Source organism: Humulus lupulus, chromosome 1 (genome assembly GCF_963169125.1).
Source record: "Humulus lupulus chromosome 1, drHumLupu1.1, whole genome shotgun sequence".
NCBI classification, from domain to species: Eukaryota; Viridiplantae; Streptophyta; class Magnoliopsida; order Rosales; family Cannabaceae; genus Humulus; species Humulus lupulus.
In genome coordinates this window covers 192,658,841-192,803,019 of record NC_084793.1, presented here as the reverse complement: position 1 = coordinate 192,803,019, position 144,179 = coordinate 192,658,841, and the positions used below count along the sequence as shown (strand labels likewise).

The following is a 144,179-nucleotide window of genomic DNA, read 5'->3' as shown; positions in this document are numbered from 1 at the left end:
ATCTCCCAATGCAAGCTTGCAATTTCATTCAACATCCTCTCAATATTACAAAGAGTCATTTATACTCATTAACTAATTAGACAAATACTAATTTAAATTGGTTACATATCCTCACTCCCTCAACATCCCAAGATCATCACGTAGTCTCTCAACCAACTTGCGATTGTAGGTATCATCTTCATGCCTAGGTGCATCTTCAGTTGGCTGACCCTAGTCTCTTTCCCAGGCCTTCACTTGCTCCTGGATTGCCGTAGGATCCAGCTCAATTGAGCCTCACTAATAGTTATAACCTTTATCATTTTTACTTTAAGAAACATTTTCATGTTTCTTAACATAAGATATGTCAAACCTACTCGTCTTTAAACATACCAAAACTTTTCATTAACTTTATACAAAAAGAGTATACTCACCTATACTCACAACCTCAAGTTCCAATTTCTAGATTTTAAGGTCATTTTATAAAAATTGTAACTTGTAAATCTTAACATAGAATCAGTTGGTTATTGAATTATTATTTTCTATTTCAAAGATAGTTTAAGAGTGTTTACCCTAAAAATGGCTACTGATGACATGGCAAGGATTTCTCACACGTGGTTGACACGTGGCAGAAGTGCTGCTCGACTATCGACCAGAGGTACATCGTTCCGCCAGGGGTTAAATTTTAGATACAACCAGGCTGGTCGTATAACCTGACTTATTTCCTTCTTAAACTGTAATCTTATAATAATTGCATTGAATATTTCTTCATTTTTATCTTGATACGCAATTATTAAGGAAAGATAGGGCACGTTGGCATATGTAACCCTCCTTGAGCCTATAAATATACATGAAATAGCTCAAGGAAGGGACTTTTGATTCCTGAATCTTTTTGCTAAGACAGAGAAAAAGAGAGAGCTATAGTGAAATTATCCATCATTTTATTGTATTTCTTCCAAGGTTGGTGAAACTCATGAACCCTAGTTCTTTGATCACTGCTTTGAGATTCAATCTTAATAATAGCACTAAGTGGACGTAGGTCATTACCATCTTTTGGGGCCGAACCACTATAAATCCTTGGTGTTTTCATCTCTTCCATTAGATCATATTTCTTACTTGCCATTTTATCCTTTGTCGTATATTTGACTCTGTGTCGTTGGCCAAATCATGGGTCAACATTATCGTGCTTTCATTGAGAGTTTGACAAAAAATTGTGAAAAAAAATCTAATGGTGAAAACATCCAAGAAGACTGGACAGGCTGCTAGCGCTGCACCGTCCCAACCTCCTCCCCCAAATGTGGCTGAGAATGAACCACATTTGGAGTTTGATGAGGAGGAATTAGATTCCGAATCACTGAGGGCAACGCTAGGAGTGTTGCAAGATGAGTTGGCTAATATGAGGGCCAATCAGGAGAATGTTGTGGAGATGATGGCGCTGCAGCAAAGGGAAATAGAACGCCTGTGCCAAGAGCTAAGTGAGCGGCAGGCGGAAATGGATCGTCGGCAGAGAGATGGCATGGCCGCCCTTGAAGCAGCCATTCAACTGGCTAGGATTCAGGTTGTGCCAGCCTCCCAGCCAGATCAGCCACCAAATGCACCACCTCGATGAGGTCCCAATCCAAGCCCTCCGCTCCAGCCAACAAGCCCTCAATGGCCGGAGCAGCCGCCTATGGCTCAGGATGATATCCCACCTAGGGACCCTGAGCAGTAGCCTCCATCCCAGGCTGGTCGAGGCAATCCCCAGTGCCCAAGGCTGAATAGGGCAGGGCAGCCGCCCCGCAGCCCTAGACGCCCAGGGGATGAAGAGCTGAATCTACCAAGCAGGGGGCAGCATCCTTCTGAAAACAGGAGGAACATCGAGTCAGGCTCTGTGGTCAGGGGCCTCCCACGGCATAACAATGCACAGGGACCCAACGAACAACGCAGGCCTCCCCCTGACGCCCGGGAAATGCCAAACCGAGGAGGAAAAATCGTGAACAGCCGGTCACGCCATAGTCAGCAACAATTCAGAGATGGCCATGACTATAACGAAGCTGATTCCGACAGAGGAAATGCTGGCCGGAGAAATGAAGAAAGAAGTGGAGGCAGAAGCCCCCCACTAAGAGAAAATAGGCCCGCCAGCCACAACTCTAGGGGGCAACCCAGGCAGCCGAACATCTTTAGTCAGCTAGGAGTTAGAAAACAGAGATGTAGAGATGATGATCTTAGGGACATACTTAACGACCGCCGTGAGAAGCACGATGAGTACGCTCACCCAGTACTGGTGGCCCCAGCAGTCCCAGAAGCTGTTCAGGTTCAGATTGAAGCCCTGAACTAGGCGGTGCAACAACTGGTCGGGGGACGAACGTCCCATATTGAGTATGATAGGGGGAGTGGCACCCCCTTTTTACAGAGGATTGTTGCGGCCAAAACCCCCAGTAAGTTAAAGATGCCTACGTTGCCGAACTTCGACGGGTACGGAGACCCAATATCTCACATCAATAAGTTTGAGATACAAATGGAATACAAAAAGTGTCGGAAGACGCCCACTGTCGGGTCTTCCCTACGAAACTGTTTGACACCGCTCATGAGTGGTTCTTCAAGTTCCCTCCTGCTAATATAGTATCTTGGGAAATGTTCATGAAGGAATTTTACGGACAGTTCTACGCGGGTCGTGTACACCACATAGAGGCCAACCAGCTGGTCGAGATACGTCAGAAAGAGGGAGAGCCCTTGAAAGAATATGTCCAATGCTTTATGCGAGCAGCAGCGGGAGCCAAGACAGTGGGCGATGAAGGTAAGATGATGACCCTAACTGCTGGGGTGAGGCGCCATTCGCCCCTCTGGAGTAGCCTCAGAAAGCATGGGGTAGAAGTACTCAAGAGTTCTTGGATCGGGTTGATCGATATATCAACCTCGAAGATGCGATTGCCAACGAAGGGAAATTTCCAACAAAAGACAGGTGACCCAAGGAAGAACCCGCCAAAGCCGCCAACGGGTCGAAAAAGCCCAATGGTAATGGCAAAGGCAATGGGAATGGCAGTGGTAGGAATGGAAGGAAATGGGCAAACAATGAACCCTCAACTTCTGAGAATAAATGCCCCAAAGGCAATCGATACGAGCCAAGATTTACCAACTACACGACCCTTGTTGAAAGCCGAGCTGAAGTCTACCAGGCGACCAGCTCAAGCGTGCCTTAAAAACGACCCGCAGCAATAAGGAAAGATATCTCCAAGAGAGATACTACAAAGTTCTGTCATTTTCACAACGACTACGGGCACGATACAAATGAATGTAACCAGTTGAAAGATGACATTGAGTTCCTGAGGAGGCAGGGACATTTAAGAAGATATGTGCAAGCTGCAGGAGGGTCTCAGCGAGAGGCTCAAGGTCGCAACAAGCAGGCACATGCATGCCAACGCTCGCCACCTCTATAGCTAGCTCCTGTGGTAGGCACTTTACTAACCATCTGTGGAGGCCCACATCTTACAAGAGACAGTGGGAAGGCAAGGGAACGATACGCTCGAACCCTATGCCACGACCAGGACATCAAGATGATGAGCGTTGAAGATCGAGCACTGAAAAAGGCTCGAACAGAGGAGGAATTGATAACCTTCTCTGATGATGATGCCCAGCACGTGCGACTCCCACACTCTGGTCCGCTGGTCGTAGACGTACAAATTGCCAACATGATGGTGAAAAGGGTGTTGGTCGACACAGGGAGTTCGGTCAACATCCTATACAAGTCTTCACTGGAAAGAATGAAGCTATCTATCAAAGACCTGGAGCCATGCAACCAAACCATTTATGGTTTTTTCGGTGAAGGGCTCACCCCAACAGGGTCGACTAGGCTTCCAGCGAAGACATTACTCACTACTTTAATAGTAGTTGATTGTCCTTACTCACTACTTTAACAGCAGGTACTGCACCTGCTAATAGGACATTACTCACTACTTTAATTGTAGTTGATTGTCCTTCAGCATAGAATGCTGTGATTGGGAGACCGATTCTGGTCGACCTACGGGCTGTCACTTCGATATGGCACCTCACCATGAAATTCCCGACAGACGCAGGGGTAGGATGCGTATTGGGAAATGAACGGGAAGCAAGGGAGTGCTACAATGCCTCAATCACCAAGGCAAAGAGCTGCAAGTGGAAACTGATGCTCAGGCCCATTCGGGTGATAATGTCACCAAATAGGGCGTTGCCCAAAGTGGGGATAAGGATTTTGATCCTCCCTTTGGGGATTTTGAGGAAGAAATTGGGCCTATCGAGGACCTTGAAGAGGTCCAACTCGATGAAGAAAATCCGACTAGGGTTGTGAAAATTGGTAAAAACTTAGAGACAACAACAAAACAAGAACTGGTGGAGTTTTTAAGGAGAAACCAGGAAGTCTTTGCCTAGTCGTACAAAGACATGGTCGGGATAGACCCTGCAGTCATCAGCCATGTCTTGAACATCGACAAGAGTTTTCCACCAGTGCAACAAAAACGAAGGCTGCTCGACAAAGATAGATCTAAATCCTTAAAAGAAGAAGTCAAAAAGCTAAAGGAGAATGGGTTCATCAGGGTGGCGTTTTATCCATCGTTGGTCTCAAATCCCGTGCTAGTTCCTAAGCCGAATGGAAAATGGCGCACAGGCATGGATTTCACAGACCTTAATAAGGCCTGACCCAAAGACTGTTTCCCACTCCCAAGAATCGACCAGCTGATCGATGCCACTGTAGGACATGAGATTCTCTCATTCATGGATGCATACTCTGGGTATAATCAGATTTGTATGCATCCCCCTGATGAGGATCACACTAGCTTTAGGACTGATACAGGGCTTTACTGTTACAAAGTAATGCCTTTCGGTTTGAAAAACGCTAATGCGACTTACCAGCGACTAGTCTTAAAGAGCTGATAGGCACAAACATGGAGGTCTATGTTGATGACATGCTAGTCAATTCGAAGAAAGTAGAAGGGCATATAAAGGATTTGCAGGAGTGCTTCAACATATCGAACAAATATCATATGAAGTTGAATCCTCTTAAATGCTCCTTCGAAGTAGGATCAGGGAAATTCTTGGGATTTATAGTCAACTCGAGAGGAATTGAAGCTAATCCTGAGAAAATTAAAGCTCTGACGATATGAAATTGCCAGCAAAGATTAAGGATGTTCAAAGTTTAACCAGAAGAATTGCTGCTCTTAGTAGATTCATTTCAAAATCAACAGATAAGTGTGTTCCATTTTTTAATCTACTTAGAGGCACCAAAAAGTTTGAGTGGACGGAGGAGTGCGAGCAGGCCTTTCAAGCATTAAAAAATCATATGGCGCAACCACCCATCCTTTCAAAGCCTGTCGATAAAGAAACTTTGTTCATCTACCTGGCGATCACGGAATATGTTGCTAGTGTCGTTTTAGTAAGGGAGGAAGAAGGCGTACAAAAGGTCGTTTACTATGCAAGAAAAAGGCTAATTGGAGCAGAATAGCGGTACCCGCCCATCGAGAAGCTAGCCTATTACCTAATTTTGGCCTCCAGGAAGTTGCGGCCTTACTTTCAAGCTCACCCAGTCATGATTTTGACCGACCAGCCTCTACGGCAAGTCCTGCAAAAACCAGAGGTTGCGGGTAGATTGTTAAAATGGGCAGTTGAACTTGGGCAGTTCGATATATCTTACTTGCCGCGAGCAGCGATAAAATTCACTGAACTTACAGAAAGCAAGCGGATTGAAGAGCCTAATGAGCTTGAGTTTTAAAGCCAAGATTGTAACGCCCTACTTCCTTAGAGCCGTTACTTAGTGAGTTTTATGACAAAACAGTGTGCAAAGATCTCGCTAACCGAGGTTTTGAAACGAAAGTGTGACTAATTAAAAGTTAAGGCTGTAATCTTAGAAAAATGCGTTGTTTCAATAAAACTCCTAATATTAAACATTGGGATCCCAAAATAAGGTTTGAAAACTATTTACATCAAAAAAATGAGTTCACAGTTGATAAATCATAAAAATCATAGATTATTACAGCCATTTTCAAATAAACCCCCAACCAAAGCAGTCGGGCTGGCCAAACATGTACGCGTCGCTTCACGCTCTCCGTACTCATGGTTGGTTGACTCAGTCATTGCCCTACCTGCAACACAGAGCACCCGTGAGCCGAAGCCCAGCAAGAAAACTCATGCAGGACATAACATATGCAATGTATACAGTTTATCATAACAGATAATCCTCAAACAAACAAGTCAACCATTAGACTAAGCAAACACGGCCATGCCGCCCCAGAGACCTTACCAAAGCCCTGGGGTATCGGTTCTCACCGCGAGGATAACTCATGTATCCCTTGGGTCCCACCCTGAATATAGCATAACACATGTATCCACCGGGCCCCGCCCTGACTATAGCATCCCATGTGCTAGGTGTTACTTTCGGCCCACGGCCGCCCCGGCCTACTCCGTACTCGGCCCTTGCTGTTCATTTCATCATAATCACACATATAATATAACACAACAACATGCAATCAAATATTAATTCATTTAAGTCTGCACCCTAACATGTGATGCAATATAGGGCCACGCCCCGCAATCATACTATGGGCCCATGCCCTATCTTACAGGTGTTATAGTTTTCTTACCTGAATTCCGAGCCTCCTGATGCACTAAAGCCGCGAGAACGGTCCTCAAGCACGAGCCTCACCAACAACCTAGTCACAACACACAAGAAACATCCCTCAATACTAATCAACCCAAAACCACTTCCCGGGACCAATCCCGCACTCTCGGGACCTCTAAAACCTTAAAACAACACCCCGGAGACATCCCCCGAACCCCCGGAGCAAAGGCCTAAAATTGCCTAAAAATGATGCCCTGAATTTAGCCTTGTGCCGCGGCACCACATCCTTGTGCCGCGGCACCCATCAGTCAGAGGCTCCCTCGCCGCGGCACGAAAAACTTGTGTCGCGGCACGCCTTCGCAGACCCAGAATTCTGGGTTTTCTCCTGCGTTTTCTCCGAGCTAAAACCTTCCCAATTCATACTAAACCAATACCCAAACCCCAAAATCAAATCCAAACTTCATATGACCCATCTAGCAACCCATAAACATCATCAAAGCAATCAAACACACAATCAAATCCCCAAAATCCACATCCTTGATTTCAATTTCAGAAAATTAAAAACTCAAAGTTCAAACTTAAACCATGCTCAAATCTCTTAACCCATGTCTCCAAATTTCAGCTCCTTCACTTCTCTTCTTCTTCTTCTTCTCATTGCCCTAACTTTCCTTCTCTTTGGTTTTTCTTCTCTTTAGTTTTTATCAAAACCAATCAATGCCAAGCCCCAAACCGTGTACCCCCTATAACCCAGCTGCCATAAATCAATTTCCCAGCCAAATGACCATTTTACCCCTCCTTGCCTATCCTTTCCCAACTAAACCTCAAGGGCACTTAAGTCCTTTTACTTCTATTTCATTTCTACCATTTTCTACCTAGAACTTGTTACTCTCAGCAGTAACTAATGGTTACCCAGGTTACTAAATCTCCAATAACCATTACCCGCTAAATCTCAACTTAACCATAAAATTCCCGAGGTACCCCTAGGCTCCTCCCGAGCCGGGTATAGAAATCCCGTTGTGACTCTTAAGTTAAATTGCTCTCTAGGACCGTCTCGGCACGTGCATCACAAAATAACACCACACTCACGTGGTACAAATCACAGAATACAATTATCACAAATATGCCCACGGCGGGCTAAAATTACAATTATGCCCTTCAAACACAATCAGGGCCTACATGCATACTAATACACATATACATGCGTCTCAGATAAATAAATAGTCAAATAACATGCTTTAAATCATAACCATGCATTTAACTCATAAAATCACACATAATTCCCATCGTGCCCTCCTGGCACGCTAATCAAGGCCCTTAAGCCTTATTAGCGAATTTGGGTCGTTACAAAGATCCTTTGTGGAAATTATTTACAGATGGTTCTTCTAACGAGTGCCACGCTGGGGCAGGAGTGATATTGATAATGTCGGAAGGGCATCGATTTCACTACGCAATCAGGTTTTACTTCACTATTTCTAACAACAAGGCCGAGTATGAAGCGTTACTCGCTGGGTTGTGTTTAGAAAGGGTTATGAAAATAAAGGTTTTGACATCTACAGTGATTCTCAGTTGGTGGTAAATCAAGTCATGGGAGAATACCAGGCGCGAGGTTTAAAGACAGTTTCCTATTTAAACAAAACAAAAGATCTATATGCTCAATTCGACAAATACAGCCTCCAACAAGTACCTTGCGACCAGAATTCCAATGCTGATGCTTTGGCCAAATTAGCAAGTGCGAAGGATGTTGATACTCTGAATATAGTGCCGGTTGAGTGGCTATCAATGCCAAGCATCCAAGCAGGGGAGACCGCTATGGTGATCCAGATGGCGGATACATGGATGACACCATATATAGAGTATCTGAAGCAAGGCATATTACCAACGGATAGAAACAAAGCCAGGACCCTTCAGCGACAGGCTGCTAGGTATATCCTGGTCGATGGAATCTTGTACCGAAGAGGATACTCAATGCCACTCCTTGGATGTATTTCGAAAGAGAAGGCCAAAGAATTGATGAAAGAGGTACACGAAGGCTTTTGTGGAGACCACACTGGGGGGAAAAGCTTGTCAAGAAAGATCGTAAGGCAAGGATACTTCTGGACCACGATGAATGACGACTCGATGGAGTTTGTGCAAAGGTGCAAAAAGTGCCAGAGGTTCTCCAAAATCCCACGAGCAGCCCCTAATGAGCTTAAATAGATGCAAAGTCCGTGGCTGTTTGCAGTTTAGGGCATAGATCTAATTGGATCTTTGCCCATAGGGAAGGGCGGCGTTAATTATGCTGTTCTTGTTGTCGACTACTTCACTAAATGGGCCGAAGCCGAGCCATTCGCAACCATAACGACCAAGAAGGTGCTGGATTTTGTGATCAAAAACATCGTTTGTCGATATGGATTGCCAAGGAAAATCGTCTCGGATAACGGCACCCAATTCGATAGTGATTTATTCACGAATTTTTGCGGACGGCATGGCATTATCAAGAGCTTTTCTTCGGTCGCTCATCCCACATAAAATTGACAAGTCGAAGCGGTCAACAAAACGCTAAAGGATACACTAAAGAAAATACTAGAAGAAGCAAAGGGGGCGTGGCCAGAATAATTGCCTGAAGTCCTTTGGTTGTACTGAACTTCCCATCGAACAGCAACAGGCCATACTCCATTCTCTTTAGCTTATGGATATGAGGCTATGTTTCCTGTTGAGTTAGATCCACCTTCGCATCGTAGAATAACGTGCAATCAAGGCTCGAACAGCCAACTACTGATGGAATCCCTAGACTTGGTCGATGAGAAGCGTGAGCAAGCCCAACTCTGAGTAGTTGCGTACCAGCAAAAAGTCGCCCGGTATTTCAATTCTAAAGTGCGAGAAAGGAAATTCAATGTCGTAGATCTGGAGTACTTGGACCAAGCTGCTAGAGAACTCGGACGTAATTGGGAAGGGCCATACCAGATTGAAGAAGTCCTTCACCCAGGCACCTATAAACTTGCTCGCTTAAATGGAGATCTCGTTCCTCGCTAATGGAATGGAGAACACCTGCGCAAGTACTATCAATAAACAATCCTTCTTAAAGGATTGACTTGTATTAATTTTACTTTTTACAAGTTATGAAAAAGAGTTGGTCATTTTATGTGACTAATTGCTTATAAGTGTAAGATCTTTTTTATCACTCGTACAGACACGTTTTGTCCATTTATTACGAGCAATATAAGGGACTGTGCGCAGCCGGTCATTCTTGCCAATTATTGTATTTTATACAAGTATTTTCTCATTACGTGTGTTGTTTTGATGTATTACAATTTTAATTATTTTGCTCCGAGCAGTATTGTTCAAGCAAATTTTGGTCAAGGCAAGTGACCAAGGACCTAAAGCTCCTCGATCACTTGGGGGGCATATAAGGTATCTAGTAAGCAAAGCATATCGAAAGGTATGTAAACACATGAGCAAAATAAGTGAAAGCATGCTAGGGTACTTAGATTATTTTTCAAAATTTTGTATTTTGTTAAATCAAACCAAAGTACTATGCTAAGTTTGGTCATGCAAACAGATATTATAATAAGATGCCAGTTTGTTCTTCTCCTCGAGCACCACTTCAAGCTGTTCAGCGTATTTCGCTTCGGCAGCTTTGAGTTCGTCAGCATGCTGTTGCTCCAAAGACTTGAAGTGCTCGGTAGCAGCACCCGAGCGGAGCCAGCCGGCAGTAAGGATCAACATTGCCTATGATTAGAGCAAAGGTTAGACTAACTATAGAATGTAAAAGGGTTGTCTCCACAGAAAAAGATAACTTACACTGGCGAACTCATTCAATGCGCGGGTTAGGATCTGGTCGACGTCCATTGTCTCCGTCGAAGCCATCGCCTCTCGGCAGCATTCGTGCTTCAAAATTTTGGCAACCCTGTCTTTGACCAATCTTAAGGTGCGACTCGATATGTCGCCCCCTATGGAAGCAGGGCCAGCCTGCTGACTCTGGTCGGTTGGGGCCGTTGGAGACGATTCGAACAGATAGTTGACCTCATGTGAAGAGGGGACATGCCATTTTTTGTGGTTATAAAGGATATAGAGTGCAGCGAGCATTCTATATCCGTTGGGAGTTATTTGAAAAATGGCGACCCTGAAGTAATTGGCAACCCCTTGGAAAAAAGCATGAAGAGGCAGGGTCGCTCCTACCTCAATGTGGTACCTTGACCAGGCGCTGAAGGCGCCTCCAGGCAAGTTCGCCCGTTGGTCCTGAGTGGGCTGAACTAATGTCACCCCAGGGAGCCCATATTTTTTTTATGTAATTAGCGATCATCCTGATCGTTACCCGGCTGGCAGGTGCGATGTACCATTCAACATCTGGTTGAACGGCGTTTTGGGGCTGAGCATGAGTTTGAATGTTTGGGTCGGGGATATTTCTTTCCCGATCACTGGTCGAAGGAATTCTAGCCTGAGGAGCGGGCTAGTCTGAAGGTTTGGAAGATTTCTTTTTCTGGGCAATGGATTTTACTCTACCCATGGCTGGAAGGTTTATCTGAGGACTATTGGGTGGGGTTCGAGAAAAAGGAATATCTAGTACCAGCTGCGATGGATGCTCCTCGTCTTCAAGTAATTGGGCAAGCAAATCATCTTCGATAGGCTTCTCACTTCCCCAAGGATCTTGCATGAAAAGATGCGAACAGAGAAAGGGGGAGGTGAGAACGTAAAGCCTAAAAATCTATGTTGAAAGTTAGAATAACGTTGCTCGCGTATAAAAGTTAAGTTTTTATACGACCAGCACCATTCTAGCAAAAACACTAAGTTTTATGCGAGCAGTTTGAAAAACAAATTGAAAAGCGGAAGTAAAAAGTTTTTCGAGAAAAAGCTTTTTTGACTCCGAAGGGGCGGGCAAAACCCAGTTTTTCAACTAGCCTAAAAGTCGAATTTTTACTTCAATTTTACGCCCTAAATCTACAATCTTGACTACCAAACTGGCTCTTAACTCCTACAAGGCATTGTTTCATCACCCTTTCAAGCATTGATTAACATTCCCAATCTCCCCAGGGCAGTTTCAGTCAAGAACTCATAAATCAGAAATAGAGATAAACAAGTATTGCATGGCATATTAACAACTGAAAGGTTTGAAGAAACGTCCTTGTATGAAAGATGGAGTAAAGTTCTTGGGCGCTAAGTTGATTCGGCTAGGAAAGAGCTTCGTGATCCGTCTGAGTTTCTGGGTTTCTGGAAGTATAGCTCCTGGTTCTTCAGTTTCTTGAAGATAAAGTTAAAGTGTAAAAAGTAAAAACTGATTCTGAAGGGTCATTTATATTAGCCGAGGAGCGGTTACCAAAGTAATCATAAAGGGTAACTTTTCAAGGCATGGGGAAGTGTGATAACCGTCAAACAAGTTATTGGGAAACCGAAAAGACTTGATTAGACATGATTGGTCACCTTTTTCGAGAAAGCATGGGCGACTCTGACAGATTTCGTGGGGTATTCGAAGAGTCAGTTTCCTAAGTTTACTTATTGCTGGTCGCAATAAATAAACTTCGGAGGCAAATGTTTACCCTGAAAATTGCTACTGATGACGTGGCAAGGATTTCTCACACGTGGTTGACTCATGGCAGAAGTGCTGCTCGACTATCGACCAGAGGTACATCGTTCCGCCAAGGGCTAAATTTTAGATATAACCAGGCTGGTCGTATAACCTGACTTATTTCCTTCTTAAACTGTAATCTTATAACAATTGAATTGAATATTTCTTCATTATTATCTTGATATGCGACTATTAAGGAAATATAGGGCACGTTTGCACATGTAACCCTCCTTGAGCCTATAAATATACATGAAATAGCTCAAGGAAGGGACTTTTGATTCCTGAATCTTTTTGCTAAGATAGAGAAAAAGAGAGAGCTATAGTGCAATTATCCATCGTTTTATTGTATTTCTTCCAAGGTTGGTGAAACTCAAGAACCCTAGTTCTTTGATCACTGCTTTGAGATTCAATCTAATAATAGCACTAAGTGGACGTAGGTCATTACCATCCTTTGGGGTCGAACCACTATAAATTCTTGGTATTTTCTTCTCTTCCATTAGATCATATTTCTTACTTGCCGTTTTATTCTTTATCATATATTTGACTCTATGTCGTTGGTCAAATCGTGGGTCAACAAAGAGCATACAATCTCATAAAATAATTTCCTTAATTGAAAAAGAAAACTTCATTTTGGTTTTACTTTTACAAACCCTAACTCGATTTAACGCATTAGACCTAAAACATCCATCGTGTAAAATTCATATTGGGCAAACTATAATAGATAATGAGGAACTTTAAAACCAAAGTTCTTAAATTTTTGAGTCCATATTAATTAGAAAATACTTTTAAAAATCATAAAATAGTTTGGTTCATAAAAAATCTTCCATTTTTCTCAACTGGTTAGAATGTTCAATCAATGGTAAAACTTTTTAACTAAAAAAAAGCCAAAGGCAACATTTTAATAAAATTTTAAAAAAAATTTCAGATCATAACTTCGGTATATTGATAATATCTCATAAAAATTTGAAAGCCAAAGAATTTATTTTAATTATTAAAATCCTTTCTCAAATAGTTTACATTTTTTATTATTAAAAACCTTTCTCAAATAGTTTACGTCAGTTTTGGGTTTTCACAAAATAGTTTGCACAATAATTTATCTAAGGCTATAACTCAACAAAAAAATTAATCCTTTTGAGTGATTCCAAGGTCTAATATCATGTTCTCTTTCCCAATAACAACTTAATAAATAAATACTGCATAGTTTTTTTATGGAGTTAGACTCATTGAAAGGCAGGCCTATGAACTATCCAGTTCCCAGTTTTAGCCTAACCTTTTAGAGCTTTGAACTCTCCTAACTAATTTATGTCAATTTTTCGTGCATATTATTATAAAGCTTATATAGACCTTAATGCAACATAAACAACATGTTTAAGCTTACAATATCAAGGTACACAAGCCAAAAATTATAGTTTAACTCAAACCGCAAGAAACTTTCTCAAATCTTTACCCTAGTAACCCTAGCTACAAGATAGTGTTCTTCCAACTTATTGATGTCATTTTAGGCCTCACACGTCCTTCAAAATACTCCCACACACACTTAAGAATATTAACTCATAATCAATCTTTGGAAGAAAAACATCGAACAATAAACCCAAACACTTACGCCTTTGATTTTCAACATTCATCTATGAGCTTTCTCTTGCTTAAGGATTGAAGAGATGAGTAGGAGTTGCATTAGAAATTGAATATTTTGGGTGAGTGGAGAGAGAAAATACCACATGATTTTGGTGAAAGGGGTGTTTGGTCAAGGGTTTTAGGAGAGAGGGGGAGAAAGAGAGAAAAAAAAGGAAGCAAAGTTTGCTTTTACCTCTTCAATACTCACATTAATGATTCGAGGCCTTTCCTACCCCTTATCTCTTACATACCTCACCCTTCACAATCCCTTGACATCTCCCAAAGAGATATGGTTGAACACTCCTCAAGTCCCACCTCATGTTTCCTTTTACACCTCCTATTTCATTCACACACACCTCATGTTTATCTTTGCACCTCCTACTTCATTTGCCACCTTTTAGCCTTTTCTCCCTGGTTAAGTCACTAACCATAGACATTTGTTAGGATTAATGCCCTAAAATCATGTTAAGACATTTTATTAAATTAAATAAATAGAATAATTTTATTATATATTTGAATATTATAAGTATTGTTCGAATTAATTATATGATAATATTAAGAAAATTCATTATTCATTCGTGAGAATATGATCCTGTAAGAGAATTAAGATCATATATTATAAATAAAATAGTGAGTAACATATTAAAGTGATGAATCTTTAACGAATGGTTACTAGTGTAGTTTACGATGCATACGAGATGCAAGTGGTCTAGATTTGGATTACTGATGTGGATAGACATCTTAGTAAATGTGTTGTATATAATAGAGATTATATATGACATGATCGATAAGAATTAAGTATCTTTATAAACTTGCCGTTTGACATAAATATTTGATTCTTAACATAATAGATGTTCATTTGTAGATCAGTCTAAATCTTGATATTCATGAACTCGTGTTTGTGTTTATTGGATCTTTTTATTCACTCATTATAGTTTCTTAGTATAATGAGGCTAATGACTTTTGTTTTGCAGATACAATATCATCAATGACTCGGAATATAAATTACAATAATGGAAACCATACTTTCCTAACAGATTGAATATTGGTTCCCTTAAGGGTTAATTCTGAAGCTGAATAGTTATTGAGCTGAAATCTACAATTTGATTATAGATTAATTATTCGCCAGTGAATTAATTGTACTTAAGGATCAAGAAGTAATTTGAAGGGTAAAATTGTAATCTTGACCAGCTCTAATTAACGAACCAATAAATGGAGGACATAACTACATTTATTGATTATATCAATGAACTACAAGAGAAAACTCTATAAATATAATTATATAAATACTTAGAGTGCAAATCTATATTTATAGTGGAGTAATAATGGAATTAATAAATAATAATATTGGATTAAAGAGTTTGATTAATAATTTGGTTTATTGTAGCTTCGTGTTATAGGTCCATGGTCCCCATATCACCTCTGTCCAACACTGTCAAGGGTAAGGATGTCAAAATAAAGATTTGTAGAGAGAATGACTTAATTGCAAAGGAATTAATTTTCCAGGGCAATGAAATAATTATGTGATAGTTATCGATAGTTGATTAATTATAAATTAATTAATTATTTAACTATATAGTTTTTATTTTTAAAAACTATAGGTTAAAATAAATATTAATCTTGTTTGGATTAATATATAAAGAGAGAGTAATAATTATCTAATTTAGAATAAATATTTATTTATTTATTTAAAACTAATATTTTAAGATAAAGTTAATTTTTAATTAACTGATATTTATTTTGGGATAAATATATTGTCTTAAATATTACTTAAATAAAAAAATGAGAAAATTAGGGAAAGTCCTAATGTGGCTCATGCTACTCATTGTATTGCACAATGAGTGGTGCCACACAGGGATATATCCTATCATTGGGATTTGAATTTTGAATTTCAAATAATTTGTTTATTTAATTATTGTTTTTTAAATATGATTTAAATTAAATAATTAAAAAGATTATAACAGATCAGTTTTTATTTTAATAAAATAATGATTAATTATATTAGCTAACTATCTTTATAAACCTAAAATGAAGTGATACTTTTAAGGAGGTCATTGTTCTTCATAGACTGTTAGACTATCTCTGTGAAACAAATGCAATAGTTTTCCTAAACCTGAAAACTATTCAATTCCTCTTCTCTCTAACAAACCCCTCTAGATCTCATGTGCATAGTTCATCTAGAGAGTCATAAATCAACATTTTAAATCCTACGTGCCCACACACATCCTTCTATGTTTGAGGATTGGATTGGAAGATCAATGTGTGAGCTTTCAGGACTTGGATAGGATGATCGCTGATTTTATACAAAATATTCGAGGACAATTCATAAGCTACAAGAGGTAATCAATAATCTGATTGTATGTGATTTAATATATATATATATATATATGAGTGTGTGTGTGTGTGTGTGTGTGATCTTGGATGGTATTAATAATTATTAAAAAATGACCCATTCCCCACTGCGTATCTCTATTTTTCTCTTTTAATACCAACAATTGGTACCAGAGCAGGCTAAATATATATATATATGTATTAAATGTTGTGTGGGTTTCTTGCATTTATTATATGTATGTTGATATGTATATTGAATGGATGAATATTTTTTTTGAATGTATGGTTGAATGATGGATCGTTTATTATATGGTGCTATTGGGTTAGGAATCTGAGTTTCTAGATCTTGTGTAAGCCATAAAAGGCATAGGATTTTTTCTAAATTTTATTTTTTGAAATATGCAATTTTAAAAATCTGCACTCAAGAGAAAAGGAGGACATGAGCCACCAGCCAAGCCAGCAACCCGAGCCCTCCTCAGCCAATTGCGCGCATTGACTAGCCCACTCCTCTGCGCCCGCGCACATGCCACACCCATGCTCTACTGATGTCACGCCCCTGTGCCCATGCGCTGCTAATGTCACGCCCCTGCGCCGCTGGTGCTCCGCACCCCTTCACACCTGGGGTGCCTTGTTCACTGCATGCGACAGCCACTAACCCGAGCCCTTGAGGCTTCCTGTGCCGCCAACCCTAATGGTGCCCAAAGCTAGATCCTAATTTTGTGCAATTAATCTTTAAATTATTTGAATTTAAAAGTTTAATTATCTTATTTTATTTTTATTAGAAAAATAAAATATAGTTTAGTTTGTTAAGATTTTATCTTAAGTTTAAATAATTATTTGATTTTGATTATCTAATTATTTAAATTCAACTAAATTAAAAAGATGACCTAAAGTTATTTAATTAAAAGTTAGTATTAATTAAATAAATTAATTAGAAAGTTAGTTTCTAATTAATTCGTTGGCCTTATCAAATTCCTAAAGATTCGTAAGAAAGCCTAAAAGAGAGGGAAAGCATTCTTGGAGTCTTGAAAACAAGTCATAGGTTATTTTGAAATTTTATTTTTATTTTTTCAATGTTGTAAATTTAGAAATACCCAATAGTACTCGGTTCATCATTTACTGTTTAATTATTTATTTATTGTATTTATTTAAATAAATGTTAATGAATGTTTGATTGATAATATGATCATGCATTAGTCAACTACATGCCATTCATGAAGCCCCACACTGTTTTCATTAATCGTGCATCTTTTAGAAACATGATTATTTAGGATTGTCCTAATTGTTTATGTGAATTATTTTGGACAAATCAATTGCGTGTAAACTACTAAGTATTAAATTAGTTAAAACTTGGTAACTCACACCATAATAAAGGCAAAAAATTTTTATAGGCCTTTAAGATAATCAACTTTATTTAAAAGTATTTTAGTAAAGTTATATGAATGTAATGAGTAATTATCTAGATCACATTAATTGTAGAAACATGCTCTTTTATAATTAAACGTATTTTATAATTAATTACATTCATATGTTATTAATTAACTAGAAATTAATTGTGAACTAATTGATTAGTTTAATAAAACACATTATTTCTAAAATAGTAAGTGGTAGAAGGCGTACATCTCAATGTGACCTATGATCTCCATTATTAGTACAGCACTGCAAGATATGAATAGGGCCTCGAAGGGACTTTGTTTCCGTCCCCCTAAGGATGGTTTCTAGACATATTAATACCAAGTTTCACTTCTTACGAAGATAGGAAGGAGTGATGTATTTTAGGCTTGACCGACCCTAAGGCGGCACTCTATAAGTTAAGTTATTAATTTTGAAATAATGGGTTACACTTACAAGCCAAACCAGCGGTACTTTATTTTTAATAGAGAAAATAAATAGTTATTTGGAGTTTTAAATTATAAAGATAAGATTGTCTTATAAGCTATCTAAATTTAACTTGACTGACCCTAAGGCGACACTTTATTTTTTGGGTAGTTTTACCGTGGAAAAGTAAATGTTTAGTTATGTGTTTTAATTGTTGCATTCAGGCATCATATATACTTTCTGAATAATTGATATTTTTTCAAATAATAATATTATTGTATTTTATTTCTTTCAGTAATGTTGAACGATGGGAATCCTATAACGGCATTAATTTCACTTGAAAAACTTAATGGTGATAATTTTATAAGATGGAAATCAAACTTGAATCTTATGTTAATCTGTGAGAACCATAAATTTGTCCTAACTGAGGAATGTCCTGAAGAGTCCGCTGCTAATGCCCCGAAGAATGTTATGGACAAGTATGATGCCTAGATTCAATCCAACAACAAGGAAAAGTGTTACATGCTTGTGAGCATGAATGATGTTCTAAGAACAAAGCATGAACCCATGGAAATTGCGTTTGAGATAATGGATTCTCTGTAGGCCATGTTTGGACAGTAATCTGATCAAAGTAGACATGAGGCTACTAGAACCTACATGACTACTAAGATGAAGAAAGGTGTTTCTATACATGAACATGTTTTGAGCATGATCAACGTGATGCATAAACAAAAATACATGTGGTCATCATTGATGAGCGTACACAAGTAAGCATCATACTTGAATCGCTCACTCCTACCTTTTCTGCGTTCACCACCAACTTTATTATGAATAAGTTGGAATTCAACATGACCCAACTATTGAAGGACCTGCAAATATTTGAGTTTCTTAACAAATTCATTACAAAAGAGGCTGGGGAAAATGTGGTAGAGGAGAAACCTTCAAACTCTAAGGATAAATCCAAGAAGAGGAAGAAGAGCAATTGTATAGACAAAGGAAAGGGCAAGAAGTCAAAGAAAATAAAGAAGGCACCAAAATCCTCCAAGAAGAAAGAACCAAAAGGAAAATGTTTCGACTGTGGAGTTGAAGGTCACTGAAAGCGAAACTGCAAAAAGTATCTCTCGGAGCTGAAAAAGAAAGGTAAATATGATTTACTTGTACTTGAAGCTTGTGTAGTGAAAGACGATATGTCATTCTGCATTTTAGATTCAGGAGCCACTAACCATGTTTGTTCTTCTATGCAGATACTTGAGTTATCAAGGGAGCTGCCTGATGGAAAGGTGACCATGCGAGTTGGGTTTTATGCTCTTATAAAACCATGCGGACATGTAGCACGATTTCATATTATCAATAAAAATAGTAGAAATCATTTAGTTTGAAAACCATGTTGCTTGCTTGTTTTATTACATGATTATTCAAATAATACAAACATTTATAAAATCTCGAACATATGGATATTTACTATTATAGTGACTAGGTCACAGTGGATTATAGTTATAATTATATGTTCAAAAGAACAAGTTCTAAGATTAGATCAGTGCATTGGATTTTCACTGATTAGGCAATCTACGATATGATCTACTTACACATTCAAGATGTGATGTCTTGTCCAAGGCATCGACCAAGTAGATAAGATCGCATGTATTTAGTAACATCGAACTAGGACCGATATTGATTATTGAATGATAAATAAGTATCGTTGTTATTGAATCTAATCAATGTCACAACGTTGACCATATGTTAAGTTGATCTTAATTCTGAGTGATAATATTCTGCTAATTATATTATTTAAATCTTTTGACTTGTTCATTTCTAGCTTACCCTACGGTCTAGCCCATACTTACATCTTGGAGATTTAGTAGTGTAATTGAGTGGGAGTATTATTCATAGATATTAAGTCTATAACTTCTGTATGAGAAGTGAAAAGATGATTTCCTTAATTGTTTTGTTCAAAAGGTTAAATGATTGAGATCTCATTTCTGTGATTAAGTTCACAGAAATATCATTTATAAGGAACTTAGTGGGAGTTAAGGATAAAATACTGATGAGTTGTAAAACGGTAATTTGCACCCATCTCGTTAGTAAGTCATCGATAGAGGATTGACTAATTGTAATGGTTATAACAATAAATAAAGTATTTATGGTTTTGAAAATACGTTCTGTGAATTCAAGAGTTCAATTCTAAGTCTATAGTGGAGTCACAAGGAATTAATAAGGTAGTGAAATTATTCGTAAATAAATTCACAGTAACTGTTGGAGCTTGATTTCATGGATCCATAGTCCCCACATCTCCTTTGAGTAAATCATCTAGAATATCTCAATTAATTGATTTAATTATCAATTAGAATAAAAGAGAATCTTTGGATAAATTTATTAATATTGATAAATTGGTGTGAATATAAATAAATAATATTAAATCAAGTTTCAAATTATAATTAGTTAATTTTAATAAGGATTTAATTAATTAATCAAAAAAATAAAAGGTTTTGAATTTAGGCACAATTGGGTTTAAATTCAAAACAAAGAGATTGGGCCCAAGTCAATTTATGACAGCCAAAGGCTTTTATTTTTTGTTTATTATTTTAATGAATTTAAATTTAAATAAAGCCCATTAAGTTGCCTATATAAGGAATATGATATCTAGGGTTTTTCATAAGGAGGTTAGTCTCAGTGGATTCATTTAGTTTAAAAACCTAGACAGTCTAACCTTTCTTGGCCACTATCTCTTCTTCTTCAACCTCTTCTAGATCTCTATCTCATGTGTTGAGAATCAACTCACACTAGTTCTAGGTTGATCAAAGGCTTGGTGAGGAAGACTGTGTTGCTGATCTAGTTCAATCTCTTGAAAATACTCTACTACAAAAAGGAATCAAGGGTTAGAGAGATTGAAGGATGGAGTTGTTCCAGTTCCGCTATGTAATGTAAGTTTTTACTTTACTCTGTATTTGTAGCAATTTCATAGGAGCATGTTCTAGAAAATTTGCATCTTTGTTTGATAATATGTAAATTTCCTAAAAATAAATAAAGATCCTGCAATAAGTATTTCCTACAGAGCGCTGGTTGCAACTAGAGAAAAAGGAACAATCTGTTTACATTTTGGGAACAATTATCTTGTTGTGAACAATGTTTATTTTATTATGTGATTTTCTAGAAATTTAGTTTCTTTATCTATGTTGCATGAACAATCTTTTGATATTTCTTTTAGTAATAATGTGATTATTATTTCGAAGAATGGTTTCAAAAAAATTCAAGAAGAACATACAAACGGAGTGTATATGCTTAAACCTAATGAACGAACGCTTAATAACTCAAAATTATTCAAAGTAGCAAAATTGCAAGGAAACAAAAGACGAAAAGTTTCAAAGGAGGATGACACATATCTTTGGCATCTTAGACTTGGTCATATAGATCTAGACAGGATAAACTAGTTAACAAAATATGGACCTTTGAGAGTACTAAGAGTTGGACTCTTCCGGTTTGTGAATCTTGTCTAGAAGGAAAAATGACAAAACGTCCTTTCTTAGCAAAATGAAGTAGAGCTAAACAAGCTTTGGAGCTTGTACATAGTAATGTTTGTAGTCCAATCAATGTATAAGCAAGAGGTGGGTATGAGCACTTCGTCACTTTTATTGACGATTACTCAAGATATGGTCATACTTACTTAATGCTTAGGAAATCTAAAACATTTGGTAAGTTTCAAGAATTCAAAGCTGAAGCTGAGAAGAAATTAGGTAAGACTCTTAAAACACTTCGATCTGATCGAGGTGGAGAATATTTGGATTTAGAATTCAAATATTTCTTGCTGGAGCATGGTATTCTATCCCAACTCACAGCACCAAAAATGCCACCGTAAAATGGTGTTTCTAAAAGAAGAAACAAGATTTTTTTAGACATGGTCGGGTCTATGTTAAGCTACTTTTCACTTCCTATCTCATTCTGGGGATATGCACATCAAATGACAACTTACATTTTGAGAGTAGTCCTATCTAAGACCATAAGCAAAATGCCACTGGAACTATAGAATGGAAACAAACCTAGTTTGTACCATTTATTCATTTCAGGCTGTCTTGCTTATGTTCTTATACCTAAATCAGGGAAACTTAATTAAAAGTCTAAATTGTGCATTTTTGTGGGCTACGCTCCAGAAACAAGAGGCGGCTACTTCTATAGTCCCAAGGACCAAAAGGTATTTGTTTCAACAAATGTGACATTCCTTGAACACGAATATCTGAATAACTATAAACCTCAGAGAAAAGTAGTTTTGGATGAACTCCCTACTGATAAAATTCCATCACATTCATGTTCATCATTAAATGATAAATGACAAACTAAGGAAACCACTATCCCTAGAAAAGAAACCCCAATGCAACATCGTAGTGGGAGGATTGTGAGACAACTTGTTCGCTACAAACATGAGGCACATGTCCTTGTTTCTGATACAGACAAGGATGATCCATTAAACTTCAAAGAGGCAATGGATGATCCTGAAAAGGGGAAATGGCAAGAAGCCATGAACCAATAAATGGAATCTATGTATTCCAATTCTGTCTGGGAACTTGTAGATCCACCTAAAGATGTCAGGCCCATTGGGTGCAAATGGATATACAAGAAGAAAAGAGGTGTAGATGGGAAAGTGGAGACTTTCAAAGCAAGGCTAGTAGCCAAAGGCTACACTCAGAGAGAAGGTGTTGATTATGATGAAACATTTTCTCCTGAGGCAATGCTTAAATCCATTCACATCCTCTTATCCATAGCTTCCACCTATGACTATGAGATATGGCTATCTTGATGAAAGTATGTATATGGTACAACCAGAAGGGTTCATCAAGAATGGAGAAGATCAAAAGGTGTGTAAGTTGTTGAAATCCATTTATGGATTAAAACAAGCATCAAGATCTTGGAATATCACCTTTGATGAAACAATTAAAACATATGGCTTCGAACTGAATATCAGTGGAGCATGTGTGTACAAATACATCAAAGGAAAAGTAGGGGTTTTCCTAGTTCTTTACATGGATGACATTCTCCTCATTGGCAACAATGTGGAGACATTGTCAAACGTGAAGAAGTAGTTAGCTGAAAAGTTCCAAATGAAAATTTTGGGCAAGGCGAGCTATGTTCTGGGAATCCAAATCCTAAGGGATAGGAAGAATAAGCTCTTGGCACTTTCTCAGGCTAATTATATTGATAAGGTGCTTGAAAGATTCTCTACGAAGAATTCCAAGAAAGGTCAGTTACCGACCAGACATGGAATTACTCTCTCCAAGGAACAATGTCCTAAGACACCTCAAGTGGAAGAGGATAAGAGAGTATCTCTATGCTTCATCAGTTGGGAGTCTAGTGTATGCAATGTTGTGTACTAGACCTGACATATGCTATGCAGTAGGGATTGTGAGTCGTTATCAATCAAATCCTGGTTTGGAACACTAGATTGTAGTAAAGCACATTCTCAAGTATCTTAGGAGAAGGAGAGATTATATGCTTGTATATTCAAGGGGTGAGTTGAACCGTACTAGATACAATGATTCTGAATTCCTATCAGACAAAAACAATCGTAAATCGACTTCTTGTCAGTGTTCACTCTTGATGGACGAGTTGTGGTCTGGAGGAGTATTAAACAATCCAGCATAGCAGATTCAACCATGGAAGTCGAATACATAGAAACTAGTGAAGCGTCTAAGAGGCGGTTTGGTTGAGAAAGTTCTACAGTGATCTGGAAGTAGTTCCAGATATTGATAAGTCACTAATCCTATATTGTGATAACACTTAAGTAGTAGCTAACTCCAAGGAACCAATAAGCCACAAGAGAGGAAAGCATATAGAAATGAAATACCATCTGGTTAGAGAGATTGTACACCGAGGTGATGTGACTATTATGAAGATAGCGTCGGAACAGAACCTGGTTGACCCATTTACCAAGACACTTCCTGGAAAGTCATTTATGGGTCATGTAATCAACATTGGATTAAGGGAGATGCCTTACTTCTTTTTAGGGCAAGTGGGAGATTGTTATGATTAATTCCATAAAAGCATGTTAAGAGATTTTATTTAATCAAATAAAAAGAACAATTTTATTATATATTTGAATTTATAATTATTTTTTGAATTAATTAGATGATAATATGAAGAAAAGTATATATTCATTCATAATAATATGATTGATGTGCCCTAAAAATGAGTGTGGATTCAATCACTCAGCTAGGGGTACAGTTGGCAGATAAACACGTGGAAAAAGAAAATGAGTAGAACATCTGGCTAATGTTGATGTGAGCAACTCAAGTTAGGACTTGGCAGTGCGACATGTAGATAATCTCTAGATCGCCTCGCAGGACAATATTCCAGTCTGACACATGTAATGGCCAGATCGCCTTTAGGATGCTCTGAACTTAATCCGAACTAAAGTTCATACACTCTTCGATCACCAGCCCGATGAAGATGTTCAGCTAGCTGAAACCTGGTCATGACGCATAGTGAAGGAGCCTGAAAGACTTGGAGGTCCCTTATACGCGCATTAATGCCTAGGTTGTATTACACAATTATTGTCCGAGATAACGGGAGTAATTTCGATAGGTAATCGTATCCCTATGTAAATGGGAATTATCTTGATTAATTATTTACCATATTTATGCACATGGTTATCCAAACCTGTCCAGGAATATCCACTATAAATATCAGGGATAATGGATAGGAAAAGGGAATGCTTTTTGTAATATAGGAAATCTGCAGAAATTGTGAGAGAATAATAATACTGTCTCATGGACTAGGTGGATTTTAACCACTGAACCACGTAAAATTGTGAGTGTGAGAAGTTCATATAATTCATTGCGATTTAGAAAAGAGCGCTAATATCTTTGTAATTAGATTTCTTAATCAACTGTTGGTGAAAAAACGCGTCAATGATGATCTTGTATTAGTACGAGAGAATTAAGATCATATATAATGAATAAAATAGTTAGTAACATATTAAAGTAAGGAATATGTAATGAATGGTTACCAGTGCGTTTTACTAAGCATACAGGATGCAAGTGATCTTGATTCAGATTACTGATGTGGATATACATCTTAGTAATGGTGTTGTGTATAATAGAGATTATATATGACATGACCAATAAGAATTAATTATCTTTATAAACTTTTCGTTTGACATAAAGATTTGATTATTATCATAATAGATGATCATTTGTAGATAAGTCTGAATCTTGATATTCATGAACTCCTGTTTGTATTTATTGGATCTTTTGATTCACTCATTAAGATTTCTTAGTAAAATGAGGCTAATGACTTTTGTTTTGGAGATTCAATGTCATGAATTACAATAATGGAATCCATACTTTCCTAACTTATCGAATATTTGTTCCCTTAAGGGATGATAACTCTACAAAACAGAGTTATTTTATCACATTTTTTATGCTAATTATTGCTTAGTCTTTGAGTTTTTAAGTAACTTATTAAGTTTTTAAGTAATTTTGAATTTATTAGTCTTATTGTAATTTTTTAGATTTTTATATGTTTTTATAGATGTTTTATTATAATATGTTGTAGTTTAATTATTTGAAATTTGTATTGTTAAGTTAGAAGTAAAAAGATGCACTTTTGAGCTTAAATGTTTAAGTAAATTAAGTTTTAATTAATATTTTCAAAGAATTATTATGACTCATTTTATAATTGAAACTATTTGATTATGATTTAATTTATTTTGTAGGAAAATTATTCCATTTGTGGTGCTTGAAGCAGAAAAGTAAAGAAAAGAAAATAAAGTTGTGATGGAAGGAGAATTATTGCATTTGTGAAGAGGAAATAAGCAAAAATGGCACCAAGCCCATGCCTTATTCGACCCAGCAGAAAGCAACCACTTTCCTTCCCTGCCAGGCCTACCAGCTTCCCCAACTCAACAGGCCCAATCCACCTCCCAGCAGCCACCCAGGCCCATGCCTCCCGGCCACTCCGTGAGCCGCCTGCCCACCTCTCGGCCCAGCTCTTCTTCCAGCCACACCATGGACCCGCCTCCTTTCCCAGGCCAGCCTGCCACCATCAGCCAACCAGCCACCTTCCCCTTCTCCTTGAGCCCAACATGGTTTCCTTGTACCCTTGTCTCCCTCTATCCAAAATTGCCACATTCCTCCCCCCCCCCCCCCCCCCCAACTTTCTTACCTATTTTACCATAAAATTCATCATTACACTATAAAATTTACCTCTACATGTCATATTACTCTTCATTTAAGAATTAATTTAATTAATTTAAATTGATTATTTTAAACACTTTATTTTGGCTATAAATAGGTAGTTTCAAGAGCATTTTAGGGGCTAACTTTTTTTTTTTTTGGTTTCCGTCATCTTTTCTATCATTTATCTTTATCATTCTCTCCTCCATTTTAGTATTTTTCAAGTATGTATTCTCTTTGTTTTGTAATTTCTATTGTAGTTAGGAGTTTCTAATCTTTTTAAGATTATTAAGGTGATGATGAAACAATATGTAACTGGATAGTATTTATTTTGTATGTTGATTCCTCATTTGTGCAATAAAGTTTATGGATTTTTCTTTTTCAAATATCTTCTTTCATCTTAAATATCATGTATTTTTTATTGTTAGCACATATTTAGACATTGTTCTTCATTAATTCAAAATCATAATATTCTTTGATTAAGGTGTGTCATTAAATTGTGCACATCAAATGCTTAGAATAAATATATTATGTTTCGCCTTATAAATAATATTCATTGATTTATTTGTTGTTTCCTTAGATTGATTCACACTAAATACTTTGAAATTATATCTTAAAAAGTGAAGATAAATCCTATGTTTCTAAAATAACTTGTGCTTAAATAGAATATCTAATTTGAATAAGTGATGATTTGATTAATTTCTACTATTGCTAAAACTTGGGAATCAATGTACTTATAAATATTATTGAACTTATATTTTGTGGATTCTATTATCTTAATAATCTTTCTTCTACCATCTTGTTTACAATTATTAATTTAGTTATATATATTGTCTTTAATTTCTTTATTATTTCATTTATTTGATTTTCTTGTCACAATATCTTATCATCAATCTTTGGAGCTAGGTTAGAGTTTATTAATGTTTGTTTAAAATAGTTTTCTTTTTTATTTAGACAACTCCTTTGGGTTCAAAGTCCTTGCTTACATGAACTTTATACAATATATACAATTCATGCACTTGCGATTTAAATATTTAAAACGTACCCATTTTAGATTCATCATATTTTTGGCGTCGTTGCTGGGGAGTTGCAAAAAAAAGGAAACGAACTTATCGAACCCTCTGGTCATGGACGTCCAAATAGCTAATATGATGGTTAAGCGGGTGTTAGTGGACACAGGAAGCTCAGTGAAGATTTTGTACAAGTCTTCGCTGGAAAGAATGAAATTGTCAGTGAAAGACCTGGAGCCATGCAACCAAACCATTTGTGGTTTTTCTGGTGAAGGGCTCACGCCAACAGGGTCGATAAGGCTTCTGAATACAGCAGGAACTGTACCTGCGAATAGGACATTACTCACTACTTTTATAGCAGTTGATTGTCCTTCTGCAAACAATGCTATGATTGGAAGGCCTATTCTAGTCAACCTGCAAGCCGTAACCTCGGTCTGGAACCTCGCCATGAAGTTCGCAACTGACGCAGGGATAGGATGCGTGTTGGGAAACCAACAAGAAGCAAGGGAATCCTACAATTCCTCGATTACTAAGGAAAAAAAGAGTGGATCGAGGGGAAGAGCCAGAAAAGAGTTACACTTGGCCGATGAGGTACAAGCCCAATCAGGTGAGCACGTCACCAAATAGGGTGTTGCCCAAAGTGAGGATAGAGAATTAGATCCTCACTTTGGGGATTTTGACGAAGAAGTAGGAGCAGTCGAGGACCTCGAGGAGGTCCAACTCGATGACCCAAATCCGACAAGGGTTGTGAAAGTTGGTAAAAACTTAGAGACAACAACAAAACAGAGATTGGTGGAATTTTTAAAGAAGAACCAGAAGGTATTTTCCTGGTCACATAAAGATATGGTTGGGATTGATCCAGCAGTTATCAGCCATGTCTTGAATATATATAAAAGCTTTCCACCAGTATAACAGAAAAGGAGGCTGCTCGACAAAGACAGATCCAAGGCTTTAAAGGAAGAAGTCGTGAAGCTAAAAGAGAACGGATTCATCAGGGTAATGTTTTATCCATCGAGGGTCTGTAATCCCATACTAGTTCCCAAGCCAAATGGAAAATGGAGAACATTCGTGGATTTCACAGACCTTAATAAAGCCTACCCTAAAGATTGTTTCCCACTCCCAAGGATCGACCAGCTGTTCGATGCCACTGCAAGGCACGCGATCCTATCATTCATGGATGCATACTTTGGATACAATCAGATCAGTATGCATCCACCTGAAGAGGATCACACTAGCTTTCGGACCGATACAGGACTTTACTATTACAAAGTAATGCCTTTTTGTTTGAATAGCGCTGGTGCGACTTACCAGCAACTGGTCAATCACATGTTTAAAGAGATGATCGGTGTAAACATGGAGGTGTATGTTGACGATATGCTGGTTAAGTCAAAGAAGGTAGAAGAACACATTGGGGACCTTTGGAGTGCTTCAACATCTTAAATAAATATCAGATGAAGCTGAATCCCCTTAAGTGTTCCTTTGGAGTTGGATCAGGGAAATTTTTGGGATTTATGGTGAACTAACGAAGTATCGAGGCTAATCATGAAAATATCAAGGCCCTGGTTGATATGAAATTTCCAACAAAGATAAAAGATGTTCAAATTTTAACCGAGAGGATTGTCGCTCTAACCAGATTTGTTTTCTAAATCCACAAACAAGTGCGTCCCATTTTTTAATCTACTTAGGGGTAATAAAAAATTCGAGTGGACGGAGGAGTGCGAGCAGGCTTTCCAATCTATAAATTCTCATATGTTGCAACCACCCATTTTGTTCAAACCGGTTGAAAAATAAACTTTGTTCATCTATTTGGCGGTCAAAGAATATGCTGCTAGTGTTGTCTTGGTAAGAGAGGAGGAACATGTGCAAAAATTTATGTATTATATAAGCAAAAGGCTAATAGGAGCATATTTGCGGTATCTGCAAATTGAGAAATTAGCCTACTGCTTGATTTTAGCCTCCAGAAAGTTGCGACCATACTTCCAAACTCACCCCATTGCAGCACTCACTGAGCAGCCCCTATGGAAAGTCCTCCAGAAACCAGAAGCCAGTGGTCGATTATTGAAATGGGTGGTTGAGCTTGGAAAATTTGATATTTCTTATTCGTCGCGAGCAATAGTAAAGGGACAGGCTATAGCAGACTTTGTCGCAGAGCTCACTGGACTTCCAGACATTAAACCAATAGAAGAGCCTGAGCCTCAAAGCCAAACTCCCTCTTGGAAATTGTTCACAAACAACTCTTCTAATGAGCACCACGCTGGAGTAGGTGTGATTTTGGTAACGCCTGAAGGACATCAATTCCACTGCACAACCAGATTCGACTTCATAGTGTCCAATAACGAAGCCGAGTACGAAACGTTGCTCGCAAGGTTAAGATTAGCCAAGAACATGAACATAAAGTCACTTGAAATCTATAGTGACTCCTAGTTGGTGGTTAATGAAATTATTGTAGAATATTAATCCCAGGGTCTAAAGATGGTTGCTTACTTGAACAAAGCAAAGGATTTGTTGGTGTAATTCAAAAAATATACTCTCCAGCAAGTACCTCACGACCAGAACTAAAACGCTGATGCTTTGGCCAAATTAGCAAGTGCAAAGGATGTTGACACCTTTAATATAGTGCATGTTGAACAGCTGTTTGCACCAAGCATCAAAGCTAAAGAAACCTCTCTGGTAATTCAGGCAGCAGACACGTGGAAGGTAACCTTCATTGAGTACTTGACGCATGGAGTACTGCCAACGGATAAAAACAAAGCAAGAGCCCTCCAGAGGCAGTCTTCTCGATTTATCCTGGTTGACAGAATTTTATACAGAAGAGGGTACTCAATGCCACTCCTAAAGTGTGTTTCTAAAGAAAAATCCAAAGAATTAATGCGAGAAGTCCATGAAGGTTTCTGCAGAGATCATGCTGGGGGCAGAGTTTATCAAAAAAGATCCTAAGGCAAGGATACTTCTGGCCAACAATGAATGAAGACTGTGGATTTTGTTCGAAGTGGGACAAGTGCCAAAGATTTTCCAAGATACCCAAGCAGCCCCTAATGAGCTAAAACAAATGCAAAGACCGTGGCCATTCCTAGTGTAGGGGATAGATTTCATTAGGGCTTTGCCCACAGGAAAAGGCAACGTCGAGTATTGTAATGCCCCAAATTTCTTAATAAGGTTTAGGACCTTGATTAGGAGGCCGGGAGAGCCATAATTGATTTATTATATTAATAAATGATTATATGTATGTTTAGGTGAATTATATTATTGTATGATGATAAATGCATGCATATGGGTCCACATTTTATTATAAGGGCATTTTGGTAATTTGACCCGTTGAGGGCGAGATTGTGTATTTTCATGCATGCGGGTGAATTAAAAATAATACTACATTATATGTGGATTTTTTTGAGCCATTCGGCATGAGACGATCTTTGAATGCAGGTTTTCGGTCAGGTCATAACGGGATTAGTTTCGGGGCTCGAGGTGAGTCTCGGGGTAATTTGGTGATTAGAACATTGCCGGGAATTAAAGGGTAATGGGATATGATTTATTAGGCATGAGGGCATTTAGGTATTTTCACCCTAAAGTATATGTTTCAGCCATTAAGGATTAGAAGGCTGTAGAAAAAAATCAGAGCATCATCCTTTCCTTCTCCCGTACATCATTTCTCTCCCATTTCTCTTTAGATTTTGAAGCTTCTTTTGAGGAATCAAGCTAGGGAACCAGGCTATGATAAGCTAGTGTTGGGTTCTACCATTGAAGAGGGTGTGTTGCTGAGATTGAGGTGAGTTTTTAACCATTGAATCTCTTGTTCTTGCTCTGTTTTCAATTGGAGTTTCAGTTTGGTTTTTGAGTTGGAAAGTTGAGAGTTTGATGGAAGTTTTTCCTAGGGTTACTTGGGTTGTGATGCATAGGATATGTATAGATTATATTTGGGTTCATTTGGGCATTTAAATGGAGTTTGGAAGCTGGTTTTTCAAGTTTGAAATGGAGGATTCGAAGGAGGAAGAACCAGGGCCATTTCTGCCTTGTTCTAGCGCCATAGCGCCCAAAGGGTAGCGCTACAGCGCTAGCCAGGGAAAAATGCCCCCAGTTGTAGTGCTGGGGCGCTAGGAGGGTAGCCCTGTAGCACTACCCTATTTTCTCAGATGCATGTTTTGGGTGTTTTTAAGGGTTTTTGGCTCGGGGTTTCAATTCCAAAGGCTCGGGATCGAATCTGCTCACCGTTAGGGTACAATTCGGGGTCCCGGGAGTGAGGTTTAGGTCAAGACCCTATTATTGTGGATTTCAATCGGAGATTGTATTTGGTTATGACTAGGTGACCGCTAAGGGATTAAAGGATCAATCGTTCTCAAGGGTTGTTCATTTGTTATTTCTCGCTCGAACCAGAGGTAAGAAAACTGCACCCCATATGTGACATGCATGGTTATTATTGAGGCATGTTTAGTGTTTAAATGTGGACATGGATTGCATATCAAATGCTTAGTAAATCTTGCTTACTTGTGAATGGCACTGACTTACTAGTCAGAATCAGCAATGGTGTCAGAACTAGCTGTGAAGCTGTGACTTACTAGTCAAGTTCGACAGTAGTTTTGAGCACTGGTTGTATGTTACTGACCTAAGAGTCAGGAGCGGCATAAGCATCATGAACGCAGAGCCGATGAAAGATTAGATCTAATTGACATCTGCATTGAATGACTCATCATGAGCATTAATGTAGGACCGACCTCAAGTTCGATGCAAACTAAAAGCGCTTGTCTAGTCTAAAGGCTAGTTACTTAGAGCCAGAGTCGGAAAGACTAAGGTGACCTACACGTCACATGGCTATGAGGGAATGGGACCTCAGAGATTGACTTACTAGTCATCTAACCGAGATTGACTTACTAGTCATCTGGCCGAGAATAACTTACTAGTCATTAGACAGAGATTGACTTACTAGTCATCTGATAGATATTGACTTACTAGTCATCAGACCGAGATTGACTTACTAGTCATCAGACCGAGATTGACTTACTAGTCATCTGTAGAGTCCGAAAATATTTACTTAACTAGCTAGATAGTGCTAGTTAGTATTAGTTTGTAGTATGCTAGATTCTGTAGATTTTTGTTCAAGTCGGGACTTAGTTGGAAACTCGTAGCAACATTTATGAATTTTATAAGTTTAACCTATAGTTTAAGAATATTAATTATAACACAAGGATTAATTTTTTTTAGTAGTTATGATTATTATAGTATAGTATAGGTCTATGATATCAGTAGCCTTGTTTGTGGAAAAGGGGGTGATTGCATAAGATTAAATTAATTATGATATTATTAAAAAGTGTTATGGATCGAGCCTACATAAAGGCCAAAAGCCCAATAAGATTTTGGGCTTAGTAAATTTGAAATCAGCCTAGGGAATTAGAGTTTGTTATTTTATGGTTAGTTAAGATATTTGTGGATTAGGTTGTTATTTAGATAATTAAATAGATTTTTCGTAACTTTAGGGTACTGTAACTTCCAACCAATTTTTGACCTAGTTATATTATGAATTTCGAAAAATATTATTTCTAGAAAGTTCTAGATAATTGAATTAGTTTTCTAAGGGTACAAATATGGTCCAAATCAGAATTTTACAGCTCCATTTATATAGATTTTACTACAGGTGAGTTTAGAGTTAAGAGATTTAGGAAGTTAGAAGTTAGGATTCTATTTTATTTAAATTTAAATTTGGATTATAGTTTGAATGAAATTAAGTATTTTTTTAAATAAAAGAAAGATCTAGAAACTCTAGAACCTTCCAGAACCAATAAGAGCATGACACTCGTAATAATAATGTTTATTAAAGGATTTAATTATAAAAGAACGTTCTAGAAACTCTAGAATCTTCCAGAACTACTAAGAGCATGACACTTGTCATACTCATGTTTATTTAAGGATTAAAGTATTATTTTTTTAATAGGATAGTTTCACTCCTCAAACTCTATATATAGGACCTAGTGCTCAGGTATTTTATTCATTCTTCAAGTTGTGTTCAGAGCCTTCAAGCTGCTAGGATTTCTATAGAGTGATACACTTGGGTAGTGAGATAAAGTGTGTTTTCGATATTGAAGTTTAGATCGGTTCTAGTTCATCCAAGGTAATATTATTCAAAAGTTCTATTCTTTATGATTCCTTAGTTTTCCTTAAGTTTCTTTCAGATCCTAACTTCTATTTATAGTTTCGTGATTAGGTGTTTAAGTTCCTCAACATTAAGGTTCTCGGTAAGTTTCCCTCTTTGATGGTTTAGTTTTCTTTCATCTTCTTTTCTATAGATACTAATATGTTTTTATGTTGGTTTTAGGAGTGTTCCAAATCCCGTCCTTGTTCTCAAATATCCTGGTGTTGGTAAGGAAAATAGGATACAATTTATGTGTCTTTATATTATGATATGTTATGATAAGTATATGATTAGTATGTTTTTTAGTCTCTTGGGCACATGACTTGCTTAGAAAAGCAAGCTCCGAGAATTTATGATTGGGCATTTGACTTGTTAAGATAACAAGCCCCAAGAATGGATGATTGTGCATATGACTTGCTTAGATAAGGAAGCCCCAAGAAGTTATATTGGGCGTATGACTTGTTTAGCTAACAAGCCCCATGTGATATATGTGTAGTCATATGTGATATACGTTTATAGTCATATGTTTTATAGTATATGAATATGATGTAGTCTTATGTTTATGATATATGTTGTATGTTGACAGTAGATTTTCCTCACTGGGCATTAGGCTCACTCCTTTATGTTTAGCTTGATGCAGGAGAATGAATATGGAAGGCGGAAGGATTCTTGGCTGCTTGGCTTGTGTGTTGAGGATGAATGGAATGGATGGGCTGCGTGTCGAACGAGGATGACGTTTATTTTAGTCTTTTAAAATTATGTTTTGATGTAACTCCGCAACTAGTTTTTTTAAAGTTATGTTTTATGTGTTGTAAACAATGGGATCCCATACCATGTCACATTTTATTTTATATTTTTACTCTATTTTGTATTAGTACAATATTTTGGGTTTTCAATAAAGATATGTTCTTTCTTATAATCGTATTGTGGATGCTCAATATTCCATGCCTGTAAAAGGTCCAAAGCACGTGCTTAGGCCCCCATGCGCCAGTGCCTTCGTTAGAACCTCGGGTCGTCCCCCTCTCGCGAGGCCGTCGGGCACGCCCGTCCGTGAGGCCATGCGAGGCCATCAGGTGCTTGCGCCCACGCGAGGCCCTCGGGTCTTCACTTTCTCGCGAGGCCGTTAGGCGTGCCCATATGCGAGAATATGCGAGGCCCTTGGATGCCTGCACCCACGCGAGGCCCACAGGCCTCCACCCTCTCGCGAGGCCGTCAGGCGCGCCCGTGCGCGAGGCCATCAGGTGCTTGCGCCCACGCGAGGCCCTCGGGTCTTCACTCTCTCGCGAGGTCGTTAGGCGCGTCCATACGGGAGGCCCTCGGATGCCTAGGCCAACGCGAGGACCATGGGCCTCCACCCTTTCGCGAGGCCGTCAGGCGCGCCCGTGCGCGAGGCCATTGGGAGCTTGCGCCCACGCGAGGCCCTCCGGCCCTCCACACTCTCGCGAGGCCGTCAGGCGCGCCCGTGCGCGAGGCCATGCGAGGCCATCAGGTGCTTGCGCCCATGCGAGGCCCTCGGGTCTTCCCTCTCTTGTGAGGCCATTAGGCGTGCCCATGCGTGAGGCCATGTGAGGCCGACAGGCTTCGTTAAAGAGGCCTCAACTCTCTCCCTAAGATTACTTCCACCAACGAGGCACCGTATTTCCTATGGGTACAGAGTGCACTAACAAACTAAAAGGAGCTGGAGTACGGACATAGTACCCACACCAGATAAGTAGCAGTAGTACGAGCAAGGTACCTATTGTGGTCCTCACCAGCCACTCCTCTGACACCCGTACTGGGCAAGTAGTGGAGGCACAGTCAAGTACTAAAATTAAGGTGCACCCACCAACCCTGATCATGTACTGGAGCAGACACCACTACCCCTGAGACCACTCATCTGGCATTGTACTAGCGCACTGCTTGGTCCCCTGGACCACATTGTATCAGACGCCATTAGAGCCCACTATATAATGAACCCCAATTCCCCATGGAAGGGGGTTGGAAAATTTACTGTAGCAAGTGCACTATATTGAATACAAACCGATTTCACCATTGTTCTTCAGCAATTGTTCTTGGAGTTTACACTAAAATTTCTAAGGCTTTACTATTGATAATCTTTATCTTGCAATTTTTTCCAACTTAACTTATTTGACGAGTTCTCACCGTCAACAGTTTGGCGTCGTCTGTGGGAATTTAAGTTCCCAAACTACTGTTCTACCATTACTTCCAGCAAGAAGAAATGCCAAGACGTTCAAATCGACTCAGGGAACCACGAGAGGTGGAGGTCCACCTTAACGGAGTCCAGCTGAAGGCCTCTATGAAGGATCCCCCTCCACCCAGAGAGGTTGTAACGACCCAAAATCGCTAATAAGGCTTAAGGGCCTTGATTAGTGTGCCTGTGCCAGGAGGGCATGTTGGGATTTATGTGTGATTTTATGAGTTAAATGCATGGTTATGATTTAAAGCATGTTATTTGGCTATTTGTTTAACTGAGATGCATGGCTATGTGTATTAGTATGCATGTAGGCCCGGATCGTGTTAGAAGGGCATAACTGTAATTTTGGCCTTGTTGGGCATAACTGCGTTGATATGTGATAATTGTATTCTGTGAATGGTACCACGTGAGTGTGGTTTTATTATTGTGATGCACGTGCCGAGACGGTCCTAGAGAGCTAGTTAACTTAAGAGTCACAACGGGATTTCTATACCCGGCTCGGGAGGAGCCTAGGGGTACCTCGGGAATTTCATGGTTAAGTTGAGATTTAGCGGGTAATGGTTATTGGAGATTTAGTAACCTGGGTAACCATTAGTTACTGCTGAGAGTAACAAGTTTTAGAAAGAAAATGGTAGATATGAAATAGAAATGAAAGGATGTAAGTGCCCTTGAGGTTTAGTTGGGAAAGGATAGGCTAGGAGGGGAAAAATGGTCATTTGGTTGGGAATTAGATAAATGGCAGCTGGGTTATATGGGGTACACGGTTTGGGGCTTAGTTATTTTGGTCATTGATTGGTTTGGTGCGATTTGGAAGGTTTAAGTTCGGGAAAAACGCAAGAGAAAACCCAGATTTTCTGGGTTCGCGTATGAGCGCCGCGGCCCTGTTCTTGGGCGCCGCGGCGCGAGGTTGCATCAGGAGGAGGGCAAGCCGCTGGGCGCCGCGGCCCTTGAAGGGAGTGCCGCGGCCCTAGGCCAATTTGGCAGCCAAAAAGTTGGGTTTTTAGGGCTTTTGCCCGGGGACACGGGGGATGGTTCCGATGTTTTGTTTTATGGATTTAGAGGTCCCGAGAGTGCGGGATTGGTCCCGGGAAGTGGTTTTGGGTTGATTAGTATTGAGGGATGTTTCTTGTGTGTTGTGACTAGGCTATTGGAGAGGCTCGTGCTAGAGGACCGTGCTCGCGGCTTCAGTGCATCAGGAAGCTCGGAATGCAGGTAAGAAAACCGTAACACCCGAGAATAGGGCATGGCCCCAGATTGTTTTATGTGCAAATGTTTAACCTTAAATGAATCATGATGTGTGTGAATGATTATTTCGAATGTACTATATGTGTGATTGTGATGAAATGAACGGCAAGGGCCGAGTACGGCGTAGGCCGGGGCGGCCGTGGGGCCGAAAGTAACACACAACACATGGGATGCTATAGTCAGGGCGGGGCCCGGTGGATACATGTGTTATGCTATATTCAGGGTGGGACCCAAGGGATACATGAGTTATCCTCGCGGTGAGAACCGATACCCCAGGCTTCGGTAAGGCTCTGGGGCGGCTTGGCCGTGTTTGCTTAGTCTAACGGTTGACTTGTTTATCTGTGGATTATCTGTTATGATAAACTGCATATGTTATGTTCTGCATGAGTTTTCTTGCTGGGCTTCGGCTCACGGGTGCTCTGTGTTGCAGGTAAGGGCAATGACTGAGTCAACCAACCATGAGTACGGAGAGCGTGAAGCGACGCGTACATGTTTGGCCTGCCCGACTGCTTTGGTTGGGGGTTTATTTGAAAATGGCTGTAATAATCTATGATTTTAGAAATGATCAACTGTAAACTTATTTCAAGATGTAAATAGCTTTCAAACATTATTTTGGGATCCCAAATGTTTATTACTTGAAGTTTTTATTGAAACAACGCATTTTTAAAGATTACAGCCTTAACATTTAATTAGTCACACTTTTGTTTCAAAACCTCGGTTAGCGAGTTCATTGCACACTGTTTTGTCTTAAAAACTCACTTAGTAACGGCTCTAAGGAAGTAGGGCGTTACAGAGGTGGAGCCCCCAAGGGACCCTGAGGTTCACGAGGGTGATAAAGAGGCCTCGTCACTGGGCATCCCTCCTGTAGAGAGTCCTCCAAGAGCACCACCGGGAAATGCTAACGAGTTCCCGCTCCCTAGACCACCCCAAGTACCGAACTCCGGCCGGCAGGACCCGGGCCCCTCTATGCGTAGGCATGATAAGCATCCCCGGGTCCATTCCGTGAGCTCGAGTTCGAAATATAGATTCTATGAAGAAGAAATACGTGAGCTCCACCGTAAGCACCAAAGGTTGGAGACCACCCTGGAGAATATGCAAGAGGTGCTGAATGGCCTATTGCAGGGTAAGTCAAGCGTGACCTTGCCCAAGAGGGAGGAGAAAGGTCGGGAGGGGGTAGAGACCACCGTACCAGTAGATGATGGGAGGACCCGACACTCTACTAGTAACACCCCCGGAGCGAACCAATGCGAACATCCTGAACCACCGAAGCCAAGGACCAACACTGCCCCTCGCAACGAGGATGAGGTCACCTCTAAAAGAGCACCCTCGGATTTACGGGAGGAGCTCAATAAAAAGAGGGCGGGTAAAGGGACCACGCCCCCTATGGCGCCTCGAGAGGGCAAGGTAAAGGCAGATCTTAACCCGTCCGCTTTGAGGGACTCTCTAAGCAAGAGGAGGCAGGACCTGGACACATAAATGAGGAGCCTGCGAAGCAAGATCATCACCACCTCTGGCGGTCAGGCTTTTGAGGAAGAGTTCGACCATGAGTCACCCTTCATGAGGGAGATTCAGGCCATCCGGCTCCCTGCCAACTTTAAGGAACCCAATATGACCCCCTACGAAGGAAGCACGGATCCAAAGTACCACCTGGACGCATTTAACGACCTGATGAAACTGAGAGGAATTGGTAGTGGAGCCAGGTGCCACTGCTTCGTCGTCACATTGAAAGGACCCGCCTACAAATGGTTCAAAAGATTAAGGTCGGGGTCCATCAGGTCCTGGCAGCAGTTTTCTGATGAATTCCTCCAACAGCACCACGCCGTGCAGGACTACACGATGTCAGGCACCAGCCTGGCCAACGTGAAGCAAGGGGAAAATGAGAGCCTGAAGAGCTACATTCACAGGTTCAATATGGAGGCCGCGAAAGTGGGGAGCCTAACCCGCCGAGAGTTAAAAATTGCCATTACTGCCGGGGTGCGCCCAGGAAGCAAGTTGTGGGACAACATGTTGAAGAGGGAAGTCACATAGGATGATTTGAAACAGACTTAGTAAATTATAAAGATGGCTTATTTTTCTATGTTTAGAAACACACCCTAATCATAAAGAAGGCTTACATAATTTTTCATAAGAAATCATAATTAGTAGGTCCGAGTTATGTTTGCTTAGATTAAGTTTTTCCTTAGAGCCCATTAGGGTAAGTTATAACATGTTCTCTACTGTTAGAACTTTTGCTGAAGATGTCGCTCAGAAGGTCTGCACGCACGAATGTCAATGCCTCCAACATCGCTTCTGAGACTAATGAAGCCCCTCCAGTTCGAAGAAGGGGAAGGCGTGCAACCACTGCTGCTACTAACCGAAGTGCACCGCCGCTGCTGGTCGACAACACTGCAGAAATTATGAGGCTACGAAAACAAGTGGAAGAATTGTTGTAGCAACAGCGACAACAGACTCAGCCTCAGCCATAATCGCAGCCTCAGAAAATGGCTCAAGCACCCTATCAAGTAGGTCCTTATGGGGGATGGCCAATTGAAAATTATGCGCCATACCCAGCTTAGTACATGGAGCCAATCTACGAGCGGTTTCATAAGCAACACGCTCCAAAGTTTGAAGGGACAACAGACCCCTTCGAGGCAGAAGAATGGCTCAGAAATGTAGAGTCGATCCTAGCACACATGAATCTCAGCAACGCAGATCACATATCCTGCATTTCGTCTCTGCTTAAGAAGGATGCTAGAATATGGTGGGACTTAGTTCAACAGACTCATGACGTTGCCACCATGACATGGACTAGATTTGTGGAGCTGTTCCACAAAAAGTACTACAACTCGGTAGTCATCGCCACAAGGGTCGAGGAGTTCACTAGTCTAAAGCAGGGCAACTTGGCGATAGCGGAGTATGCTCAGCAGTTCGATAGATTAGCCAAGTTTGCACCAGAGTTGGTTCCAACTAACTTTCTGAGGGTGACCAAGTTCGTTAGAGGACTTAAACCAAAGATTGAGTCAGGGGTTAAGCTAGCAAACCCTAGAACCACTACTTACATCAATGCTTTAGAAATGACTATAGAAGTAGAAAAGGCTTCAGGCTAATGTTAGTAAAGAGGAAGCTAGTAAACATGAGCCTAAACAATAGAGTCAACCTCAGAATGGTCAAAACAACAACCACAACAGCCATCAGTCTAGCAACAACAATAGTAATGGTCAGAAAAGAAGGCATCCTGACAATAAGCAGTCTGATAACGATAAAAGGGCACGGACGAACAATGGAGATAATAGACCGGGTTATCTAGAATACCAACAATGTGCTAAGTGCCAAAAGAAAAATCCTGGTGAGTGCCGTACAAACACCAAAGGATGCTTCAACTGTGGTCAGGAAGGTCACCGAAGGAGTTAGTGTCCCCAGCTCAAGCAAGAGGAGAAAATGGACAATACAATGGTTCCTGCCAGGGTATTTGCTTTAACCCAAGGAGAAGCTGATGCTCGCAATAAATTGGTTACAAGTTAGATTTTTATCCTCAATAATGTATGTTCGATATTATTTTATTTGAGAGCAATATACTCGTATATCTCGTTAGGAATGATAGAGAAATTAGACAAACCTTGTAGAACTAGGTTTGTGACATAGTTGCCTTCGGGTGAAGTAGTCCTATCATCACGGATAGTACGGGCGCATACCGATCAAAATTGAGGACGTAGAACTACAAGGAGACCTGATAGAGTTAGAGATTAAATACTTCGACGCAATACTGGGTATGGATTTGCTAGCAAGGCATGGCGCAACCATCAATTGCAGACATAAGCAATTGATGTTCGAGACTCCTGACGGTCATAAACTATGCTATATGGGAAAAAATTTAGGACTATGTATGCCGCTTATTTCATCTCTCAAAGCTCAGAGGATGATAGATAAAGGATGTCACGCATTCTTAGCCAATGTCATGGATGTGGTAAAGGAAACACCACTAAAGGTTGGAGACATCCACATTATAAAGGAATTCACAGAGGTATTTCCAGACGACTACCAGGATTGCCCCCGACACGGGAGATAGACTTCACAATCGAATTAGTACTGGGCACCGAGCCTATTTCAAAGGCACCATACCGGATGGCACCGACCAAACTCAAGGAGTTTAAGATGCAGCTACAAGAACTCTTAGACTTGGGTTTCATTAGACCAATCCATTCGCCATGGGGAGCACTAATTCTATTTGTGAGGAAGAAGGACGAAAGTATGCGGATGTGCATAGATTGCGAAGAGTTGTATAATGTGAAAATTAAGGATAAGTACCCGCTACCCCGAATTAACGATTTGTTTGATCAACTTCAAGGGGCAACCGTGTTTTCAAAGATTGATCTACGGTCCGGGTATGACCAGCTCAAGGTACGGGAAGAGGATATTTCAAAGATGGCACCTTAGTGGCAGGGAGAAAGGGATTGCCTATGCATCATGTTGGTTAAAGGATCTGACCAGAACTAGAGTAGAGTTTCTAGTGGGCCAGGTGACTAGTTTTATGCTTGAGATTACTGTCTCAGAGAAGAACAAAGGAAAGACATTTAAGTGAACCGCAGATGGCAGAATTGAGAGCATTGTCTTAGCTGGATTAGCTAAGGGTTATGCAGTGTCAGGTATGCATTTAATGAGGTATAAGGATTGGATTTGGGATCTGAAGGACACTGAGATTTATTGGGAGATTCTGGATGAATCTCATATTATCCTCTTTTATTATCTTCATTCAGGCATCATGACAGTGTATCAGGGTTTGAAAAGCTTAATATTGATGGTCTGGGATGGAGAGGAATAAAATAGAATACATGGCAAAGTTCTTAACCTGTTAGCAAGTCAAGACAGAGTATCAGAAACCAGTAAGGTCATTATAGCCTTTGGATATTCCATAGTGGAAATAAGAAAACATCGTGATGGGTTTCGCGGCGGGGCTACCCAGGATAGTAGGTCAGCGTGATTTGGATTGGGTCATTATGGACCAGTATTGAAAGTGAGCCACTTCTATTAGTAAGGATGAGTATCACAGCTGATCAGTATTCAGATCTTTGTGTGAGAGAGGTAGTATGACTTAATGGAATTCAAGGTCTATATTATCAGAGAGAGAGTTATCCAATTATTATTGGAAGAACATCTTATAAGATGAATGAGATATTGTATCTGGATCCTGAGGTAGTTCAGGGGAGCATGAAGGTTTTTGAAAAGGTTAGAGCCTGGATGCTCACATCTCAGAGTAAATGGAAAAAAATTATATTGATTTGAGATGCAGGAACATGGAATTCCAAGTAGAAGATTGTATCTTCTTTAAAGTATCACCATGGAAAGGGGTGAAGATGTAAAAGCAAGTTGAGCTCTAGAGTAGAAAAGATCGTTTGAATCCTGGATAGGACCGGTCAAGTAGCCTTTGGATTGGCCACGTCTTTGGCACTGTCAGTTGTATACAGTGTATTTTATATTTCCATGTTGAGGACATGGGTGGGAAGGAACTCAAGAGTTGAGTTATGAGAATCTGGAGATTGAGGCTAAGTTATCCTGTAAGGAATAGCCAGTTTAGATGTGAGGTAGAAAGAATAAAGTTTTGAGGAAAAAAATTATACCTTGAGTCAAGGGAAGGTTACAGAGACCGTGAGGTCGATGGAACGACCTGGGTTAGAGCCTGGATGCTCACATCTCAGAGTAAATGGAAAAAAATTATATTGATTTGAGATGCAGGAACATGGAATTCCAAGTAGAAGATTGTATCTTCTTTAAAGTATCACCATGGAAAGGGGTGAAGATGTAAAAGCAAGTTGAGCTCTAGAGTAGAAAAGATCGTTTGAATCCTGGATAGGACCGGTCAAGTAGCCTTTGGATTGGCCACGTCTTTGGCACTGTCAGTTGTATACAGTGTATTTTATATTTCCATGTTGAGGACATGGGTGGGAAGGAACTCAAGAGTTGAGTTATGAGAATCTGGAGATTGAGGCTAAGTTATCCTGTAAGGAATAGCCAGTTTAGATGTGAGGTAGAAAGAATAAAGTTTTGAGGAAAAAAATTATACCTTGAGTCAAGGGAAGGTTACAGAGACCGTGAGGTCGATGGAACGACCTGGGAAACAGGAATCAGTTGTGCAGAATTCATATTCCGGGCGGTTTAGATAAATTTTGAGGACGAAATTTCTGTAAGGAGGGGATAGTTGTAATGCCCCAAATTTCCTAATAAGGTTTAGGACCTTGATTAGGAGGCCGGGAGGGCCATAATTGATTTATTATATTAATAAATGATTATATGCATGTTTATGTGAATTATATTATTATATGATGATAAATGCATGCATATGGGTCCACATTTTGGTAATTTGGCCCATTGAGGGCGTGACTGTGTATTTTCATGCATGTGGGTGAATTACAAATAATACCACATTATATGTGGATTTTTTTCGAGCCATTTGGCATGAGACGATCTCTAAATGCAAGTTTTCGGTCGGGTCATAACAGGATTAGTTTCAGGGCTCGGGGTGAGTCTCGGGGTAATTTGGTGATTAGAACATTGCCGGGAATTAAAGGGTAAATGGATATGATTTATTACCATCTGAGAATATTGATAATAGTGGGAATTGGAGGGTCCTAATTATGATTAACAAGATAGGTGGGAAAGGATGATTTTGCCCTTGGTGGCAGTTAAGGATTTTATTTAGGCATGAGGGCATTTAGGTCTTTTCACCCTAAAGGATATGTTTAAGCCATTAAGGTTTAGAAGGCTGTAGAAAAAAGCAGAGCATCATCCTTTCCTTCTCCCGTACATCATTTCTCTCCCATTTCTCTTTGGATTTTGAAGCTTCTTTTGAGGAATCAAGCTAGGGAACCAAGCTGTGATAAGCTAGTGTTGGGTTCTACCATTGAAGAGGGTGTGTTGCTGAGATTGAGGTGAGTTTTTAACCATAGAACATCTTGTTCTTACTCTGTTTTCATTTCGAGTTTCAATTTGGTTTTTGAGTTGGAAAGTCGAGAGTTTGATGGAAGTTTTGGCTAGGGTTACTTGGGTTGTGATGCCTAGGATATGTGTAGATTATATTTGGGTTCATTTGGGAGTTTAAATGGAGTTTGGAAGCTTATTTTTCAGGTTTGAAATGGAGGATTCGAAGGAGGAAGAACCAGGGCCATTTCTGCCTGGTTCTAGCGCCATAGTGCCCAAAGGGTAGCGCTACAGCGCTAGCTAGGGCAAAATGCCCCTGGTTGTAGCGCTAGGGGGGTAGTGCTATAGCGCTACCCTGTTTTCTCAGATGCATGTTTTGGATGTTTTTAAGGGTTTTTGGCTCGGGGTTTCAATTCCTGAGGCTCGGGATTGAATCTAGTCACCGTTAGGGTACAATTCAGGGTCCCGGGAGTGAGGTTTAGGTCAAGACCCTATTATTTTGGATTTCATTAATCAGAGATTGTATTTGGTTATGACTAGGTGACCGCTAAGGGATTAAAGGATCGATCGTTCTCAAGGGTCGTTCATTTGTTATTTCTCGCTCGAACCAGAGGTTAGAAAATTGCACCCCATATGACATGCATGGTTATTATTGAGGCATGTTGAGTGTTTAAATGTGGACATGGATTGCATATCAAATGCTTAGTAAATCTTGCTTACTTGTTAATGGCACTGACTTACTAGTTAGAATTGGCAATGGTGTCAGAAGTAGCTGTGAAGCTGTGACTTACTAGTCAAGTTCGACACTAGTTTTGAGCACTGGTCGTATGTTATTGACCTAAGAGTCAGGAGCGGCATAAGCATCATGAACACAGAGCCAATGAAAGATTAGATCTAATCGACATCTACATTGAATGACTCATCATGAGCATTAATTCCGGACTGACCTCAAGTTCGATGCAAACTAAAAGCGATTGTCTAGTCTAAAGAATTGTTACTTAGAGCCAGAGTCGGAATGACTAAGGTGACCTACACGTCACATGGCTATGAGGGTATGGGACCACAGCGATTGACTTACTAGTCATCTAACCGAGATTGACTTACTAGTTATCTAACCGAGAATGACTTACTAGTCATCTGACAGAGATTGACTTACTAGTCATGTGATAGAGATTGACTTACTAGTCATCTACCTCAGAGTGAGAGACTTACTAGTCATCTACTCAGAGTGCAGGTCTCCACAAACATTTATTTGTACATGCTCGCATGCGTGATTATGGATATTATTGCTAGACATGCACATTATGATTTGATGACATGTTATTACTGTTCATGATCATATTGAGTTTTCTTGCTGGGCTTTGGCTCACGGGTGCTATGTGGTGTAGGTAAAGGCAAAAAGAAAGCTGGACCATCCTTGAGTTGGAGAGCTTAGGTGATGATGTGTACATTTTCGGGTGCTCGACCGCCACGGCCGAGGGTTGAAAGAGGAGCTAGGGTTAAACCCTATTTTTCTGCTTAGATCGGCTAGTTGTAAATATTTTCTTGTAATTGACCATTAAATTATATTTTTTGGATCCCAATGTATACAGTAAACATTTTAGTGAAACGTTATATCTTAACCAAAAATTTTAACCCTAAACCGTTAATCATACTTAGTTAAACGATTATGGCCAAATGACTCGATTAGTGAGTTTAGCACTGTTTAAAATGCACACCGTAACGGTCCCTGGAGTTTAGGGCATTACAAGTATGTTGTGGTTGCTATTGACTACTTCACGAAGTGGGTTGAAGCTGAGCCACTTGCGACTACCACGACCAAGAAGGTTCTGGATTTTGTGGTCAAGAACATTCTGTGTCACTATGGATTGCCAAGAAAAATTGTCTCAGACAACGGAACACAGTTTGACAGTGATCCGTTCACCGAATTTTGCGAAAGGCATGGGATTATAAAAAGTTTTAGTTCTGTAGCTCATCTACAGGAAAACAGACAAGTTGAGGCTGTCAACAAGACACTAAAGGATACTCTTAAGAAAAGGCTTGAAGAAGTGAAGGGGGCATGGCCAGAGCACTTGCCTGAAGTCCTCTGGTTGTATAGAACATCTCATTGAACAGCAACAGGCCATACTCCATTTTCCTAAGCCTATGGGTATGAAGCTATGTTGCCTGTTCAATTAGATCTGCCCTCACACTGAAGGTTGGCATACGATCAAGACGTTAATAGCCAGTTATTGATGGAATCTCTGGACTTGGTTGGTGAAAGGCGTGAGCAAGCCCAACTTCGAGTAGCAGCTTACCAACAAAAGGTCGCCCAATACTTCAACTCTAAAGTAGGTGAAATAAAATTTAATGTGGGAGATTTGGTACTGAGAAGAGTTTTTCTCAACACCCGCGATCAAGCTGCTGGAGTGCTTGGACCTAACTGGGAAGGGCCATACTAAATCCAAGAAGTCCTTCAACCAGGCACCTACAAACTTGCTTTCTTAAATGGAGATCTCATTCCTTGCTATTGGAATGGAGAACACCTGCGCAAGTATTATCAATAAATAGTTCTTTTTAAAGAATTGGCTTGTATTAATTTCACTTTTTACACGTTTATGAACAAGGGTTAGTCAGCCATATGGCTAATTGCTTATAAGTGTAAGATCAAATTTTTGATCACTCGTACAAACACGATTGTCCATTTATTATGAGAAATAAAAAGGGATTGTGCGCAGCCAGTCAATCTTGCCAATTATTGTATTTATTACTAGTATTTTCTCATTACGTGTGTTGTTTTGCTATATTATCATATTTTATAAATCTTTATTACGTGCAGTAATGTTCGAACAGGTCTTGGTCAAGGCAAGTGATTGAGCACCTAAAGCTCCTCAATCACTTGGGGGACATATAAGGTACCTAGTAAGCAAAGCATATCGACAAGTATATGTAAACACACGAGAAAAATAAGTTAAAGCATGCTACGGTACTTGGAGTATTTTTCAAAATTTTGTTAAATCAAACCAAAGTTTATGCTAAGTTCGGTCATGCGAGCAGGATGTTGTAATATATTGCAAGTATAATAATATCTAAATATTAAAAGTAAATTGTTTTACACCGCGAGCAGTTACTGCTTGTATGTAATTCTCTATTCAAAAGAAAAAGCTGCCCGTGCAGCAAAAAATATATTGTCTTAACACTACGAACCGAGGTCCGTGTGTCCCAAGTTACAAATTTAAATAAAAGAAATTATGAAGTAGGAGGATCTTGAGGAATTTTCTGGTTGACGGAGGCCCCAATTTCCTAGTCTACGCCATTGATGCCCATAGCCAAAGAGATTTTGAGGGATGTTGGAAATTTCGCTCTCTCCTCCTCTTCAAGGGGAGCCAGACACCTGTTTATCTCAGACTGCCTCATACGCTCTGATAGATAGCTGAAGTCTGCCCCACAATTATGCTTCTAGAAAATATAGAAGCATTTAAAAGTGTCTCCCTTGTATCTCTCCAGGTTCTTGACATTTGTCTCCTCGAGCTCTTTGATGAGTTCCTCCAATCCCTCAGTCTCCTTTCTGCTGATGACCAGATCATCTTGAAGCTTAGAGGCTTCCTTGAAATTAAGCAAAGAAGCCTCCTTGTGCTTCTCTTTAGTTTCGATGGCTTTGGTCAAGGCAGCCTGGTGCTATTTCAGCTCTTCAGCCAGCTTGGTCTTCTGTTCGAGCAGTTCAGCATTTTTCTTCTCGGCTGCCTCGAGCCACTCGGTGTATTTCACCTCAGCCATCTTAAGCTCCTCAGGATGTCTATCCTCGGACGCTTTGAGCTGCTCACCAAGCCTCTTCTCGTATTGAGCAATCAGGGCCCCCAAGCGGCGCTAGCCCGCACTCATGGTTAGAACTCCCTGTGATCAAGAAAAAGGTAAAATTGTTAGTGGGAATAAAGTGAGAAGATAAACAAATAAAGCTTAGCAAAAAATGGTAACTTACGCTGAGCACTTCATTCAATGCACGGTTAAAGATCTGATCGACTTCCATGGAGTTAGTATTGTTGATGGCCTCTCGGCTGCGTCGGTGCCTCAATAGCTTTGTCATCCTATCTTTGGTCGAATTGAGAACCATGTTCGTCAAAGACTCTCAAGTCTGATCAGGAGGGGTCTGTTCAGCGGGAGGTGGAGGAGTTGGGTTGGTAGGCGCTGGAGGACGTGTCTGGTCGACGGGGGCTAGTGGAGACGACTGGTTGATGGGAGCTGGAGGAGGTGTTGTTTCCTTGGAAGGAACTGGTGCTGGAGGATCCCTGGTTCAAGCCTTTTTTGTTGGAGGGTTGCTGCTGCTTTCTCCACGATGTTGCCTGCTCCCCTTTTTCTTGCTCACAGGAGCAACAAGGTCAGATTCACTATACAGGTCGAATAGATCTTCAGCCGGCATGACTGCAATATAGAAGCAAACAATCAGGCAATATAGGTGGAGGTACCTACTAAATCAAGGAAATAAGATCAAAGAAATTACAAGTAAAATACCCGAGCTACAACTACTGGTCGCTACATTACTTATTGTACTACTGCTACACTCACTCTCTGCCTTGAAGAAGTCTGAATTTAAATTAGGTGTGTATTTAAAGTTGTCGTCCCCGTCAAATAAATGACAGGGAATGGGAAAACTTTCTAAAAGTGAGAAGTTAGAACGTTCTCATCAGAAGACTCAAGAATAGGCTCGGGATGCTCAGAGACCTTCTGCTTGCGTTTTCCTTTTTGAGCAGGAGCAGCAGCTGCTCGTGGGGTGCTGGACGGTTCCCTGATGGTCACTCTCATTGCCCTCCTCAGGGGTTGTGACACATCTTGATGCTGCTCGGGAATTTCTCCCCCAGTAGCACTTCCCGCAGTTGACTCCCTCACATCCTGGTGAGGTGCCAGAAGGCCAACTAACCTTAGATTGGTCTACATGACCAGCTCTTTGACACTTTTTTCAATATTTGTCATGCTGGCCAAGGATGCTACTCGTATCTCCATGTTTATGGTGGTAGCTAGTCGATGCGATGGACATGAATGACACCAAGGTTCTAAGGAATGGGCAAAAAAGCAAAAGGAAATTAAACGACCAGTGAATAAATAATTTACCTCCTTCAATGAAGGCCAGATTGTTGGCGACCGTGTCTGGTGTTAAAAAGTACTCCTGGAAGTACTTTCCTGTTGGGATTTTATGCCCTAATTAAAGCTCAAATTCTTTGTAATCTCATTTTATTATCAGTAAAAGAATAGAAATCATTTTTTGACTTGGTCAATCACTTTGCTCACATGTGTTTATTTTCATGATTATTTATTTAATATAAACTTCTATTAAATCCCGAGCATATAGCTAATCTTATTTATAGTGACGTAATCACAGTGGAATATAAATATGATTATATGTTCAAAATAAGTTAGTCCTATGATTAGTCAGTGCACCGGATTTACGCTGACTTTCCAATCTACGATATGATCTACTTACACATTACAGTGTAAAGTTCTTTCCAGAACATTAGCAAAGTAGATAAGATCGAATGTATTTGTTACATCGGACAGGACCGATATTGACAGTCGATAAGATAAGTAAACATACCGTTATTATCTATTCTAGTCATATCATATAGTTGACCATAGGTCAATTCAATCTCAATTATGAGTGGTTAGTATTCTAACTGATTGTATTATTTGAGTTCTTTGACTTGTTCGTTACTAGCTTACCCTACGACTAGCCCATACTTACATCTTGGGAACTCGGTAGTATAATTGAGTGGGAGTGCTAATCATAGATATGAACATCTATAGCTTCTAATGAAGAAGTGAAACGATGGTTTCCTTTTAGTTTGGTTCAAGGTGTTAAATGATAGAGATCTCATTTCAATAATTAAATTAGTTTACTGAAATATCATTTACAAGGAACTAAGTCTTTTAAGGATAAAATACAATGAGGGGTAAAACAGTATTTTAGTCCTATCTCATTGTAGACCATCTATAGAGGATTGAGTGACAATTATGGTTGTAACAATGGATAATTAATAGCGTATATATATTTGTTATAGAGCGTTCAAAGAATTCAAGAGTGCAATTCCGAGTCTATAGTGGAGTCACGAGGAATTAATAAGTTAGTAAATTTATTTGTTAGATTTATGATAATTTATTGGCGCTTGATTTCATAGGCCCATGGTCCCCATTGTACCTTGGATAAAATCATCTAGATAGTCTCAATTAATTGATTTAATTATCAATTAGAATTATCAAAGTTGACCAGGTCAATTTTGGATAGTTTTACAGAGTTGTGTAATTTTGAGAAAAAATGAGAAATTATGGCAGATTTATTAATTAAGATAAATTGGTATCTAAATTAATAAATAAATTTAAATCAAAGGTTCAAATTATAAATAATTAATTTGATAAAGGATTTAAATAATTATTTAATTAATTAAATCAATAGAAAATAATACAAGCCTTGTTTTTAAGTCCAATGGGCTTATAATCAAATGGGAAATTTCACGGGCCTAAAGCCCATTATAATTTCGACCTAGGCCTTTAAAATGACTATTATTTTATTGATTTTTTAATTAAATTAAATGGCCTAATGGAGTCTATAAAAGGAGTGCTTAGAGAGAAGTCATAAGTTCAGATTTCTGAGACGACAGATAAGTTTAATCACTAGTTTTCTGATAGTTTTAGATTCTCTCTAAACACAAGTCATTTTCTAAGCCTCTTTGATTATTTTCTCTTCTTCTTCTCTGTATCTATCTCATGTGTTGAGAATTTCCCACACTAGTCTAGGTGATTCTAAGGATACATTGGAAGGCTATGAAGAAAATAGAAGATTGGTTCAGTTTCTTGATAATACTCTACGACAGAGAGGATATAAGAGTTAGAAAAACTGAAGGAATTACTCTTTCATTCCGCTGCATATACTGTAAGTATTCTATTCTTTGTTTCTCCTTGAATTCAATTTTAGAAACATGTTTTAGGCTATCTCGTATTAATTTGCTTAATATTAGATATACATGAAAATAAATAAAGATCTTGTATAAGCTAATCTAACAACTGGCCTCAGAGCCTTTGGTAATCTTTATTTTCATGCATGAACATGTTTATAATTGGATTATTTGATATGTTTGAATAATTTGATGGTTTTCATTATTTTATGAAGCATATAGATTTTATGTGAATTTTAGCAATTTTTAGGTTATTTTGTTGTGTTTTCTATGCTATTAATTTTTATATATGTTTTATTTTGTGTAAAACATGTTAAAAATTAATTGGAAAATGGTTTTGGTTTGAAAAATTACTCAAAAAAATTTGGCCTGGCTCCCCATGCGTGCGCGCACCCGCCTGCCGCCTGCCGCCCGCGCGCCACCCGCGCGCACAGCTACGGTGAACAGTACCCACAGGTACTATTCATCCAAAAAAAAAATTTAATTAAAGAAAATTAAAATTGTGGATATTTATTATTTATAATCAAAGCAAAAAATATCAGATTTGTTTTGTATTTAAATTTTTTTTTAAAAAATAAGATATTTTTGTTAGTTGAGATTTAAATAATTAGATATTTTCTACAAAGATCTAAATTCAAATTTAAAAAAAGACTAACAACATAATTTTAAATCTTTTAATATATTAAAATATTATAATTATGATATCAGATATTTAAGATATTTTCATTTAAATTCTTGATTTTTTTTTTATTAAATCTTTATTTGAAAATATAAATATCTTTTTATTCTATAGTTTTTAATATTTAAATTATTTGAAATTTGAATATTGTTAGTTAGATATTTTTATGGATATTAGAGTTTGTTTAACTATTTTGAGATATTTTAGGGTTGTTATAACTATTTATATATTTTTTAAATGGTTAAAATATTAGCTAATAGATATAACAACACAAGATATTTTTGGAAAATAGTTAATATATTGATTTTAAAATTTAAAATTTGTTAAATTTTGAAAAATATCATTTTTTTTTCAGCCAATTAATAACATATATTTTTTAATAAATGTGATTTAAATTAACTTTGGTTAATTTTTGATAAATCCTATTTAAATTAAATTAATATTTTTTTTTTCAAATTAACCTAAAACCAAGTTGATTGTTGATAAATGAAATTTAAATTAACTATTGTTGATAAATTTAATTTAAATTGACTTCTTTTTTGTAAAAAATTATTTAATTTGAATTTTTTGATAAATTCTAGATAATTAATTGTGGTATTTTTGCAAATGAAATAAATTGTGGTATTTTTGCATAAATTCATAGAATCGCTCATATAGTAACATGATTAGGCCCATCCAATTATAACATGTCTGTTTGCACTATATGTGATATTTTTGCAATTGAGCTTAGATGCATATAGTGGTCCATATGTTTGTTAGATATATGGTATTTTGCCAAATAAAATATTTATAAAATGATAGGTTTTATTTGGGCCCATTAGAAAATGTAAAGTTTAAATTCCTCTCTTGTGGGTGATTCCACTTGTCAAGGCTCATTTGCTTTGCATGACTATAGTGGGCCTAATCAATTAATAACAATTAATAAAACGAAGGTTTATATTCTTGCCTTTTGGACCTTGTATGGAAGATATGGGGCATTTGTAGTGGGAACGACATACTGGACTCAGCCTTCCTCCATACATGCCCAATTGTTAAGGCCCATTTACCTGAGTTGGACTTAATTGTATAGGTTCATTATATTAGTTAAACCTAAATATGGATTAGCAACAAATTAATTCTAAATTAATTGAATTTGTTTCAATGTGAAACTTTAGAATTAATAGGAAATTATAGGACTTTGGTTTTAAAAATTTTAATTTGTTTAATTTTTTTTTTGGAAAACCATAGTAACTAATTTTCTAAAATAAATAATAGAACTACTATTTTTAATTTTATAATGAGCTTATTTTAAGAATTTTATTCGATCTCCACTGTTGGTTTAACATAGTCAATAGCTTAATGGGGCCTCGAGGCGCTTTGATTCGTCCCCCTACGGAAGGTGTTCATTAGCTATTTTGACAAGGTTAGATTTTGAAAGATAGATAATTATAGGTCAAATTCTACTAGACTCACCCCTACGGTGACTACTAGGATTAAATCTATGATTATTGAAACCGTGGGTCTAGCTCATAAAATAAGAGATTTTGTTTTCTTATTTTGATCGAATAGTAGGTTGTTAATAATGGTGTCCATTATTAAATGAGTTTACAACTCTATTTAACTAGTGGTATTTTTTACTCTCGCCAACCGAGACAAGGATATCATAGATTAGTTAAAAACCTAAAGAAATAGAGATATGATTGTTTTTGGTATTTTTTTCTCATATCTTACATATTTTGGTATATGTGTGAATAGAAGTTTTATTGAGAAAATGTGATTGATTTTTATTTTATTGATAATTTGTAGTTTTAAGCTAAATAGTGGCTATGTCTACTCCCATCCTTTCTCAACTTTCGATGGAGAAACTCACTAGAGAAAACTTCCTTAATTGGAAGCAGAATATCAACATAGAGTTGATTGGGGACAACTCTGAATTCGTCATGATTGATGAATCCCCAGAACAAGCATCATGTCCACACGTTATTGATGGCATCGTCAATGCTCATGATGGTCCCATAAATGCTTGGATAGCACCGTCTCTGCATGTTCGTGATGGCACCGTAAATTCTCGGATGGCACCGTGTCTGCACGTTCGTGCTCAACTCAACTATGGTTTGACGCAGCTTATGAACGAGCTTTAGATTATTGAACCTGTCATGGGTGGACCTAGTAAAGGAAGTGAAAATAAGACTACTGATGTTGCTACTGATCTAGCTAAGGTTGAAGCTCATCCAGCTTCGTCTTCAAAAGCAGGAAACAAGAGGAAAGGTGGACAAATAAACAACCCCATGCCTGCAAAGGCTGCAAAGACGAGTGCACAACTAAGTGCACAGACGCCTAAGGGGAAGAACAAGAAAAACAAAAAAGGTAAAGATAAGTGATTTCACTGCAAAGAGAAGGGGCATTGAAACGAGATTGCCCCAAGTTTCTAGCAGCGAAAAACAAAGGTAATGATTATAGTTCATTTATGTTTGAAACATGTGTTTTAGAGAATGATAACTCTGTTTTGATTATTGATTTTGGATCTACTAACCATTTTTGTAACTCTTTATAGCTTCTTGAATCGTGGGAGGAAGTGAACGAAGGCGGCTTAAAGCTTAGAGTTGGGAACGGAGCGTTCGTTGCGGTCCAAGCTAGAGGAAGAGCTCGTCTGAAGTTCGGAAATAAATTTTTAATTTTAAAAGATGTATTTTTTATTCCGAATTTTAGTAGAAATTTAATTTCAGTTACCATGTTTCAATTAGAATGATTTGTTATGACTTTCACAAGTTTTAATATATATATTTCTTTCAATGGATCACAATTGTGTATTGCATGTTTGGAAAACAGGCTTAACAAACCCCTTGCTCTTAATAATGACTTATTCAAAGTAGCTAAACCTAGGACCAATAAACATCAAAAGACCGATAACAATAATATGACGTATTTATGGCACTTGAGACTAGGTCACATTGGCTATGATAGGATTCAAACACTTACAAAGGATGGACCTTTGAGGGAACTCACCTTAGATGAATTACTTGTCTGTGAATCTTGTCTAGAAGGCAAACTGACCAAGCGTCCATTCTCTGCAAAGGGTGATAGGGCCAAAGAACCACTTGGTCTTGTGCATTCAGATGTTTGTGGACCTTTGAATGTACAAGCCAAGGGTGGTTTTTAGTATTTCATCACTTTCATTGACGATTACTCTAGATACTCATGTCTTTACCTAATGCATAGGAAATCATAAACATTTTCAAAGTTTCAGGAATTCCTAGGAATGGCTCAGAACCAATTAGGTAAAACGTTAAAGATCTTGCGATCTGATAGGGGTGGAGAATATTTGGATATGCAGTTCCAAGATCATTTAATTGAACTTGGGATTTTATCACAAATTACTGCCCCAAGTACTCCGCAACATAATGGTGTAGCGGAATGACGGAACAGAACTTTATTGGAAATGGTTAGATGCATGCTTAGTCACTCAACTCTACCAACTTTGTTCTGGGGACATGAAATTGAAACCGCGAACGACATCCTCAATGTCTTGCCGTCAAAATCAATCCCCAAAACACCTTTAGAATGATGGAATGGTCGTGAACCTAGTTTATGCCATTATAGAATCTGGGGGTGTCCCGCTCACGTCCTGAGGAAAAAGGAGGGAAAGCTAGAACCGTGAACTAAAGTTTGCATGTTTGTTGGCTATCCTAAAGGTACTCGGGGTGGACTTTTCTATAGTCATTCAGAAAAGAAAGTGTTTACTTCTACAAATACTACTTTTCTGGAAAATGACTATGTCCATAGCTTTAAACCTCGCAGCAAAGTAGTTTTAGAGGAGATAGTTAAAGAATTGACTTCAACCAATGTTCCATCGTCATCAACGCGAGTTGATGATGAAATTCCCACTCTTCACGTCCAACCGACGCAAGTCGATTTAAATGAAGAAAGTACCACTGTTCCTAAGCAAATAGTCACGGAGCCTCGTCGTAGTGGGAGGGTTTCTAGGAACCCAGTTCGCTATGGTTTGGATGGTGAAACCAATATGGTTGTTGGTGACACTAGTGATGATGATACATTGTCTTTCAAATAGGCAATGGCTAGGCCTGAAAAGGTACTATGGCTCGAAGCCATGAAACAGTAAATGGAGTCCATGAACTCAAATTCCGTCTGGGATCTTGTGGATGCACCTAGTGACTTTACGACCATTGGGTGCAAGTGGATCTACAAGAAGAAATGAGGTGTTGATGGAAATATCGAGACTTATAAAGCTCGATTAGTGGCAAAGGGTTATACCCAAAGAGAAGGTGTGGACTATGAGGAAACTTTTAGTTCGGTAGCCATGCTCAAATCCATTCACATCCTCATATCCATAGCAGCAGCTCTTGACTATGAGATTTGGAAAATGGACGTCAAGACAGCTTTTCTTAATGGAAAGCTTGACGAAGTCATTTATATGGATCAGCCAGAAGGATTTAAAGTATCTGGACAAGAAGGAAAAGTTTGCAAGTTGAATAGGTCCATCTATGGACTTAAGCAAGCTTTTCGTTCCTGGAATATTAGGTTTGATGAAATAATCAAAACCTATGGCTTTGAACAAAATATTGATGAGCCCTGTGTTTACCAACTGAAGGCAAATCAAATAGTGGTATTCCTGGTTCTTTATGTGGATGATATCTTACTCATTGGAAACAATGTTAAGAAATTATCAGATGTGAAGAATTGGCTGAGCACTCAATTCCAGATGAAGGATTCGGGTTAAGCAAGTTATGTTCTAGGTATCCAGATCATCAGGGATAGAAAGAACAGACTCTTAGCTCTATCTCAAGCAGCTTACATAGATAAAGTGCTTGAACGTTTCTCAATGAAAAATTCCAAGAAAGGACATCTACCTTCCCGCCATGGAATTCATCTTTCAAAGAAGCAGTCTACCCAAACTCCTGAAGAGGAAGATGCAATGAGAATAGTTCCTTACGCATCTGCAGTTGGAAGTCTGATGTATGCCATGTTGTGTACTAGACCAGACATCTGCTATGCAGTGGGAGTAGTGAGCAGGTATCAGCCAAACCCAGGACCGGAACATTGGATAGGAATTAAGCATATCCTGAAGTATTTGATATGGACTAGGGATTATATGTTAGTCTACAAGGGTGGTGTTCTGAACCCTGTTGGCTACACCGATTCAGATTTTTAGACTGATGTTGATGACACGAAGTTTATTTCTGGAATGGTGTTTACTCTTGGGGGTGGAGCTGTGATTTGGAGAAGTGTAAAGCAGTCTGCAATCTCAGATTCCACCATGGAGGCTGAGTACATAGCCACGTCAGAAGCAGCTAAGGAAATAGTCTGGCTAAAGAAGTTCTATTCGAATCTTGGTGTTGTTCTAGAAATGGATAAAGAGTTTGTGTACGCCCTGGTTTTCCCACGGGCTGATTAGCAGGTCGAGCCTCGGACTAATCATGGTTAGTCCGTAAATTTCCCCAGGGCGGAGCTCCTGTTTTCGAGGTCGTACTCTATTATCTCGAGGTATCCTGAAGGACTCGCCAAGGTTGCCCAAGACTGGGGGAAGGAGTCTGAAGGCCGAAGGTCGGGTTAGGGGAGCAGCTCGTGGAACGAGCTGCTCATGGATCTCTGACCCTTTGTAAAGTCAACACACGCAAGATAAACGTGCCTATATCTGACATCACGTGTCCGATATCTCCCTGACTTCTCGGACACGCAGTAGGAACGTGCGTATTCAGACACCCACGGCTGGGTTGGGCCGTGCGGCCCATTATCTCCTTACCTATCGACTTGACCATACTTATGTGTCAGGTTTAGGAATTAATCATGAATGTCACAGAGTTGACATGACAAATAAGAAGGTCACGAGATGACCTCCTTACCAACTTCCAGGTGCCTTCTCCTATAAATATGGGGACCCTGGGAGTTGATAAGGGTTGGAAAAAATAGTCTCTGGAGAGATATATACTTTGTAACCAAATGCCCAGAATATATCAATAATATTGACTAGTGGAGTAGAAGGATTTTAACCTTTGAACCACTTAAAAACGTGTCTTGAGTCACCTAGTTCATCCTCTAAGATTTCATATCTGTGACGGTTCTACTTTCAGCACTAATCCCTTTCTCTCCTTCTCTTAATTACCTGTTGGCGAAGAACCGCGTCAACAGTTTGGTGCTTTCATTGAGAGCAAGTTCAATTAGTGCTACCACAAACATCCAACTATGGTGACCACTCGATCCAGGCATGGCAATGAAACAGAGCAGCAGGAGGGGCAGGAGGCCCACCATATTGCCATCCCTGATGAACAAATTCCTGAAGTCCAACAGAGGCCAGGAAAGCAGCCGGCGGGCCAAGACGACACTGGTAGCTCAGTGCCCCGGCCACCTAATCCGAACCCGTGTTATTATACGGCGGTGGAGATGGAGAATGCTCAACTGAGGAGCCAGTTAGCAGCAGCCGGTCGGCAAATCCAGGATATTCTGGCCCGACTACCCCCTCTCACAACCAACGTTAACGTTGGAGAGAGGCAAGGTGAGGCTCCTAAGTCTCACCGGGGTAATCGGCCCAGGCATAGCCGTCCGGATAGACTTCCTACAGCCAACTCCACCCCTTCATCGCACCATAAAGAGGCAAACTTCAGGGAAATGCCTGGGACAGGACAACAGCAATACAGCCCTTCGGTCAGGATGTCAACTCCTAGTTCTCAACCTTCCTCGAGAACGCCCAGGAGAGCTCGAGGAAATTCCCGAAGGAGATCTGGGGAGGGCCAGCGACGCCAGCCCGTCCCAGAAGACCGTCCTGCGCCTCGTCCAGCTCGCCCAGAGCGGGACCAGCATACTGGCAGGGCCGAAAGGCCCCCACCAAATTTGATCCGTCCAGACGGAACTAGGATCGCCTCCCCAGTCAGGCATCCTCCTTCTCCAATCAGATATCCGTCTCCTCAGCCCGTCCGAGACATCCCGACTTATGGGAGTAGTAGGAGAGACCCGCCATCCGCCGGACCTTCCTGGCGTAGCAGGGTGCCGGGAGAAGAATCAAGTCGCCACCGACAAAGACGCACTCCAAGCCTGTCCAACAGGAGTCATTGGACCGGCAGCCGCCAGAGTGATCTCTTCGGAGGAGACCTGCGTCAGTGATTGAGTTCAGCACAGAGCCACTAGACCACCCAGGGAGGCGACCTTCGAGATCGCCTCAACTCTCACAGAGAGGATCGAGCTAGAGATGGTAGCCCAGCCCGCTCGGCGGGAGTCCGATCCGAAGTACGTAACGGAGGGAATGTCCCAAATAACCTATCTCAAGATAGGAGGGGCAACAACCCACCTAATATGTACAATGGGTCCGGAGCTGTTGAACAGCCCCGAAATAACCCAGGATCTCAGGACCAAACCCTCGAGCGCCTGACTCAGATGGAGGAACTAATGAGGCAGCTCCTATTAGAAAAAGAAAAAGACGAATATGATTCGGGCGACGAAATGGAACTCTTCGCCCCCAACATAGCAGCGACGGCATACCCATCTGGCTTCCGTATGCCTCACTTGTCAAAGTTCAATGGGGACGGAGACCCGTCGGACCATTTAAGGATGTTCAACACCCTAATGATGGCCCATAACATTGGCCCGGAGCTGCGTTGCTTGATCTTTCCTTCCACACTGACCGGACCTGCCACGCAGTGGTTCAAGCAGAGTAAAAGGAAGTCAATCAGCTCCTGGAAGACTTTCTCAGCTGACTTCAAAAGGGCATTCCGCGCCTCCCAGGCCGCCCGAGTCCAAGCTGATTCCCTAGCTAACGTGAGACAGCAGCCCGGAGAGACGCTGAAAGCCTACTTGAGCAGATTCGCGAATGTCGCTGCTCGAGCCAGAGACGCTGACGATAGCTCTAAACTCATGGCCATGAGGACCGGAATCCTGGTCGGGGGAAACCTGTGGAAAGATATCCAGAGGAAAGGAGTCAACTCGTTTAACGAATTCCTTAACAGAGCCCAAGAGTGGATAAACTTAGATGAAGCTGAAGCTTCAGCCGCGGGGACCAGCCAGGTTCCCGAGAAGCCCGCTGGAGCGGGGACAGAGATCGTGGTGGCGATCCCCGAGGTCGCGCAGAACAACCAGCCCGGTGGTGGCAAAAGAAAGGGAAATGGTGAAAACAGCCAGCACGCTCAAAAGAAGAATAAGTCTGTGGATAAATTCAAGCTCGTGTTCACAACATATACCGAGCTCACCCAGTCCAGGGAAAGTATCTTCCTGGCCAACGCTGCTCGGGTCCCCTGGAAGAGGCCGGAGCCATTGAAACACCACAAGGGAAAGAGAGATACTTCAAAATTCTGCCGTTTCCATAACGACGTCGGCCACAATACTGACGACTGCAGGCATCTCAAAGACGAGATAGAGACTCTCATCCGAGCAGGCCCCTTGGCGCAGTACTCACGAAACAGGGTCCCAGCGAATCGTCCCGCTCCAGAAGTCCCAGTCAGTCAGCCCGGGCCTCAGGTAGATCAGGACGTCCCTCCTCCCGTGGTCGAGGGAGAGATATCCACCATCTCTGGAGGACCGCACATGGCTGGCACGAGCAGAGGCACCCAGAAGAGGTATGTGAACGAATTAAAGGCCCACAACGGGGCGGAGTTCGTCCCGGAGCAGCGACATTCAAAACAGCAGCGGTTAGAGAAGCAACCGATTACTTTTACGGAGGAAGACGTAGGCCATGTCCAATTCCCCCATAATGATCCCTTGGTCGTATCAGTCCAGCTCGCCAACCGAAAAGTGAGGAGAGTGTTGGTGGACAACGGAAGCTCGGTGAACCTCCTATTCCGATCCACCTTAGAAAAGATGGGTCTAACCGTCGCTGAGCTAAAGGCGAGCTATCGGCAGCGATAGGGACGATCGAGCTGGTAATCACCCTAGGAGAAGAGTCTCGGACAGTCTCCAAGCTACTTGAGTTTGTGGTCATTGACTGCTCCGCTGCCTACAACGCCATTTTGGGCCGACCTACGCTCATAGCTTTCGAGGCCATCACTTCCATTCGACACCTCGCCATGAAGTTCCCTACTTCAACAGGAATCTGTACCATCAAGGGCGATCAGCTCGCTGCCAGGGAATGCTACAGCATTTCCATGAAGGGAAAGTCTAAACCCGGACAGCTGGCAATGGCCGTTCAGGGCGAGGAGGAATCTCAGGGACCCTTGGCGGCTCCTGAGATTGAAAAACCTCAGAATCCCGAAGAGGAAAAGATCGCCTTGAGTGAGGACATTGACCCCCGAGTAGGCGAGGACAGGTTCGAGCTCCAGGCTATTGAGGAGCTCTAGGAGGTGAACATTGATAAACAAAATCCATCACGGACGGTTAAGCTTGGGAAGAACCTCTGCGACAAGAGAAAGGCGGAGCTGATTACTTTTCTGAAGAATAACTTGGACGTATTCGCATGGTCTCACGAGGACATGGTGGGGATCAGCCCGAGTGTCATCATGCACACGCTCCATCTGGATAAAAGCGTTCCTGCCAAATCTCAAAGCAAAGGCGTTTAGGAACAACCCGAGCTGAAGCCCTAGAAGAAGAAGTAGCCCGGCTCAAAAAGTGTGGCTTTATCCGCGAAGCCAAATTTCCAATTTGGGTCGCCAACCCCGTGCTAGTTCCAAAGCCCAACGGGAAATGGCGGACCTGTATTGACTTCTCCGACCTGAATAAAGCCTGCCCCAAGGATTGCTTTCCATTGCCAAGGATCGATCAGCTGGTGGATGCTACGGCGAGGCACGAGCTCATGTCCTTCATGGACGCGTACTCAGGCTACAATCAGATCGCGATAAATCCGGCAAACCAGGAGCATACCAGCTTCATGACCCCAACGAATGTCTATTGCTATAAGGTCATGCCGTTTGGCCTGAAGAATGCCGGAGCTACCTACCAGAGGCTAGTAAACAGAATGTTCGCGGACCAGATCGGAAAGAACATGGAGGTGTATGTTGATGACATGCTCGTAAAGTCAAAGACTGCCGACAACCATGTTTCCGACCTGGAAGAATGTTTTAAAATACTACGGGAATACGGCATGAGGCTCAATCCTCAGAAATGCACATTCGGCGTCGCATCGGGGAAATTCCTGGGGTTCATAGTCAATACCCGAGGAATCGAGGCGAACCCTGACAAAATCAGGTCACTGCTCGAGCTTCCTTCCCCCAGGTCGCGGAAAGATGTCCAAGGCCTCACAGGAAGGGTGGCAACACTCAACCGATTCATTTCCAAGTCAACCGACAAGTGTTTGCCCTTCTACAACCTGCTCCGGGGAAACAAGAAGTTTGAGTGGACAGTAGAGTGCGAAAGCGCATTCCTCGATCTGAAGGCGCATCTGGCTGAACCGCCCGTGCTGTCCAAGCCCAGGGCAGGAGAGCCTCTTTTCCTCTACATGGCCGTCACTGAGGATGCAGCTAGCGCCGTGCTAGTACGAGAAGAGGACCAAGTTCAAAAGCCAGAATACTACATCAGCAAGAGACTCCTCGGAGCAGAGTCACGGTACCCACTAATGGAAAAATTGGCGTTTTGCCTAATCACAGCCTCGCGTAAGCTCAGACCGTATTTCCAGTCCCACTTGGTACACGTCATGACCGATCAGCCTCTAAGGCAGGTTTTGCAAAAGCCTGAAGCATCAGGACGTTTGTTAAAGTGGGCGGTCGAACTCAGTCAGTTCGAGATTTTCTATACTCCCCGAACTGCCATAAAAAGTCAGGCATTGGCTGACTTCGTGGCGGAGTGCACGGGATTCCAGGAGGATCCATCAGAAGGCCTACTTCAAATCGCCTCGCCGCATTCGTCGTGGAAGATCTTCGTTGATGGTTCATCTAACGAGAGCGGCTCTGGGGCCGGAATAATTCTAATATCCCCCGAGGGACATAGGTTCCACTCGGCGCTAAGGTTCGGGTTCAAGGCGTCCAACAACGAGGCAGAGTACGAAGCTTTGTTAGCTGGGCTGAGGGTAGCTAAGGAGTTAAAGGCGAGCTCCGTCCAGTGCTTCAGTGACTCCCAGCTCGTGGTAAACCAGGTTCTGGGCGAATATCAGGCGCGGGGACCCAAGATGGCCGCCTATTTGGCGAAGTTAAAAATTGAGCTGTCCGCATTTGAGCGAGGATCGATCGAACAGATACCTCGGGAACAGAACGCCAATGCAGATGCTCTCGCCAAACTCACCACCTCGGGAGAGACAGAAACCCTGGGGTTGGTGCCAATAGAATTCTTGAAAGAACCAAGTATAGAAGGAGATCGGGCAGAGGTCGAGATGATTGATGCTAGGCCGACCTGGATGACTCCCGTCATTGAGTATCTCACCGAGGGCAAGTTGCCCGAGGGACGTAACGATGCGCGGCGAATCTTGTATCAATCTCCGAGGTATACGCTGGTCGATGGTGTGTTGTACCGACGTGGACATTCCCTGCCTCTCCTCTGGTGCGTTCATCCAGGTGAGGCACAGGCCATCCTGCAGGAAATTCATGAAGGATTCTGCGGAGACCATGCTGGGGGGCAAAGCCTGGCCTTAAAGGTTCTCAGGCAAGGTTATTACTGGCCAACTCTATCCAAAGACTCGATTTCATATGTGAAAAAGTGCGACAAGTGCCAGCGTTTCGCTGCGGTTGCCCGAGCTCCTCCATTTGAACTGAAAATGATCTCGGCCCCTTGGCCATTCGCCGTTTGGGGGATAGATTTAGTAGGCGCCCTGCCTACCGGAAAGGGCGGGGTCCGTTACGCCGTGGTAGCCATCGACTACTTTACTAAGTGGGCCAAGGCAGAGCCGTTGGCAACAATAACATCGAAGAAGGTACTCGACTTTGTGGTTAAATGCATCATCTGTCGATTCGGCCTGCCGAAGAAAATTGTCTAAGACAACGGCACTTAGTTCGACAGCGACCTGTTCACCGAATTTTGTGAAAGGCACGGAATTGTGAAAAGCTTCTCCTCTGTGGCCTATCCTCAAGCAAACGGCCAGGTCGAGGCTGTCAACAAGACTCTAAAGGCGAGACTCAAGAAAAGATTAGATGAGGCAAAGGGGGTCTGGCCAGAACAGCTCCCCCAGGTCCTTTGGGCATACCGGACCTCACATCGGACTCCTACGGGTCACACTCCTTTCTCCCTAACCTTTGGGAGTGAAGTAGTCCTCCCCGTGGAAGTTAAAGTTCTGTCGTACAGAGTCCAGTCCTACGACCAAGATAGGAACCACGAGGTCTTATGCCATTCCCTAGACCTTATCGATGAAAGGCGAGAGGATTCGTAACTCCAGCTCACCCATTACCAGCAAAAGATCACTCGCTACTTCAACACTAAAGTCAAAAAACGTACCTTTAGCGTTGGCGATTTGGTCCTAAGGAGAGTTTTCCTGGCCGGGAAAGATCCCAAAGATGGAGTCTTGGGACCGAACTGGGAAGGACCGTACCAGGTCATTGAAGTCATCAAGGAAGGAACTTATAAGTTAGCTCGACTTGATGGAGCGGCAGTCCCACAGACTTGGAACGCCATCCACTTAAAGAAATATTATCAATGACCCACTTGTAAGGCCTGGAAGGCCACTTTTTATGTATTAATAAAAATCAATTTTTTCTTTTTATTTGCAAGTGTAATCTTAAAGTAACCACGAAAGACCTTTTTCCAGTTACTTGGGGGGCATATGGTACCTGGATATAACCAGGTCTCCTTAACGACTTAGATGTTGATTCTTATCTATGGATCGTTGCTCTTCTTAAAGAGCTCGAGATATGTATAAGGGTTAACGCGAACTAAGTCATATCTTGGTTTTAACCGGGTCACAAAACTTAGAAGTTAACTTAAATTTATTGATCGTGCTTCTTCTTAAAGAACTCGAGACATGGATAAAAGTTGACGCGAACTAAGTTATCAAAATAAGCTCCTGGTTTTAACCGGGTCACAAAACTTAGAAGTTAACTTAAATTTATTCATCGTGGTTCTTCTTAAAGAACTCGAGACATGGATAAAAGTAGAAGTTTACTTAAATTTATTGATCGTGGTTCTTCTTAAAGAACTCGAGATATGGATAAAATTTGACGCGAACTAAGTTTTCAAAATAAGCTCCTGGTGTTAACCGGGTCATAAAACTTAGAAGTTAACTTAAATTTATGGATCGTGGTTCTTCTTAAAGGGCTCGGGATATGAATAACGGTTAACACGAACTAAGTTTATCAAAAAACAAAATATGTGTATTGTAGCCAAAAGCATGAAATATATAAGTTAAAATTGCAAGGAAAATTGTCTCGAGGTAAAAATACCTCGTGCTAAGGATTACACAAAATACTTCAAAATAAAAAAGAGAAGAAAAAGCGCCCTAAGCCCCGTCAGTCGGCCCCTTGGAGGTCGCGGTCTCATCCTGCTCCGCTGCACCAGAGGCTTCCCCAGTCTCCGAGGGCGGCACCTCTTTGTCAAAGCGGGCTTGGAACTTCACCAACAAGCGCGCCCAGAGACTCGACGACATGAAAGAAAAGTCAGCCTCCGAGTTGTGGGCCCAGCAACGATTGAACAATTCCTGCATGGACTGTTCCGAGGTGGCCCGTTCGGCTTCAAGGGCAGCCTGGGCCTCGGTCTTCGCTGCCTCGAGGTCTGTTCGCGAGGTGGCAAGGGATGTCTCAAGCTCTTGGACCTTCGAGCGGGTCCTCTCTAACTCGGCCTTCGAGGTCGCCAGCGCATCTATCGCCGCCTGAGCCTCCTGAAGAGTGGCCTGGTGCCCAGCCCTCATGTCCTCGAGCTGAGCTCTAGTCCTGGTGATGCCTCGATGTACGGCAGCGATGCCCTGCGAGAAATGGAAGATAAATTGGCTAAGTGGAAAAATAAGGCGGTGTGTGAGAATTAAAGCTTTAAAAGAATGGGGCAGCTTACCGTTAGGGTCATGTCCATCGATGACTCTATTACGTGGACCGGGCTCAGTGTCTCAATAGCCCGGAGCTCCTTCTCTTTGAACTTGTAGAAATGGTTGACGGCGTAGCTCGCCGACTCATACACCGTCCCCCGGAAGGCTTCTGGGATCTTCTCCAGATCCTGCGGGTCGAGCGTGATGCGTACTCCGGGGGCCACTGCAGCCGGGGTCCCGACCTCCATTCCCACGTCCTGGGTGGCTGATGGAGATCGCTAGGGCAGCGGGGGCATGTGTCTTGCTCCGCCAGCAAGAAGAATTGCCCCCCCGACCTGGGATGATGGGGTTTTTTCCTTCTCCTTTGCCGGAGATTTGGTGGAGCCCCCAGCCGTGCTCTTGGACCCTCGGAGCCTTTTCAATCTTGGTCCGGCTGGGGGATTCCCCCCGAAGTCTATGCCCCGCAGACTATCCTCGGGCTGAGACATCTCTTCTGCCAAAAACAAAAAACATGGTTATTACAAGTTAGCAATCAGGCAGAAATAAAAGCAAAAGGTTAAAGGCAAAAAGTATACGAATACTAAGGGAGCCCTACCCCCCGAGCTGGAAGAACCTAAGACGATTATTTCCCGAACAGGCGCAAGTTCTGGGTCCGGTTCTGACTCGGGGCTAGACTCTTCTACATACTGCCTAAGCCCCGGAGCATAGATGCCCCTCTGGAGTGATGGCCACGTGCGTAAGTTGGTCCCATACTCCTAAAAAATGATCGACCTAAAAGCTAGGGTGTTATCTACTACTACGGTACCCCTAGGCCGACTCTCTTGGTGATCCAGCACGAGCCGGTCAACACAATGCAGCAGGAGTGTGTTCAGGTCCGGGTCCCTTCGGTGACGATGGACGATCTGCCTAGGATTGAACCTAACCAGCGGGGGGTCCGCAGTGGCCCTATCTACATTCTTAAGCAAGAAAGGGTTACCTTGGCCGGAAGGACCCGCGGCTGCTCCGGATTGGATCCTCTCCTCATCCATCCCCTGGGCGACCTCCAAGGTCCTCTTTCTATTCCTCACGAGCGAAACTTCAGCCGTCTCTTCCTCCTCGTCTTCCTTTGTCGCGACCTCCTCAACGATGATAGGTCTGTTGTCGCGGGCTGGGGGCGACCCCCGGGGCCTCTTCAGGTTCAGAGTCTGATTTGGGAAAATCAGTTTGCAGAACACCATCGTCTCGTCCGTCACGAGCACGCGATAGTCCTTTTCACTGGGGGGCAAGCCCGCCAGTGTTTCATATTGACCCCCGAGGGTCACAGACTTTTTGGTCCTCGCGTAGATGGCTGCAAGATTCGCTGGAATCAGAATGGAATACGGGAGGAGCTAAAATAAAATAACTTAAAAGGCGAGATAAGATCAGGGTTCACTTACGGGGACGGTTGAAGTAATGGTGCTCGCAGTTCCGGAACCCAGTTGACATGAAGAACTGGTCCTTGAAGTCATTTGGATGGCTTGGCAACTCGATGACCACCGCCGTATTAGGAAAATGGGTTAAATAGTAGAACCCATCGCCTCGCCCCCGCTGGTCCGGGCTGGCTTTTAGGCAAAAGAAGTATAAAATATCCGCAGGAGTGGGGACCTCCCACTCCTACTTCTTGAATAAGTACCTCAACCCTGCCAGCAGACGGTAGGAGTTGGGGGGGAGCTGAAATGGGGCCAACCCCACATATTTCAGGAAATCAGCGAAGTACTGATCCAGGGGAAGGAAGGCCCCTGCCTTGAAGTGTTCACTGCTCCAGGCCGCGAACGATTCGTCGAGCGGCGTGCAGCTCTGCTCGCCCTCCGCAGCAGGTCGGGCAATGACGGAGGCTTTCCCCAGTGGAATGTTGTGGGTGAGGAAGAGTTTTTTGATCTTCGCCTGGTCGGTTATCTTTGAGACGATTCTCTCTGCCTCAAAGAATGCGTCGGGGGCCACCTCGACCTGTTTCTCCACGGCCGGCCCAAAGTGGGGGATCGGCGAGCTGGACATCACCGCCTTTTCCTGCTGGGAGGCCGAGCTTCCAACGTTCTTCTGAGGGAGGTTCTTTTTTGGAGTCATCTGGTCGCCTAGTGAACACAAGAAAACATTTTAGAAAAGGCGACCCAAGCAGGAGGAAGAATATTTATTATTTGCACGAGCTGAGGTAAGCCCAGCTCGCGGAAGGTGGAACCACGCGGTTCAGTGAACACGCACGTATAATCCCAACAGATCCCAGATTACTCGGAATTCGCGTGTCAGGGGGTTCAGAGTAAAATTTTCCTTGGGAGGAAAGTTTCAGTAGGCAGAAATTGCAAAACCGCCCATGAGCCGTGTTCCCTAAGCTACCCGGTTTTACACCCAAAATTTCCCAAAACTTCTACCCAAAAATTGTTCCAGAAAAAGCATCCTGAAACCCATACTCTAAGGCGATTTCCTACAACGAGTATGTCCTAACCTAAAAAGGATTGTCACCCTCCATATCCACGCAACCCAGAAAACTCTTGCATGCGGCTACAGTAAAATTTTTTTACCTAAGTTACAGTAGCATGTTTTCAAAGTGAACAGGGTCAGGAAACTTACAGTGTTTGGCTGTAAGGTTGACGAGAGTGCTGCGTTGGTAGGAGCTTCATCGGTGAAATAGCTTCCAAAGCTTCGGAGAAACTCGTGCGCCTAAGCTTCTTGAACAATGAAAATGGCAGCAACTGAGTCGAGGGTTTCGTTCTTCTGAAAGTTAGAGAGGGAAGAAGGAAAGAAATTTGGGAAATTTTGAATGAAGGGGTGGCCCGTGCGTAGGGTGGCCACCCCCTTTTTATATACATGGAGAATCATATGTAGAAGGCTCTTGGATGACCCTAGCGAGGGATCCGAGGCCTTCCACTCGAAATACGAAACGACGGCTGGGCTTAGACTAGGCCATTAAATGCGGTTCTCGTAAAACGTACCGTCTCCACCCACGACGTTCCACGTATCAGACGCCTGCACAAAAAGTGGAATGTGAAGGGTTGTGGGGAAGTCTAAAAGCCCCTACTGTGGTCTTCTATATATGACGTCATATACCACGAGCAGGAGCTTGGGGGGCAGATGTATGCCCTGGTTTTCCCACAGGCTGATTAGCAGGTTGAGCCTCGGACTAATCATGGTTAGTCCGTAAATTTCCCCAGGCCGGAGCTCCTGTTTTCGAGGTCGTACTCTATTAGCTCGAGGTATCCTCAAGGACTCGCCAAGGTTGCCCAAGACTGGGGGAAGGGGTTTGAAGGCCGAAGGTCGGGTCAGGGGAGCAGCTCGTGGTACGAGCTGCTCATGGTACGAGCTGCTCATGGATCTCTGACCCTTTGTAAAGTCAACACACGGAAGATAAACGTGCCTATATCTGACATCACGTGTCCGATATCTCCCTGACTTCTCGGACACGCAGCAGGAACGTGCGTATTCAGACACCCACGGCTGGGTTGGGCCGTGCGGCCCATTATCTCCTTACCTATCGACTTGACCATACTTATGTGTCAGGTTTAGGAATTAATCATGAATGTCACAGAGTTGACATGACAAATAAGAAGGTCACGGGATGACCTCCTTACCAACTTCCAGGTGCCTTCTCCTATAAATATGGGGACCCTGGGAGTTGATAAGGGTTGGAAAAAATAGTCTCTGGAGAGATATATACTTTGTAACCAAATGCCCAGAATATATCAATAATATTGACTAGTGGAGTAGAAGGATTTTAACCTTTGAACCACTTAAAAACGTGTCTTGAGTCACCTAGTTCATCCTCTAAGATTTCATATCTGTGACGGTTCTACTTTCAGCACTAATCCCTTTCTCTCCTTCTCTTAATTACCTGTTGGCGAAGAACCGCGTCAACAGTTTGATTAATAATCTGGTTTATTAGATATTTGTATTATAAGTCCATGGTCCCCAGATAAGGGTATCACATAAGGGTAAGGATGTCAAAATAAAGATTTATAGAAATAAGGACTTAATTTCAAAGAAATTATTTTTCTAGGGCAATAAAATAATTATGTGATAGTTATGGGCAAATGTTTAATTAATTATTTAACCATATAGTTTTTATTTTGAGAAATATAGGTTAAAATAAATTTTAATCTTGTTTGGATTAATATATAAAGAGAGATTAATAATTATCTTACTTAGAATGAAATATTTATTTATTTATTTAAAACTAATATTTTAAGATAAATTTAATTTTGAATTAACTGATATTTATTTTGAGACAAATATATTGTCTTAAATATTAATTAAATAAACAAATGAGATAATTAGGAAAAATCCTAATGTGGCTCACACCACTCACTGTATTGCAGAGTGAGTGGCGCCACATAGGGATATTTCCTATCCCTAGGATGTGAATTTTGAATTTCAAATAATTTGTTTATTTAATTATTCTTTTTTAAATATGATTTAAATTAAATAATTAAATAGGTTATAACTGATTGGTTTTATATTTATAAAATAATGATTAATTAAATTAGTTAATTATCTTTATAAACCTAAAAATAAGCGATACTTTTAAGAAGGTCATTGTATTTTATAGACTATCAGACTATCTTTCTAAAAGAGATGAATAGTCTTCCTAAACCTCAAAACTATTCAATTCCTCTTCTCTCTATCAAATATCTCTACATCTCATTGTTGAGTACATCTAGAGAGTCATAAATCAATCTTTTGAATCATACATGCACACACACTTCCTTGTGTGTTTGAGGTTTGGTCTGGAAAATCAATGTGTGAGCTTTCAGGACATGGATAGGAAGATCGTTGATTTTATATAAAAAGATTCGATAACACTTAATAGGCTAGAAGAGAAAATCTCTAATTTGATTGTATGTGATTTAATCTATATATATATATATATATGATCTTGAATGATATTAATAATTATTAAAAATGTCCAATTCCCTACTACATATCTTTCATTTGTTCTTTTAATACCAACAATACTCACATCCTTTATTAAGCGCACACATGCACATATACAAAATTCAACTAAAAAAATGTGTCATTTACTACTTTTTACCCCACTTAAATAATCCATACGCTCCAGATAAATTTTAGTGATATTTTATATCATCTAGGAGTATATTTAAATTCATAATGATATATTTAAGAACCTAATTCAATAAATATAGCATTAAATTTGAAAAGTGATATCTTTAAAACATTAGGTGTTATTTCCAAAATTCTTGGTATATTTATAAGTACTTGTGTTTTTATACTTCTACAATTTACACATTTTAATGCCCAAAATATTTCTTTGCCATAATTTACATGCCATACAATTAAATTCCAATACCCTCATCACTTAGGGTTTTTGGTTTGGACTTACTTTGAAATCTCTAAATTTTTCGGTTATAATAATACTCACAACCTCATTGTAATTTAATATACATCCCATTCCCTAAGAAATATGATTATTGAATGATTAAGTTCTCATATTTTTCAATACAATTATGACATATACAAATTGACTTAAATCTCAGATTTTTCACCAAAATGTTATTATGAGCATTTTATTACATTTATGTAATAACTTTATAGTGAGAATTTTAATTTAGAATTTCACATTGTAACATCCCGAACTTTTGGGAAATTAAATAAATATGAATATTTATATTTCTCCTATGATTTTATATCGATGAGAAAAGGTGATGAAAGAATAATCTTAGTTGGAAAATTTAGTGATTTAAGATAGGAAATCCGAACTGAAAATCCTAAGCGTGGAAAATTTTAGAATTTATTTGAGATAATTAAATTATGGAAAAATTAATCAGGGTATTTAAAAATGGGTAAAATTTATTGATGTTGGGATTTTAAGTAAAAATATTAATATATAATTTCTAACTTGAGAAAATTATCAAAAGTGTGAAAATAACACTTAATATTTTTCTATTAAGGAGGGTCTATAAATGTATTTAATTATATTTAAATACATATATTATTTTTTCGACCGTAAAATAAGACATTTAAGTAGTCATATTCATTATTTTATTATATTTTATTGGGCTTTAGGTTTATACCACCACTGGGCCTTATTTTTGGGCTCAAATGCTTCTTAAGTGAACTTTGTGGTATATTTAAAAATGCAGCCAAGCCAAATTCCGAGAATACCTTCAATATTTCAGTTTTTAAATTGAATTGTTTAAACTAAACTGGGAAATTGAGGATCTTGGAGGATAAGTTAGCGAGATGAGCAAGTAAGAGAAGGTGAGGGTAAAGCGTAGAAGTCTTTCACTTTAGTCATTTCATAATATATAAAGTTATATAAAAAAATTCTCAAAATTCTCTCTCTCTGTCTCCCTCCATCTATTGCCTGACCACCCCATTATCTGCTTCTCATTAAATTTTTCATCTTCAAACTTCAAACTTGATCATCCATGCATGCCCCAAGGCTCTCCAGTTTTCTTACCACCCTACGCTAAGAAGAAAGCTTGCATGCAAAGAGTTTTGAAGATCAAAGGTGAGTCTAGCGTTTTGATTTCTATATGTTCTCTTCTTTCTCTTATTGCCCTTTTTCTTAACTTATGATCATGGGTTGATTCCTTAATATGTGTGGAGTGTTTTGGATCAAGAGGAATCCAAGAGATTAAATAATATTTTCCCCAAAACTAGAACTCCCACTACTAGAAAACTGGTTGTTCGCATCAACCATTTTGTTAATAGACCATGCTCACTGACGCAAAATAAAAAACGAAAAAGATACGAACAATTCGCGTTAGTTGGCCATGGACGCTACAACCTCTATTAGCATTAGTGGACCAGTGACTCTAATGTTAGCATTTCTGGGTCTACTAATGCTACAAGGCATTTATAAATAACAAATATATAGAAAAAGCCTTATAATTGGCCCCAACCCCTCATAACTATATCTATACACTCAACTCTTTCATCCCTAGCTGATACTCTCCATCTCTCACACTCACCCTTTCCATCTCACAACTGCGCTCTCTCTTTCTTCTTTCTCACTCTCCTCTCAATTGATCATTCTCACTTTATCTGTCAGTTGTCTCTTAGGCGTGGGCTGACGACGAATTGTGACAGGGTGCAAAGGGTGTTGGGCATAGCTAAAACGACGTCAGGCTTTGAAGGTATGTTTTTTTCTCTCTCGCGCTCTCTCTTTCTCCCTCATTCATTCTCTTTTGGAACCTAGTTTTTGCAGGTCTGGCGGTGATGGACTGACGTCAGGTTTGTGCATGGTAGGGGTTGGGTGTCGGCGACGAGTGTACGAGGATCTTATTCGAGCATGTGCCTTTATTTTCATTTTTTGCTTTTGATCTATCTGCTCTATTTTCCTAGGTTTTGTAGTATGGTGGTGACAGTGGGTATGGTTATGGGGTGGTCTGTTTCTTTATTGCAGGTTCGGCGATAGTGTGAGGAGTGGAGGGCTCGCGTTGTTGGTGGATCGTGCAAGCGACTTGCAAATCTAGGTTTGAAGTGTTCAAATTAATGTTGTATCACTACAAGAAAAAAAAAACTTCGTTTTTTAAGCTTGATTTACTTTGGTTTTCGCTAAAATTCACAACCGCAGTAGTTCGGATCAAAGTAAAAAGTAGTTAAAAACTGAAGTAGAATCCCCACTTCTACTTCGATTTTTACATAATAACCAAAATAGAAAGTGGAACCTGCATCCATCCTGAGCACTTTCTACTTCGTTTTTAGGTAAAAACCGAAGTATAAAGTGCACATTTTACTTAAATTTTTACCTAAAAACCGAAGTAGAACGCTTAATTGCTTCTTTTATTACTAATACTTACCTTACTCGTACCGTAAGTAAACTAATGTTGTTGTTAACTGTTGTCCTTTTTTTAATAATTATTTTTGATTATTTTTAAATGGCCTAATTCTATTTATATATATATTATTTTGTCTAATTTTTTTTAAATGGTCTAATTATATATATATATATATATGTTTTCGGCTAATTTTTTTTCAACAGTCTAATTATATGAATTTATAGTTATATATATTTTTACAATTGGAATGGGTTAAGAATTTTTTTTTGAATGAAAATATGCTAACTTTCATTAATTAGAAATGTCATACACAAACATATAAAACACAAGTACTCAAGTAAGATAGTTAGCCTTAACATCAATACATTGTCATAAAACAACTAAACGAACTTATAAACAAAATAGGCTTACTGATAAATGTATGTCATCAATCGACATAACCATTCTTGTTGGATTGACAAGAGGTCTGCAATCTCACAATATTGCTTCTTCCCATCAAACTGTAAAATTAATAAATATAAATTAATTTTATAGATTATCGATACCAAAATAAGTTATAAAAAATGAACTTATTTTTTCTTTTAAGGTTTCTATTGCATTTGGTGCCCGTACAAGATCTCTAATGTACTTCAACACATAAAAACCACATTCATGACTTTATGGTTGTCTTGGACATGAAACATTGAATATCTTTGTAGGATTGTCGAGTAATTCATTGAAAGAAGCCTTATAATATGCACTATTTAAAAAGAAAATTAACAAAAGTTATTAAAATGTAGTAACATGTAATAGTTGTTGCATATTAAGAAATATTTTTAAAAATTTTAAACTTAACTCATTATCATAGAATCAATTTCTTCACGACATTTGTGTGCTTTCAGTGGATCCAAGAACACGATTTTTCCTTTTGGCATAACAATCACCAACATCCAATGTTCCCTAAAATAATAAGCGTGTTAAATAAAATAATTAAAATTTTAATATATGAATAATCAAATAAGAAAAGTTTATAGTATTTCTTACCGTATGTTCAAAGGTATAAAGTATAGTTGACCAACTCTATCCATGGTCATCAACCAATTTGCCAAGTCAATTGTTGATCATTCTACATCGTTAACATTATTAATGCTAAGATGCTCAATGTCAAAAAACTTGTAAAAGACACGCTGATTTGGAAATAGAGACTCCCAAATGCATCTGCAAAATTTTCTTAAGTGTTAAATATTTTTGAAAAATTTCGGCAGAACTTCCCCTATAAATAGGACTACCCAAACTTGTAAACATTCAATTTACTATGAAAATTTGCAACAGATCACAAAGCATTACTCATAACCATTCTAAATTTCATATCATTCCAAAGAATTAGTTGAAGGGATACCTTAGTCCGAATATCATTGCTGAGCCTCCAATCATATGCAAAGAAGCAACTTGTTCCACTCTGAAGTTATAAAGATTGACTCGCGATTCATGAATGATGGGTCCACTGGAATTGAGACAACTGTGTTTATTCCCTTAACTCTGCAAACCATAAACTGAAGGCTAACATGGATGCGATTCATGATGTGATCGACAAATAGTTGGCCTTCAGTCAGAGTGTTTTCTGGATTGACGTGAGACCCAGCTGATGATAGATGTGGGCTAGTCAGAGAATTACGGTTCGTCTTATCCTTGGATGGGCTTTTTGACATAGGAGGTTTCTTTTTTAGAGGAACCTACGCAACATCAAGTAAAAATAATATTAAAATAATGGACCAACAAATATTTTAATAGGTAACAAATTAAAAATTCTTTTATACCTGATCAGTCATAACTAATTCTTTTGGCCAATGAGTGAATATGTCATAAGTATCTCGAACATAGCATATCTCCCCAACAGAATATGGGATTTCAGCATCCTCTTGTAACATTTTGGTGACTCGCACCCTCGCGTATTCGTCTGTCAGTTGAACACCATGAATAGTAAGTGGACCCACCCTCTCAATGATAACACCCTCTACCACCACATTATGAATATTATCTGAACAAAGTAACACATCAGTTGTAAATTGTGGAGGCACGTCATCCTGCATGTATGGTGTGTGATATTCTTCGTCATTCTGCTAGCCATCGTTGTTGTGTTCATCCATATCATCTATCCCACCTGCTTGTTTAGCTCTTTCCTCCTCTAAAGCTTTAAGCTCTTCTCTGAGCCTCGCAATTTCTGCATCTTTCTTACTAACAACATGAGCCATTTCTTTTGCTATTTTTGATTTTCTTCCAAAGATAGACGAAATCTTCGCAAATGACCTACAATAATCAACCCAATTATTTAAAAACTAAAATATTGTAGAATAAAGTTAAATGCAACAAATAAAAAATAATATCATACCCAAGTGCTCTAACACGGCCTAGGTGCTCAGGTGTCCCTAAAGCTTGCGTTAATATGACATTCCGACCCTTTGCAATGATTTATCCACTACTAACTTTTCTTTCAGCTCATAAGGTCAAACAGACAAGTGATCGCTTATATTAGTAACTTATAAGAACTTAATCATTCCTACATTACTTTAAAATACTTGCTTGAAACCACTTACAATTCTTGCTTCAATTTGTTTGTCCAAATCTGTAACAAGAACCTTATTCTTTTCTCGTGCTCTTATCCAAACTTGGTACCGTTCTACTTTTGCCACACCTAGTTCATTTTTCTACAACATACAACAATTAATTAAAGTTGGTGAGTGCAATATTCTTCATAATAGGTTGACAGTTGTAAAATAGTGATGTGAATTACTTACCAAGTCCTCTCTAACATTGGCAAGCCCTCTACGAGATGTACGATGCCTCGAAGTATATTTGAGAGCTCTTTCACATTGTGCTTCCCGCAAAGCCTACATAAAATAAGTAACAATAAGTTTTTAAGAAATTATTAGTATTTCAAAACTAATAAATCATATACATAATAGATATACGTAATAGTACCATAAACTCAGGAGATAAACGGTGGCTAACAAATGTCCTCCAATCTTCTAGGTCAAGTTCTGGATATTTCTTAGGAAGGAATTGGAGTTCATCTATCAGACCGTCTTTCGCCAAAGGGTAGATGTAGTCACTAGTGATGTTGGTCTTAAAATCTCTCATCATTCTTCTCGCACATTTAATTAATTCTGGTTTCCAATATTCTGGAATGTTAAAGCCACCCTGAAATAGAAAGAAAATAATTAATGAAATGCAAAGTAATTCATGAAAATGATCAATATATTTAATTAATTAAAATATTTTCTTACATATACATCCTTCTATATTCTATTCTTCAATTCTTGTGGGACTTCTCTCCAATCCTTATAATTGAGAGAGATTGTTCTCTTAGTTTTAACTCCAAGGTACGATTGCATCTTGCTATATGCTTTCCCTATAGGTTGACCTTTATCATTAAACTTAATATTTCTCTTTATTCCATTAGCTTTTTTATTATTGATATTGTTCTTCTTTGTTGGCCCTCGCCTATTTGGTGTGTTCTCTCCTTCAGAATTTGTCATCTGCACATAAACAAGAATTAACGTTACAATTATGACATAAATAAATACATATTTAACATAAAAATGAATACATTACTCACTGGAGACATTTTCTTTCCCTTTTTATTTTCTTGGTTGAATCACAATCTACTCATATTCCGTCTCTAATATCATTTCTAATGTATTCCCCATCATCATCATCTTCATTGAAATCATGGATTTGCTCAACTTGCTCATGTATTGGTTGTCCAACAATAAAATTATCATGAAACAAATCATCATTTTCTTCGTCATTTTCATCTTCTATAAACTTCCTTTCAGGGGTTCGTAAAACAACTGACCATTTATCATCAGCAGGATCAGTTATGTAAAACACTTGTTTTGCTTGGGTTGCCATGATGAAAGGATCATTCTTGTGACCTTTCTTACTTAAATCAACCAAAGTGAATCCAAGTTCATCAATTCTAACCCCAACATTGTTGTCCACCCAAGAACACTTGAGAAGAGGAATTTGAAATAAGGAATAATCAAGCTCTCATATTTCTTCCACAACCCCATAATATGTCATAGTACCAGCTACTGGATTATTGTCTTTTGCACTAGCGAAATGCATTGCTTCTTCAACAATACTTACTCCACTATTTTGAACCATTCGAGCATCATCTCTTAAATTTGTTTGAAATCTTTTTCCTCCAACAATGTAAGCATGGTGCTTTATTACATGAACACTTGCTCCAAATGATATGCGTTTTAACTCTGTCGACACTCCATGGTTTTCTTCTCCCAACCTTGCTAGAATAGTATTTGTCAACCATCGACTAAATGTTTTATGATGCTCATCTATCATCCATTTCTCTTTATTTTTAACCTTGTTTGGAATCATTGATTGTAATAAGTCTGTTGACCACAATTTTGGCCAACGACGAGTAGACGTCAAAACTACAATAAACCTTCAAGAGAAAAATACGACACTGATAATTTTATAGTGGTTCAACCCCAATTTATTGGTAATAGCCTAATCCACTTGGAGTTGTGATGTATATATCCTACACTTAAGATCAGATGAACTTGAGTCAACTGAGTTTCTTAAGTGTAAGTAGAAAAATACATAGTTTCTCTCTCTAAACTCTCTCAGAAAATGCCCCAAGTAACAATCCTAAAGTCTCCAAACTAGAGAGTTTTTCTCAGTCTAAAAAGATCAGATCCAACAAAATGATGCCATGAGCCATTTATTTATAGGCTCATGGATCGTACATCAGATATTCCCTTTGACCGGGTCATTTGTTCTTCCAACAGACTTTAATTAATAAAATATAAATGAATTTAAATGACAATAATATAACTATTATTTCGGGATATCTGAGAGATTCCCACGGCAGTTGAGAATGATTCGGGTTGAAGCTGTTACTGAGGACATAGGCAAGCACTTCTTGTCGGCAAAGCACACCTCTAGGCGGTATAGGCAAAGCACTCCTCTGGTCTAGCATGACACATCTCTGGTCTAGCAAAACACTTTACTGGTCGGGCAAAACAAATGACTGGTCGGCCAAATCAAAACGACTAACTGGTTAGCCAAAACAAATGATTGGTCGGCCAAACTCCTAACTGGTCAGTCAAAAATCTTTACCAGTTGGACATAAATCCTCTCAGGTCGGTCAGATCACTTTATCACAACTCCGAAGAGCCAATACATTTATTTACTATCAATGTGCCATTTACTGACCATGCATTGCGACTTGTCACTTCCAATTGCCACGTCATCGAACTGAAATTTTGGGGATAACATTTGCCCCCAAGTTTATTATATGATTTACTCGTATGATAAACTTTTTCTCTAGCGAAATGATTTTGAGGTCATCCAAAAGCTTTCATCCGGTCAGTAACCTTCACTTTTGTAGTAAACCCACGACTTAACTTTTCTTTTGAGTTCTTCAAATTCCATTTTTTGATCTTGTTGTAGTACCCCATGAGTAGGAAAACATGATTGCTCCACGTTTTTTTAGTAAACTTGTGCTTGCTTAGCTAATTGGAAATGCCTATTCAGTCATCGGGATCCAAATAATTTCTTAACTGCTAACCCTTGGGTGCGTTGTTTCATGTTGCTCGGATGCCTGCCTGGCTCCTCGGACACCACTCCACATATATGCTCAACCTCTCAGACATGTAGACTCGGATGTGCCAAGCTCCTTGAGAATGCTCCATCCGCTCGACATGCTTGGCCAGCAGCTCCTCGGACATGCACCCCAACACTCGGACAGGACCCAACCGATTGGACACCTCTCGCTGGCTTCTCGAATGGCAGCCCTCAGATGCGGACCCTCGGAAGCACCAGGCTCTTCGGCGCAGCCTCCTCGGATGTAATAGGCCTCTTGGATGCACGACCCAGCCGCTCAGATGCACACGCCCACCGATCGGACACGCACACCCGTCTGCTCGAATGCACACACCCACCGATCGAACACACACTCTTGCCACTCAGACATGCCCCTGCCTTCGGACAGGCAGCTCCTCGGATGCCCCCAACCGTTCGGACACTTGCTACCATCCACTCGGACGCAGCCCCAGTTTCTCGGACACGCAGCCAACCGATCAGACGCAGCCCCAGCTGCTCGGACACCAGCCTTCGGACGCGCGCGGGGGCCTGCTTGGGCACACTGGGCATCTGCTCGGCCATCACTCAACCGATCGGGCATATGGCATAGCTACTTAAGAATATGCCTAAAACTTATCCCTCCAAAAACAATCAAAACACCTTGTTCGAATCTCCCAAAAGTATTTTGAGAGATTGAGTTCTCTTAATCAATCTTGGGGAAAAATTGACTTCTCTTCTCAAAGACATTTTTTCGCTATGTAGTATTTACTTTGCATTCATTTTTTCGTGTTTGTTTGATTCACTCCAGGGACTCATCCTTGCTAATCATGCTCAACAACAGAGTTTCCTACTCGACCAGTGATATATGCTCAGCCGACTAGAGAAGTTGTATATGCTCTCCCAACCAGGAAAACTTTGCACCTGATCAGCTAAATTTGTACCTGGCCAGTAGTTTACTCTTTTTTCTTGTGAAGACAATTGTTGCTTAACAACTTTGATACTTTTCTCGTACAGCCGAGCTGTTGACATTTATACTTTACTTTTCTTTGCTAACTTGAAACATTCTAAGTCTTTTTAGACTTAAAAAGTTATAAGTTTTTTGTGAATAGTAAAGTCACTCTGATGTATGCCTTATATTTTCGCATGAGTACTTAGTTTTCTAACTTAGAAATTCTAGACATTTCATAAGTCCCTGCTAAGTATACTTCCTCACACTCTTATTGCTCTAACATTTTCTGAGCATAATGTTTATTGTCACACGAATATCTGCTTTTAACTTGAAATTTTTTAAAAATTCCAAGTTACTTAAGCTTTGTCAAACAAGTTAGCTTAATGGCCTTTTTGGACTTTGAAAATTTACAAGTCAGCCTAAAAACAAATATCTTAACTCGTGCTCTTATTGCCTGTGTTATATTATATACCAGCATACCCCATGTGCCCCCCAAGTGATCGAGGGTTGAAAGATCCTTAGTCACTTGCTACTTGACAGCATCTGTCCGAGCCGTTAATTACTCGCGAAACACATAAAATATATGGAAAATATTCGAGCAGTTGAACATTGCTTGAATGTATCGACCAGTTGAACACTGTTTGATTTTACCGACCAGTTGAACACTATTCGAATAATTAACACACATGCACATTTGTAGCAAGAATCGACCACATTGCGCGTGGTCTCTTTTATTACTCATAAATTAATAAGGACAAAACATGTCTAATAACGAGTCTTAAACAACAAACATTGTTCAAAAATAGATGACTGGTCAACAAATAACCATCTCATAAATCAAATTTAAATAACAAGTTAAACAACTTGAAATTAAACTACCACTCTGAAAGCGGTATTTAGAAATAATATATCCACAGACGCTTGCCACTCAAGTGGCTCTCGATCAGGCTCCGTTCACCAAATCTGATCCTAGCACTCCCGCTCTTGTCGAAGTATCTGGGCACACCTCTCCCTTGCTTTGTTACTATCCTCATCCAAGTGTGGACCTCTATATATAGTGTCTAAGGTAAAGTCCACAGGCCCGGGTTGCAAGGGTGGAGATCTCTGTCGTTTGAACCCAAGATTGCTGCTACCTCCTTCTCCTTGGGGTGTCTCTGCCCGGTACTTTCTCAACTTGCCCGACCGGAGAAGAAATTATGTCTCATCCTTGAGGTGATTGCATTCATTCGTGTCGTGACCATAATCTCCATGGAAATGACAAAACTTATTCATATCTCTCTTCCTCGTCTTTTTCCTGATGGGTGGAGGTTTCTTGTAGGGAACCTCTTCATGACTAGCAAGATATATTTTCACTCGGCTGGCCGAGAGAGTGGTGTAATTAGTGAACTGAGGCTCATACTTGGTTGGCTTTTCGTTTGAACTCAACTTTGCTTTCTTTTCCTCATGGTGGTCAGACCCGTTATTTCCACGTTTCTTTCCACCATCCTTAGGAGGGTCAGTTGATCCGACTAGATTGTTTATACCATTCTCCTCTTTCTTGATTGCATCATCCAATTTCATATACTTGTCTGCTCAGTCAAGAAATTGTTGAAGTGTTGAAATTGGATTTCTATGTATACTATCCCACAAAGGGCTCCGATAAGTTATCCTAGCGGATATGGCAACCATCTTCCCCTCGTCTCCTACAGCGGTCGCTTTATTGGCTTCTCTCATGAATCTCTGTATATAATTCTTTAAAGACTCATCTTTTCCTTGTTTGATATCTGCCAAGTGGTTGGCATAAACTAGTGGAGTCCGGGCAGTGTTGAATTGTCTACAAAACTCCTTCCTGAATGCTTCCCAAGAGGTAATGGAATTCGGCTTAAACTTCCAATACCATTCTTGGGCAGTATCTGACAATCTAGTCAGGAAAATTCAACACCGATAATCGTCACTTACTCCAAGAAATTTGATTTGGTCCTCAAATTTCCCAACATGTCTGATGGGATCTGCCTTTTCTGTATATACTGGCAGAACTGATGCTTTATATTTTGCCGGCGGCTGGGCTGCTCTAATCCAGGCACAAATTGGGCTGCCACTCCGGTGGTCTATCGTATCCATCCTGGAAGTCGTTTTGAAAAATCTTGCACTGCAGCCGTTAGCACGTCAAGTTGGGCTTGGATGGCTGGTGCAACTGACGAAGTTCCAAGGTCTTGACCGCCTGGTTGGGCATTACTATCTGGTGCACTGTCGTCAAGTGTTTCTACTTGACTGGCAGGGCAGTTCAGATTTTTCCCTTCGACCAGAACGATCCTCCTCTTGTTGGTGATAACGTCCCTTAGATCCTTCCGGGATGCATGCTCTCCTGCCCGATCGAACACCATACTCTTTGATTTTTCAGAGGGCTTACTACGCGGGACTTGCTCTCTCCTACTACGCTGCTGGCCGGGGTGTAGTGGAGGCTTTTCGGTACGTCCCAGGTAGTCTTTTCCTTCTTGTGGGTTGTTGTCTTCTTTATCCTTTGACTGATCGGTGTGATGAATATTAGCCTCATCACCACCATGTCCATCTTTGAACTATGAAGTTCCCTTACCTCGAGGAGTTCTGGTATGATCCTGCCTAGGCGGGCTCTTCTTACTGCCCGATCGGTGACTTCCTGATCTCGAAGTTTCTGATTGGTGGCTCCTGGAGGGAGTTCTAGAGTTCTCCCTCTGTGTTGATGCAGTTCTAGAGCGGACTCCGTCATCTGCCTGACTAGTCTAATTGCTTCGACTCCGGTCAGGTCCCCGAGAGTCCGTCCTTCCAGCAGGGGACTTCCGACTAGCGTTGTCCTTTCGTGCTCCTTGGGCGGTTGCTCATGCTGCGGCTTAAGCATTGGCTTGGGCCAATTGGGTAGCTGCCTCTAAAGTAAGTGCTGCTTCGCGATGTCTTCGGTCGACCTCCTCTTGTCGTTGTCTGATCTCTTTGCTTTTGGCCTCCATATCGCGCCTTTGCAGCTCTAATGTAGATCTCTGCCTCGCTATCTCTTCAGTGAAAGACTCCTGCCGAGCATTGAATTGCATCATCTCCTCTTGGAAAGCACCTATTGCTTCCTGGAGTTGTTCAACTTCTGGAGTGGTCTCCTCGAGAAAGACCCTGGGCTCAGGCTCTGGGTTCTGCGGTCCAGGACCTTCTGATCTAGCAGGCTCTTTTGACGTGCCTGAATTTTTGGATGCCACATTGGTATTCTTGGGCACCATCTTGATATGATAGTCGTGTGTTTCTTCTCTTCAGGCTCTCAATGAAAGCACCAAAATGTTGACCACGATTTTGGCCAACGACAAGTAGACGTCAAAACTACAATAAACTTTCTAGAGAAAATACGACACTGATAAGTTTATAGTGATTCAGCCCCAATTTATTGGTAATAGGCTAATCCATTTGGAGTTGTGATATATATATCCTACACTTAAGATCAGATGAACTTGAGTCAACTGATTTTCTTAAGTGTAAGTAGAAAAATACATAGTTTCTCTCTCTAAACTCTCTCAGAAAATGCCCCAAGAATGCCCCGAGTAACAGTCCCAAAGTCTCCAAACTAGAGAGCTTTTCTCACTCTAAAAAGATCAGATCCCCCAAAATGATGCCATGAGCCCTTTATTTATAGGCTCATGGATCGTACATCAGATATTCCCTTTGACCGGATCATTGGTTCTTCCAAGAGACTTTAATTAATAAAATATAAATGAATTTAAATTACAATAATATAACTATTATTTTGGGATATCTGAGAGATTCCTGCGGCAGTTGAGAATGATTCGGGTTGAAGCTGTTACTGAGGACATAGGCAAGCACCTCTCGTTGGCAAAGCACACTTCTGGGCGGTATAGGCAAAGCACTCCTCTAGCACACCTCTGGTCTAGCATGACACATCTCTGGTCTAGCAAAACACTTTACTGGTCGGGCAAAACAAATGACTGGTCAGCCAAAATAAATGACTGGTCGGCCAAAATGACTGACTGGTCGGCCAAATCAAAACGACTAACTGGTCGACCAAAACAGATGACTTGTCGGTCAAAATGACTGATTGGTCTACCAAACTCCTAACTGTTCAGTCAAAAATCTTTACCAGTCGGACAGAAATTCTATCAGGTCGGTCAGATCACTTTATCACAACTTCGAAGAGCCAATACATTTATTGACTATTAATGTGCTATTTACTGACCATGCATTGCCACTTGTCTCTTCCGATTGCTATGTCATCGAACTAAAATTTTGGGGATAACAAACTCCATGTGCTCACTGCAAATACAAAGTACAACATTAAAATTTCAATTATACATAAAAATGAGCATAATGTTTATTAAATTTATAACTTACGTTATATATGGTTGAACCTCAGGATTGTTTTCCAACACAACTAAATGAGCTTGATCTAATTCTGCATGAGATATGGTCACTGCTGTTCCTTTCCCTTGTAATCCTCTATAAACTCCATCCGAGTTATTCCGTGGTTTGCTAATTCTGATTGTGTCGATTCCATCCATGTACTCTGAACAAAATTCCACAGCTTCTTCTGCTAAATAACACTCCACCATACAAGATTCAGGGCGATGGTGATTACGTACATATCCTTTCAACACCTTCATATTCATTTCAAATGGATACATCCATCTCGCCCAAACTGGTCCACACAACTTCGCTTCTCTTACTAAATGGACCATCAAATGTATCATGATGTCAAAAAAAGATGGTGGAAAATATTTTTCAAGCTTGCATAAAGTTTCAACTATTTCATCATGCAATGCATTCAACTTCTTCATTTCCAATTCTTTTCCGCATAGTTGATTAAAGAAGATGCACACACTTGTCACACTATCTCAAACTCTTTTTGGTAAAACTGACCGAATGGCAATTTGAAGTAATTGTTGCATTAATATATGACAATCATCTGATTTCATTCTAATTAACTTCAAATCTTGCATAGACACCAAGTTTTGAACATTCGATGAATAACCATCAGGCACTTTCATCTCTGCCAATGATTGATATACGGCTCACTTCTCTTCGTTAGACAATGTAAACAAAGCAAGAGGCAAATATATGTGTTTCCCTTTTTCTTCAGGTGCCAAGCGGTGTCTTATACCTATCTCAACAAGATCTAAACGACTAGACAAACCATCTTTGGTTTTACCTGGGATATCAAGTAATGTACCGATTATACTTTCACATACATTTTTTTCTATGTGCGTGATATCCAAGCAATGTCTAACGAGTAAATCTTTCCTGTAAGGAAGTTGAAAGAAAATTGATTTTCTTTGAAAACATCCATTGACTTTTTTTGTTTTTATTCTTCTTCCCATACCTAAAGTCAACTTTTTCTACTTCATTAAGAATTTGCTCACCTGAAAATGACAAAGGAGCAAGGTCTCGTTCCACAGTACCGTCAAGTGACGGGCCCTTGTGTTGGTGCAACAAATTGGACAAGCTTGGTAACCTTTTGTGCTCAAACCTGATAGGTTACCATATGCTGGAAAATCATTAACAGTCCATAACAACACTGCTTTCAAATTAAAAACTTCTTTTTTAAAACCATCATATGTCTCAACACCATTTTCATACAACTCTTTCAAATCATCAATTAATGGTGCCAAATAAACATCGATATCGTGTCCTGGTTGTTTTGGGCCTGAAATCATTAATGAAAGCATCATAAAATTCCTTTTCATGACCAACCAAAGAGGAAGATTGTACATAACTAGGAAGACGGCCATGAACTATGCCTACTACTAAGAGATCTATGCGGGTTTACTCCATCAGCAGCTAAACCGAGACGAAGATGTCTTGGTTCATTTTTGAATTCTGGATTGATATAATCTACCTTCTTCCAGGCCTGTGAATCTGCAGGATGCCAGAGTTTACCATATTTCACTCGTCCAGTCTCGTGCCATATTAAGTTCTTAGAGTGTTTAACACTTCATTATAATCGCTTCAGCCTCGAAATCAAAGGTAAGTACCATAGCACTTTCTGGGGAATAAGTTTCGTAATCTCTTTACTTTTGTTAGGTTTGTATCGTGATAAACCACACTCTGGGCAAGTGTCCATGTCTGCATACTCCTTACGATATAAAATACAATCATTCAGACATGCATGAATCTTCTCATACTTCAACCCTATCAAACTTAATGTTTCTTTACTTCATATGTAGACTTCGGAAAACAATTTTCTACCGGCAAAATCTCCTTGAAAGCAGCTAAAAATTGACTAAAACACTTATCGCTAACTCCATTTTCTGCTTTTATGTTATGAAATTCAACCATTGTTGGCAATCTTAGTTTATTGCAACCGCTGAACAATTGTCTATCTGCATCTCTAACCATACTATCAAATTTTGCTGGATTATGAAAATACTCTTCTTGTGCTTCATCAAGCAATTCTATAGGATGATCATCAAAATCATTACTCTCAAAATCATCTACACCTCGCCTACCTAATGGATATGGGTCGTCATTTAATAATTCTCCATGCCAATACCATTTACTATAACTTATATCAAATTCCCAACAAAATACATGATCCTTTATCATGGTAATATTCCCCTTTACTCCATTACCACAATCGATAGAAGGACAACGAATTTTTTGTGGATCACTACAATTCTTTAGGCAAAACTCTAAAAATTTGTTGAATCCACCTTGAAATTGTGATGTTTCTCTCCTCTCAAGCATCCATGATTTATCCATACTAATAACAATATTAAATTCCTAATAAGTTAGAAAAAAACTTTTTTTTTTTTGAACAAAAGGAAACTTTATTCAAAAACCAACCAAGATACAAAACAAAGCAAGAAGCAACAGCTTTAAACAGCCACACTGCAGCCTGCAACAGTAGCAGCAGCACTCAAAACACCACTACCAACCCTCTACAACATTGAGAATATATTTGTCCCTTTTACTAAGCTGATGAAGACTCAGACCCAAAACTCTACATTTGACAATCTTCCTAATTTCCAAGATAAGACTACTAGCTGAAAGACAAACAGAGTAAAAAATACACTTGTTCCGATTTTTCCAAACAAAATACAAAGTAGCTGCAAAAACAGCATTAATAACTTGGTTCTTCAGAGTTTTGATAGCTGTCATACACCAGTGCTGAAGCTCCATGTAGGACTTCGGCCATTGAAACACTCCCAACTAGCAACTAACCTCCCCAAATAATTTCCTAGTGAAGATACATTCCAGGAATAAGTGGCTGTGAGATTCATTTACTGAGGCACAAACAGGACAGATAGCAGAGTGGATAGGCATTATGCGACTCAAATGATCTCTGGTGAGTAGTTGGCTGTTAAGAATCTGCCAATAAATGAATCTGTGCTTGGGCACTAGCAGCTTATTCCACACAGTTCCAGCATATAAAACTTTTTGGGCAGTAGCAAGAGAAGTGTAAAAAAGTTTGACACGAAATTTACCTCCCTTTTCAGCTTGCTGCAAAGTAGTTGCATCAATGACTTGACTTAGCCTCAATAGCTTCTTAAAGTACCAGCTCATATCATGCTTAATAGGAACATTCCAAATAGAGTGCTCCTTAAGATAGACTGAGTTAATCCATCTAACCCAAAGACAGTCCTGTTTGTTAGAGATCGCCCATAAACACTTCGCCATCAAAGCCATATTCCATTTCTTACCTTCGCGAAATCCAATACCACCCAGCTTTTTAGGGAGACAAACTTTCTCCCAAGAGGGGTTATGAAGTTTACTTCTGTTTCCGTTGGCACCCCAGAGGAAGTCACAACAGCTTTTGTCTATGGCTGCTGTGATTTTAAAAGGCAGAATGAATATGCTCATCCAAAAATTTCTGATACCAAGCAATACCGAGTGAATTAGTTGAGCACGCCCAGCAAAAGACAGATTCCTACTCGCCCAACAATTGAGATTTTTATTCAGCTTGTCCAAAATCACCCCGCAATCTGAAGCTTTCCATTTAGTAGGACGAAGGTGAACTCCCAAGTATTTCAAAGGAAAAGATCCTTCCTCCATTTGCATCAATTCAAGAATCTTCCCTTTATTGTCTTCTTTAACTCCTCTAAAGAATATATGAGATTTCGATTTGTTCGCAGAAAGACCTGTAGAATAACAGAATTTCTTGAAAGCTTCTTGAATATGAGTCACTGAAATGATATTGCCTTTACAGAATATTATCAATTCATCTGCAAAACATAGGTTAGTCAACCCAAGCTGCTTACACAAAGGATGAAAACCAAACCCTTTTTACCAGAACTATGAGCCAATAATCTGGTTAGATACTCCATTATCAATGCAAACAAAAGGGGAGATATGGGGTCTCCTTGACGTAGGCCTTTTTCCCCTTTGAACGAGCCCTGAATCCTTCCATTCATGAGAAGATTTAGTATAACCTTTAAGGAGATCCTGGAAGATCATAATATTGTGAGCAAGAGTTCTATTCTTTATGAAGGCTCCTTGGTTGCTGTGAACAAGGAAGGGAAGCACTTCCGAAAGCCTAGAACAGAGCATCTTTGAGATACACTTATAAAGTGTATTACAGCAGGCAATAGGCCTGTAATCACTTGCTGTTTTCGGGTCTGACACCTTAGGAATGAGAGATATCACTGTTTCATTCAGCGACTGAGGCAAAAAACCATCCTGGAAGAATTCTAACACAGACCGAGCTATGTCATCTCCAATATTCTCCCATAACCCCTTGAAAAAACCTGATCCGAAGCCATATAACCCAGGGCTTTTAGAAGAATGGATGCTGAAAAGAGCCTTCTTGACATCATTCTTACTAAAAGGCCTTAATACCTGACTTGCTGCTCCAAAGACAGTCTTCTACCCTGGTTCAAACAATTTAAATCAATTTTTTCAGTGGCCGAACTACTACTCCCCATAAACTTCCTGAAATGAGTGAGAAAGTGCTCCACTACTATCGAATAATCATCCTCAATTTTATCACCAACAGAGAAAGAAGTAATTCTATTTTCCAATCTTCTTTTCCTCATAATAGCATGGAAGTATCTAGAGTTTTCATCACTGAAATTGACCCACTTAATTTTACTTTGCTGCTTGAGATAACTAGAGTATCGGTTTAGCATAATAGAAAAATTTTCCTGCTTCTGAGTAACAGCAAGCTGAAGCGTAATATCAGAGGGGTTAGAAGCCAAAGCTTCCTGAGCTATATTGAATTCCTCCTTGGCCGACTTGTAATCCAAGACTACATCTCCCACCACTTCCCTACTAAATCTTTTCAAAACATGTTTAACCCGAAGAAGCTTCTGAACAATCTTAGATAAACCTCCTCCCGAACCTGAAGAAGAATTCCAGCTGTTCATTACTATCTCTTTGTAACTTCTATAGGATAGCCAGTGATTACAATATCTAAAGGGTTTGAATCCCACCTTATTCAACTCCTGGTTTTTAATCACACAGTAGCTATGGTCTGAAACATAGTCCCATTTAAAGCAAGCTTCAGATTTAGGGAAAGTGTCCAACCAATAGTCATTGATAAAAACTCGATCAAGCTTAGAAAAAATTCAGTCTCCAACATCATGCTTATTAGACCAGGTAAAGTGCGCACCGGAGCACTTGAATTCATCCACTTGGCCTAAAGCCAACCAGTTTTGAGCATCAGAGAGATCTTTAGCTACAATTTGTCTCCCACCATTCCTATCATGGAAACTAAACATAGCATTAAAATCCCCAAAAATAATCCAAGGATGTTTCAAATGACCAATCCTAGCCAACTTATCCCATAGCTGTTTCCTTTCCCCCATAGAATTACTTCCATAAACTACTGCGGCAAAGAAAACCTCCTGCTGGCCACACACTTTAACCCTGCAGTGAACTAATTGAGAGTCCTCGAGTAAAATATCAACCTTCACAAACTTAGCTTGCCAAAAAACCAAAATCCTACCAGCAGTGATAGAACTAGAAAAATAATCCCAGTTATGGAAGTTATTCGCAAAGACCTCCTGAACCTTCTCATGTTTCACCTTGGTCTCAAAAAGAGCTCCAAAACCAACTTTATTCTCTTTACAAACATCAAGAATAGCTTTTTGCTTTTCTTTTTTATTCACACCCCTCACATTCCACCCTATCATATTACAAACCTCCATCAAGTAGTTGGGTTAGAATTAGTGACCACTTGCCCAACCCTGGTCTCAAGTAAAACCGCATAACCATTTCTTTCATTAGTCTTAACTGGAGCTGCAACTGCCTTGTTAGGGGCTGCTACTGCCTTGTTAGGAGCAGCCACTGCCCTTGGCCCTCTTCTTTTGGGAGTAATCCAACTAGCTGTGATGATATGTGAATACCCTGATCAGTACTCTCCTTTGACTCAATGTCCTTATACATGCTCTTACCCCGCTCGTCTGCATCAATACTTGTAGAATTTTGCACTCTGTTTTCTGGTTTAGTAGCCTCAGTTTGATGCTTTTGAACTATCTCAGAACCATTAATTTCCTGTTCTGACTTCTCTCCTTTCTCAACAGAGGTTTTCTTCTTCCAAACCACTCCTTTTTCCTTGTTACAATTAGCCACTATATGCCCTAACTGAGCACAAACAGCACATTTAGAAGGGAGCCATTCATACTCAACCGATTGTTCCACTAACTGCCCCCGTTCATTGATATAAGCAATACTTTTAGGAGGGTAATCCGAAATCTCCATATCCACCAAAACCCGAGCATATTTCACCATCTCTCTACTCTGGGTCACCTTGTCCACCATTATTGGTTTGCCAATTGTACTCACCAGAGCACTAAGACTATTTTTTCCCCAATATTGCAATCCCAAACCATTCAACCGAATCCACACCGGGACAGACTTAACCATTCTCACAGAATCCATGTCTGTTGTCCAAGGACAAAGGACAATTGGTTTCTTGTCAAAGTGAATGACTCCCGTTTCCAGTATTAGGTCCCGTGTAGCTTCATCCATGAAATTTACCAATGTGAAACCAGAGTGCATTCTTACTATCTTATCAACCCCTAGGTTCCCCCAGACTCTTTTGACAAAACCTTCAAAAACTCTAAAGGGTGGGTTAGCACCAAGCACAATACAAACTATAGAGTTTTTCCAGAATGAGGCTTCAATCTCCACCTCCTCCATATCCAGACGAGAAACAATTTGTTCACCAACTTTCAGAGGTTCAGTAAAATCCAGACGGGTAGGAGGGGTTAGAACCTGATTCGATTTGAACTTACTCCAAATTTCCTTCACAGAGCTCTGAAAATCGGCTCCCTCGACCTCCTCAGCACAGTTCCCTGCTTTGGACGAAGTACGATTCATATTCCCATCATACATCTCCTCAGCTCCACGATCCATCTCTAAATCGGCACAAGGTTCATGAAACTCTTCAACAGTAGTCAACTCAGGCTCCACTTCTTGGATCGAAGGGAGGTCTTCCGCCGTCATCTCATCGGAAACCGCCACCGGCTTCAATGTTAGTTTCTTCTTCTGACCCATGGGAAGAGAGAGAGAAATATCACACGCCTAAATTACAAATTTGCTTGAACTTCACGCAAGTTAGAAAAAAACTTATATTAGGTTCTAGTCTTATAAAATTTTTAAAAATTCGACAGATTTTCCTCTGTTTCTATAGCATACAGTAATTTCATAATTACCTATAAAACCAATACAAACAAACACAATAATCAAGCATATATGAATCCATCATTATTAGGTTCTAGTCTTATAAAATTTTTAAAAAATTCGGCAGAGTATCCTCTGTTTCTATAGCATACCGCAATTTCAAAATTTCCTATAAAAACAACACAAACAAACACAATAATGAAGCATAAATGAATCCATCATTATTAGGTTCTAATCTTATAAAATTTTTAAAAAATTCGGCAGAGTATCCTCTGTTTCTATAGCATACCACAATTTCATAATTTCCTATAAAAACAACAGAAACAAACACAATAATCAAGCATATGAATCCATCCTTATATCACCACAACACGCAAATTTCCTAGAGCCTACTTCACTAATTTTCAAACAAAACTTTCACTAAATGCAATATGCATGATTTAATCAGCCTTATCTTTATATATAAATCTTGTAGTAATATAAATAAATAAAAAAACAACTAACCTTCAATATTACTCTTCAATTCAACTGAAATGAACAACAAAGTTCACCACTCAATCGACGACCCTACTAAAACATTACTTACATAATTAGTAAACTACATAATTAATTATCAAACTAATAAATAAATAAAAAAATCAAACTAGTTATAGAAACTAATGAACAACACTTTGATCATCTTCAAGCTATTTATTTTTTTCAAATATTTAAAAAGCAAATTCATCTCTTGTCACAATTTCTAAAATTTACTAATATACATATATATTTATAATAAACCAAATTTTTATCACATTATTTAACCTAACAAAATAAAAAAATAATTAGAAAAGTTAACAAAATATTAATAATTTTAATTATAAAATTCGAAATAATAAAAAAAATAAAAAAACATAGAAAAATAAAAAATTACCAAAACCATATTTTAGTAATCCATACCTGTTTTGAAGCTCAAAAACACATTGCAATGACAAAAATCTAGTCAAAATCCGACAAGAAACACCAAGAAACCATGAGAACTAATACCCATGGCCAAATGTATTTTTTTTCACTAAAAAACAAAAAAAAAAGGATTTTGGGGCTATATTTCGGTTTATAATGAAGAAAAGTAGTAAGAAAAAAAGAAAAAACAAAAAAAAAGGTTTGGAGAACGAAAATGGGTGTTGGCTCACGGTTGTTAATGGAGGTTTTGGGGTTTTTTTGTACAGAGGAAAGAGAGGGATATGACCATTCGGGGTGCGGGAGAGGGTTATATAACCCTTTTACTTCGGTTTTTAGGTAAAAACCAAAGTCAAAAATGCACTTTCTACTTCGGTTTTTACCTAAAAACCGAAGTAGAAGGGGCTGAGGTGGGCTGGGTTGTGCACCTTTTACTTCGGTTTTTAGGTAAAAACCGAAGTAAAAGGTGCACAAGGGCCGCATTTGGCTTGGCCATTTTTTCACATCTTTATTATCTCTAAACAGAAGTCATGGGCATGTGCAACCAAACATGACCCTCTTCACTTTGAATTTTGAACTTCGTTTTTTTTTTTAAAAGCGAAGTAGTATGTAATTTTTTTCAAAGTGCCAAATTCAAAAGCGAAGTAAAAGAGTTTGAAAAGGTTTTTACTTTAGTTTTTAACCGAAGTAAAAGCCTATATTTCTAGTAGTGTATTGAATTGTAAAATCTGAGTCCTTTTATTTTTTGTATTAAATTGTTTTAGTAAATTTTGGGCTGTGAATTCTGAGTTTGTATTGAATATTTGGATTTGTTTGTATTGAAAAATTGGTATTTTTGTTGGTATATTGTAAATGTAAATGTATTTCTAGTTATATAAATATATGGAATATTTCTCAATGTTATTACTCATAGATGATAGATATACACTACAGGAAAAAATGCTTTTAATAACACTGAAAATGTGTTATCAAAACATACCATAACACTTTTTGATGTGTTAAGACCGACTATGTTATTGTAGGTCAGGGTACTTTACATAACACTTTATCATTGTTATACAGATGTGTTATTATACTGTCAACGATAACACAATTTCTATGTTATTTTAATAAATAGATAAGTGTTTAATTATGTTATTTATAGTCGATTATATAACACATTTCAATACTTAAAAATTTGTGTTATACTACACTTTAGTATAACACATTTTTTGTGTTATACTACACTTTAGTATAACATTTTTTGCGTTATACTACACTTTAGTATAACATTTTTTGTGTTATACTACACTTTAGTATAACACATTATTTGTGTTATATAATGATGTTTGCATAACACAATTCTTTGCATAAAAAGTGTCATTGTAATAGATAATATAACACAATTTTCGTATTATAACACTAATTTATTCTATTATATATATATTTTTTATATAATTAAAATTAGCTTTTTAATATATACTAGCATCATCAAATGAAATTGATTTTCAAATAACAAAAAGTAAAAACATTCAACATTGTATTAACAATCCACAAATTAGTTTAAAACATTCAACATTGTTTTAACAATCCACAAATTAGTTTAAAACATTAAACACTGTCATCAACGACAAAATGTTCTTTAAGTATTCAAGTAGTCTTAAATATTCAACATATTCTACTACTTTCAGCATAAAATATTCTACAGCTGCCCAACACAAAGCCTTCAAAATTAAGTACCATTTTCTATTTCGCTTGTCACATCTGCAAAAATAAACAAATAAATATTTTATTGTTATTATCTAGCATCACAAATTACTTCAAGAAAAATGCTATGGAAATTATTTCCAAGAGAGGACACCACATACAAAATAATGAATTCACAACTACACCAAAGCAAACAAAGAAATCAAACACTAAATTATAAGACATTGGTTCTTTTTTAGTATGAAATCATGTGTTCATGTATATGTGTGAAAGAGAAAGAGAGGAAGGAAACGATAGAGAAGTTAAACAAAATTTATATATGTAGCATACTATTCCAACCATAACAGTAATAAAATTGTTGAGATTAGCTTTTGGAACCTAGCAACAATAAAAAAGAGATAATAGTGATAAATACTAAAAATAAAAATCATTAACATGCTACTGTACAAATTGAAGGTACCAAAATCACCCTTCATGAGTCAAAGTTTTCCAATCTATACAAGAGATTGTGAAATAAAGAATTCGATTGTAGAGAGCATAACAATAAATCAACAGACCTCGTGAACTACTATAAACTACTATAGAATCACAGAAGAATACAATATTTTGATCCTAAATTATTATAAATTCACTCTTTGAATGAATCTCAGTGGTCTTAAGAGTAGTGGAATCATAAACATATGATTCTATGCATATAAATATAATAGCATAATATAAGAAGCAATAAAGAGCACTACATATGCTTGTGTGCATATAAACATAGCTGCATGATGTAAGATATATATAAGATCCAATGGCCTAGAATCTAGATGACACTCATATTATATGTGTGCAAGGCAAACATGTGATTAGGCTTACTAAAAAAGAAGCAATAAAGAGCATAAATGGTTGTGCCAATTCATTAGTCTGAAATAGTTTGAGAGATTAAATAAAGAGCATGACCATGTATTTATACTAAGTCCAACAAGCCATAAGAAACTCATAAAAGAGAAACACAAATAGAACACCACAATAAACTAAGCTACAAAAATCAGCAGCAGAGTGTGCTTTATGATCAAAGCCACTGCCAAAAAAAAAAAAACAGAGAGAGAAAACACAACAGACTAAACTTTGAAGTTTTATTAACCAACAATTCTGGACCAAAATCATTGTCAGAGAAGGATCCCTTCCAGTTATGAATCAAATACTATTTTGCAACATCAAGAGAGATATTGACAATCCCTTTAACACAATCCAAACCCAAACACAAATAGAGATATTGACACCTAGAATAAACAACCAAACAAAAAGCTATTATGCAGCATGTCTGTTTTAGTAGCCAGGATAGCTTTTCCCAAAGAATAACTGCTGCCTTTGTAGACAGAATTGTACAGTAATGGACAAATACACAATTGATCAAGGTCTTGGGCTTCAAGGGTAGACAAAAGTTAATTATTTTATCTCCAAAATGATTTGTAACCACTAACCATTAAAGTACATATGCTATAAATATAGAGAGTGAATGTATCAGAGAGTAACAATTCCACTACAATGAAGTTTCATATAAAATCATACCAGTATGAGCAATCGATTATTAGCGTGCAAATAGCCTTTAATTGCATCATTATTAGGAAAATCAGGTGTTGCATCTCGAATTCGTATTTCCGCCTCAACAACACTATCATTTAGTTCACTGAAGAAAAATAAAATTTCATTATAGTCCATCTATAACTTCACAAATACAAGTATGGGATCTTTCTAAAACTAATAACAAATATATTAAATATCTCCCTATCATGTACCTCAGCACTCTGTCTTTCATTCTCAGAGTTTCTTAGCAACAATATTCAGAGATATTTTTTATATCCAAAGAAACAGATAGCTAATATGATGTAAAAGATGACTTTTAAGATAGCTTTTTCAAACCCCAAAGGAAGTAGGGAAAGAAAGGGGGGCAGGTAAGTTTACAATAACGAAATCAAGAGAAAAAAGGTATGCGGAGTAATAAATTAAGTAAGAAAATTGGAATGCATCATTGTGGAGTAAAAATAATCTGAGAGTAGATTAAAAAGAACAAAAAATTGTACCTGTGACAGCATATAGAGCACATAAAGCATGGAAATCAAGAGAGTGATCCTGTAAATAAAGAAAGATAGGATCAGAAAGAGTACACAGTCGTTACTCCTTAGGAACTAGAAAGTTACATCTAACATGTGAGAAATAATCATAGCAAAATTGGAGTGTATAAATATCATATGAATGAAAATAAATATAGCTTATTATCTTTTATGTTTAGACATTTAGTTGACGCACTGGCATGAGAAACTGAGGTTCAATTCAAGAAAAAAACAAAGATGGGGCACAATGATGTGACCTACTCATCAAGATATCACATAGATGGGTCACTGATGTGATCTATACCAAGCTTAACACTCTCAAGGTCCTATTTTAATCGTACCAGGTAAGCCTATACCATTTGAAATATAGAACCATTGTGTCTAAAAGAGTGATTGCTTAATCTAACAGTGATAAGATACGGTTCAGTATACACAACTATCAACAACACTTAAAACATTTGTCCAAATACCAAATTGCCCAAAAAGAATATAGTGAGATATAAATTGTCCATTCATATAGTAATTACTGACTAAGATGGCCATAAACGAACCAAGTGCTGTATTGGAACAGCTGTCAATGTTCCAAATATGCCGTTAATTCGTCCAACAATTTCATGGACCTGGCTTGTGAGTTTTTGATCTGTGAAAATGCAATATGAAACAGTGTATTAATTGAATTTTAGCAACAAAGCAAACAAAATGCACTTAGAATTGAAGTGTACTTCCTCAAACAAGGTAAGTTGTTTAACTCTGAAAAAAAAATCTTAACCATTGTTGACTGAGTAAATTATTTTAAAACAATGATAGTAAAAAGATGGAGAGACAAAATAGAACACTATTCTGCATCAACCCCAAGCTACAATCAGAAGCAACCTAGAACCCAAAACATAAAGCTTATAGCTCAAATTCAGACATAGAAACACATTAAACTACTAAAGGATCTAGCACAAGGAATTAAACTTAAATTTAGACATTCCAATGAGTTTTTCTCTCCCTACTAAAGAAGAAGAATTCCTAAAATGCAACAGATGCTAGTCCTTCTGCCAGGGCTTGAATTAATCAAGGAAACAAAAAGAAATCATGAAACATAAAGAATAAAACTATTTGCAAATCAGGCAAACACAAGAAGAAGCAATGAAAATCTAGACAGAAGTATACACTCTGAAACATCTGTTCTAGTTGGCACAGCAATTTGCAACAAAATATGTATAACACAACTGCTTAAATTAAATTGCAATCATGCATAGTTACCAGCTGTATCATGGAACCCTGATGAACACCAAACACAAAAGTGATCCCCAGTTGATTAAAAAAAACAAATATTTTGTCTAAATCATTATCTTTATTACTCAATCAACTCATTAATCATGGAACCCAATAGTGATCTAAGACCTCTTTAAGTTTTTAAGGCCCTTGAGTGGGGACATTGGGAAAATATATGGCCACCAGACTATGCCAGCAACTAAAACCTTGTTACTAATGTACAAACACTTCTATTACCCCCAAAACACAGGTAAAAATCGCATCTTTTTCAGGGAAAATCAAAGCAAAATGTAATAGCTTTAGCTTATAGAAAAAGCTAAAGTAACAGAGTTTTCTAGACATTACAAGTGGGAATCCCCTTGCAAAGAACCCAAGACCCACAACAGAAACCAGTGACACGATTATAATAGGACTAAATAAGCCATTTATTCTTTTCATAATGTAAAAATTTTATTGTCTTATTCTTTGTGGCATTTCTAATTTCTAATTCATGTTGATTGCAACTTATATCTAAAACCAGAAAATGAAATTGAATTGAACTTACTTTCTACTGCTTCTCCAATTCTTCTAACAAACTCAGAGTTTACGACACTAATGTACGTTTCCTGGCCAAGATACCACGAGTTTAGATTGTTTGTTCGAAGGTTCCACATGCCACTATTGTCTAGAGAAATCAAAATTGTTGTCCAAGCTCTGGGAAAGTCCTGTAACCAGTTGAAAAATCATTCTGTTAACAAGACATGATTCACTTCTGACAGAATATGGCTCTTGATTAAGGGAATTCTGGTGCAACGACTCAAGAAAATATGAGCTAAATATTAAGCTAACTAAATGCAATGCTACAGAGCACACACCACCAAAAAAAAATAAAGAAACAAAACAACAATAGCAAAATCAATCAGCAATAGCAACATCAAATATCAAAATAAAGTTACATATTGTATTGTACTAAGATAAATACACTTGAATAATAAAAAAATAGAAAAAAAAAGTATTAAGCATGCTTACGTGTCCAATAATAAATCTGCTAAAGCACTGCGCTTGATATGCTCACCCTTCATGGCAACATCTGTGAAAATAATCTGATCTGGTTGTACACCTCTTTGAACAGCATCTGGAACACCAATAGTTTATCAGTTACTAATTTATCTTTCCTTTGTAAGATAAATACCCATTACTACATTATGAAATATAAATAACGAAGAAGAATTCAAATATTATGCATGTAAATGATTTTTCTTGAGAAATGGTAAAATGGCAGTACAATTGCAAAGTCTTGACTCGCCAGCAGCAGAAAATTTGAGAAGCCAAAGTGCACTATTTGGTACTCGCTTAAGGATGTTGCACCTGCATTTATCGACACATGAATCAGTATAGTTATTGTTGTGATTCAATCAACTCAAAGTTATGCAAATATAAACACTCAACTAACCATGTATTGAAAATATCAAGATCCATCTTGTATAGCTGGTTAAAACAATCAAATATAAATTTGTCCTCAGGTAACCCATAGCTAGATCTCTTGGGTTGGTAGTTCGGGTCTAAAACATCACAATTTTTCTGCAAGAGAAGCATGAAGTAGTGTTGTCACAGGAAAAGAAAAACTACTTTGACTAGTACTAGACAGCAGCAGCAATAATGTGAAACAGAATTCCAAAGCTATGAACTAAGAATGAAATTACAGTTAGGTAAAGGAAATACCTTCATATCTTCCAAGGCCTCAAATGATTTTGCATTGGCATGATGACACTACTAGAACCATAAAATGCTCTCCACTTGCAAATGTAAAAGCCAATTAAAATCATCCCACAAGTTACAGTGCGCAGGAGAGATGTCACTTTCAGAAAATGAAACATCTTCTACTGATCCTTGAGAAACTGGAGTTTTAATGAGGTTTTCATGGCTAATTCTTGGAGGATTTGATTTTGTTACAGTGCGCTTTATGGATGTCTTCCAAGCAACATGTTTACGATTGAGCTGAATGACCAAAAACAGAGAAACACAACTCAGAAGTTTATATTGTGGTGTGCAAAGAGGAGAGATTAAACACTAAGTTTGGAAATTGATGGTGAGATAGATAATATAGCATAGAGAGTACCAGTTGTTTTTCAAGAATAACCTCTCTCGTGTCCAACACTACAGTCAGTAAAGAAAAAAAAATAATCAGTGGAAATAGATCAATCACAATAATCGGGGAATAGAAAACGCATAATATAAAGGTGAATACAGCAAGGTCAATCTCTATTAAATATATCTTCGATTGTATATTTTAGGAAGGCACCACTAATCAGTAAATAACTAACTTCATGAGCTCTAACAGCAATTCAATCTACAACTTCTCATTCGGTTTTGAGCACAGGAAACCAATTATTATGAAAATAAAGAACCAAAGATTTATTGCATCTAGAGATGAATCTATAACCACCAAGGAATGTGTAAGCTCATTAAAACGCTAGTAAATTAGAAAATAGGTTCAGAAGCTAATCAGAACTTGACCTGATACCACCACCAGCTGGTCCATTGGTATATAATGTTATAACGTCTCTAGTAAATTGGACTGCATGTTCTTTCAGCTCAAATAATCCATCCATATGCAACCTTACATCATTACTAGCGGCTGAAGATGAAGCGTCATCACCAATACTAGTTGCTTTCAGACTATCGACGCCAATTATATAAGAAAATACAAAACTGTTGATGCCAGGCAATATTTCTTCCAACCATGATTTGACCTAATAAAACATCAAAAATAGATTAATACAATGCAAACACTCAAAAATTCATTTTTTTCCCTCATTTGAATAGTTTTATTATATAATAAATAAATAGCCGTGGAAAAATCTTAAAACTTATCCACCAGGAATTCTGCAGCCTTTGCACGTTTAACACATTCATATCCTCCATAAGATATCTCACCCCATCCTTTCCAACCACAGTCCTGAAAATTTTGACAACAGCACATTAGTATAACCATAGACCAAGGAACAAAAAAGGGTTTTCAATACAGAGCAAAAATATGGTTAATGTTCACTGTTGACAGAAAGAAAGGAGAGGGGAAGATCACATGTCACAGGAGAAATATATGCTTAAATAGTGAAGGCAAACACTATGATAAAAGGTTAACTCCTTCCTGATAGCATAATCTTAGGGAATATGACGCTGGCTAAGAGGGTAAAAAAAAACAATAGCTTGAGCACTTCAAATGACTTAAATTTAAACAAGCACAGAGACATTCCAAACATGTAGGCCAATGATGCAATAAATGTAACCAATTACACTGGATATGGTATTAGTGCTAAATTAACCAAGAATCGATTGCATTGATTGACACCAACAGTCCTTATTTTATAAGAACACAGGCTATTAGTACCACCAAAGGATAACGATCTTGGAACTTATGAGCAGTCTTTGACCAAAGCAAGCGATAAAAGATAAGAGTGGCTCCCATATTTGCATAAACTATTGAAATCAAGGTATTTTAATGGTAGCAATAGAAAGATGAGCTCTCTTTAGTGATTAAATATGCACTAGAGTTCCAAATAAAACTTTCAAGCACAAGCATGGTACACGGAGAGAATAAACCTCCATTTGCTGCTTATGTATTACATAATGAATCAGCCAGAAACATTAAAAGCATCACCTTTGGAATCAATTGCAGGAGTTTTTCAGGGACCGAACCAACAGAGGATTTTGCTCCAACATAAAGAACCTTGCAACTTGACAAGGGAGAGAATGAAACATTATGAAGATCAATAATCTGCATTTAAGGACAAATAGATGACGATCTAAGTCAATTATTGTTCTCCCATTTCATTCGAAATAGAACTATACGAACACAAACTTACCTCATCAGGGGTGACATAGCTACTGGGGTCCCCAATTTAGTACAGAAGTTGTTGAACACAAGTACTGAAATTTAAGACCCCACCACTATGTTCTGCCTTTGCTATGCATACTCTTCCATCAGAACTTATTTCAGCATAAGGATGTGACAAATCAAGGATCTGAGACATAGTCATGTCCCGATATTTGTCACCTAAAAGAAACAAATACATAGCACTATGACCATATATATATTTATATAAGAAGCGTTGTTGTATAAACAAATAACAAAAAAGAAGAAGCTACACTTTTGCCTTCAAAGCCCCCTTTTTTAACGTTGATTAAACTAAATTTACAAGTCACCTGGATGCATGAAGTATCCCCCAGTAAGTTGACAACCACACTCCAGAAGATGGCCTGCCAGAGACCCCTGTGCTAGAAGTTCTAAATTGTCCCAGTTCCAACCCAGTTCATATATCTATTCATACAACAGAAGAATCCTTTAGAAATTATCCTGTCTAAATCAAACCATGACACAATTAGTAAAGCAAAATTCTAGTTATGTTGCTCACAATCAAGAGATGTGATGAAACTTTTAGGTAAAATTACCCATTCAATGATATCACTACCCAATATTACAACCTTTCTAATAACAGTTTTACACAGATGGATAAGAAAGGAAGAAACATTGCTGCTTTTTATATTTTTATAAAGCAAACCTTTTTTTTTACTTGGAAAACTTGGAAATATCTTAAGAGTAATTAATTTTGTATGAGAATAAACAAAATGCATACCATTGGCGCCAAAAATAAGGCAGCATCTGCTACACGAGAAGTTATTACTACATTAGGTTGATGCTTTTCCAAACATTCAACAATGGGAGCTGCTCCAAGATATGTGCTAATACCCTTCATCAATCATACTAAAAAGGTAAGGTCCAACATCTCAAAAGACCACATAAAGTTGACAATAATATAAATTGCTAATGGGTCACAATCTTAATTTACAGCAAATAGATATTTCATGACCAATTTGCAAAAGGGGACCACAGATTGGTACAACTAACATTTTACAGTGAAAGAAACTGGCACAATTATATCAAACTTTAGAGATGCAAATATTATTTACCAATCAAAGTTACAATTAGAGGTAGTAGAACCTTACACCTTCCATGCTATGTGATTTCTCATGAGGTGATCTCGAACCTACATAGACAACAAAATGTAAATTTTTTAAAGATATATAGTACTTATTGTTATCTAATTAAAATAAAGACTGTTATCCAATAAATTAGCATTGGTGACATGGCAAATAATCTCTTGACACGTGGCCGATACCTGGGAGCATCGGCTAGAGTATCGACCAGGAGACACAGTAGAAGCAAGGCAAGGCTGCATTGCCCGCGACCAGTCTGGTCGGTAGTTCCGTTTACAAGGCAGCATTTATGGGATGATCTTTATGAATCCCGAAATTATCTCATACAATCTTCTGGATACCCGATTATTCAGGGAAGAATATCTGTAACAATCTCTTGTAACCCTCCTTGAGCCTATAAATAGCAAGAGATAGCTCAAAGGAAGGGGCTCTCTCATTTTTAGTCATTGAAAAAGATAGTAATTTTTCCAAGTAAATTTGTATTGTTCTTAAGAAGAAGGTGAAGCTCATTGAACCCTGGTTCCTTGATCATCCTTATGATTTTACAGCAATATTATTCTAAGTGGACGTAGGTCATTACCAAATCCTGGGGCCGAACCACTATAAATTATTGTGTTTTCTTTATATTTGTCATTGCGTTCTTCTCCATACATCTGTCCATATCAATCACGTTTTGACTCCGTGTCAGTTGGCCAAATCTTGGGTCAACATTCTGGTGCTTTCATTGAGAGATTGATTTGTTGCTGTTAAGAAAACCAATGGCGAAAGCAGGAAGGAAAACTGGGCAGGCAACTGCCGCTGCACCGTCGAACCCACCACCTCCTCCTCCCCCTGCAAGCATGGCGGAAGATGAGCCGCAACTAGATTTTGAAGAGGAGGAAATGGACGATGCGACGCTGAAGAGCACCCTGGGCGCGTTGCAAGAAGAATTGGCTAGTCTGAGGGTCAATCAAGAGACTGTCGCAGAAGTTATGGCGCGGCAACAGCAGGAGATTGATCGACAGCGTGCGGAATTGAGCGAGAGACAGGCGGAGGTGGATCGCCGCCAGAATGAAGCCATGGCCGCCCTCGAAGCAGCCTTGCTGTTGGCTAGAAATCAAGCCGCACCTGCCTCACAGCCTGACCAACCCACGAATGGTCCACCCCAGAAAGGTCCCAATCCTAGCCCACCAGGTCAGCCTTCAAGTCCACAAAGGCCTGAGCAGCCTCAGACGCCCCATGACGACATCCCGTTGGACCCCGAGGCAAATCCGCCATCCCAAGCTGCTCGGGGTAATTCTCCGCAACAAAGGCAGAATAGGACTGAACGTCAGCCTCGTAGTCCTAGGCGCCATGAGAATGACAGGCCAAACCAAGCGAACAAAGGTCATTACCCTCCTGGTAACAGGAGGGACTCGGAACTAGGCTCTGCGGTTCGTGGACCCCCACGGCATAACGATGCACGGGGACACCGCGACCAGCGCAGGCCACCCTCTAACGCTCGGGGCGTTTCTGCCAGAGACGGGAACAGAGGGAACAGTCGGTCTCACCACAGCCAGTCAAGGGTCAGAGATGGTCACGGGTACAATGAGGCCGACTCAGGCAAGGGAAATGCTGGTGGGAGGAATGGAGAAAGAGGTAAAGGCAGGAGCCAAATACCTCAAGGTGACCAGCCAAATAGACAAGATGCTGGGGGGCAGCCCAGACAAAATAATGTCTTCAACCGGCTCGGAGGCAGCGAGAAACGAAGAAGAGAAGAGGACCTAAGAGATGAACTCAACGATCATCGAGAAAGGCACGGTGAGAACATCCCCCCAGCCACAGAGGCCACCACAATTCTTGCCGCAGTGCAAGCCCAGATAGACGCACTCAATCAGGCTGTGCAGTAGCTGGTCGGAGGAAGGAATTCTTACATCGACCACGACAGAAGGAAAGGTACTCCTTTCGTCCAGAGGATAGCTAACGCTGAAACTCCCAGCAAGTTCAAAATGCCTACGCTCCCGAACTTTGATGGATATGGGGACCCAGTCTCGCATGTGAATAAATTTGAGATTCAAATGGATATACAGAAAGTGTCCGAAGACGCTCGGTGCAGGATCTTCCCTGCAACACTTTCTGAAGCAGCGCAGGAGTGGTTTTTTAAGTTCCCGCCTGCAAGCATAGTTTCTTGGGAATTGTTTGTAAGGGAGTTCTACGGGCAGTTCTATGCGGGTCGTGTGCACCCAACCGAAGCAAACCAGCTGGTCGAGATTCGCCAGGAGGACGGAGAGTCAGTGAAGGATTACGTCCAGCGCTTTATGCGGGCGGCGGCTGGAGCGAAAACAGTAGGAGACGAAGGCAAGATGATGGCCATTACCGCAGGGGTAAAGCGTTGCTCTCCCCTCTGGAAGAGTCTCCGAAAGGAAGGAGTTAAAACGACCCAGGAGTTCTTGGACCGAGCTGATCGTTACATTAAACTCGAGGAAGCCATTACTGATGATGGGAAACCCTCGAACAAGGGTAAAAAGGCCGCCGAGCCTGCCAAAGCCGCCAATGGTTCCAAACCTAATGGCAACGACAAAGGCCATAAAAACGGCAACGGTAATGGCAAAAATGGTGGGAAACGGCCGTATAACGAGCCTTCCACCTCCGACAACAAACGGGCCAAGGGTAATCGTTATGAACCTAGGTTCACTAACTACACTGCCCTCGTCGAGTCTCGGGGAGAGGTTTATCAGGCCACAAGCTCTAGTGTGCCTTATAAGAAACCAGGACTCATTCGAAAAGACATTTCGAAAAGAGACACCACCAAGTTCTGTCGTTACCATAACGACTACGGACATGACACTAACGAATGCAACCAGTTAAAAGACGAAATTGAGTTCCTTATTAGACAAGGACACTTGAGAAGGTATGTACGGGCCTCGGGAACTTCCCAACGAGAAGCTCCAGGTAGCAACGAGCAGGCGTCTACACGCCAACGCTCGCCACCATTACAGCCTGCCCCCGTGGCCGGAACACTTTTAACCATCTGTGGAGGCCCGCACCTCGCGGGAAATAGCGGAAAGGCCAGATAACGATATGCTCAGACTCTACGTCACGACCAGGACATCGAGATGATGGCAGTGGAGGACCGTGCACCAAAAAAGGCTCGGTCAGAGGAAAGTGAGATAACCTTCTCAGATGACGATGCCCGGCACGTTCGATTCCCACATTCCGATCCGCTGGTCGTGGACATCCAAATGGCCAACATGATGGTAAAAAGGGTACTGGTCGATACAGGGAGTTCAGTGAACATCCTGTATAAATCAACACTGGAACGCATGAAGTTGTCCGTAAAGGACTTGGAGGCCTGTAATCAAACCATATACGGCTTCTCTGGAGAAGGACTCGCCCCAGCCGGAATGGTCAAGCTTCCAATAACGACGGGTACAACGCCCACAACAAGGACATTACTCACCACTTTTGTAGTGGTCGATTTCCCTTTGGCATACAACGCCGTTATTGGAAGGCCCATACTGGTTGATCTACGGGCCGTCATCTCTATGTGGCATTTAGCCATGAAATTCCCAACGGACGCGGGGATAGGACGCGTCGTGGGGAACCAAAGGGAAGCCAGGGAGTGCTACAACGCCTCGATCTCAAAGGCGAAGAGTGGGACGTCGAGGAGCACTACCCCAGATCGATTGCAGATGGAAATAGACACGCAAGCCCAATCCGGTGGAGAAGCCACCAAATAGGGTGTTGCCCAAAGCGAGGATGGAGATTTGGATCCTCGCTTTGGGGATTTTGAAGAAAATATTGGACCTGTCGAGGACCTAGAGGAGGTCCAACTCGACAAAAAAGACCCGACCATAGTCGTAAGGGTTGGGAAGAACTTAGAGCCTACTATAAAGCAAGCACTGGTGGAATTCTTGCAAAAGAACCAGGAAGTTTTCGCCTGGACGCACAAAGACATGGTTGGAATAGATCCTGCAGTAATCAGCCATGTCCTAAACATAGATAAAACCTTTTCCACCCGTGCAACAAAAGAGAAGGCTGCTCGATAAAGAAAGATCAAGGGCCTTGAAAGAAGAATTCGAAAGGCTCAAGGAGAACGGGTTTATCAGGGTAGCGTTTTATCCGTCATGGGTCTCCAATCCGGTGCTGGTCCCCAAGCCTAACGGCAAATGGCGGACCTGTGTGGATTTTACGGACCTCAATAAAGCCTGCCCAAAGGACTGCTTCCCGCTCCCAAGAATCGACCAGCTGGTCGATGCGACTGCAGGACATGAGATCCTCTCATTCATGGATGCATATTCAGGCTACAACCAGATCAGCATGCATCCCCCTGACGAGGATCACACCAGCTTTCGGACCGATACGGGCTTATACTATTACAAAGTGATGCCCTTCGGGCTGAAAAACGCAGGTGCGACTTACCAACGGCTAGTCAACCACATGTTTAAGGAGCTGATCGGTGTAAACACGGAGGTATATGTTGATGACATGCTGGTAAAGTCTAAGAAGGCAGAAGGACATGTGAGGGATTTGCAAGAATGCTTTGATGTACTAGACAAATACCAGATGAAGTTGAATCCCCTCAAGTGTTCCTTTGGAGTCGGATCAGGGAAGTTTTTGGGTTTTATAGTGAATTCAAGAGGAATCGAGGCCAACCCCGACAAGATAAGGGCCCTAGTCGACATGAAGTCGCCAGAAAGAATTAAGGATGTACAAAGATTAACCGGAAGGATCGTGGCCCTGAGTAGATTTATCTCGAAATCAACTGACAAGTGTGTGCCATTCTTCAATCTACTCAGGGGGAATAAGAAGTTTGAATGGTCGGAAGACTGCGAACAAGCATTCCAGGCCTTAAAAACTCATATGGCGCAACCTCCCATCTTATCAAAACCAATCGAAGGAGAAACTTTGTATATTTATCTGGCAATTACCGAAGTTGCTGCCAGTGCAGTACTAATACGGGAGGAAGAAGGCGTACATAAAGCAGTCTATTATGTCAGCAAAAGGTTGATCGGTGCAGAATTAAGATATCCGCCAATCGAAAGATTAGCGTATTGCCTAATTCTAGCCTCCAGAAAGTTGCGTCCTTACTTCCAAGCCCATCCTATCACAGTTCTAACCGACCAGCCCCTTCGACAAGTCCTCCAAAAACCTGAGGCGGCTGGAAGACTATTAAAATGGGCAGTCGAACTAGGGCAGTTCGATGTAACTTATTCACCGCGGGCAGCAATAAAGGGACAAGTCTTGGCCGATCTTGTCGCGGAGTTCACCGAACTCCCAGGCAGTGAGCAGAGCGAACAGCCTGAAGCACCTATGCCTCAAGACAAAACTCCTTCGTGGAAGCTATTCACGGACGGTTCATCCAATGAATCCCACGCTGGAGCAGGAGTGATATTGATAACGCCGGAGGAGCATCGATTTCACTGCGCAATTAGGTTCGATTTTGCAGCATCAAACAATGAAGCGGAATACGAAGCGCTCCTAGCTGGATTGAGAATGGCCAAAGATATGAACATAAAAACGCTTGATATTTACAGTGACTCTCAGCTAGTTGTAAATCAAATCCTAGGAGAATATCAAGCGCGAGGATTAAAGATGGTGGTCTACCTGAATAAAACGAAGGATTTCCTAGCCCAGTTTACAAAGTACACCCTCCAGCAAATCCCGCGAGACCAAAATTCGAATGCAGACGCCTTAGCTAAACTCGCGAGCGTGAAGGATGCTGACGCTTTAAACATTGTGCATGTGGAAAGATTGAGCAAGCCAAGTATACAAGCAACTGAGTCCAGTATGGAAATTCGAATGGAAGATACATGGATGGCACCTTACTTGGAGTATCTGACAAATGGTGCACTACCAACAGATAGAAATAAAGCCAGGACTCTGCAAAGGCGAGCCGCTAGGTACATACTGGTCGATGGTATTATGTATCGAAGAGGATATTCAATGCCACTGCTCAGGTGCGTTACACCAGAAAAAGCTAAGGAACTCATGAAGGAAGTGCATGAAGGCTTCTGCGGGGACCATGCTGGGGGGCAGAGTCTGGCAAAAAAGGTTCTAAGACAAGGTTACTTCTGGCCAACAATGAACGAGGATTCAATGGAGTATGTACGAAGATGTGACAAATGTCAGAGGTTCTCCAAGATCCCACGAGCAGCTCCGAATGAACTAAAACAGATACAGAGCCCATGGCCCTTCGCAGTGTGGGGGATAGATTTGATTGGATCCCTGCCAACAGGGAAAGGAGGAGTAAAGTATGCAGTCGTGGCAGTTGATTACTTCACAAAATGGGCCGAAGCTGAACCACTCGCAACCATCACAACCAAAAAAGTTCTTGACTTCGTCATCAAGATCATTATATGCCGGTATGGATTTCCCAGGAAGATAGTTTCAGACAACGGGACCCAATTTGACAGTGATTTGTTCATCGATTTCTGCGAAAGACATGGAGTCATTAAAAGTTTTTCTTCAGTCGCACATCCCCAAGCAAATGGGCAAGTCGAAGCCGTGAACAAAACTCTTAAGGACACCCTGAAGAAAAGACTTGAAGAAGCCAAAGGAGCGTGGCCAGAACAACTGCCTGAAGTCCTCTGGTCGTATAGAACATCCCACCGAACGGCAACAGGGCATACCCCATTTTCTCTAGCCTACGGATATGAGGCAATGTTACCTGTCGAGTTAGATCCCCCCTCACATCGGCGTTTGACTTACGACCAGGACGTGAACAGCCAGTTGATGATGGAGTCCCTAGACTCGATCGACGAGATACGAGAAAAATCTCAACTCCGAGTTGCTGCTTACCAGCAAAAAGTCGCCCGGTACTTTAACTCCAAAGTTAAAGAAAGAAAATTCAACGTCGGAGATTTGGTGCTACGACGAGTTTTCTTAAATACCCGCGACCCCATTGCTGGAGTGTTCGGACCTAACTGGGAAGGACCTTACCAGATTGAAGAAGTCCTTCGCCCAGGCACCTACAAACTTGCATGCTTAAACGGAGATCTCGTTCCGCGCTATTGGAATGGAGAACACCTGCGCAATTATTATCAATGAATAGCCCTTCTTAAAGGACTGGCTTGTTTAAATTTCTCTTTTTAATTTTTACAAGTTTTGCAAAGAGGGTTAGCCACGCTGTATGGCTAACTGCTCGTATATGTAAGATTCTATTTCAGAATCACTCGTAAAGACATGTTTAGTCCATTTTTAATACGAGATTATAAGGGACTGTGCTCAGCCAGTCATTCTTGCCAACCTTTGTGAATTTATATTTACAAGTATTTGTTCATTACGTGTGTTGTTTTGCTGTATTACAAGTATCAGTTTTACTACGAACAGGAACGTTCGAACAGGTTATGGTCAAGGCAAGTGACCCAGGACCTAAAGCTCCTCGATCACTTGGGGGGCATATAAGGCACATCGATAGCAAAGCATACTTCTCAAGGTATGTAAACACATGAACAAAATAAGTGAAAGCATGCTACATTACTTAGAGTATTTTTCAAAATTTGTGTTTGATAAATCATGGCAAAGTACTATGCTAAGTTCGGTCATACGAACAAATGTTATAAATATTATAACATCAAGATTTAAGTTTGGATATAACTGTTCAAAGTAAAAGGATTTGCTGCCCGTACAGCAAAGTTTAAAAAAGAAACTACTGTCTTTACACCACGACCCTTGGGTCGTATATCCAAAAAAGAAGAAGAAAAAAAAAGAATTCAAGAGGCATTCGGGGCTGGAGGGTCCTGGGCAGCATCCTGGTTAGTCACGTCCTCAACAGCATCTTCTTCTTCCAAACCAGCAACGCTTGGAGTGGCAGGGGTCGCGGCTCTTGCTTCCTCCTCGGCCAGTTGGGCAGCACATCGGGCCAGCTCCGCAGTTCTGACTTCCTCTGAAAGGTAGCTAAAGTCAGCACCCTGATTGTGTTTCCAGAAATTGTAGAAACATCAGAGTGTTGTCCTCTTATACTTTTCCAGATTCTTGGAGTTGTCAAGCTCCAACTGCTTCACTTTGCCCTCGAGGGAGAGAATAGCCTTATCCTTGGTCTTGAGTACCTCCCCCAGATGCTTGATTTCGCGGAGATGGGTTTTGTTGAACTCCCGGTACTCTTGCCTCAACTTGACCGCTGCTTCCTTCGCAGCTTCAACCTCGGACAGCTTAGTCACCGCTGCATTTCTCTCTCAGATCACCGCCTCCAACTCCTTAGCATGCTTAGCCTCAGCAGCCGAAAGCTCCTCGGCCGCTTTCACCTGGAACCTCTCGATGGCTTTTGCCTCGGCCTGCTCGAGATAAGCCTGGGCTCGGGTACGGGCAGTAATGGCAGAAAGTAAGGCCTGTGCACAAAGAAAAATGAGTTAGAACTTATCACGAGGACTAAAAAACTAAAGACTCAAAGAATAAAGAAGCACTTACGCTGAAGATTTCGTTCAAAGCCCTGTTCATGATCTGGTCGACTGGCAGCTCTTCAGCTTGAACCATTGCGGCCCTAACACGCTCGCCTTTACCAATGCGATCGAGGCAGTCCCGGGCGGATCGGATGGCACGGCTCATAAGTCTGGCCCCATGAGCCTCTTCACGAGAAAGATGCTCCCTGGCAGGCGCAACTGGAGAATTCGGCCGAACAGGAGTAGTTTGCTGTTCAGAAGGAGCTGGAGGAGGAGTAGGAGTTTGCCCAGTCGGTGCAGGACTTTGCCCAGTAGGCGTACCCTAAGGAGGATCTTCTGGTCGACCCTTCTTGGCTGGAGGGCCTTGACTGGATTCACCAGTTCTCTTCTTAGGCTTCCGTTGGAGTTGAGGAACTTCCTCTTCCTCCTCAGCCTGGTACATGTCGAAAATGTTGGGAGTTGACATATCTGCATGAAGATAAACATAGCAAGTTTATAAAAAAAAGAGGCAGGTGAGAGTAAGTTAGACAATTGAAAGGAGGTAACAAAGTAAATACCCGAGCTACAACTACTAGTCGCTACACTACTGACTTTATTAGTCATATACTCATTATCTGGCATGAAGAAGCCTGATCCTAAGTTTGGAGCATATGTAAAGTTACCATCCCCGTCAAACAAGTGACAGGGAATCGGTAAACCATTTAAAAGCGAAATAACTTTACCATTATCGTCGGAAGATTCTCCCAAGTCAACAATGGGTTCTTTGGCCTTTTCTTTCCCCTTGCCTTGGGGAGAAGAAGGCCTTTCTGCGGAAAGGCTACCCATGGGTTCCCTGATTGTACCTCCTGTTGGCCTCCTCCTAGGAGGAGGCACAGGAGGTTGCTGCTCGGGAACCCCCTCGGCGGTGGCACCGCCCACCACGGGCCCTCTATTTTCATGGCGAGGAGCCAGGAGGCCAGACGACCTCAAGTTCTTTTCGAGTGTCAGGGTCTTGACACATTTTGCTGCATCAGACATCCTGGCCAGAGTGTTAGACCTCGACACCATGCTTGGTGTTGGGGTCGGACGTAACCAAGGGCCTGAAAAACAGATTAAGTTTAAAAAAAAAAAAAAAAAAGATGAAAGGAAACACTTTATGTTAAAGCATCGACCAGACAAAGACAAATTTATACCTCCTCTCGCAAAGGCCAAGTTGTCACTGGTTATGTCCGGAGTAAAGAAGTACTCCTTGTTGTAATGCCCCACGTTTGATATATGGGTTGTACCACTCAAGAACGTCCGGCCGGTTTCCTGGTGGCAGAAGTGGAAAAAGCCTGTCGCGTTGTGCTGAGGGTTGGACTTGAGGTCAAAAAGATAGTTGACCTCGTGGGGTGAAGGTTCTAGCCATTTGTTAAGTTTGTACAGAACATAGAGTGTGGCCAGCATCCTATATCCGTTGGGAGTTATTTGAAAGGGAGAGACGCCGAAATAATTGGCCACCCCCACAAAGAAAGGATGAAGAGGGAGATAAGCTCCCGCCTCAATGTGATACCGGGACTAGGCGCTGTTCGCCCCTCCTGGACAGTTAGCCCTCTGGTCCGCGGTGGGACGTGTAATGGTTACCCCCGTGAGGGGGAATTTCCTGAAGCAGTTAGCAACCATTCGGATGGTCACTGAACTGGCTGGGGGAGTATACCACTCGACATCAGGCGGATTCCGATGACGAGGGCGAGCCCTAATTTGGATATTAGGGTCATGAACAAGATTTTTTCGACCACTGGTCGAGGGAGCCCTAGCCTACGAATCAGGCTGGGCAGGGGGAGTAGTGTTACTTTCAGACTCGGGCCTCTTCTTGCCAGAAGACTTGGAGCGGGCCATTGGAGAGGAAGGATGTGGTCTGGAAGAGGGTCGCGAGAAAGGAATCTCGTGGACACATACAGCTAGTTGTTCTTCCCCCTCGAGCAGCTGGGCAAGAAGGTCGTCGTCGATGGGTCTTTCACCTCCCCACAAATCTGGCATTAAAGTCTTCAAACAGAAGAATGGGGAGGTGAGGAAATAGAACTCTAAAAATCTTGATAGAATAACGCTGGTCGAGTATAAAAGTTAGGCTTTTATACAACAGCATTCTATCAAAAAGCTAGTTTTTCTATACGAACAGTTTGAAAAGTGGATCAAAAGGGTGAAAGTAAAAAGTTTTTTTGTAAAAGCTTTTTCAACTCCCCTTAGGGTGGGAAAAATTTATTTTTCAACTGGCTTAAAAATCGAAATGTAACTTCGGTTTTACGTCCTAAAAAGCATGATCCTGGGTTTTTAAACTAACTCGTAAAACTTTACTACGCCTACAAAACATTCTGTCTACAAGCATTTTAAACCAGAAACAAGATTTAAACAGTATACCACCAGAAGCATGCGTCACGAGAAATTAGAAGCGTGGGGTTTCGAAAACTTACCAAGAAAAGTGATCGTGAAGGTGGAAGAAAGGTCTTCGGAGATTAAAGAGTCCGCGGTCTGAGTCTTGAAAATGCAGGAAAACGGTCTCCGAAGAAGATTAAAGCTCTGGTTTTTAGGGTTTTCTGCAAAGATAATGGCGTGCGTAAAAAGAAAGAAGGGGCTCTGACGGTCTTATATAAGTTTGTCTCTGATATTAAAAAAGTGTGATCATTATTTTTCCTTTTTCAAGGTATAGGGGAACGTGATGGCCGTCGAAATCGTTTCTGGGGAACTGAAAAGGCATGATTAGACAGAAGTGGGTTGCTTTTTTCGAGAGCACACGAAGGGTTCTGACACGTCAGGAGGGTTTATCGAAGAGTCGTTCGTTCAAAGTTTATTTACTGTTCGTAGTAAATAAACTTTGGGGGGCAAATGTTATCCAATAAATTAGCATTGGTGACATGGCAAATAATCTCTTGACACGTGGCCGATACCTGGGAGCATCTGCTAGAGTATCGACCAGGAGACACAGTAGAAGCAAGGCAAGACTGTATTGCCCGCGACCAGTCTGGTCGGTAGTTCCGTTTACAAGGCAGCATTTATGGGAAGATCTTTATGAATCCCGAAATTATCTCATACAATCTTCTGGATACCCGATTATTCAGGGAAGAATATCTGTAACAATCTCTTGTAACCCTCCTTGAGCCTATAAATAGCAAGAGATAGCTCAAAGGAAGGGGCTCTCTCATTTTTAGTCATTCAAAAAGATAGTAATTTTTCCAAGTAAATTTGTATTGTTCTTAAGAAGAAGGTGAAGCTCATTGAACCCTGGTTCCTTGATCATCCTTCTGATTTTACAGCAATATTATTCTAAGTGGGCGTAGGTCATTACCAAATCCTGGGGCCGAACCACTATAAATTATTGTGTTTTCTTTATATTTGTCATTGCGTTCTTCTCCATACATCTGTCCATATCAATCACGTTTTGACTCCGTGTCAGTTGGCCAAATCTTGGGTCAACAAAGACATAATTAAATCATAAAACATTCCTTGATTTAATTGAATGTTGTGTAGCACTTAGTGTTCATAAAGTCTTCAACGTATTATCTGCAATTCACCAAGTACCTCCTAAAAGTGACTTGAAATACCTGCTTTGCCAACATAAACCTCATAAGCAACACCAACAGATACATTTAGTCCCAGGCTGCTGGCTATTTCTACAACTTTTTCCTGTGCACCAAATGGATCCACTGCCCAGAAAAGGAAACAATAGTAAGAACATTTATCTATAAGACTAATTAAAAAAACCAAGTTTGCTTATTGCATAGAATTTCATTTTGTACTCTTACTTGCACCCATGTTTGTGATTACGCAAACTCCCCTTTCCATAGCTATAGGTAAAATCACACGCATCCAATCTGAAACTACACAATCATTGCAAGAAACCACCAGGAGACATCTAGGATTATCATACAAGTCAATAAGTGTTAATACAAATACAATACAACTGTGGAAACATAAAAGGTCCAAAAGAAAGGAGTTTACTAATAAACAGGTTCTCCTGCAGCAGATCCTAATATCTCTCACTTTCACAATTTATTGTTGTCAGTCATTAAGATTCATTGATTATTCCAAAATCTCAAAACTCCAAAATAATGACCAAATAATGGGTGTTCATAGCATTGCAAAGAGATATAAGCTTCAAATGACCATGTATAATAGAGGAAACCAGAGTAAACATAAAAAAAGACTGTAGTCTTCATTTAGATGTTTCCTATGAAATGTAACAATCAAGTTTCAAGAACAGATAAAACTTATACAAGAAAAACACATCATAACCGCTAAAAGCAACAAAGGCTTACTCCTTGAATCGTAACCATCACCTCCTGACACCATAACCTAATACCGATTAGCAAGGGTGCGTTCTGCTAGGCATTCGAGTACAAGATAATTAAGTTCTTTCACTCTTTGACAGTCGAACAAATAGATCTTGTCCGCTGGAAGGAAATTGTCGAATATCATAAAGATCTCCAAACCAGAAGATGCAGCCACTTCCTTCACCTCTGATATCTAAGTTTGTATAAGCCGTACAGGAAAAATTACTCAGACATTTAGCCCTACATTCCCGTAGATTCATACTCTTGTTCACCCATGTATGTTGAGCATCCAGCAATTTCCAACCAGAAAATTTCAAAAAGAAGTGATATTTTGGTTAGTTTTTCATTCTTTTCCAGCAACCAAACAGCTGTTAAAACCAAAATACTCCGAGAAAGTAAAGAAAAGAAGAAAGTACCTGCTGTTTCTGAGACTCTTCGTCCAGTGCCTTCTTTTGTTGTTCCTCATATTCTTCTTCTTCTTCTTCTTCCATCTTCTTCCTTTTCATCTCCATGGCCTCGAGCCAGGCCTTCTCCCTCTCCTCGAACTCCTTCCTCTCCCTCTCGGACCTCTCCGCATCTTCCTTCTCGTCAAATCGACCACGCCATTCTCCGATTCACCATCGCCACTGCACGGTTGTTGAGCTCTACACTGAGAGTGATTTGGGCAAAGATAGAGGAGAATAATTTGGGCAAAGAGTGATTTGGGCAAGATAGAGGAGAGTGATTCAGGAAAGACAGAGGATAACACGAGAGAGAAGTAGAAAAAAAATAAAGATATAATTTTAGTTTCCCTCTAAATAAATTCACTCACCCGCCAACACTATAACTCATTTTATATCCCATTCACGTGTTGCCCAATATAATACACTACCATAATACTTTTTTATTAGTATTATATTCATGTGTTATGGAAATGGGTATTTGGTGTAATACATTATGACGATATGTTATTGACTTGGTATAGCAACTCACCAACAAGTAAATATTTTTTTCTATATTAATTTTTAATTTAGTTTTTTTTTTGTCATAATTAATGTTATTTCAAACCAATGAGAAACACTTTCTATATTTAGAAATTGACATGCATTTAAAAAAAATGAAAATTTACAATATTATATTTTCATAAGAAATACACGTTTTTCATCAGGTAACTCTTCCAAAAATTTGAAAAAATCAAAATTTATTTTAAGAAATATTAATTAACAACTATAAATATGGACCATTGATTTTAATACAATGGTTAATATTAAAGTAACTATCCATGAGTAATAACCATTAAGAGTGCACCCATATATATTGTTTTCCAATGATTTAAAAAGTGGATTTTAATTTTTTTTATTTTTAAATTAATATTAGTGGCAGTGCATAATTGACTAGGATGGTCTTTTGAGTCAGTGTACAATTGATGCTAAAACGAGACACATTCACATTAGTTCCGCATTGATACAAAATCGTCATTTGCGTTAGTTTTGCATTGACACAAAATCCTAATTTGCATCAGTTTCTCATTGACGTTAAATTCAATAAAGTTCACATTATTGGATTATGCATCACTTTTTGTACTAACACAGAAACCTTTTAATGTTAGTTAGAAATTGAAGCGAAGTTGACTTTTTGTAGTAGTGGCAAAAGGTAAAAGTATTGAGGTTTAATGTTAGATAAATGAGGTTTAAGCTAAAAATGTGTTTGGATATATGATCTAGTTTATTTTAGATTTTGTAATATATATATATGGGCGATATATGAGGATGGATGATTGATGCATGAGTTTTAAAACTTATTTAGATAAGGGAATCCATAGTTCCAAAGGATCTAGGGTAAACAGTAAAAGTTGACAGATTTAGTTTCTGATCTCCAATAGGTCAAACTCTCCAAAAAAAATCTAATTGTATGTATTTTGATTTAATCAATATATTTTTAGGAAGATTATATGAGTTTAGGCTTTTAAAATGCTCAAAAAAATTTAAAATTCATCAAGTTATGGATATTGAAAGTTTGACATGCAAAACTATTTTTGACTAGACATATTTGACCTACGACTTTAGGAGATAATCTTTACCTATTAAAATAATCCTTTAGCTTTGAGATTTTTTTGGAACATTTTTTACATGTAAAATTTCTAAGTTGGAAAGTCTGAGAAAAATCGAGCAAGGGATTCAAATTTTATAAGTTTTGCAAGTTGGGTTTCAAATATGGAAATTTTGGATGATGACCAATCAACGTTTTCATGGATTCTTACACTCAAACTATTTTATAATTTTTTGTATATATATATATAAATAAAGGAAAGTTTCAAGGAGATTATGTTGCACTCTATAATCTCTTCAAAACACTAATTCTATTTTCTCCATTAATCTAATTTTTTAAATTCATTTACAAAATCCATTATCTTTTTTTTTTTTAATTTTTAAATTCATATAAAATTATCTCTCCACAATTTTTTCAAAACACTAACTCTATTTTTTCCATTAATCTAATTTTTTAATTCATTTACAAAATCCATTATTTTTTTGAATGAAAACACAATCCATTAATCTACAAAATCCATTATCTTTTTTTAAAAAAATTTTAAATTCATATAAATTATCTCTCTACAATCTCTTCAAAACATTAATTCTATTTTCTCCATTAATCTAATTTTTTTAATTTATTTACAAAATCCATTATTTTTTTAATGAAAACACAATCCATTAATCTAATTTTTTTAATGATTAACATTATGTCATATATGTAATTTTTAATGATTGTACATAAATTAACATATATGACATTATATGTTTTTTTTTTTTTTGAAAGATTTTTTTTATATGTTAATGATTGATTGATAATGAAGTTATGATTTTTCTTTTATGAATATATGTTAAAAAATTAGAAAAATCTATAAATTAGATTATCTTGCACATTGATTTTTTTTTTATAAATTAGATTCATCACATTTTTTTAATATATGTTAAAAAATTAGAAATATCTATAAATTAGATTATTGGTTGCACATTAATTTTTTTTATATATAAATTAGATTCATCTATCTATAAAGTAACCATTAAGTGAAATTTTCAACCGTATTACAATTAATGCGATTTTTAATAATAATGATTGTACTTGTGCAATGCAGTACAATTATTGCAATACTAACTTTCAATTTTTGAATTAAATTAATCCAAAAAAATATAAATATGATTTTAAATATAGTTTTAAAGTATATAATTAAAGTATAGTTTCAGTGACAATTAAAGTATATAGTTTTAGTACATAAATTCTTCATAAATATATAATAATAAAAAATATAAAGAAAAAATAGTCATTATTTATCATAAATATCTCAAATATGAAGTACATGATATTATGTGTAACCATATGTTGTTTTTTTTCCATTTAATTATTATATAAATTAATAATATTATATATAAAAATCTCTCATATTTTCTTCTACTCTAATTTTTTTTTTCTCCTCTTCTCTCTAAACTCATTCAATTACAATTTTCATAATGTAGTATTCTTTTCTTTCCGACTTAAACAATGATAGAGATGATTGGATGATAACGATCAAAGTTTGTAGAGTGTGGGAGTCTGTCAATACTAAGAAGAGTGGAAAATTAATTAGTATGGATATGATTTTTATAGATGAGAAGGTTGAATCAAATTTTCTTTTCTCATTTTTCTTTATATTATCAATTATTTTATATTTAATTAATATATTGTGTGTTTTTGTCACATGCTAATCTAATGCATGCAACAATTAGGAAAATTTTAGTATCTAAGTTCAGGCACCTATTGAGTGATGGTTCTTTATATAGTGTAAATAATTTGAAAGTTGTTGCAAGCACAGGGCAGTATAGACCACTTTCAAATGACCATAAATTTATTTTTTTTGTTTCAACTAAGCTTAAGAGGCTAGAAGAAGGAATGGTGAACATTCCAATCAATGAATTCCAATTCATATCTCCAAATTTGATTGATTTGCGTGTTAATGATAACACAATCTTCTCAGGTTCTTTAATTATTAATGTTTGTTATTTTTTAAAGTTTTAATTTTAAATTATTGCTCTTTATATTCTAACATTTTCAACTTATTTCTCTATCATGTGTTTAGATGTTCTCGAATGTTTATGTGCTATGGGTGATATTGAGATTGTTGGAGGTGGTTGGAAAAAAAGAGATATCAGAGTTAACAAATTAGTAAGTATCAGTTAATGCATAAAAGTAATATTACAAATATATATATATATATGTTTGTTACTGTAGTGTTTTTTTTAAATTTATTGCATTATTAATTTTTGTAGAATTTTATGTATAGTTCGGTCACATCAAAGATTACTTTGTGGGAAAACTTGGGGGAGACGTTCAATCCAAATTTGTACAATAAAGATGGGTTCATTTATTGTGATAGTAACTTCTACAACCATTAAAAAATTTCAAAGTAATTATTTATTTAGATCCCAATGTTTAATATTTAAAAATTTAATATATATATATATGTTAATTTACATTTACCGTAAATAGGTGAAGTTAGCTTCTCTACCACAAGTGCAAGTAAAATTTACATAAATCTTCAAATAGATTATAAAACATCATTAATCGAAAGATTTTCCACCATCTCTAATGGTGTGAAAACTATTGCGAGTTCTAATATGAATAAGACTACTCTTGAGGAAGATATGTTCGTGAACATGATGACCATTCAAGAACTATTACAAGCTGATTGGAGTGGTGAATTGAAGGTTTTTTCTCCCCTTGCCTTTCTCTTGTATTCTTCATTCATTATGTCCTATAATTTTAATAAATAGTAATTGCTTCATTGTAGGAATATATTGTTACTCTGAGAGGCAAAATTATAGAAATAGGCAACTCATTTGGATGGTACTATGTCTCCTGCAAAATTTTCTTAAAAAATGTTAAATCTACAAATGGTGCTTATATGAGTCACACTTGCAAAAAAGAATGTGATTAACCTCTTGTGATGTAAGAAAATTATATTAGATTTTCTACCAATAAAAAAATAACTATGTTATTTTTTTTTTTCTAATTTATTTTTCTAATGTAGGTACAAAATACTGTTCACCCTAAAAACGACTATTGATGACATGGTACGGATTTCTCCTACGTAGTTGACACGTGGCAGAGAGTACTGCTCGACTATCGACCAGGAGCACACCACTTCGTGAGGGCTTAACTTTTAGATACGACCAGGCTGGTCGTATAACTTGATTTGTTTCCTTCTTACACTGTAATCTTATAGTTAATACATTGAATATTTCCTCATTATGACCTTCATACGTGGTTACTAAGGAAAGATATGACCTATTGGCCCATGTAACCCTCCTTGAGCCTATAAATATGCATGAAATAGCTCAAGGAAGGGACTTTTTTTTTTGGATCCTTTTGCTAAAATAGAGAAAAAAAAGAGAGCTATAGTGCAATTATCCATCGTTTTATTGTATTTCCTCCAAGGTTTTGTTAAACTCAAGAACTCTAGTTCTTTGATCACGGCTTTGAGATTCAATCTTAATAATAACACTAAGTAGATGTAGGTCATTACCATCTTTTGGGGTCGAACAACTATAAATCCTTAGTGTTTTCCTCTCTTCCATTGGATTATCTTTCTTACTTGCCGTTTTATATTTTGTCGTAAATTTGACTCCGTGTCGTTGGCCAAATCGTGGGTCAACATTCTGGTGCTTTCATTGAGATTTTGACAAAAAACTTTGAAAAAATATAATGGCGAAAACATCCAAGAAGACTGGATAGGCTGCTGGCGTTGCACCATCCCAACCTCCTCCCCCAAATGTGGCCGAGAATGAACCACATTTGGAGTTTGATGAGGAGGAACTAGATTCTGAAACACTGAGGGAAACGCTAGGAGTGTTGCAAGATGAGATGGCTAATCTGAGGGCCAATCAAGAGAATGTTGCTGAGACAATGGCGCTGCAGCAAAGAGAAATAGAACGCCAGCTCCAAGAGCTGAGTGAGCGGCAGACAGAAATGGATCGTCGGCAGAGGGATGCCATGGCCGCCCTTGAAGCAGCCATTCAACTGGCTAGGAGTCAAGGTGTACCAGCCTCCCAGCCAGATCAGCCACCAAATGCACCACCTCAAAGAGGTCCCAATCCAAGCCCTCCGCTCCATCCAGCGAGCCCTCAAAGGCCAGAGTAGCCACCTATGGCCCAGGATGATGTCCCGCCTAGGGATCCTGAGCAGTAGCCTCCAACCTAGGCTAGTCGAGGCAATCCCCAGCGCCCCAGGCAGAATAGGGCAGGGCAGCCACCTTGTAGCCCTCGACGCCCAGGGGACGAAGAGCCAAATCAATCGAGCAGGGGGTAGCGTCCTTCTGCCAACAAGAGGAACATCGAGTCAGGGTCTGCAATCAGGGGCCCCCCATGACATAACAATGCACGGGGACCCAACGACCAGCGCAAGCCTCCCCCTGACGCTCGGGAAATGCCAGCTCAAGGAGGAAATAGTGTGAACAGTCGGTCACGCCGTAGTTAGCCACAATTCAGAGATGGGCGTGACTATAATGAGGCTGATTCCGGTAGAAGAAATGCTGGCCAGAGAAATGAAGAAAGAGGTGGAGGCAGAAGCTCCCCACCTAGAGAAAATAGGCCAACTAGCCACAACGCTGGGGGCAACCCAGGCAGCCGAACGTCTTTAGTTGGCTAGGAGCTAGCAAGCAAAGACGTAGAGACGATGATCTAAGGGACGTACTTAACGACCGCCATGAGAGGCACGACGAGTACACTCCCCCGACACCAGTGGCCCCAGCAGTCCCAAAAGCTGTTTAGGCTCAGATTGATGCCCTGAACCAGGCGGTACAACAACTGGTCAGGGGATAAACGTCCCATATTGAGTATGATAGGAGGGGGGGCACCCCCTTTGTACAGAGGATTGCTGCAGCCGAAACCCCCAGTAAGTTCAAGATGCCTACATTGCCGAACTTCGACGAGTACGGAGACCCAGTATCTCATGTTAATAAGTTTGAGATACAAATGGACATACAAAAAGTGTCGGAAGACGCCCGCTGTTGGATCTTCCCTACGACATTGTCTGACACCGCTCAGGAGTGGTTCTTCAAGTTCCCTCCTGCCAGTATAGTATCTTGGGAAATGTTCGTGAAGGAATTTTACGGACAATTCTACGCAGGCCGTGTACACCCCACAGAGGCCAACCAGCTGGTCGAGATACGCCAGAAAGAGGGAGAGCCCTTGAAAGAATATGTCCAACGCTTCATGCGAGCAGTAACTGGAGCCAAGAGAGTGGGCGATGAGGGTAAGATGATGGCTCTAACTGCTGGAGTTAGGCGCCATTCACCCCTCTGGAGTAGCCTCAGAAAGAATGGGGTAAGAAGTACCCAAGATTTTTTGGATCGGGCTGATCGGTATATCAAGCTCGAAGAAGCGATTGCCAACGAAGGGAAATCGCCGACTAAAGACAAGGGGCCCAAGGAAGAACCCGCCGAAGCCGCCAACGGGTCGGAAAAGCCCAATGGCAACGGCAAAGGCAATGGGAATGGCAATGGTAGAAACGGTGGAAAATGGGCAAACAATGAACCCTAAACTTCTGAGAGTAAACACCCCAAAAACAATCGATACGAGCCAAGATTCACCAACTACACGACCCTTGTTAAAAGTTGAGCTGAAGTCTACTAGGCGACTAGCTCAAGCATGCCTTACAAACGACCCGCAACTATAAGGAAAGATATCTCCAAGAGAGATACGACAAAGGTCTGTCATTTTCACAACGACTACGGGCACGACACCAATGAATGTAACCAGTTGAAAGACGAGATTGAGTTCCTGATCAGGTAGGGACATTTAAGAAGATATGTGCGAGCCGCAGGAGGGTCTCAGTGAGAGGCTCAAGGTGGCAACGAGCAGGCGCTTGCATGCCAACGCTCGCCACCTCTACAGCCAGCTCCTGTGGCAGGCACTTTACTCACCATCTGCGAAAGCCCACATCTTGCAGGAGACAGTGGGAGGGTAAGGGAACGATATGCTCGAACCCTACGCCACGAATAGGACATCGAGATGATGAGTGTGGAGGATCGAGCACCGAAAAAGGCTCAAACAGAGGAGGAATTGATAACCTTCTCTGAAGACGATGCCCAGCACGTGTGATTCCCATACTCTGATCTGCTGATCGTAGACGTACAAATTTCCAACATGATGGTGAAAAGGGTGTTGGTCGACACAGGAAGTTCGGTCAACATCCTGTACAAGTCTTCGTTGGAAAGAATGAAGCTGTCCGTCAAAGACCTGGAGCCATGCAACCAAGCCATCTATGGTTTTTCCGATGAAGGGCTCACCCCAACAGGGTCGATTAGGCTTCGAGTTACAGCAGGTACTGCACCTGCTAATAGGACATTACTCACTACTTTCATAGTAGTTGATTGTCCTTAAACATACAATGCTGTGATTGGGAGACCAATTTTGGTCGACCTACGGGCCGTCACTTCGATATGGCACCTCGCAATGAAATTCCCAACAGACACAGGGGTAGGATGCGTATTGGGAAATCAACGGGAAGCAAGGGAGTGCTACAACGCCTCGATCACTAAGGCAAAGAAGGGTGTATCGAGAGATGTTCACGGAAAAGAGTTGCAAGTGGCAACTGATGCTCAGTCCCACTCGGGTGATAATGTCACCAAATAGGGCATTGCCCAAAGGGAGGATAGGGATTTGGATCCTCGCTTTGGGGATTTTGAGGAAGAAATTGGACCCATCGAGGACCTTGAAGAGGTCCAACTCGATGAAGAAAATCCGACCAGGGTTGTGATAGTCGGTAAAAACTTAAAGACAACAACAAAACAAGCACTGGTGGTGTTTTTAAGGAGAAACCAGGAAGACTTTGCCTGGTCGCACAAAGACATGGTTGGGATAGACCCTGCAGTCATGAGCCATGTCCTGAACATCGACAAGAGTTTTCCACCAGTGCAACAAAAAAGAAGGCTGCTCGACAAAGATAGATCTAAAGCCTTGAAAGAAGAAGTCGAAAAGCTGAAGGAGAATGGGTTCATCAGGGTAGCGTTTTATCCATCATGGGTCTCAAATCCCGTGCCAGTTCCCAAGCCGAATAGAAAATGGCGCACGTTCGTGGATTTCACAGACCTAAATAAAGCCTGCCCCAAAGACTGTTTCCCACTCCCAAGAATCGACCAACTGGTCGATGCCACTGGAGGGCATGAGATTCCTTTATTCATGGATGCATACTCCAGGTATAATCAGATTAGTATGCACCCTCCTGATGAGGATCACACTAGCTTTCGGACTGATACAGGGCTTTACTTTTACAAAGTAATGCCTTTCGGTTTGAAAAACGCTAGTGCGACTTACCAGCGACTAGTCAACCACATGTTTAAAGAGCTGATTGGCACAAACATGGAGGTTTATGTCGAAAACATGCTAGTCAAGTCGAAGAAAGCAGAAGGGCATATAAAGGATTTGCAGGAGTGCTTCAACGTCTTGAACAAATTTCAGATGAAGTTGAATCCCCTTAAATGCTCCTTCAGATTAGGATCAGGGAAGTTCTTAGGATTTATAGTTAACTCGAGAGGAATCGAAGCCAATCCAGAGAAAATTAGAGCCCTGATCGACATGAAATCGCCATCAAAGATTACGGATGTTCAAAGTTTAACCGGAAGAATTGTTGTTCTCAGTAGATTCATTTCGAAGTCAATAGATAAGTGCATTCTATTTTTTAATCTACTTAGAGGCAACAAAAGGTTTGAGTGGATGGAGGAGTGCGAGCAGGCTTTTCAAGCATTAAAAACTCATATGGCGCAACCACCCATCTTGTCAAAGCCGGTCGATAAAGAAACTTTGTTCATTTACTTGGCGATCACGAAATATGCTGCTAGTGTCATTTTAGTAAGGGAGGATGAAGGCGTGCAGAAGACTGTTTACTATGTAAGAAAATAGCTAATTGGAGCAGAACAGCAGTACCCGCCCATCGAGAAGCTAGCCTATTGCCTAATTTTGGCCTCCAGGAAGCTGCGGCCTTACTTTCAAGCTCACCCAATCACAGTTTTGACTTACCAGCCTCTATGACAGGTCCTGCAAAAACCAGAGGCTGCAGGTAGATTGTTACTTGCCGCGAGCAGTGATAAAAGGGCAAGCCTTCGCTGACTTCATTGCAGAGTTCATTGAACTTACAGATAGCGAGCGGGTTAAAGAGCCTAATGAACCTGAATGTCAAAACCAAGCTCCCTCATGGAAATTATTTACAGACGGTTCTTCTAATGAGTACCACGCTGGAGCAGGAGTGATATTGATAATGCTGGAAGGGCATCAATTTCACTGCGCAATCAGGTTTGACTTCACTACTTCTAAAAATGAGGCCGAGTATGAAGCATTACTCGGACGGTTGCGTCTAGCCAGGGATATAAATATAAAGGTGCTCAACATCTACAATGATTCTCAGCTAGTGGTGAATCAAGTCATGGGAGAATACCAAGCATGCGGGTTGAAGATGGTTGCCTACTTAAACAAAACAAGAGATCTATTGGCTCAGTTTGACAAATACACCCTCCAGCAAGTACCTCGAGATCAGAATTCCAATGCTGATGCTTTGGCCAAGTTAGCAAGTGCGAAGGATGCTGATACTCTGAATATAGTACTGGTTGAGCGACTGTCTATGCCAAGCATCCAAGCAGAGGAGACCATTATGGTAATCCAGATGGAAAATACATGGATGGCACCATATATAGAGTATCTGATGCAAGGTGTGTTACCAACGGACAGAAACAAAGCTAGGACCCTTTAGCGGAAAACTGCTAGGTATATCCTGGTCGATAGAATCTTGTACCGAAGGGGATACTCAATGCCACTCCTCAGATGTATTTCAAAAGAAAAGGCCAAAGAATTAATGAAAGAGGTACACGAAGGCTTTTGTGGAGACCACGCTGGGGGGCAAAGCTTGTCAAAAAAGATCCTGAGGCAAGGATACTTCTGGCCCACGATGGATGAAGACTCGATGGAGTTTGTGCGGAGGTGTGACAAGTGCCAAAGGTTCTCCAAAATCCCACGAGCAGCCCCTAATGAGCTTAAACAGATGCAAAGTCTGTGGCCGTTTGCAGTTTGGGGCATAGATCTAATCGTATCTTTGCCCACAGGGAAGGGCGGCGTCAAGTATCCTGTGGTTGCCATCGACAACTTCACTAAATGGGCTGAAGCCGAGCTGCTCGCAACCATAACGACCAAAAAGGTTCTGGATTTTGTGATAAAAAACATCGTTTGTCGCTATGGATTGCCTAGAAAAATCGTATCGGATAACGACACCCAGTTCGATAGTGATTTATTCACGGATTTTTGTGGACGACACGACATTATCAAGAGCTTTTCTTTAGTCACTAATCCTCAAGCAAATGGACAAGTCGAAGCGATCAACAAAACGATAAAGGATACACTGAAGAAAAGACTAGAAGAAGCTAAGGGGGCGTGGCCAGAACAATTTCCTGAAGTCCTTCGGTCGTACAGAACTTCCCATCGAACAGCAACAGGCCATACTCCATTCTCTTTAGCTTATGGATATGAAGCTATGTTGCCTGTTGAGGTAGATCCGCCTTCGCATCGTAGAATAATGTACGATCAAGGCTCGAACAGCCAACTACTGATGGAATCCCTAGACTTGGTCGATGAGAAGCATGAGCAAGCCCAACTCCGAGTAGCTGCGTACCAGCAAAAAGTCGCTCGGTATTTCAATTCTAAAGTATAAGAAAGGAAATTCAATGTCGGAGATCTAGTACTTCAAAGAGTTTTGTTGAACACTCGCGACCAAGCTACTGGAGTACTCGGACCTAATTGGGAAGGGCCATACCAGATTGAAGAAGTCCTTCACCCAGGCACCTATAAACTTGCTCGCTTAAACGGAGATCTCGTTCCTCACTATTGGAATGGAGAACACCTGCGCAAGTACTATCAATGAACAATCCTTCTTAAAGGATTGGCTTGTATTAATTTTACTTTTTACAAGTTATGAAAAAGGGTTGGTCATTTTATGTGACTACGCTTATAAGTGTAAGATCTTTTTGATCACTCGTACAGACACATTTTGTCCAATTATTACAAGAAATATAAGGGACTATGCGCAGCCAGTCATTTTTGCCAATTATTGTATTTTATATTTTATACAAGTATTTGGTCATTACGTGTGTTGTTTTGCTCTACTACAATTTTAATTATTTTGCTCCAAGCAGTATTGTTCAAACAGGTTTTGGTCAAGGCAAGTGACCAAGGACCTAAAACTCCTCGATCACTTGGGGGGCATATAAGGTATCTAGTAAGCAAAGCATATCGAAAGGTATGTAAACACATGAGCAAAATAATTGAAATCATGCTTGGGTACTTAGAGTATTTTTCAAAATTTTGTATTTTGTTAAATCAACCCAAAGTACTATGCTAAGTTCGGTCATGCGAACAGATGTTATTATAAGATGTAAATATATTATAATATCAAAATGTATCCTTTTACACCGTGAGCAGTCGCTGCTCGGATGTAATTGTTCAATTAAAAGTAAAAGCTGCCCGTGGAGCAATAAATATTTAAATGGAAAATAAGTGTCTTTACATCACGACCCGTAGGCCATGTACTTGAAAAATTAAAGAGAAAACAAAAAAGCAGTCTACAAGGTTGGAGGATCTTGAGGGGTGCCCTGGTCGACGACATTTGCAGTTTCATTGTCCGCCCCGTCCATGCCGGTGGCCAAGGAGATTTCGGGCGAGGCAGGTACCCTTGCCCTCTCTTCTTCTGCCAATCGAGCAACGCAGCGAGCTATCTCAGAATGCCTTGCACGCTCAGGAAGATAACTAAAATTCACCTTTTGGTTGTGTTTCTAGAAGTCATAGAAACACTTAACCGTGGCGTTCTTGTACCTTTCCAAATTGCTGGCATTGGCTTGTTCAATCTTCTCGATTCGGCCCTCCAAGGTTGTATTCTCTTGTCTACTCGCATCCAATTCATGCTCGATCTTTTTAGCCTCACGATAGTTGATACAGTTAGACTCCTTGAAGTTGTCTTTTTGCTCAATGGCCTTATCAAGAGCAGTCTGCTTCTCCCTTAGCTCCTCAGCCAGTTTGTTCTTCTCTCCAAGCACTACCACAAGCTGCTCAGCGTATTTTGCTTCGACACCTTTGAGTTCTTCAATGTGTCGTTGCTCCAAAGTCCTGGACTACTCGATGACGGCACCTGAGTGGAGCCGACCGGCAGTAAGGGTTAGCATTGCCTGCGATCAGTGCAAAGGTTAGACTGACTGTAGAATGTAAAAGGGGTTGTCTCTACAGAAAAAGATAAATTACACTGGTGAACTCATTCAATGCGCGTGTTAAGATCTGGTCGACGTCCATCATCTCCCTTGAAGCCATCGCCTCTCGGAACCGTTCGTGCTTCAAAATTTTGGCCACCCTGTCTTTAACCGATCTCAAGGCGCGACTCGATATGTCGCCCCCCGTGGAAGCAGGAGCAGCCTGCTGAGTTTGGTCGGTTGGGGTCGGTGGAGAAGGTGTCGACCCAACAGGAGCAAGGGGAGTTTGCTGCTCGTGAGGAGAAGTACGTGGTATTACATTGGTTGAGGGTCCGTCTGCCGGAGGGCCTGCAATGCGATTTTTCTTGGCCTGAGGCGCTTTGCTGCTGTAATGCCCCAAATTTCCTAATAAGGTTTAGGACCTTGATTAGGAGTCCGGGAGGGCCATAATTGATTTATTATGGTATTTAATGATTATATGCATGTTTACTTAAATTATATTATTATATGATGGTGAATGCATGCATATGGGAGGATTTATTATTATAAGGGTATTTTGGTAATTTGGCCGCTGTGGGCGTAATTGTGTATTTTGGGTGCATGGTGGTGATTAATTAATATGGCCATCTTATAAGGTGGATTGGTTCGAGCTATTCGGCATGAGACGATCATGAAATGTAAGTGTTCGGTCTAGTCATAACGGGTTTAAGTTCGGGGCTCGGGGTGAGTCTAGGGGTCATTTTGATGACTAGAACATTACCGGGAATAAAAGGGTAATGGGATATGATTTATTGGTATTCGAGATTATTGAGAATAGCGGGAAATGGAGAGCGTTAATTATAATTAACGAGATAGGTGGGAAAGGACGGTTTTTCCCTTGGGGTGGCTTTAGGAACCTTAAATGACCTAGGGGCATTTAGGTCATTTAGCTTGGATTTATATGAGGGTTAGTAGGCTGTGGAAAACAGAACCAAGAACAGAGCCCCATCCTCATCTTCTTATTCTCTCCCGTACATGTTTTCCCCTTTGCTTTTCTTTGAATTTTGAGAGCCCAAATTGAGGAGCTAAGCTAGGAGATCAAAGGTGGGAACTTAGGAACTTGATTCAGCCATTAAAGGGGATTCAAAATCAAGTTTGAGGTAAGTTCCAGCCATTAGTTTCAAGGTATACTCTGTTTTGGCTTTAAACTTTCAGCTTGTGATTTCTTGGTAAATAGTTGGAATTAATGGAAGTTTAGTTGATGTTTAACTTGGGTTTTGATGTGGGTGAGTTGTTGATAATGTTTAGTGGTTGAATTGGGTGTTAGGTTGAGGTTTGGGACTGGTTTGAAGGTTTGGTTTCGAGGAGAAACGCAGGGGAAGCAAGTTGGTGGCTTGCTGGTTTGTGTAATGTGCCGCGGCCTAAGTGTGTTTCTGGGAAGAATTATGCTTCTGTCTGAGGGTGAGTCGCGGCCCATCAGGGCAGTTTTGCCCAGAAATAGGTTTTTGACTTGGGGATGTTGGTCTTAGGCCTCGGGGTCGATCGTACTACCCGGTTAAGTGTAGATTGATGTAGCGAAGGCTAGATATTGGTTTGGGAACCTATGTTGATCATTTTTATTGATGGTATCCTATATTTGGTTATGACTAGGTGACCGCTAAAGGACTAAAAGTTGATTGTTCTCAAGGGTCATTTTTTTAATCATTCTAGCTCGACTCTGAGGTAAGAAAACTGCACCCTGTGTATATGTGACATGCATGGCTATTCTTGATGCATGTTGGTTGATTATTAAGTATGACATGCATGGCTATTCTTGATGCATGATTGGTGCATGTTGGATTGTTAAGTATAATGCATGTGATGCATGAGAAACATGTGACTAGGACATGCTTTGAGTACTGAGTATGACATTGTTCAGAGTCTGTTCCTCTGGGTTTGAGCATGGTCCTAATTGTACTAGTACCTGTTAAGTAAGCATGTTGAATACCTTGTTTATGGATATTGGACATGTGATATATGTTTGGTGGCATGGCTTTCTTGTGTATGGCACTGACTTATTAGTCAGAAACGGCAATGGTGTCAGATCTCTCTGTGAGGCTGTGACTTATTAGTTAAGTTCACAACGGGTTGAGCACTGGTCGTGTTTCACTGACCTAAGGGTCAGAAACGGCATGAGCGTCGAGGACGCAGAGCCAAATGAAGATTATATCTAATCGATATTAGCGGTGAATGGCTCTATGGCATTAATGCTGGACCGACCCTAAAGTCGATGAACTTATAAGCGCTTGCCTAGTCTAAGACCAGATGTTCAAAGCCAGGGCATAGGGCCCCGGTGACTGTCTGTCACATGGCTAGGGAATGTTGTTCCATAGTTATGACTCTAGAGTCGGGAGGAAGGTTATGTTGGTGACCAATCACTATGCACCTATCCCGTTGAAGCTAGTGAGATGCTCACTCATTTGTTAAGCCCTGGTGACCCTATCGTCACATGGCTAAAGGGTGTTGTCCCTAGGTTATGACTCTATGGTCATGAGGAAGGTTATGTTGGTGACCATTCACCATACACCTATCCTGATTGAACTTATTAAAGGATAACTTATCAGTTAAGCCCTGGTGACCCTATCGTCACATGGCTAAAGGGAGCTGTACCCATTTTTGTGACTTTGGCTACTGTCACCTACCTGTTTTGGATTGATAGTCTTGAATGATTATTATGATCATTGTTGATATTATATCATGCTTTATTGTGTTTTCTTGCTGGGCTTCGGCTCACAGGTGCTATGTCTTGCAGGTAAAGGCAAAAGGAAGCTGGACCATCCTTGAGTTGGAGAGTTTAGGTGATGAAGTGTACATATGCAGTTGCTTGTCCGCCACGGCCGAGTTTTAAAGAGGAACTAGGGTTGAGCCCTGTTTTGCCGCTTAGAACGGCCTGTTGTAAATATTTTTCTGTAATAGACTCTGAAATTATATTTTTGGGATCCCAATGTACATATTAAACGTTCTAGTGAAACATTACATCTTAATCAAAAAAATTTAATCCCTAAACCGCTAATCATACTTAGTTCAAGATTTTGGCCAAATGACTCGATTAGCGAGCTTAGCACTATTTACAAGGCACACCGTAACGGTCCCTGGAGTTGGGGCATTACAACTTGGTATCACAGTGAGCCAAGGTTTATGGTTCCTGAAGACAAGCTGGGCATGTACACTCATCACTGAAGATAGCTTCACTCAAGGAATGGTAACTATTTCTGTAGTTATGTGCATAGCTGTTTAAATAGAATGTAAATGCTTTACCTGCACATTGTATTAGGGAGCATGAGATTCTGATTGAGCTTGGCTCTTGACTATATGATTTTATGCTCCGTGAATATATATATGACTGTGATCATATGATTACCTGCTCTGTGAATATATATAAATGTGTTATTTGCATGCTGGGGTTGGAGGCATGGTTTGAGTATTGGAAGAGCAGAGATTATGAGTGATGTATGAATGCCATGGGCATGTTTGTAGCACTGCAAGTGGTTTATGATTGTGGTGTGGTAAGATTTATCCAGTGGGGGGTATCCCTTGATATGCTTATTGTGATTAATGGGTTAAGTTATTGACTGCAGATTGAATCAGCAGGTTTATATTCAAGGCAGATTATGAGGCCTAGTGGTAGTTATACAGGGGCTGGGAGTTACAGCCAGGGTACCAGTTCTTCGTCTGCACCTATGAATTTTCAGCAGACGCTTACAGATTTGCAATTAAGATTGCAGAGGCAGGAGGAAGAGATTAGGTATTTGAAGCAACAACGGAGTCTGTTGGGGAGTACCTCTTCCTTTGCTATTCCAGGAGTGGCATCAGCTTTAGCTCAGCCTAGGGTTGAGAATAAATGGGAATTCCTCCGTGGAAGATTCCTAAAGTTTTATCCTCCAGTCTTCAAGGGAGGCCTAGATCCATTCAAAGCTGAGCAATGGATGGGCATGATCAGCTCCATTCTTGATAGTATGGGACTGGTGGGTCATGATAGGGTGACCTGTGCTGCATGTGTATTGCGGGATGATGCCCGGACGTGGTGGGAGGTAGTATCCCAGACACGAGACACAGCTGTGATGGATTGGAAAGAATTTAGGCAGCTGTTTAATGAGAAGTATTATTGTGATGCAGCTAAGACCGCTAAGATGAATGAGTTTCTGAATCTTGTTCAGGGTAATGCATCAGTGACCGAGTATGTTACTAAATTTGATGGGTTGGCCCAGTTTACCTTTGATATGGTACCCACAGATATAGCTCAGAAGGAAAGGTTTATTCAGGGGTTGAATCGTGGAATAGCTCAGGGCATTAGAGTTGCCCCAATGCATGAAGTCTCTACCTATGCTCAGGTGGTAGGGAAGGCTCTTGCTGTTGAGAGCACAGGACATCAGATTGGGCAGCAGAGTGCTGGAGAGCACGAAACTCAGATAGTGGTATCTCCACTTATGGGAGTAAGCAAGAAGAAAAGTTGGAAGCCATACCCAGAATGCGCTCGGTGTAAGAAGCATCATTTCGGAGAATGCCGAGCAAAGGCATGCTTCTTTTGCGGGATGTTTGGACATCGTAAGAAGAATTGCCCAAGGCTAAGGGAGCTTGAATAGAGGAGGATAGACAGCTCGATTCCAACTCAAGTGTTTACTCCAGGGCAATCAGAGTCTGAGACCGAGACTAGTTCCTGGGGGTGACAGGTCAGTTTTCTAGTTCCGAGTTTTGAGTTATGTTGTTTGGCTTTGGTTCTATGCTATTCTTTTGATGGTATATATAGATCACATGGTTATGTTGTGATGGGAAATATAATACGGTATTGGCAACTTAAGAGATGAGTTGGGTTATGGAAATGACTCATCAGGGATTCTGATAAAGCTGGTTATGACAGGCTTTGGTTTGATCCAGGGTTTGGATTGGTTAAGTAATTAAAGAACAATCTTGAATGGCAAGAAAAGTATAGTAATTCTTGGGCTTGAGAGTGGAGAGCCTTGTGTTAGTTGGTATGGTGCATGGTTCTGTATGCTTATGATACTTGTAGTGAGAGCTAGAGTTTGTGCAGGGGGATGCATGGAACTCTTAGCTAGCGTGGTGAATATCACTTAGATCGTACCAGTGAGATCAGGACAGATTGGATTAGTCTGTGGGTTCTGAATGTGCTGCCAGGTGGTCTGCCAGGGCTCCTTTTTATGAAAAGAGACTAGAATGGTGATTGGATTAGTGCCAGAGATGGAATCAGATGTGAGTACTATTTTGATTGGCTCAGTGGAGTTATAAGAATTAAAGGGTTAGTTGCTGAGTAAGATGGAATTCGTTAAGGTAGATCTTGGATCTGGTTAGGACCAGTTAGAGATCAGAGAGAAGAAATTATGTAAAGGATTGCGTTGATATCAGATTAGAGCACTGCGAGTGCTGAATATCCTTGAGAATCAGTTAATGTTAAGTGTTTGTGAATCAGATGAATGATGCATTCAAAAGTTTATTTGGATGGGATTTGTGATCGTCTTGGACGATGGTATAGTGGTATGTTCTCTGCAGAGAATTGCCAAGAGTGAAGAGTTCCTTGGGGACAATAGTGTCCATGGATGGTAAAGATATTTCAGGTACCTTGGGAAGGTGTTTTGGGTCTTTTGCGGACCAGGATCAGTTAGTAGATTGTTATGACATCCCAGTAATAGAAAAAAAATGATTGCCTATGCAACATGTTGATTAAAGAATCTGACCAGAACTGGAGTAGAGTTTCTAGTGGGCCAGGTGGCCAGTTTATTGTTTGAGATCATTATCTCAAGGAAGATAAAAAAAGGAAAGATAGTTAAGTGAGCCACAGATGGGAAAGATTGAATGGAAAAAAAAAACTTTAGCTGGATTAGCTAAGGGTTGTATAGCGTTTGATATGAATTTATTGTGGTATAGAGGTCGGATTTGGAATCCGATGGACATCGAGATTAACTGAGAGATTCTAGATGAATCTCATGCTATTCTTTTGTTCTTTTCATTCAGGCATCATGGAAAGGTAACAGGTTATGAAAGCTTTATAGTGATGGCTTGAGATGAAGAGGGAAGTAATGAGATGCGTGTAAAGTTTTTAACCTGTTAGCAGGTCAAGATAGAATATCAGGAAACAGCAAGGCCATTACAGTCTTTGGGTATTTCATAGTGGGAATAAATGAGCATCGCGATGAGTTTCGCGGTGGGATTCCAAGGTTGATGGGTCAATATGAATTGGCATTAAGTTATTGTGGACCAGCAGTTCACATGAGTTTATTATATCAGCAAGGATAAACAAATAGTACGGCTGATCAGTATTCGAGTCTCTTTGTGAGAAGGATAGAGTGCCTTCGTGAACTCAAGGTCTATCTTATTAGATGAAGACTTTATTATGACTTCCAAGTTTTGGAAGGGTTAGAAGGTGATGATTAAATAGATGGAACTCAATACAGATTATTACTCTCAGATGGGTGGCAAATCAGAGAGAGAGGGTTATCCAATTATTATTGGAGGAACATCTTATAAGATGAGTGAGGTAATATATATATATATATGGATCCTGAGGTGGTTCAGGGGATTAATGAGACTACCAGGGAGTGGAGCTTGGATGCTCACTTCTCAGAATAAATGGAAAAGTGTTATTGAACTGGAAAGTAGGAATGTGGAATTCCAGGTAGGAGAATGTATCTTCTCTAAGGTATCACCATGGGAAAAGGGGTGAGGAATTAAGACAAGTTAAGCCCTAGTTTGTTTCAGCAGTTGGATCCTGATTGGGTCTGAATAGGGTGACTCTAAATCGGTTTTACTTTTGGCACTGGCAGTTGTATACAGTGAGTTATGTACTTCCATGCAGTGAACATGGGTTAGAGGAACTTATGAGTTGAGATATGAGAATCTGAAGGTTAGGTTAAGTATTCCGGTAAGGAATAGCCAGTTCAAATTGTGACTTAAGTGATGAGGTTCTATTGAACAGAATGTACCTTGGGTTAAGGTAAGGCTATAGAGATGGTGAGGTCGAGGAAGCGACCCAGAGAATTAAAAATTCATGTCAAGTGAGTGGAATTCTGGTTCCGATCTATTGAGTAAATTTCGAGGACGAAATTTCTGTAAGGAGGGGATACTTGTAATGCCCCAAATTTCCTAATAAGGTTTAGGACCTTGATTAGGAGGCTGGGAGGGTCATAATTGATTTATTATGGTATTTAATGATTATATGCATGTTTACGTAAATTATATTATTATATGATGGTGAATGCATGCATATGGGAGGATTTATTATTATAAGGGTATTTTGGTAATTTGGCCGCTGTGGGCGTAATTGTGTATTTTGGGTGCATGGTGGTGATTAATTAATATGGCCATCTTATAAGGTGGATTGGTTCAAGCTATTCGACATGAGACGATCATGAAATGTAAGTGTTCGGTCTAGTCATAACGGGTTTAAGTTCGGGGCTCGGGGTGAGTCTAGGGGTCATTTTGATGACTAGAACATTACCGGGAATAAAAGGGTAATGGGATATGATTTATTGGTATTCGAGATTATTGAGAATAGCGGGAAATGGAGAGCGTTAATTATAATTAACGAGATAGGTGGGAAAGGACGGTTTTGCCCTTGGGGTGGCTTTAGGAACCTTAAATGACCTAGGGGCATTTAGGTCATTTAGCTTGGATTTATATGAGGGTTAGTAGGCTGTGGAAAACAGAACCAAGAACAGAGCCCCATCCTCATCTTCTTATTCTCTCCCGTACATGTTTTACCCTTTGCTTTTCTTTGAATTTTGAGAGCCCAAATTGAGGAGCTAAGCTAGGAGATCAAAGGTGGGAACTTAGGAACTTGATTCAGCCATTAAAGGGGATTCAAAATCAAGTTTGAGGTAAGTTCCAGCCATTAGTTTCAAGGTATACTCTGTTTTGGCTTTAAACTTTCAGCTTGTCATTTCTTGGTAAATAGTTGGAATTAATGGAAGTTTAGTTGATGCTTAACTTGGGTTTTGATGTGGGTGAGTTGTTGATAATGTTTAGTGGTTGAATTGGGTGTTAGGTTGAGGTTTGGGACTGGTTTGAAGGTTTGGTTTCGAGGAGAAACGCAGGGGAAGCAAGCTGGTGGCTTGCTGGTTTACGTAATGTGCCGCGGCCTGTCTATGGTGTGCCGTGGCCTGAGTGTGTTTCTGGGAAGAATTATGCTTCTGTCTGAGGGTGAGCCGTGGCCTATCAAGGCTGTTTTGGCCAGAAATAGGTTTTTGCCTTGGGGATGTTGGTCTTAGGCCTCGGGGTCGATCCTACTACCCGGTTAAGTGTGAATTGATGTCCCGGAGGCTAGATATTGGTTTGGGAACCTATGTTGATCATTTTTATTGATGGTATCCTATATTTGGTTATGACTAGGTGACCGCTAAAGGACTAAAAGTTGATAGTTCTCAAGGGTCGTTCTTTTAATCATTCTAGCTCGACTCTGAGGTAAGAAAACTGCACCCTGTGTATATGTGACATGCATGGCTATTCTTGATGCATGTTGGTTGATTATTAAGTATGACATGCATGGCTATTCTTGATGCATGATTGGTTATTAAACATGACATGCATGGCTATGATTGGTGCATGTTGGATTGTTAAGTATAATGCATGTGATGCATGAGAAACATGTGACTAGGACATGCTTTGAGTACTGAGTATGACATTGTTCAGAGCCTATGCCTCTGGGTTTGTGCATGGTCCTAATTGTACTAGTACCTGTTAAGTAAGCATGCTGAATACCTTGTTTATGGATCTTGGACATGTGATATATGTTTGGTGGCATGGCTTACTTGTGTATGGCACTGACTTATTAGTCAGAAACGACAATGGTGTCAGATCCGTCTGTGAGGCTGTGACTTATTAGTTAAGTTCACAACGGGTTGAGCACTGGTCGTGTTTCACTGACCTGAGGGTCAGAAACGGCATTTGCGTCGAGGACGCAGGGCCGAATGAAGATTAGATCTAATCGATAATAGCGTTGAATGGCTCTATGGCATTAATGCTGGATCGACCCTAAAGTCGATGAACTTATAAGCGCTTGCCTAGTCTAAGACCAGATGTTCAAAGCCAGGGCATAGGGCCCCGGTGACTGTCTGTCACATGGCTAGGGAACGTTGTTCCATAGTTACGACTCTAGTGTCGGGAGGAAGGTTATATTGGTGACCAATGACCATGCACCTATCATGTTGAAGCTAGTGAGATGCTCACTCATTTGTTAAGCCCTGGTGACCATATCGTCACATGGCTAATGGGTGCTGTCCCCAGGTTATGTCTCTATGGTCATGAGGAAGGTTATGTTGGTGACCATTCACCATACACCTATCCTGATTGAACTTATGAAAGGATAACTTATCAGTAAAGCCCTGGTGACCCTATCGTCACATGGCTAAAGGGAGCTGTACCCATTTTTGTGACTTTGGCTACTGTCACCTACCTGTTTTGGACTGATAGTCCTGAATGATTATTATGATCATTGTTGATATTATATCATGCTTTATTGTGTTTTCTTGCTGGGCTTCAGCTCACGGGTGCTATGTCGTGCAGGTAAAGGCAAAAGGAAGCTGGACCATCCTTGAGTTGGAGAGCTTAGGTGATGAAGTGTACATATGCAGCTGCTCGTCCGCCACGACCGAGGTTTAAAAAGGTACTAGGGTTAAACCCTGTTTTGCCGCTTAGAACGGCCTATTGTAAATATTTTTTTGTAATAGACTCTGAATTATATTTTTGGGATCCCAATGTACATATTAAACGTTCTAGTGAAACGTTACATCTTAACCAAAAAAATTTAATCCCTAAACCGCTAATCATACTTAGTTCACGATTTTGGCCAAATGACTCGATTAGCGAGCTTAGCACTATTTACAAGGCACACCGTAACGGTCCCTGGAGTTGGGGCGTTACTGCTGCTTTCCCCGGGATGCCTCTTGCTCGTTTTCTTCCTGCTCGAGGGAGCTTCGGGAGCCTCAGGGGCACTGTGTATGTCGAACACATTCTCAGAGTCCATATCTATAAGAAAGTAAACACACGAACAGTGAGATAGTATAAACAACTGGGTGTGTTATTTCAGGAAAAGAAACAAGGAAAATTGTAAGTGAAATACCCGAGCTATCATTACTGGTCGCTACATTATATACTCTACTAGTGTTACACTTTCTCTCTGGCATGAAGAAGTCTGAATCTAAATTGGGAGCGTACTTAAAATTGTCGTCCCCGTCAAATAAGTGACAGGGAATTGGAAAACTATCTAAGAGCGAGAGATCAGTACCGTTCTCGTCCGAAGATTCGTCGAGGGGCTCGAGAGATTCGGTGGCTTTCTTTTTTCCCTTTCCTGTTGGGGCGGGGGGAGCAACAGCCCGCGGGGCGCTGGAGGTTTCCCTGATTGTTACTCCAGTGGCCCTCCTCGGAGGGGGTTGTGATACGTCTGGGTGCTGCTCGGGAACTTCTCCACCAGTGGCACTCCCCGCTGTTGACTCCCTCACATCCTGCTGAGGGGCCAAAGGGCTGACCAATCTCAGATTGGCCTCTGTGACCAGCTGTTTTAATCTTTTCTCTATGTCGGTCATGCTGGCCAGGAGGACTGATCCCATCTCCATGTCTGGAGTAGGGTCTATTCGCAACCATGGGTCTGAAACGCACTAAATTTCTAAGGGAAATGTAGCAAAAAATTGAAGAAAGCTAAAACGACCAGTGGTACAAAGACTTTACCTCATTGAGTGAAGGCCAAGTTGTTCGCAACCATGTCAGTCGTCAGGAAATACTCCAGATGGTACCTCCCCACGTTCGAGATGTAGGTGGTGTCAGTCAGGAAAGTGCGACCTATTTCCTGGTGAAAAAGGTGGAAAAGCCCCATGTTTTCTTAGTTGGGATTAGATTTTAGGTCGAACAGATAGTTGACCTCATGTGGTGTGGGGGCAGGCCATTTTTTGTGGCTATAGAGGATTTAGAGTGCAGCAAGAATTCAATATCCTTTGGGAGTTATTTGAAAAGGGGCGACCCCGAAGTAATTGGCCACCCCCTGGAAAAAGGGATGAAGAGGCAAGGTCGCTCCTGCCTCAATGTGGTACCTCGACCAGGCGCTGAAAGCGCCTCCAGGCAAGTTCGCTCGTTGGTCTTGAGTGGGTTGGACTAGTGTCACCTTAGGGAGTCCATACTTTTTAATATAATTGGCGATCATCCTGATCGTTACCCGGCTGACAGGTACGACGTACCATTCAACATCTGGTTGAACGACGTTTCGGGGCTGAGCACGAGTTTGAATGTTTGGGCCAGGAATATTTCTTTTCCGACCACTGGTCGAGGGAACTCCAGTCTGAGGAGCAAGCTGATTTGAAGATATTGAAGGTTTCTTTTTCTGGGTAGTGGATTTTACTCTACCCATGGCTGGAAGGTTTGGCTGAGGTCTATTGGGTGGGGTTCGAGAAAAAGGAATTTCTTGAATCAGCAACGACGGTTGCTCCTCGTCTTCAAGAAATTGGGCAAGCAAGTCGTCATCGATAGGCCTTTCACCTCCCCACGAATCTTGCATGAAAAGCTGCGAACAGAGAAAGGGGGAGGTGAGAATGTAAAGCCTAAAAATTTGTGTTGAAAGTTAGAATAATGTTGCTCGTGTAAGTTTTATACGACCAGCAACATTCTAGCAAAAACACTAAGTTTTATACGAGCAGTTTGAAAAACAGATTGAAAAGCGGAAGTAAAAAGTTTTTCTGGAAAAAGCTTTTTCGACTCCAAAGGGGCGGGAAAAACCCATTTTTTCAACTAGCCTAAATATCGAATTTTTACTTCAATTTTACGCCCTAAGTCTACAATCTCGACTACCAAACTGGCTCTTAACTCCTACAAGACGTTATTTCATCACCCTTTCAAGCATCGGTTAACATTCACAATTTCCCCAAAACAGTTTCAGTCAAGAACAGTAAATATCTCCAAGAACTCAGAAATCAGAAATAGAGATAAACAAGTATTGCATGGCGTATTAACGACTGAAAGGTTTGAAGAAACGTACTTGTATGAAAGATGGAGTAAAGTTCTGGGGCGCTAAGTTGATTCGGCTGGGCAAGAGATTCGTGATCTGTCTGAGTTTCTGGGTTTCTGGAAATATAGCTCCCGGTTCTTCAGTTATCTTGAGGATAAAGTTTAAGTGTAAAAAGTAAAAACTGATTCTGAAGGGTTATTTATGTTAGCCATAGGAGCGGTTACCAAGGTAATCATAAAGGGTAACTTTTCAAGGCATGGGGAAGTGTGATAGCCGTCAGACAAGTTATTGGGAAACTGAAAAGACTTGATTAGACATGATTGGTCACCTTTTTTGAGAAAGCATGGGCGGCTCTGACAGATTTCGTGGGGTATTCGAAGAGTCAGTTTCCTAAGTTTACTTATTGCTGGTCGTAATAAATAAACTTCGGGGGCAAATGTTTACCCTAAAAACGGCTACTGATGATGTGGTAAGGATTTCTCCTACGTAGTTGACACGTGGTAGAGAGTACTGCTCGACTATCGACCAGAAGCACACCGCTTCGTCAGGGCTTAACTTTTAGATACAACCAGGCTGGTCGTATAACTTGATTTGTTTCCTTCTTACACTGTAATCTTATAGTTAATACATTGAATATTTCCTCATTATGACCTTGATATGCGGTTATTAAGGAAAGATATGGCCTATTGGCCCATGTAACCCTCCTTGAGCCTATAAATATGCATGACATAGCTCAAGGAAGGGACCTTTTTTTGGATCCTTTTGCTAAGATAGAGAAAAAAAGAGAGCTATAGTGCAATTATCCATCGTTTTATTGTATTTCCTCCAAGGTTTTGTGAAACTCAAGAACTCTAGTTCTTTGATCACGGCTTTGAGATTCAATCTTAATAATAGCACTAAGTGGACGTAAGTCATTACCAACTTTTGGGGCCGAACCACTATAAATCCTTGGTGTTTTCTCTCTTCCATTGGATTATCTTTCTTACTTGCTGTTTTATCTTTTGTCGTATATTTGACTCCGTGTCGTTGGCCAAATTGTGGGTCAACAAATACATATAAAAGTCATCGACAAAACTGCAAACACTACTTTGGCCTTATTTAATGTTGTGGCTAAAAACTTACTATATACATCAGCGCACAAATTATTTAATGAATTGTCTTCAAATAATAATGATGTTCCTGTAGAGATTCAAAGCCTTTGTGGTAAATATATTGTTTACAAGTTGAGGTTGAATGACTATAATTTAAAAGAGGAACTTCAAAATTTTACAGTATCAAAGGTTTTCATGCTAGATGAGACATTGGAACGACAACATCAATTGAAGAAAGGAAAAAAAATTTTAATGTTACATATGGTTGATGATCATGATGAAGTTAGTGATAATGGAAATACTCAATAAAGAAAAAAAATATATTGTTTTTTTAGATACATTTTTTAGTTTTTAGTGTTATTTCTATTTTTTATTATTCAACGATGGAATTTAAAATATATTTTTATTATTTAATAAGAAAATAGACTACACTTTGATTCTTTTGCGAAAAAATAGATATTTTATCATTTACACATAGTATATGATGATATGAGCATGTGCAATTTTTCTTGGATTGACAATAGGTTGTTTAAGGCTAACAAGTTAGATGCTTTAGAGCAAGATTCGTCAGGTTTTATGTAATGTCCCAAAATCCCTAATAAGGTTCATGACCTTGATTAGGAGGCCGGGAGGACCAAAATTGATTTATTATGCCATTAAATGATTATATGAATGTTTATGTGAATTATATTATTATATGATGATAAATGCATGCATGTGGGTCCAAAATTTATTATAAGGACATTTTGGTAATTTGGTCCGTTGAGGGCATAATTGTGATTATATGATGATAAATGCATGCATTTTGGTGCATGTTTGTGATTAATTGATAATACCACATTACAATGTGGATTTGTTCAAGCCATTCGGCATGAGATGGTCTCAGAATGCAAGTTATCGGTCTGGTCATAACGGGGTTGGTTTCAGGGCTCGGGGTGAGTCTCGGGGTAATTTGGTGATTAGAACATTGCCGGGAATTAAAGGGTAATGTGATCTGATTTATTGCCATTTGAGAATACCTAGAATAACAGAAATTGGAGGGTGTTAATTATAATTAACGAAATAGGCAGGAAAGGACGGTTTTACCCTTGGTGGTTGTTAAGGCTTTTATTTAGACTTGAGGGCATTTAGGTCTTTTCACCTTAAAGGATATGTTTCAGCCATTAAAGCTTAAAGGCTGTAGAAAAAACAGAGCACCTCCTCTTTCTTCTCCCGTACACCATTTCCTCTCCATTTCTCTTTGAATTTTGGAGCTTTTTTTGAGGAACCAAGTCAAGAAACCAAGCTGTGAGGGTTTTGGGTTATGCTCTACAATTGAAGAGGATGCTAAGCTAAGATTGAGGTGAGTTTTTAGCCATAGAATCTCTTGTTCTTGCTCTGTTTACATTGGAGTTTCAGTTTGGTTTTTGAGTTAGAACTTTTGATTATAGAATTGAGTAATTGGTGTGGTATTTGGTGGTTCAAAGTTTGGGTTTTGTTGTGGGAATGTTGATTGAGTTGTGGGGATGCTTGGTTTTGATTTGGAGATGTTTGAGTAAGTTTTTGGAAGGATTAAAAGAGGGAAAAAAATGAGGTTTTGATGGGAGAAAACATGGGTTTTTGGCTGCTGGGAGGCAATGTTGCGGCGCTTGGGAGGCAATGCCGCGACTTTGGGTGTAGGAGCTTGAGGCTGGCGCTTCTGTTTGGGAGGCGGGCCGTGGCATGGTGGAAGTAGGGCCGCATCCTTTAAGATCTCTTTGGCCAAAAATGTGTTTTTGGCATGGGAATTCAAACCTTAGGCCTCGGGATTGTTCCTACTACCCGGTTTAGTGGGATTTGATGTCCCAGAGGCTAGGTCTGGGTCTGGGTCCGGGAACCTTTATTATTGATTTTATTGATGGAATTCCATATTTGGTTATGACTAGGTGACCGCTAAGGGATCAAAGGATTGATCGTTCTCAAGGGTCGTTCAATTTTTATTTCTTGCTCGAACCAGAAGTAAGAAAACTGCACCCCATATGTGACATGCATGGTTATTCATGATGCATGTTGGATGTTTAAATGTGAACATTGAGAGCATATTGAATGCTTAGCAATCTTGCTCACTTGTATATGGTTATTATGGAGGCATGTTGGATGTTTAAGTGTGATGCACGAGAAACATATGACTAGGGCATGCCATGAATATTGAATTTGAGGTTGTTTAGAACCTGAGTCTCTATGTTTATGCATGATCCTAATTATGCTAGCAATTGTTAAGTAAGCATGCTAAATTCCCTGTATTTGGATATTTGACATATGATACATGTTTGATAGCATTGCTTACTTGTGTATGGCATTGATTGAATATTCAGAATTTACAAAGATGTCAGTATCAACTGTGAAGCTGTGACTCGTTAGTCAAGTTCGGCAGTGGTACTGGTCACTGGTCACACAGTGCTGACTCATAATTCAAGAACAGCCTTACCATCTTCAACGCAAGCCAATAAAGATTAGATCTAGTCGACATCTGCATTAAATGCCTTAGAAGAGCGTTAATGCCGGACCGACCTCATGTTCGATGATACTAAAAGCGCTTGTCTAGCCAAAGGCTAGTCATTTAGAGCCAGGGCCAGCAAGCCCAGTGACTGTTTAGTCACATGGCTATGGGTGCCAAGCTCCATGTGACTTACCCATCAATAACTCATCTGATTAGACCCATTTCAGGAAAGCCCAGGTGATGGTTCCATCACACTGCTATGGGTACCGGGCCCCGTAGTAACTTGCTTGGAAGTCACTCATTATGGTTTAACAGAACCTCAAAGTGATAGTCTCTCATCTGTTCAGAGCTATAAGCTCTGTATGATCATTCTGATCATCATTTGCATGGCTTTGGGTGCTGAGAGCTTTAGTGACTTGCTTGTCAATCACTCAGTATGGTTTACCATAACCTCAAGTGTTAAATTACTCTTCTGATTAAGATTGATTTGATAGTCATCCAATCTGGAGGGCAGGATTTCTTATCCTAGATTCCCCAGCATTATCTGAGTTTATTTTCATGCTTGAATAGAACTATATTTGCTAGGCATGCCATATATGATTTGATATTATGATATGATAGCTCATGAGCATATTGAGTTTTCTTGCTGGGCTTCGGCTCACGGGTGCTATGTGGTGCAGGTAAAGGCAAAAGAAAGTTGGACCATCCTTGAGTTGGAGAGCTTAGGTGATGATGTGTACATATGCAGCTTCTCGACCGTCATGGCCAAGGTTTGAAGGAGAGGAACTAGGGTTAAACCCTGTTTTGCCGCTTAGATCGGCTGGTTGTAAATATTTTGTTGTAATAAATCTTTAAATTATATTTTTGGGATCCCAATGTATACAGTAAACGTTCTAATGAAACATTACATCTTAACCAAAAAATTTAATTCTTAAATCGCTAATCATACTTAGTTACACGATTATGGCCAAATGACTCGGTTAGCGAGTTTAGCACTGTTTAAAATGTGCACCGTAACGGTCCCTAGAGTTTTGGGTGTTACAATTTGGTATCAGAGCCTGCCAAGGTTTATGCGTTCCTGAAGACAAGATGGGCATGTACACCCGTTACTGAAGATAGCTTCACTCAGGGAATGGTAGTTATTTA

General features: G+C 40.1%; 2 protein-coding genes, 2 long non-coding RNA genes and 1 pseudogene across 4 annotated transcripts; all 5 read right to left on the bottom strand.

The window, feature by feature from the left end:
• Positions 1-47,739: 47,739 nt before the first annotated feature.
• LOC133825832 (uncharacterized) lies at positions 47,740-88,448 on the bottom strand. Its single transcript, XM_062258727.1, has 6 exons — positions 87,922-88,448; positions 87,663-87,874; positions 86,308-87,308; positions 86,079-86,192; positions 85,930-85,981; positions 47,740-47,867 (listed from the first exon to the last, which is right to left on the bottom strand). The coding sequence occupies exons 1-6, from the start codon at positions 88,446-88,448 to the stop codon at positions 47,740-47,742; spliced, it is 2,034 nt and encodes a 677-aa protein (XP_062114711.1).
• Positions 88,449-89,346: 898 nt separating this feature from the next.
• Positions 89,347-90,582, bottom strand: LOC133825825 (uncharacterized). The gene has a single exon (XM_062258722.1). It carries the CDS (start codon positions 90,580-90,582, stop codon positions 89,347-89,349), a length of 1,236 nt encoding a protein of 411 aa, XP_062114706.1.
• A 2,564-nt stretch (positions 90,583-93,146) lies between these two features.
• LOC133801867 (uncharacterized) lies at positions 93,147-95,687 on the bottom strand. Its single transcript, XR_009877031.1, has 2 exons — positions 95,397-95,687; positions 93,147-93,387 (listed from the first exon to the last, which is right to left on the bottom strand). It is a non-coding gene; the product is annotated as an uncharacterized LOC133801867 (long non-coding RNA).
• Positions 95,688-97,109: 1,422 nt separating this feature from the next.
• LOC133801874 (uncharacterized) lies at positions 97,110-98,815 on the bottom strand. Its single transcript, XR_009877037.1, has 3 exons — positions 98,788-98,815; positions 98,122-98,666; positions 97,110-98,036 (listed from the first exon to the last, which is right to left on the bottom strand). It is a non-coding gene; the product is annotated as an uncharacterized LOC133801874 (long non-coding RNA).
• Positions 98,816-99,166: 351 nt separating this feature from the next.
• On the bottom strand, positions 99,167-114,803 carry LOC133825819 (uncharacterized; annotated as a pseudogene).
• Positions 114,804-144,179: the final 29,376 nt, after the last annotated feature.

Coding starts and splice junctions, on each gene's coding strand:
- LOC133825832 (XM_062258727.1), bottom strand. CDS start 88,448: ATGAACAGCTGGAATTCTTCTTCAGGTTCGGGAGGAGGTTTATCTAAG. Junction 87,875..87,921: donor TCTTTGGAGCAGCAAGTCAG/GTATTAAGGCCT, acceptor GGCTCTTTTCAG/CATCCATTCTTCTAAAAGCC. Junction 47,868..85,929: donor TTGCTTTGTTTTGTATCTTG/GTTGGTTTTTGA, acceptor TCTATATTGCAG/TCATGCCGGCTGAAGATCTA.
- LOC133825825 (XM_062258722.1), bottom strand. CDS start 90,582: ATGGGTCAGAAGAAGAAACTAACATTGAAGCCGGTGGCGGTTTCCGAT.